Source organism: Rosa chinensis, unplaced genomic scaffold, assembly GCF_002994745.2.
Source record: "Rosa chinensis cultivar Old Blush unplaced genomic scaffold, RchiOBHm-V2 RchiOBHmChr0c04, whole genome shotgun sequence".
Taxonomy (NCBI): domain Eukaryota; kingdom Viridiplantae; phylum Streptophyta; class Magnoliopsida; order Rosales; family Rosaceae; genus Rosa; species Rosa chinensis.
Window position 1 is genome coordinate 410,028 of NW_020126818.1, and position 144,179 is coordinate 554,206.

The following is a 144,179-nucleotide window of genomic DNA, read 5'->3' on the forward strand; positions in this document are numbered from 1 at the left end:
TCTTCATTTTTCATTTCTCATTTCTCATTTCTCATTTTTCATTTCTCATTTCTGGAAAGTTTCTATTTTTCATTTTTTAGTAAGTTTCTATTTTCATTTTTTAGAAAGTTTCTATTTTAAGTATAGTTTCTATTTTCAGGACCTCCGAGCTAGAAAGTGGAAATGAACGCATGAATAGAAAGAGGAGCTTGCGAACATCAAGACGAACGAACATGAGAGAAAATGGCCCACACATTTGAGCAGAAATGAAGAAACAAGCTTTCCTAGTCCAACCAGGAAATCCTACAAAATGGAGGAAGGCTTCCCTAGCAAGTTTCCAACGCAACCATGAAAAAGAAATGGAAAAATATTGTGTTTTGCGTTGGAAAATGAGAAGGCTTGAAGATGAAGCAACGAGGCCCAAGAACTCTTTGGATTTTCGGCAAATTGGATAAAGGCCCATCAAAGCCCATATATTTAGGGTTTATGACGCATGAATAAACCCTAGGGGAGTGTTGCCGTTCAAAGCAAGAGAAAAACAAGGAAAGTGGCGTGAAAATCAGAATTATGTGTGGAGATTTTCTAGGGAGATTCTCTAAGGCTATTTTTATGGAAAGAAAATACTTGGAGATAATCCCTAGAAGTTTTGCCGTGAAAAAGGAAGAGATAAACAAGGGAGGACGCCAAAACCCTAGGGTTTTGGACGGCAAAGATATTCCCTAGAGATTTTTAAGGAAGGAGAAAAAGGTGGAGACCAAGGAAAGATCAAAAGAAGTCTAGATACATTCCTACATTCCCTAAAGAGTTTTGGCCGAATTTGGAAGCATAAAATCAGAAATTATCTCTTTATTTCGGCAAGAATTATTTAGGGAATTAATATTGGAATTTTGTGATTGGTTGCACCACCTCATAGGGCTTATGTGGCAAGAATTCATTGGAGGAAATTATGTGGAGGAAGCAAGCACATGCCGTGAACATCTCTAGGGTTTTGGACGGCTTGGACACCTAGGGGCCGTCCCCTATATATTCCTACACTTTCTCAACGTCAAGGGTTCCGAAAATTCCATACTTTTGCGTTTATACTTTGAGAAAATAATTCAGAAATCTCTCTAGCCTAGCCGTGTTCTTCTCCATCCTCTAGGGCAACCACGAAGTGCAAGCAAGGCCAAGGAAGAAGAAGACAAGCCGTGCACACCATCCACCCTCCACCTTGAAGATTGCTTTCGAAATTCAAGAGACCACATCATCACTTCATTCATCTCATCTTCATCACGGTGTAATCCGATTCTCCTTGTACCTTTGCTTTGTATTTTCGTTGGTTTTGCCTTAGTTGACACATCTGTATGAACAAGTATTGTTTTCTGAAATTTTATGATGAATTGTTAATTTTCAGATTCATATATTGCGATTTATGGTTGCTTTTGTGTGAGTGTTTGATTAAATTTGCATGATAGAAATCTTTTGTATGATTATCTTGAATGGTTCGAAACATTTAGGGTTTTTATGTGAATGTTGCTACGAATTTGAGAACATGAATCAACTTTTTGGTTTTGTGTTCTTGAATCGATAAGTAGTAAAGGTTTTGTACAAAAACCGAATTTAATCAAAGAAGATTGCAATTAGGTGGACTTTTCCATACTAAGTTGCACATTTGAGTTGATAGCCTTTCTAGGTGTTTATTGCGTTAAACATGACATGATTGACTAGCTTTCTAGGGCTTGATTGCATGTTTGATAGAATTAATCTAGGTGCTTTCACTTAGGTAAATTAGCATTGAAAGTAAAATATGGGAAATTGTTTGCTTTTGAACGTTTCACATGATCAACTCCTCTTGCATGACTATGATGAACAATGATGAACTTGAATTAATTTTAATCATGAGTTTCGACTTTGATCTTTGTTCTTGCATTCCATTTGTATTTTTATGTTTTTGCATTTTAATTATTTAGGTAACTTAGATTTTATTTTCGGAAATTAAAACCAAAAACCAAAAACTCCCCCCTTTTCGTAAATATGTCTATATTTTGTAAATATTATACTTTGTTTTAATTTTAATTGTTTAATTGTTTGACAATGACAGGTGTACCCTCAATCCCCGGAATAGAACGATCCCTATTTATTACGTACTACTAATGACATTTCAGGGTTAAATTGGTCGCTCGATAAAAGCGACATCAAGCTATACTAAGGTTCAGGGTTAAAGATTTTAAGGGTGATGAAAGAAAAGGCTTAACGTAGGCTCAAAGGGGTTAAACTAGGGGAGTCCCACGACGGGCACAATTAGGGACACAGGTTTATATGGCAATGGTGGTAATTCCTAGGTTGCCTCTATCCCTTCCAGAATCAGGGCCATGTAATGATATACGTCTCAACAAGCACAAGAGCGAATTCTAGCATTCTCTAGTCCATCAAACTTAATCTATGGCAAGTAGTCAATCAAGATGAAAGAATAATGAGATCATCAAAACATCGCCAAGAAATTAAGAATATATTTCATTTATCACTCCAAGAAAACGGGACATGGCTCAAATATCTCACATGGGCTTTTATGAATCAAAACTTATCCTAACAAGCTCATATTCTGTACCAAGGTTACGAAATCCATATCCACTACACATGCATACATTTTTCATATATCTCAATTAACCAAAGAATACCAAGTTAAAATCATCTCAACATTGTGATCCTCTTTTAGCCATAATTTCAGAGATATAGAATCATCCTAGACAGTTGAAAGACATCCTATGACTCAAAAACAAAAACAAAAACAACGAAAATTTTTAAATTTTTGACATTTTTCACTTTTTTTGTATTTTTCAATATATATGACTCAAAATAAAAAAAAAAAGTATAAATCCCTTCCCCCACACTTAAATATTGCATTGTCCTCAATGTAATCAATCATAAGCATGAAATGAAACAAATAAGCATAGATATAAAAGAGAAAATTTGAAAAATAAAAGAAATAGGGAAGGAGAAAGCAAATCTGTGTTGTTGACTCCTTCACAGCTGCTTCTGAATTGGGTTGCCTCCCAAGCAGCGCTTGAGTTTAACGTCTTTCAGCCAGACGGTACCTCCATTAAATAAAGTTAGTGACTATAATTAACAAAGAAATACAAAATATACAAATAAGTAACTAAGGAATACAAACTACAAGTATAATTAGCAAGTATATTGTACATAACACACAAGTTAAGAACACAAGTGAGTAAAAAAAAAAAACACGAAAAATATTTACACAAGTGTTTTTTTTTTTTTTTTTTTGAACCTTAGTGTATCACAACATTTTCTTTTGTTATAAATATTGTTGATATCGACTCTAATTCCAAGCGGTAAATCAAGTTGGACATGCGGCCCAAGTATAGTCGTCTAGACACAAAGTCCCTCTTACATCCTTTGGGCAACCTTACTGAAATGGCCAGGTGGGGGAGGACGAACACGAGAGGAAAAATCCATTTTGGCATGAGCTACTCCCACATAGTGGTTTAGGCCCATTTGTAAGCACTTCTGGATTCAAAAACCCGTCATGAACGTTGTCCCCTTCCTAGACACCATTCCACATAGGCTATACTTACTAAGATAAAAAGGTCCTAAGTGTGAAGACAGTTCAACAAGTGTTAATAAAGGCCGCCCTCAACCTTAAGGGACCTGAACTAGGTACCAATAAGGGGTTTAGGCCAATATTAACAAAAGAAACTTCACCTATTCCATTCAATTTACAACTTACAATTAAAATTCGTATTCAACAATATAAAAAACAACCTAAGTAAATTAATTAATCTATGTTTCGAACAAAATATATACAACAAATATTCACAATTTAACAAGTGATTTTTCAATCCCCGGCAACGGCGCCAAAAATTGATGCTGCTTTAGGGAGCGCATAATTTAACCCTAAAAATATCATAGTAGTATAAGCAAGTAGGGATCGTTCTATTCCGGGGATTGAGGGTACACCTGTCATTGTCAAACAGTTAAACAATTAAAATTACAACAAAGTATAATTTTCACAAAGATATTCACAAATATAAACATTATTTACGAAAAAGGGGGGATTTTGTTTTTGATTTTCGAAAATTAACCTAAGTAAAGAAAACAAATAAAATGCAAAAACATAAAAACACAAATGGAATGAGAGAACAAAGATCAAAACCGAAACATATGATTAAAATTGATTCAAACCCTAATATTGTTCATCTAAGTCATGAGAAAGGAGTTGATCATGTGAAACATTCGAAAGCAAATGAATTCCCATTTTTTACTTTTCAATGCTAATTAACCTAAGCGAAAGCACCTAGATTAATCCTATCAAACATGCAATCAAACCCTAGAAAGCTAGTCAATCATGTCATGTTTAACGCATTACACATAGAGAAAGGCTATCAACTCAAGTGTACAACTTAGTATGGAAAAGTCCACCTAATTGCAATCCTCGTTAATTAAATTCGATCTTTGTACAAAACCTTTACTACTTTGATTCAAGTTTACACAAAACGAAAAGTCGATTTCATGTTCTTAAACCTAGCACCAATTATATCGAAACCCTAAGTGTTTGCAACCACATAAGATTAAAATACAAAAGTTATCTATAACGCAAATTTAATTAAACAAACCCACATAAGCAACTCTCGAAGAACAATAATATGAATCTGAAAATTCTCAATTAATCATAAAAATTCCAGAAATTAATATTTGTTCAAACACATATGTCAACTAGTTCATAACCAACGAAATTCAAAGCAAAGGTTACAAAGGAGAATCGGATTACACCGTGAGATGGAGATGGTGATGAACGATTGATTGATGTGGTGGTCTCTTGAATCTCGAAAGCAAGCTTCAAGGTTGGAGATGGATGATGGATGCTCACGGCTATGCTTCTTCTCCCTTGGCCTTGCTTGAACTCGTGGAGATGACTAGAGGATGGAGAAACTCACGGCTATGCTAAGAAGATTTTCTGATTTTTTTCTAAAGTGTAAATTGTATAGGGGAGAGGACCCTTGACGTTGAGAAAGGGGGAGTTTTATATAGGATCATGGCTAGGGTTCACAAAGCAATCAGAATTTTCCACATAGCTTCAACCAATGATAATTCGCCAAGTAAGCCTTGTGATGTGTTCCAACCAATCATAATTCTCTAAAATACCTCCCTAATATTTAATTGCCGAATTTCCTTGAAATTATTCTGATTTTCTTCATGAATTTCGGCCAACATTCCTTTAGGGAATTTAGGGATGAATCTAGACGCCTTTTTAGCTTTTCCTTGGTGCACACATATTTTCCTTCCATAAATATCTCCCTTGAATCTCTCTTGGCGTCATCTCCTTGATTATTTCTGATTTTCACGTTGGCAATCACACCAAATTATTCCTCCAACAATATTTCTTTCCATAAAAGTCTCCCAAGAAAATCTCTCCTTGAAATCCTCAATCAATCATCTTCAATTCCCACGTTGTCACCTTGTTTTTCCTTAAGTATTACACGGCAAATTTAATCCCCAAGGAAAATATATTTTCCCTTTTTTTAAAAAACTCTTCCTTGATTCTCTCCTTGCCATGTCATCTTCATGAAACTTCTCGTTCCATTTATGAACTCAATTCTGCTTATTTATTCCAAAAACCTGAAAATAGAAGCTTTCTAAAATAAGAAATGGAAACTTTCTTAAACTAAAATGGAAACTTTCTTAAACTAAAATGGAAACTTTCTAAAAATGGAAAATAGAAACTACAAAACGGAAACTTTCTACAATTAGGAACTTTCCCAATCAAAGAATGGAAACTTCCCTAAACAGAGTTTTATTAAGGAAATAACGCAGAAAATATAGGAAAATAACAGTTAAAATGTCGCATTAAAATGCTCCTATCAGCCCATCTCAAGGATCAAGTAAGCACTTAAAACAGGTTCTAATGGGGCTAAGCTAGGGTTTTCGAAATGAAGATTAAGGATACAAAAATCCTAAGGACCTAGCAGAGCATATATGGACCACCTTATGTCATCATTTTTGTACGCAAAATATCATTGTTTTGGGCCCAACCTTCACTCTAACGAGCATGGAAACGGACAAAGGCCTAATTTTTGATGTCGCTTTTGGGAAGCGACCAATTTAACCCTGAAATGTCATTAGTAGTATAAAGTAAATAGGGATCATTCTATTCCGGGGATTGAGGGTACACCTGTCATTGTCAAACAATTAAACAATTAAAATTAAAACAAAGTCTAATATTTACAAAAATATAACAAAATATATACATATTTACGAAAAGGGGGGATTTTTGGTTTTTGGTTTTCGAAAATTAACTAAGTTAAGAAAATAATTAAAATGCAAAAACATAAAAAATACAAATGGGATGTGAGAACAAAGATCAAAGTCGAAACTCATGATTAAAATTGATTCAAGTTCATCATTGTTCATCATAGTCATGCAAGAGGAGTTGATCATGTGAAATGTTCATAAGCAAACAATTTCCCATATTTTACTTTCAATGCTAATTAACCTAAGCGAAAGCACCTAGATTAATCATATCAAACATGCAATCAAACCCTAGAAAGCTAGTCAATCATGTCATGTTTAACGCATTAAGCACCTAGAAAGGCTATCAACTCAAATGTGCAACTTAGTATGAAAAAGTCCACCTAATTGCAATCTTCTTTGATTAAATTCGGTTTTTGTACAAAACCTTTACTACTTATCGATTCAAGAACACAAAACCAAAAAGTTGATCCATGTTCTCAAATTCGTAGCAACATTCACATAAAAACCCTAAATGTTTCGAACCATTCAAGATTATCATACAAAAGATTTCTATCATGCAAATTTAATCAAACACTCACACAAAAGCAACCATAAATCGCAATATATGAATCTGAAAATTAACAATTAATCATAAAATTTCAGAAAACAACATTTGTTCATACATATGTGTCAACTAAGGCAAAAACCAACGAAAATACAAAGCAAAGGTACAAGGAGAATCGGATTACACCGTGATGAAGATGAGATGAATGAAGTGATGAATGGTCTCTTGAATTTCGAAAGCAATCTTCAAGGATGGTGATGGATGATGTGCCCGGCTTGTCTTCTTCTTCCTTGGCCTTGCTTGAACTTCGTGGTTGCCCTAGAGGATGGAGATGAACACGGCTAGGCTAGGGAGAGTTTCTGATTTTTTTTCTCAAAGTGTAAATGCAAAAGTGGGAACTCCTTGACATTGAGAGAAGAGAGGAATATATAGGGGACGGCCCCTAGGTCTCCATGCCGTCAAAAACCCTAGAAAAGCTCACGGCTATTGCTTGCTTTGTCCACATATTTTCCTCCAATGAATTCTTGCCACATAAGCCCTATGAAGTGGTGCAACCAATCACAAAATTCCAATATTAATTCCCTAAATAATTCTTGCCGAAATATGTAGATAATTTCTGATTTTATACACCAATTTCGGCAACAATATATTTAGAGAATAAAGGGGGATGAACCTAGACTCCTTTGAGAGCTTTTTGTGTTCAACACATATTCTCTTTCCTTTAAAAGCTCCCTAAGAAATCTCCACGAAATCTCTTTATTTTTCTGATTTTTCCTCACGGCAAAAACCCTAATTTCTCTCTTCATTATCTCTTGGCCGAATTCCCTAGGGTTTGCACGGCATTCCCTTGTTTTCCTCTTGGCTTGGATGGCTAGGAGTCTTCTAGGGTTTATCTCTTGATTTATTTCCATAAAAATAGCCCTAGAAAATCTCCCTAGAAAATCTCCTTTTAATTTCTGATTTTCCACGTCACCTCCTTGTTTCTCTCTTGCAAATTCACGGCAAAACATCTTTAGGGCTAGGGTTTGCGTCACAAACCCTAGTTCCATGGGCTCTTGTGGGCTTTTATCCAATTAGCCGAAAATCCAACAAGTCTTGAGAGAGTTTTTGGGCCTCCATGCGTCACCTCTATGCCATGTCATCATCTAGAGTCTTCAAGAAGCTTCTCTCATGCCATGTCACTTCATTAATTCGATCTCCATTCATGGTTGGCTCAAGAGTCTTGTTTTGGCAAGCTTTCCTTTTCTGGACAGGGTTTCCTGGTTGGACCAGGAAAACTTCTTTTCTTCATTTCTGCTCATTTGTGCTTCCCTTTGTACTTCATCTTGTCTCCCTCCAACGTTGGCTAGCTTCTCTCTCCATTTGTGAGCTCGTTTCAGCTCATTTGTGACAAGGACCTGAAAATAGAAACTAGTAAGAAAAATAGAAACTTTCCTAAAATGAAAAATGGCAACTTTCCTAAACTGAAAATGGGAAACTTTCTAAAAATGAAAAATAGAAACTACCGAAAATAGAAACTTTCTACAAATAGGAATTTTCCCAATCAAAGAATGGAAACTTTCCTAAACAGGGTTTTATTAAGGAAATAACGCAGAAAATGTAGGGAAATGCAGTTAAAACGTCGCATTAAAATGCTCCTATCAAATTCCCCCACACTTAGCTTTTGCTAGTCCCTTAGCAAAATCACACTAAGACACACACTAAGACTCAACGAAAATTAAAGACTTGACACGAAACAGACTCTATAGCCCTTCAACTTTTTGTCTCAGCAATCTCTTACTTTCACAACACCAAGATTAGCACTTCACCAAGAATAAATGTTTAGGCATTCGAGAGTTAATTGAAACACATAATCTTCACATACACAAGTAGGACTTGGTTGGAACAATGGTGATGGTTTCTGTTAAGCATGCTTCAAACAAGTATGATTCAACTCCTCACAAGTTATATCCACTCTTTCTTCTCTCAGATCATGGCAATGCTTAAAAGCTTATACACTCAAGTATATGTGAAAGATAGCAAGTATATCACATAATTCAAGAAACGAAAGCACATGTATAATTTTCCTTAAAGATCTCATGAAGGATACCAACTACTTGCACAGATGGACCCAAGCCATAGGTTCAACTCTTGTAACTCATCTCCACATCAAGGGCTGTCCCATCTTAAGGATCAAGAAGGTCTTCTTAAAGGTTGTAATGGGGCCAAGGCTCAAGGTTTTAAGAAATGAAGGGTAAGGATTTATCAAAGTGTCCTAAAAACCTAGCAGAGCACATGTAAATGTAGAGACCACAAGAAATCCACCAATGCATTGCAAAAACGTCACTTCCCCTAGAGGTAACTGATAGGAGCATTTTAATGCGACGTTTTAACTGCATTTCCCTACACTTTTCTGCGCCATTTCCTTGAAAAATCCCTGTTTGGGAAAGTTTCCATTCTTTGATTGGGAAAGTTCCTTATTGTAGAAAGTTTCCATTTTTGTCTTCATTTTTCATTTCTCATTTTTCATTTCTCATTTCTGGAAAGTTTCTATTTTTCATTTTTAGTAAGTTTCTATTTTCATTTTTTAGAAAGTTTCTATTTTAAGTATAGTTTCTATTTTCAGGACCTCCGAGCTAGAAAGTGGAAATGAACGCATGAATGGAAAGAGGAGCTTGCGAACATCAAGACGAACGAACATGAGAGAAAATGGCCCACACATTTGAGCAGAAATGAAGAAACAAGCTTTCCTAGTCCAACCAGGAAATCCTACAAAATGGAGGAAGGCTTCCCTAGCAAGTTTCCAACGCAACCATGAAAAAGAAATGGAAAAATATTGTGTTTTGCGTTGGAAAATGAGAAGGCTTGAAGATGAAGCAACGAGGCCCAAGAACTCTTTGGATTTTCGGCAAATTGGATAAAGGCCCATCAAAGCCCATATATTTAGGGTTTATGACGCATGAATAAACCCTAGGGGAGTGTTGCCGTTCAAAGCAAGAGAAAAACAAGGAAAGTGGCGTGAAAATCAGAATTATGTGTGGAGATTTTCTAGGGAGATTCTCTAGGGCTATTTTTATGGAAAGAAAATACTTGGAGATAATCCCTAGAAGTTTTGCCGTGAAAAAGGAAGAGATAAACAAGGGAGGACGCCAAAACCCTAGGGTTTTGGACGGCAAAGATATTCCCTAGAGATTTTTAAGGAAAGAGAAAAAGGTGGAGACCAAGGAAAGATCAAAAGAAGTCTAGATACATTCCTACATTCCCTAAAGAGTTTTGGCCGAATTTGGAAGCATAAAATCAGAAATTATCTCTTTATTTCGGCAAGAATTATTTAGGGAATTAATATTGGAATTTTGTGATTGGTTGCACCACCTCATAGGGCTTATGTGGCAAGAATTCATTGGAGGAAATTATGTGGAGGAAGCAAGCACATGCCGTGAACATCTCTAGGGTTTTGGACGGTTTGGACACCTAGGGGCCGTCCCCTATATATTCCTACACTTTCTCAACGTCAAGAGTTCCAAGTTCCATTCTTTACGTTTACACCTTGAGAAAATAATTCAGAAAACTCTTTAGACTAGCCGTGCTCCTCTCCATCCTCTAGGGCAACCACGAAGTGCAAGCAAGGCCAAGGAAGAAGAAGACAAGCCGTGCACACCATCCACCCTCCACCTTGAAGATTGCTTTCGAAATTCAAGAGACCACATCATCACTTCATTCATCTCATCTTCATCACGGTGTAATCCGATTCTCCTTGTACCTTTGCTTTGTATTTTCGTTGGTTTTGCCTTAGTTGACACATATGTATGAACAAGTATTGTTTTCTGAAATTTTATGATGAATTGTTAATTTTCAGATTCATATATTGCGATTTATGGTTGCTTTTGTGTGAGTGTTTGATTAAATTTGCATGATAGATAACTTTTGTATTTTAATCTTATGTGGTTGCAAACACTTAGGGTTTTGATATAATTGGTGCTACGAATTTAAGAACATGAATCAACTTTTTGGTTTTGTGTTCTTGGATCGATAAGTAGTAAAGGTTTTGTACAAAAACCGAATTTAATCAAAGAAGATTGCAATTAGGTGGACTTTTTCATACTAAGTTGCACATTTGAGTTGATAGCCTTTCTAGGTGCTTAATGCGTTAAACATGACATGATTGACTAGCTTTCTAGGGTTTGATTGCATGTTTGATAGGATTAATCTAGGTGCTTTCGCTTAGGTTAATTAGCATTGAAAGTAAAATATGGGAAATTGTTTGCTTTTGAACGTTTCACATGATCAACTCCTCTTGCATGACTATGATGAACAATGATGAACTTGAATCAATTTTAATCATGAGTTTCGACTTTGATCTTTGTTCTTACATTCCATTTATATTTTTATGTTTTTGCGTTTTTAATTATTTAGTTAGCTTTTATTTTCGAAAATAGAAAACCAAAATCAAAAATCCCCCCTTTTTCGTAAATATGTATATATTTTGTTTTATTTTTGTAAATATTATACTTTGTTTTAATTTTAATTGTTTAATTGTTTGATAATGACAGGTGTACCCTCAATCCCCGGAATAGAACGATCCCTACTTACTTTATACTACTATGACATTTCAGGGTTAAATTATGCGCTTGCTTTTAGCCGCATCAATTTTTGGCGCCGTTGCCGGGGATTGAAAAATCATTTGTCATATTGTGAATAATATGTGTTTTGTTTATATTGTGACCGAAAAAAAAAAAAAAAAAAAAAAAATTACTTGTTAATTATTTTGTTGATAATTGTCGAAAATTAGTAGATTAATTACTTAGGTTGTTATTTATATTGTTGAATACGAATTTTAATTGTAGGTTGTAAATTAAAGATGGAATAGGTGAAGTCGTGTTTATTAATATTGGCCTAAACCCCTTATTGGTACCTAGTCCAGGTCCCTTAAGGTTGAGGGCGGCCTTTATTAACATTCATTGAACTGTCTTCACACTTAGGACCTTTTATATCCAAGTAAGTATAGCCTATGTGGGATGGTGTCTAGGAAGGGGACAACGCTCATGACTGGTTCTTGAATCCAGAAGTGCGTGCAAATGAGCCTAAACCACAATGTGGGAGTAGCTCATGCCAAAATGGATTCTACCTCTCGTGGTCGCCCTCCCCTACCTGGCCATTTCAGTAAGGTTGCCCAAAGGATGTAGGAGAGACTTAGTGTCTTGACGATTATACTTGGGCCGCACGTCCACTTGATTTACCGCTTGGAATTTAATTCGAAATCAATGGTATTTATAACAAAAGAAAATGTTGTGATGCACCTAAGGTATATTGGATTAAACATAGTCTTGAAAAGGGTAGCTGTTTCAGCCCCATTGCACATCGAGACTCCCTGTTCCCGTACCTAAGTGTTGAAAATAATTGTAAAGAAAAGGAAAGAATAGAAGTAATTTTACTTAATTTCGTAAAAAAAAAAAAAAAGAAAAAAAAGAAAAAAAAAAAGAAAAAAAAAAAGAAGATAATTAGATGTGAATAGTGACGTTTTGTTGGTTTGTGTGAAAGTTTTGTGTAAATGGTGTCTAATCTTGTTAAACAAAGGAAATGTAAAGAATTAATTATAAATATTGTTAAATTCTTGATTTATTATAAGTGTGTAAATTCGTATGAGTAGATAAGGGCCCTTTTGTTAATATTGGCCTTAACCCTTCATTAGTGCCTTTCTGAGGTCTTATGAGGTTGAGGGCGGCTTTTATTAACATTTGGAGAACTGTCTAACACATGAGTTCTTTTCAAGCTGAGTAAGGGGCATATAGGTGGTGTCTTAGGTTGAGACCCTGGGTGATGGGTTCAATTGGATCTCAGAGATACTATAGACCGTGCGTAAACCACAATGTGGGAGTAGCCAATAGGGGCCTAAACCTCAATGAGGGAGTAGCCTCCGTAGTGTCACCAAAATGAGTCCTCCCTCTCACTTACCTCTTAATCTGGCCATCTAGCCTTCTGAAACAAAGGAAAGCGACTTATGTCTAGGCGACTATCCCTAGATCGTATCTCACCAATAGTAGTGGTTTCTATTGGGCTCGACTTACAACTTGTAATCAATTGAGATATTAACTTTATTTTGTAAAGATAATAAGATACTTGAACATAACCTCCACTTGTAAATTGTGTTGTTTTGCACATTTTATACTTGTATAAATTTCTTTTGTGGTTTATTTGTGAAAAGATTGTGGATAGTTTGTAATTTATACTTCTCTTTATACTTGTATAAATCATAAATAGTAAAGTCGTGAATAGTAACTTGTGAATAGTGACTCGTGAATAGTAAGGTTGATGTATAAATCACTAATTTGTAATTAACTCACTTTATACTTTGCTAACTTCTTTGAATTTTGATGATGTTCAGGATTCCTATGAATGACCGAGCCTTTTAGATCCTCTACACTAAAGGAAATTGAAGCAAGGCTCGCTCGCTTGAAGGGTCCTTCACTTCTTGAGCAGACAAGCCCTTCCCCTTCGACACACAGAGGGTACATCTTTAACGAACAAGGGAAGAGGACCTACTGTTCTGAGGAGTCTACATCACCTACACCAAGTCCATCTCCTCCTTCACGTTCACCTTCACCTGTGACTTCGTCCAACTCTACACCACCACCTTCACCACCACCTGAAGAAGTCGAAGAAGAGAGAATGGCATCTATTAGGGAACTTTCCACTGCAACTGTTGAAGGAGGACCCCCTACAGGCATAGTATACCCTCCCCCTGCAGCTGGAAGGCAAGCAGAGTTTGAGCTAAAGAGTGGTTTGTTGCACAAGCTCCCTATCTTCCATGGACTTAATATGGAGGACGCTAACAAGCATGTTCGAGAATTTCAATCTGTTTGTGCAAACATGCAACCACAAGGGGCAGATGAGAACCTTCTTAAGATGAGAGCATTTCCATTCTCTCTAGCTGATAGAGCCAAGGATTGGCTATATGAACTTCCTGCAGGACGTATCACTTCATGGGAGACAATGAGAAAGGCCTTCTTGGAGAAATACTTCCCAGCTTCTAAGGTCATCACACTTAGAAAGAAGCTCAGTGGAATAGAGCAAGCCCATGATGAGTCCTATGCTGCCTACTATGAGAGGTTCAATTCCTTACTTGCACAATGTCCTCAACATCAGATGAAGGATGAGACCCTACTCACATGTTTCTATGAAGGACTCTTACCCTTGGAAAGGCAAATGTTGGATGCTGCAGCTGGAGGAGCTTTTGTGGATAAGTCCCCTACAGTTGGGAAGGAGCTGATAGCTAATCGTGCCTTGAACTCTCAACAATATGAGGGGTAGGACACTCTACTCGTAGGGTGCATGAGATGAGCAAGAATACTGCAATTGAGGACCAACTGAATAAGCTTACTCTACTCATGAACCAAGTGGTAAGTTCCAAGGGACCAAGTGCAACAATAGCTTGTGGGGTATGCTCTATGCAAGGGCATGTTACAGATCAGTGCCCTCAACTTAATGAGAATGGAGGATGGGAATCTGCAAATGCTATTGGAGGATATCAAGGAGGATACCAAGGAGGACCTCAACGTCCTAGACATGATCCTTACTCCAATACGTACAACCCAGGATGGAGGGACCATCCCAACTTCAAGTGGACCAACAATGATAACGTTCAGAATCCTCTTGGTGGGAACTTCCAACGTCCTCAAGGGCCTTCATTCCAAGGATCATCTTTTCAAAGGCCCTACATGCCTCCTCCTCAACAGAACTCAGGACCTTCAATGTCTCACTACGACAAAACGTTGGAAGCCTTGACTAGTTCCACCCAAGCCTTGACAAACTCTACTCAAGCTTTGATTCAAGGACAACAGACCCACACTAAGGATATTGCAGACCTTAAGAAACAGATGGGCCAAGTTGTGGACTTCATGAGCAAGATTCATGAGACTGGGAAGCTCCCTAGTGGCACAATACCTAACCCTAAGGGTAATGTGGAGAATGCATCAGTTGTGACTACGAGGAGTGGGAGACCATTTGTGGATCCACCCAAGCAACCCAAGAAGGTCCAAATGAGCATAGAAATTGAGGAAGACCAAGAACCCACCAAGTTGGGTATTGAGAAGGACCCTGCAACGTCAAAGGAAGAGACCAAGGCATCCTCATCTTTAAAGGCAAAACCGGAAATCAATGATAGGAGCATTTTAATGCGACATTTTAACTGTTATTTCCCTATATTTTCTGCGTTATTTCCTTAATAAAACTCTGTTTAGGAAAGTTTCCGTTCTTCGAATGGGAAAGTTCCTAATTGTAGAAAGTTTCCGTTTTGTAGTTTCTATTTTTCATTTTTAGAAAGTTTCCATTTTAGTTTAAGAAAGTTTCCATTTCTTATTTTAGAAAGCTTCTATTTTCAGGTTTTTGGAATAAATAAGCAGAATTGAGTTCATAAATGGAATGAGAAGTTTCATGAAGATGACATGGCAAGGAGAGAATCAAGGAAGAGTTTTTTTAAAAAAAGGAAAATATATTTTCCTTGGGGATTAAATTTGCCGTGTAATACTTAAGGAAAAACAAGGTGACAACGTGGGAATTGAAGATGATTGATTGAGGATTTCAAGGAGAGATTTTCTTGGGAGACTTTTATGGAAAGAAATATTGCTGGAGGAATAATTTGGTGTGATTGCCAACGTGAAAATCAGAAATAATCAAGGTGATGACGCCAAGAGAGATTCAAGGGAGATATTTATGGAAGGAAAATATGTGTGCACCAAGGAAAAGCTAAAAAGGCGTCTAGATTCATCCCCAAATTCCCTAAAGGAATGTTGGCCGAAATTCATGAAGAAAATCAGAATAATTTCAAGGAAATTCGGCAATTAAATATTAGGGAGGTATTTTAGAGAATTATGATTGGTTGGAACACATCACAAGGCTTACTTGGCATTCTATGATTGGTTGGACCACATCACAAGCTTACTTGGCGAATTATCATTGGTTGAAGCTATGTGGAAAATTCTGATTGCTTTGTGAACCCTAGCCATGCTCCTATATAAAACTCCCCCTTTCTCAACGTCAAGAGTTCCTCTCCCCCATACAATTTACACTTTAGAAAAAAATCAGAAAATCTTCTTAGCATAGCCGTGAGTTTCTCCATCCTCTAGTCATCTCCACGAGTTCAAGCAAGGCCAAGGGAGAAGAAGCATAGCCGTGAGTATCCATCATCCATCTCCAACCTTGAAGCTTGCTTTCGAGATTCAAGAGACCACCACATCAATCGTTCATCACCATCTTCATCTCACGGTGTAATCCGATTCTCCTTTGTAACCTTTGCTTTGAATTTCGTTGGTTATGAACTAGTTGACATATGTGTTTGAACAAATATTAATTTCTGGAATTTTATGATTAATTGAATATTTTCAGATTCATATATTGTGATTCAAGAGTTGCTTATGTGAGTTTGTTTAATTAAATTTGCGTTATAGATATCCTTTGTGTATTAATCTTATTTGGGTCGACACTTATAGGGTTTATGCATAATTGTTGCTAGGTTTAAGAACATGAAATCGACTTTTCGTTTTGTGTAAACTTGAATCAAAGTAGTAAAGGTTTTGGACAAAGACCGAATTTAATTAAAGAGGATTGCAATTAGGTGGACTTTTTCATACTAAGTTGTACACTTGAGTTGATAGCCTTTCTTTGTTCTTAATGCGTTAAACATGTCATGATTGACTAGCTTTCTAGGGCTTGATTACATGTTTGATAGGATTAATCTTTGTGCTTTCACTTTGGTTAATTAGCATTGAAAAGTAAAAAATGGGAAATTATTTGCTTTCGAATATTTCACATGATCAACTCCTTTCTCATGACTTAGATGAACAATATTAGGGTTTGAATCAATTTTAATCATATGTTTCGGTTTTGATCTTTGTTCTCTCATTCCATTTGTATTTTTATGTTTTTGCATTTTAATTCTTTTGTTTACTTAATTAATTTTCGAAAAACCCAAAAACAAAATCCCCCCTTTTTTCGTAAATAATGTTTATACTTGTGAATATCTTTGTGAATATTATACTTTGTTTTAATTTTAATTGTTTAATTGTTTGATAATGACAGGTGTACCCTCAATCCCCGGAATAGAACGATCCCTACTTACTTTTACTACTAATGACATTTCAGGGTTAAATTATGCGCTTGCTTTTTAGCGCATCAATTTTTGGCGCCGTTGCCGGGGATTGAAAAATCACTTGTTAAATTGTGAATATTTGTTGTATATATTTTGTTCGAAACATAGATTAATTAATTTACTTAGGTTGTTTTTTATATTGTTGAATTCGAGTTTTAATTGTAAGTTGTAAATTGAATGGAATAGGTGAAGTCGCGTTTGTTAATATTGGCCTAAACCCCTTATTGGTACCTAGTTCAGGTCCCTTAAGGTTGAGGGCGGCCTTTATTAACACTTGTTGAACTGTCTTCACACTTAGGACCTTTTTCATCTTAGTAAGTATAGCCTATGTGGAATGGTGTCTAGGAAGGGGACAACGTTCATGACGGGTTTTTGAATCCAGAAGTGCTTACAAATGGGCCTAAACCACTATGTGGGAGTAGCTCATGCCAAAATGGATTTTTCCTCTCGTGTTCGTCCTCCCCCACCTGGCCATTTCAGTAAGGTTGCCCAAAGGATGTAAGAGGGACTTTGTGTCTAGACGACTATACTTGGGCCGCATGTCCAACTTGATTTACCGCTTGGAATTAGATTTGATATCAATAATATTTATGACAAAAGAAAATGTAACAAAATGTTGTGATACACTAAGCTAAAAAAAAAACATTTGTGTAAATATTTTTCATGTTTTTTTTTACTCACTTGTGTACCTAACTTGTGTCTAGTGTACAATGTACTTGTTAATTATATTTGTAGTTTGTAATTCTTTGTTACTTGTTTATATTTTTTGTATTTCTTTGTTAATTACAGTTACTAACTTTTTAATATCTATTCCGTCTGGCTGAAAGACGTTAAACTCAAGCGCTGCTTGGGAGGCAACCCAATTCAGAAGTAGCTGTGCTGGAGACTACAAACACAGATTTGCTTTCTCCTTCCCTATTTCTTTTATTTTTCAAATTTTCTCTTTTGTTTTTGTTTTCGTAAATTCCATCGCTATATGCTTAATTGTTTCATTGCATGCTTATAATTGATTACATTGAGGACAATGCAATATTTAAGTGTGGGGGAAGGGATACTTTTGTTTTTTATTCTGAGTCATATATATTGGAAAATACAAAAAAATCAAAAAATGTCCAAAAAAAAAAAATTGTTGCTTTTATTTATTGAGTCTTAGTCTTTTGTTTTTATTTTTGAGTCATAGGATGCCATTTCAACTGTCCAGGATGAGCTTATATCTCTGAAATTATACCTAAAAGAGGATCACAATATTGAGATGATTTTAAATGGTATTCTTTGGTTAATTGAGATATATGAAAAGCATGTGCATGTGTAGTGGATATGGATTTCGTGACCTTGGTACAGAATGTGAGCATGTTAAGATGAGTTTTGATTCATAAAAACCCATGTGAGATATTTGAGCCATTTCCCTTTTTCTTGGAGTGATAATTAAAAAGAATATATTCTTAATTTCTTGGCGATGTTTTGATGATCTCATTATTCTTTCATTTGATTGACTGCTTGCCATAGATTAAGTTTGATGGACTAGAGAATGCTAGAATTCGCTCTTGTCCTTGTTGAGACTTTTATCAATACATGTCCCTGATTCTGGAAAGGACAGAGGCACCCTAGGAATTACCACCATTGCCATATAAGCCTGTGTCCCCTTTTGTGCCCGTCGTGGGACTCCCCTAGATAAACCCCTTTGAGCCTACATTAAGCCTTTTCTTTCATCACCCTTAAAATCCTTAACCCTGAACCTTAGCATAGCTACACTCCTACCCTTTGTTCTAAAAACTTAGTGGAGCTATCTTTTGGGGACTTTACTTAAGGATTTGGCATTGAGAATGAAAATTGAGAAGAGGTGAAAGTTCAAGTGTGGGGGTAGACTTGTCCATAAAAAAAATGTATGTGAAAGCCGTGAAAAAGAAATAAAAAAAAAAAATTTGTACACGGTTAGAAAGAAAGAAAGATAAATGTTTATGGATTTTAGTCCCCCATACTTGGTGAGTTTGGAGTTTGTTTTGAATTGAAGGCCCATTACAGAAAAATTTGGCCTTTGTCCAATTCACTAGAGTTCAAAGGAAGTTTAGAGTGAAGTTAGGGCCCAAAATGAAGACATTTGGCCTCTTTACATTACCTCTATGGGATGGGACATTTTGATATATCTTGGTGGATTTCTAGAAGTCTCTACAGTTACATGAGCTCTGCTAGGTTTTTAGGACACTTTGTTAAATTCCTTACCCTTTCATTTCTTAAAACCTTGAGCCTTGGCCCCATTACAACCCTTAATAAGACCTTTTTGATCCTTAAGATGGGACAACCTTTGATGTGGAGATGAGTTACAAGAGTTGAACCTATGGCTTGGGTCCATTTGTGCAAGTAGTTGATATCTTTCATGAGATCTTTTGAAAAAAAAAATTATTATATTCACAAAGTGCTTTTCGTTTCTTATATATGTGAGCTATTTGATTGCCTCAAAATATTTTCTCTCACATATAATTGAGTGATTATAAGCTTTTAAGCATTGCCTTGAATTCTGAGAGAAGAAAGAGTGGATATACCTTGTGAGGATATGAATCATACTTGTCTGAAACATGCTTAACATAACCCATCACTATTGTTACAACCAAGTCCTACTTGTGTAAGTGAAGATTATGTGTTTCAATTAACTCTCGAATGCTAAAACATTGATTCTTGGTTGAGTGCTAATCTTGGTGTTATGAAAGTAAGAGATTGCTGAGACAAAAAGTTGAAGGGCAATAGAGTCATTGTTTGTGTAGAGTCTTTAAATTTTCGTTGAGTCTTAGTTGAGTCTTTGTGAGATTTTGCTAAGGGACTAGCAAAAGCTAAGTGTGGGGGAATTTGATAGGAGCATTTTAATGCGACATTTTAACTGTTATTTCCCTATATTTTCTGCGTTATTTCCTTAATAAAACTCTGTTTAGGAAAGTTTCCGTTCTTCGAATGGGAAAGTTCCTAATTGTAGAAAGTTTCCGTTTTGTAGTTTCTATTTTTCATTTTTAGAAAGTTTCCATTTTAGTTTAAGAAAGTTTCCATTTCTTATTTTAGAAAGCTTCTATTTTCAGGTTTTTGGAATAAATAAGCAGAATTGAGTTCATAAATGGAATGAGAAGTTTCATGAAGATGACATGGCAAGGAGAGAATCAAGGAAGAGTTTTTTTAAAAAAAGGAAAATATATTTTCCTTGGGGATTAAATTTGCCGTGTAATACTTAAGGAAAAACAAGGTGACAACGTGGGAATTGAAGATGATTGATTGAGGATTTCAAGGAGAGATTTTCTTGGGAGACTTTTATGGAAAGAAATATTGCTGGAGGAATAATTTGGTGTGATTGCCAACGTGAAAATCAGAAATAATCAAGGTGATGACGCCAAGAGAGATTCAAGGGAGATATTTATGGAAGGAAAATATGTGTGCACCAAGGAAAAGCTAAAAAGGCGTCTAGATTCATCCCCAAATTCCCTAAAGGAATGTTGGCCGAAATTCATGAAGAAAATCAGAATAATTTCAAGGAAATTCGGCAATTAAATATTAGGGAGGTATTTTAGAGAATTATGATTGGTTGGAACACATCACAAGGCTTACTTGGCATTCTATGATTGGTTGGACCACATCACAAGCTTACTTGGCGAATTATCATTGGTTGAAGCTATGTGGAAAATTCTGATTGCTTTGTGAACCCTAGCCATGCTCCTATATAAAACTCCCCCTTTCTCAACGTCAAGAGTTCCTCTCCCCCATACAATTTACACTTTAGAAAAAAATCAGAAAATCTTCTTAGCATAGCCGTGAGTTTCTCCATCCTCTAGTCATCTCCACGAGTTCAAGCAAGGCCAAGGGAGAAGAAGCATAGCCGTGAGTATCCATCATCCATCTCCAACCTTGAAGCTTGCTTTCGAGATTCAAGAGACCACCACATCAATCGTTCATCACCATCTTCATCTCACGGTGTAATCCGATTCTCCTTTGTAACCTTTGCTTTGAATTTCGTTGGTTATGAACTAGTTGACATATGTGTTTGAACAAATATTAATTTCTGGAATTTTATGATTAATTGAATATTTTCAGATTCATATATTGTGATTCAAGAGTTGCTTATGTGAGTTTGTTTAATTAAATTTGCGTTATAGATATCCTTTGTGTATTAATCTTATTTGGGTCGACACTTATAGGGTTTATGCATAATTGTTGCTAGGTTTAAGAACATGAAATCGACTTTTCGTTTTGTGTAAACTTGAATCAAAGTAGTAAAGGTTTTGGACAAAGACCGAATTTAATTAAAGAGGATTGCAATTAGGTGGACTTTTTCATACTAAGTTGTACACTTGAGTTGATAGCCTTTCTTTGTTCTTAATGCGTTAAACATGTCATGATTGACTAGCTTTCTAGGGCTTGATTACATGTTTGATAGGATTAATCTTTGTGCTTTCACTTTGGTTAATTAGCATTGAAAAGTAAAAAATGGGAAATTATTTGCTTTCGAATATTTCACATGATCAACTCCTTTCTCATGACTTAGATGAACAATATTAGGGTTTGAATCAATTTTAATCATATGTTTCGGTTTTGATCTTTGTTCTCTCATTCCATTTGTATTTTTATGTTTTTGCATTTTAATTCTTTTGTTTACTTAATTAATTTTCGAAAAACCCAAAAACAAAATCCCCCCTTTTTTCGTAAATAATGTTTATACTTGTGAATATCTTTGTGAATATTATACTTTGTTTTAATTTTAATTGTTTAATTGTTTGATAATGACAGGTGTACCCTCAATCCCCGGAATAGAACGATCCCTACTTACTTTTACTACTAATGACATTTCAGGGTTAAATTATGCGCTTGCTTTTTAGCGCATCAATCAAAGGTAATAATTCTAACTTATCAAATTCGGTTATTGCTAACCCTTCTTCTTCTTGCATGCCCTTCCCACGCAGGTTTGCCCAATCTAAGAAGGATGAAAGTGACCAAGCTATCTTGGAAACTTTCAAGAAGGTGCAAGTAAACCTACCCCTCCTAGAGGCCATCAAGCAAGTCCCTAAGTATGCCAAGTTCCTCAAAGAGCTTTGCACTACTAGGAGAGTAAACCGTGAAAAGGAGGTGGTAAAGGTAAGTGAGAATGTCTCTGCCCTAATTCAGAGGAAGATCCCTCCAAAGTGTAAGGATCCTGGAAGCTTTACCATTCCTTGTACTATTGGTAACTCTAGATTTAAGAATGCCATGCTAGACCTAGGTGCATCTGTTAATGTTATGCCCTACTCTGTTTATGAAACCCTAGGTCTAGGGGAACTTAAATCTGACAATGTTATCATTCAGTTAGCTGACAGATCCAATGCATACCCTAGAGGTTTGTTGGAGGATGTGCTTGTACAGGTTAACCATCTTATCTTCCCAGCTGATTTTTATGTATTGGAAATGGAGGACTCCCCTGTAAGTTCCACTCCATTGCTTTTGGGACGTCCTTTCTTAAGGACAGCTAGGACGAAGATTGATGTGTATGAAGGCTCTCTTACAATGGAGTTCGATGGTGACATTATTGGCTTTAACATCTTTGAAGCCATGAGGTATCCCCTAGAGGTTAATGATTGTTTTTCCGCTGACATTTTGGATGAACTTGCGCAGAAAATGTTTGATGTTATGCATGAGGATACCCTAGTCACTACCCTTGAGAGTGGGGTAGGCTATACAAAGGAAGGCGTCACCATCTCAGAGGACAAGTTGAAAGACACTTGTGAGGATAAAATCATTGAAAACGTCTCCTTCCTTGAGGCATCACCCTTTATAGGTAAGTCTGTTTCTCCTTTGTCCATTCAGTTATCCACTAACAAGACATTACCTTCAGTGGTCCAGGCCCCAGAACTTGAGCTAAAACCTCTTCCAGACCATTTGAAGTATGTCTACTTAGGGGACAAGGAAACCTTGCCAGTGATTGTGTCCTCTGCACTAACAACTCCACAAGAACAGAAGTTGGTGGAAATGTTGAAGCAACACAAGACCGCCATAGGATGGACATTGGCGGATATCAAGGGAATCAGCCCTACAACTTGCGTCCACAGGATACTTCTAGAGGAGGGGTCTAAACCCACTAGAGAGGCTCAACGTCGTCTCAACCCTCCAATGATGGAAGTAGTGAAGAAGGAGGTTATCAAACTCCTTGATTGTGGGGTAATCTACCCTATTTCTGACTCCAAGTGGGTCTCTCCAGTTCAGGTCGTGCCCAAGAAATCTGGGATCACTGTGGTGAAGAATGCTGATAACGAACTGGTGCCTCAAAGGACAGTCACAGGCCACAGAGTTTGCATTGACTATAGGAGGCTCAACGCAACTACAAGGAAAGACCACTTTCCTCTGCCATTCATTGATCAGATGCTTGAGCGCCTAGCTGGACATGACTACTACTGCTTCCTGGATGGATATTCTGGTTACAACCAGATTGCAATTGCAAATGAAGATCAAGAGAAGACAACCTTCACTTGCCCCTTTGGAACGTTTGCTTATAGACGTATGCCCTTCGGACTTTGCAACGCTCCAGGTACGTTTCAGAGATGTATGGTAAGTATCTTTTCAGATTATATTGAGAAAATCATAGAGGTATTCATGGATGACTTTTCAGTTTTTGGAAAGAATTTTGATGATTGTCTTAATAATCTGGAAATAATTCTGAAACGATGCATGGAAACTAACCTTGTCTTAAACTGGGAAAAATGTCATTTTATGGTTAAGCAAGGAATAGTTCTAGGACATATTGTCTCTGCTAGGGGTATAGAGGTTGATAAAGCCAAGGTTGATATTGTGCGTCACTTACCCTCTCCCACTTCTGTGAGAGAGATTCGTTCTTTCCTTGGCCATGCAGGTTTTTATAGGAGGTTCATCAAGGACTTCTCTCAGATTTCGAGACCCTTATGTCAACTACTCCAGAAGGATGTGCCCTTCCACTTTGACAAGGAGTGTCAAGAAGCTTTTGACAAGCTTAAGGAGTTGTTGACGTCTGCCCCCATCATGTTACCTCCAGATTGGTCCCTGCCCTTTGAGTTGATGTGTGATGCCTCTGACTATGCAGTTGGAGCTGTTTTGGGGCAAAGGAAGGACAAGCTACCCTATGCCATCTACTACGCCTCAAGGACTCTCAATGATGCACAAATGAACTACTCCACCACAGAGAAAGAGCTCCTTGCAGTTGTCTTTGCCCTTGAGAAGTTTCGCTCTTATTTGCTTGGTACAAAAGTTACTATCTTTACTGACCATGCAGCTTTGAAATACTTGATGACCAAGAAAGAGGCGAAACCAAGGCTCATCAGATGGATCCTACTCTTGCAAGAATTCGACGTGGAAATCAAGGACAAGAAGGGTAGTGAAAACGTGGTAGCTGACCACTTGAGTCGTTTGGTGCACGCAGAAGACCGTCTCCCTCTGGTGGAGACATTTCCAGACTAGCAACTCTTTGGAATCCAGGTAAGTGAACCATGGTATGCAGACATTGTGAATTATATTGTGTCTAGAAAGATTCCTGATACCATGTCACGTGCTCATAGGGATAGGCTTAAGAAAACTGTTAAGCAATATGTTTGGGATGAACCTTATTTGTGGAAGTATTGCTCTGATCAATTGATTAGGAGATGTGTGCCTGAACATGAACATAATGCTATACTTTCTTTTTGCCACTCCAAAGCATGTGGGGGACACTTTGGGTCTAAGAAGACTGCGTTTAAGGTGCTAGAGTCTGGGTTCTATTGGCCAACATTATTTAGGGATGCACATGCCTATTGTTTAACTTGTGATAAGTGCCAAAGAACAGGAAATCTAGGTCCTAGAGATCAAATGCCATTGTCCAATATAATAACTGTTGAAATATTTGATGTCTGGGGTATAGATTTCATGGGACCTTTCCCTTCATCTTTTGGGTTTCTCTATATCTTACTGGCAGTGGACTATGTTTCCAAATGGGTGGAAGCAAAGGCCACTAGAACTAATGACTCTAAGGTTGTTGCAGATTTTATCAAGTCTAACATCTTTAGCAGGTTTGGAATGCCTAGAGTTCTCATTAGTGATGGAGGATCCCATTTTTGCAATCGGACGATTGAGGCTCTCTTGAAGAGATATGATGTCACACATAAGGTTTCTACACCTTATCACCCACAAACTAGTGGGCAGGCTGAGGTCTCTAATCGTCAGATTAAGGGGATATTGGAGAAGACTGTGAACCCCAACAGGAAGGACTGGTCCTTGCGTCTAGAGGATGCTTTGTGGGCCTACAGAACTGCATACAAAACTCCCATAGGTATGTCACCATATCGAATTGTCTATGGCAAACCATGCCATTTACCTGTGGAGTTGGAGCACAAAGCTTGGTGGGCTGTGAAGCAGTTCAACATGGATATGGATGCAGCTGGGCTTCATAGGAAGTTGCAATTGCAAGAGTTAGAGGAGATAAGGAATGATGCCTTTGAAAGTGCTAAAATTTACAAGGATAAGACTAAGGCATTCCATGACAAAATGATTCGAAGAAAGACTTTTGTTGTGGGTCAAAAAGTTCTTCTCTTCCATTCTCGTCTCAAACTCTTCCCAGGTAAGCTTCGTTCTCGTTGGATTGGACCTTTTGTTATCACTCATGTGTTTCCTCATGGAGCTGTGCAGATAAAGAGTGAACATACAAGCAACGAGTTCAAAGTGAATGGCCATCGCTTGAAGCCTTACTATGAGGCATTTGTGGAACATGAAGTGGAGGATGTACCCCTCCAAAACGTTCCAAACCCTGAGGATTAAATGGAGGTACAAGTCTAGGCTGAAAGACTATAAACATTAAGCGCTGCTTGGGAGGCAACCCAATTCTGAAGTAGCTGTGGAGGAGTCATCAACGCAGATTTGTTTTATCTCTCCCTTTTACTTCTCCAATTTTTCTTTATGTTGGTAGTCATTTTCGTAAATTTCATCCCTATATGCTTAAGTGTTCCATTGCATGCTTTTTATTGATTACATTGAGGACAATGCAATATTTAAGTGTGGGGGAAGGGATTTACACTTTTGTCTTGAGTCATATATATTGAAAAATACAAAAAAATTGAAAAATGTCAAAAATTTAAAAATTTTCGTTGCTTTTGTTTTTGTTTTGAGTCTTAGGATGCCCTTTCAACTGTCTAGGATGATTCTATATCTCTGAAATCATGATTAAAAGAGGATCACAAAATTGAGATGATTTTAAAATGGTATTCTTTGGTTAATTGAGATATATGAGATATATATGCATGTGTAGTGGATATGGATTTCGAAACTTTGGTACAGAAAATATGAGCATGTTAAGATGAGTTTTGATTCATAAAAACCCATGTGAGATAATTGAGCCCATGTCCCTTTTTCTTGGAGTAAAATGAAAAATATATTCTTATTTTCTTGGCGATGTTTTGATGATCTCATTATTCTTTCATTTGATTGACTGCTTGCCATAGATTAAGTTTGATGGACTAGAGAATGCTAGAATTCACTCTTGTGCTTGTTGAGACGTTTGTCAATACATGGCCCTGATTCTGGAAGGGATAGAGGTACCCTAGGAATTTCCACCATTGCCAAATAAACCTGTGTCCCTAATTGTGCCCGTCGTGGGACTCCCCTAGATAAGCCCCTTTGAGCCTACATTGAGCCTTTTCATTCATCACCCTTAAAACCCTTAACCATGAAGCTTAGTATAGTTAAAACCCTACCCTTTGTTCTAAGAACTTAGTGGAGCTATCTTTTGAGACATACTTCGTGGGTTTGGTGCTAAGGATGAAAATTGAGAAGAGGTGAAAGTTAAAGTGTGGGGGTAGACTTGTCCATAAAAGAAAAATATATGAAAAAGCCGAGAAAAAAAAAAAAAAAAAAAAAAAAAAAAAAAAAAAAATGTATACGGCTAAAAAGAAAGAAAGAAAAATGTTTATGGATTTTAGTCCCCCATACTTGGTGATTTTGGAGTTTACGTTGAACTGAAGGCCCACTACAGAAAAATTTGGCCTTTGTCCATTCACTATAGTTCAAGGGAAGTTTACAATGAAGATTGGGCCCAACATGAAGACATTAGGCCCCTTTTATGTTACCTCTAGGGAAAGTGACGTTTTTGCAATACCTTGGTGGATTTCTTGAGGTCTCTACATCTACATATGCTCTGCTAGGTTTTTAGGACACTTTGATAAATCCTTACCTTTCATTTCCTTAAACCTTAAGCCCTAGCCCCATTACAACCCTTGATAAGACCTTCTTGATCCTTAAGATGGGACAGCCTTTGATGTGGAGATGAGTTACAAGAGTTGAACCTATGGCTTGGGTCCATCTGTGCAAGTAGTTGGTATCCTTCATGAGATCTTTAAAGAAAATTATACATGTGCTTTCGTTTCTTGAATTATGTGATATACTTGCTATCTTTCACATATACTTGAGTGTATAAGCTTTTAAGCATTGCCATGATCTGAGAGAAGAAAGAGTGGATATAACTTGTGAGGAGTTGAATCAGACTTGTTTGAAACATGCTTAACAGAAACCATCACCATTGTTTCAACCAAGTCCTACTTGTGTATATGTAAGTTATGTGTTTTAATTAACTCTCGAATGCCTAACATTGAATTTTGGTTAAGTGCTAATCTTGGTGTTATGAAAGTAAGAGATTGCTGAGACAAATAGTTGAAGGGCAATAGAGTCATTGTTTTTGTCAAGTCTTTAAATTTTCGTTGAGTCTTAGTGTGTGTCTTAGTTTGATTTTGCTAAGGGACTAGCAAAAGCTAAGTGTGGGGGAATTTGATAGGAGCATTTTAATGCGACGTTTTAACTGCATTTCCCTACACTTTTCTGCGCCATTTCCTTGAAAAATCCCTGTTTGGGAAAGTTTCCATTCTTTGATTGGGAAAGTTCCTTATTGTAGAAAGTTTCCATTTTTGTCTTCATTTTTCATTTCTCATTTTTCATTTCTCATTTCTGGAAAGTTTCTATTTTTCATTTTTAGTAAGTTTCTATTTTCATTTTTTAGAAAGTTTCTATTTTAAGTATAGTTTCTATTTTCAGGACCTCCGAGCTAGAAAGTGGAAATGAACGCATGAATGGAAAGAGGAGCTTGCGAACATCAAGACGAACGAACATGAGAGAAAATGGCCCACACATTTGAGCAGAAATGAAGAAACAAGCTTTCCTAGTCCAACCAGGAAATCCTACAAAATGGAGGAAGGCTTCCCTAGCAAGTTTCCAACGCAACCATGAAAAAGAAATGGAAAAATATTGTGTTTTGCGTTGGAAAATGAGAAGGCTTGAAGATGAAGCAACGAGGCCCAAGAACTCTTTGGATTTTCGGCAAATTGGATAAAGGCCCATCAAAGCCCATATATTTAGGGTTTATGACGCATGAATAAACCCTAGGGGAGTGTTGCCGTTCAAAGCAAGAGAAAAACAAGGAAAGTGGCGTGAAAATCAGAATTATGTGTGGAGATTTTCTAGGGAGATTCTCTAGGGCTATTTTTATGGAAAGAAAATACTTGGAGATAATCCCTAGAAGTTTTGCCGTGAAAAAGGAAGAGATAAACAAGGGAGGACGCCAAAACCCTAGGGTTTTGGACGGCAAAGATATTCCCTAGAGATTTTTAAGGAAAGAGAAAAAGGTGGAGACCAAGGAAAGATCAAAAGAAGTCTAGATACATTCCTACATTCCCTAAAGAGTTTTGGCCGAATTTGGAAGCATAAAATCAGAAATTATCTCTTTATTTCGGCAAGAATTATTTAGGGAATTAATATTGGAATTTTGTGATTGGTTGCACCACCTCATAGGGCTTATGTGGCAAGAATTCATTGGAGGAAATTATGTGGAGGAAGCAAGCACATGCCGTGAACATCTCTAGGGTTTTGGACGGTTTGGACACCTAGGGGCCGTCCCCTATATATTCCTACACTTTCTCAACGTCAAGAGTTCCAAGTTCCATTCTTTACGTTTACACCTTGAGAAAATAATTCAGAAAACTCTTTAGACTAGCCGTGCTCCTCTCCATCCTCTAGGGCAACCACGAAGTGCAAGCAAGGCCAAGGAAGAAGAAGACAAGCCGTGCACACCATCCACCCTCCACCTTGAAGATTGCTTTCGAAATTCAAGAGACCACATCATCACTTCATTCATCTCATCTTCATCACGGTGTAATCCGATTCTCCTTGTACCTTTGCTTTGTATTTTCGTTGGTTTTGCCTTAGTTGACACATATGTATGAACAAGTATTGTTTTCTGAAATTTTATGATGAATTGTTAATTTTCAGATTCATATATTGCGATTTATGGTTGCTTTTGTGTGAGTGTTTGATTAAATTTGCATGATAGATAACTTTTGTATTTTAATCTTATGTGGTTGCAAACACTTAGGGTTTTGATATAATTGGTGCTACGAATTTAAGAACATGAATCAACTTTTTGGTTTTGTGTTCTTGGATCGATAAGTAGTAAAGGTTTTGTACAAAAACCGAATTTAATCAAAGAAGATTGCAATTAGGTGGACTTTTTCATACTAAGTTGCACATTTGAGTTGATAGCCTTTCTAGGTGCTTAATGCGTTAAACATGACATGATTGACTAGCTTTCTAGGGTTTGATTGCATGTTTGATAGGATTAATCTAGGTGCTTTCGCTTAGGTTAATTAGCATTGAAAGTAAAATATGGGAAATTGTTTGCTTTTGAACGTTTCACATGATCAACTCCTCTTGCATGACTATGATGAACAATGATGAACTTGAATCAATTTTAATCATGAGTTTCGACTTTGATCTTTGTTCTTACATTCCATTTATATTTTTATGTTTTTGCGTTTTTAATTATTTAGTTAGCTTTTATTTTCGAAAATAGAAAACCAAAATCAAAAATCCCCCCTTTTTCGTAAATATGTATATATTTTGTTTTATTTTTGTAAATATTATACTTTGTTTTAATTTTAATTGTTTAATTGTTTGATAATGACAGGTGTACCCTCAATCCCCGGAATAGAACGATCCCTACTTGCTTATACTACTATGATATTTTTAGGGTTAAATTATGCGCTTGCTTTTAGCCGCATCAGTAACATAAAAGGGGCCTAGTGTCTTCATGTTGGGCCCAATCTTCATTGTAGACTTCCCTTGAACTATAGTGGTATGGACAAAGGCCAAATTTTTCTGTAGTGGCCTTCAGTTCAAAGTAAACTCCAAAATCACTAAGTATGGGGGACTAAAATCCATAAATATTTCTTTCTTTTCTTTCTAGCCGTACACAATTTTTTTTCTTTTCTTTTCATTTTTCACGGCTTTCACATATATTTTTTTTTTTTTATGGACAAGTCTACCCCCACACTTGAACTTTCACCTTTTCTCAATTTTCATCCTTAGCATCAAACCCATGTAGTATGTCTCAAAAGATAGCTCCACTAAGTTCTTAGAACAAAGGGTAGGGTTGTAACTATACTAAGCTTCATGGTTAAGGATTTTAAGGGTGATGAATGAAAAGGCTTAATGTAGGCTCAAAGGGGCTTATCTAGGGGGGTCCCACGACGGGCACAAATGGGGACACAAGTTTATATGGCAATGGTGGTAATTCCTAGGATGCCTCTATCCCTTCCAGAATCAGGACCATGTATTGACAAACGTCTCAACAAGCACAAGAGCGAATTCTAGCATTCTCTAGTCCATCAAACTTAATCTATGGCAAGTAGTCAATCAAATGAAAGAATAATGAGATCATCAAAACATCGCCAAGAAAATAAGAATATATTTTCGATTCACTCCAAGAAAAAGGGACATGGCTCAAATATCTCACATGGCTTTATGAATCAAAACTCATCTTAACATGCTCATATTTTTCATATATCTCAATTAACCAAAGAATACCATGTTTAAGTCATCTCAATTTTGTGATCCTCTTTTAGTCATGATTTCAGAGATATAGAATCATCCTAGACAGTTGAAAGGGCATCCTAAGACTCAAAACAAGAACAAAAGCAACGAAAATTTTTTAAATTTTTGACCTTTTTCAATTTTTTTTTGTATTTTTCAATATATGACTCAAAATAAAAGACTAAAAATATATAAATCCCTTCCCCCACACTTAAATATTGCATTGTCCTCAATGTAATCAATTAAAAGCATGCAATGAAACACTTAAGCATATAGGGATGAAATTTACGAAAAGAATTATAAAACAAAGAAGAATTTGAGAAGTAAAAGGGAGAGAGAAAGCAAATCTGCGTTGACGACTCCTCCACAGCTACTTCAGAATTGGGTTGCCTCCCAAGCAGCGCTTAATGTTTATAGTCTTTCAGCCTAGACTTGTACCTCCTTTTAATCCTCAGGGTTTGGAACATTTTGGAGGGGTACATCCTCCACTTCATGTTCCACAAATGCCTCATAGTAAGGCTTCAAGCGATGGCCATTCACTTTGAACTCGTTGCCTGTTTGTTCACTCTTTATCTGCACAGCTCCATGAGGAAACACATGAGTGATAACAAAAGGCCCAATCCAACGAGAACGAAGCTTACCTGGGAAGAGTTTGAGACGAGAATGGAAGAGAAGAACTTTTTGACCCACAACAAAAGTCTTCCTTCGAATCATTTTATCATGGAATGCCTTAGTCTTATCCTTGTAAATCTTAGCACTTTCGAAGGCATCATTCCTAATCTCCTCTAACTCTTGCAATTGCAACTTCCTATGAAGCCCAGCTGCATCAATATCCATGTTGAACTGCTTCACAGCCCACCAAGCTCTATGCTCTAACTCCATAGGTAAATGGCAAGGTTTGCCATAGACAATTCGATATGGTGACATACCTATGGGAGTTTTGTATGCAGTTCTGTAGGCCCACAAAGCATCTGATAGGAGCATTTTTATGCGACGTTTTAATAATTATTTCCTCATATTTTTCTTAGTTATTTCCTTTATTTAATCATTTTTAATTTAATTTTTATTTTCTAGGTACCTTGGAATAAATGGAGCTGAAATGAAGAAATGGAGTTTTCCTGGTCCGACTAGGAATCCCAGTCAACGCAGGAATCCTGATGCGGCTAGGAAACCTGAAGGCATTAGGAGACCACATGATGACGTGGGAGATATTATGGGGAATTAAAGCTGATTTTGCCATGGGAAATTATGGAGTTAATGTCAAAAATCAAGAGAGGATCAAGGATAATGATGCCATGGAGAGATTTAAGGGAGAAAAAGTCCAAAACAAGTCCAGATTCATTCCTATTTTCACTCAAGAGTATTTTGGCCGAAAATTAAGAGAAAAATCAGATTAAATCTTGGGAAAATCAGCAATAATATATTTGGAAAGATTATGGGATTTATTTTGGAGGCTTCTGATTGGCTGGATGACTCAACAGAGCTGACATGGCATTCTGTGATTGGTCGAAGCTGTGTGGCATGATTGGATAGTTATTTGAGGAGATAAATCAGAAAATAATCATGCAATTAATTCAAAAATAATCTCGCTAAATCAAGGTGTTAAATTGGAGGTTTCTTATTGGTTGGATGACATAGCAGAGCTGACGTGGCATTAATTCATTGGTTGGAGCTGTGTGGTGCAACCAGAAAATTCCTTGGAAATTAAATTCATGAAGCCTTGCCTGCTCCTATATATACCCACCTCTTTGACGTTGAGAAGGGTTCCTCTCCCCCATACAATTTACACTTTAGAAAAAAATCAGAAAATCTTCTTAGCATAGCCGTGAGTTTCTCCATCCTCTAGTCATCTCCACGAGTTCAAGCAAGGCCAAGGGAGAAGAAGCATAGCCGTGAGCATCCATCATCCATCTCCAACCTTGAAGCTTGCTTTCGAGATTCAAGAGACCACCACATCAATCGTTCATCACCATCCCTATCTTACGGTGTAATCCGATTCTCCTTTGTAACCTTTGCTTTGAATTTCGTTGGTTATGAACTAGTTGACATATGTGTTTGAACAAATATTAATTTCTGGAATTTTTATGATTAATTGAGAATTTTCAGATTCATAATTATTGTGATTCGAGAGTTGCTTATGTGAGTTTGTTTAATTAAATTTGCGTTATAGATAACTTTTGTATTTTAATCTTATGTGGTTGCAAACACTTAGGGTTTCGATATAATTGGTGCTAGGTTTAAGAACATGAAATCGACTTTTCGTTTTGTGTAAACTTGAATCAAAGTAGTAAAGGTTTTGTACAAAGATCGAATTTAATTAACGAGGATTGCAATTAGGTGGACTTTTCCATACTAAGTTGTACACTTGAGTTGATAGCCTTTCTCTATGTGTAATGCGTTAAACATGACATGATTGACTAGCTTTCTAGGGTTTGATTGCATGTTTGATAGGATTAATCTAGGTGCTTTCGCTTAGGTTAATTAGCATTGAAAAGTAAAAAATGGGAATTCATTTGCTTTCGAATGTTTCACATGATCAACTCCTTTCTCATGACTTAGATGAACAATATTAGGGTTTGAGTCAATTTTAATCATATGTTTCGATTTTGATCTTTGTTCTCTCATTCCATCTTTGTTTTTATGTTTTTGCATTTTAATTGTTTTCTTTACTTAATTTATTTTCGAAAAACCAAAAACAAAATCCCCCCTTTTTTGTGTACAATGTTTATAGTTGTGAATATCTTTGTGAATATTATACTTTGTTTTAATTTTAATTGTTTAATTGTTTGACAATGACAGGTGTACCCTCAATCCCCGGAATAGAACGATCCCTATTTATTACGTACTACTAATGACATTTCAGGGTTAAATTATGCGCTTCCTCAGAGCGTATCAGCATCCTCTAGACGCAAGGACCAGTCCTTCCTGTTGGGGTTCACAGTCTTCTCCAATATCCCCTTGATCTGGCGATTAGAGACCTCCGCCTGCCCACTAGTTTGGGGGTGATAAGGTGTAGAAACCTTATGTGTCACATCATATCTCTTCAAGAGAGCCTCAATCGTCCTATTGCAAAAATGGGATCCACCATCACTAATGAGAACTCTAGGCATTCCAAACCTGCTAAAGATGTTAGACTTGATAAAATCTGCAACAACCTTAGAGTCATTAGTTCTAGTGGCCTTTGCTTCCACCCATTTGGAAACATAGTCCACTGCAAGTAAGATATATATGAACCCAAAAGATGATGGGAAAGGTCCCATGAAATCTATACCCCAAACATCAAAGATTTCAACAGTTATGATATTAGTCAAGGGCATTTGATCTCTAGGGCCTAGGTTTCCTGTTCTTTGGCACTTATCACAAGTTAAACAATAGGCATGTGCATCCCTAAACAATGTTGGCCAATAGAACCCAGACTCTAGTACCTTAAACGCAGTCTTCTTAGACCCAAAGTGTCCCCCACATGCTTTAGAATGGCAAAACGAAAGTATAGCATTATGTTCATGTTCAGGCACACATCTTCTAATCAATTGATCAGAACAATATTTCCATAGGTAAGGTTCATCCCAAACATAGTGCTTAACAGTTTTCTTAAGCCTATCTCTATGAGCACGTGACATGGTATCAGGAATCTTCCTAGACACAATATAGTTCACAATATCTGCATACCATGGTTCACTTACCTGAAGTCCAAAGAGTTGCTCATCTGGAAATGTCTCCACCAGAGGGAGATGATCTTCTGCATGCACCAAGCGACTCAAGTGGTCAGCTACCACGTTCTCACTACCCTTCTTGTCCTTGATTTCCACGTCGAATTCTTGCAAGAGTAGGATCCATCTGATGAGCCTTGGTTTCGCCTCCTTCGTGGTCATCAAGTATTTTAAAGCTGCATGGTCAGTAAAGATAGTAACTTTGGTACCAAGTAAATAAGAGCGAAACTTCTCAAGGGCAAAGACAACTGCAAGGAGCTCTTTCTCTGTGGTGGAGTAGTTCATTTGTGCATCATTGAGAGTCCTTGAGGCGTAGTAGATGGCATAGGGTAGCTTGTCCTTCCTTTGCCCCAAAACAGCTCCAACTGCATAGTCAGAGGCATCACACATCAACTCAAAGGGCAAGGACCAATCTGGAGGTAACATGATGGGGGCAGATGTCAACAACTCCTTAAGCTTGTCAAAAGCTTCTTGACACTCCTTGTCAAAGTGAAAGGGCACATCCTTCTGGAGTAGTTGACATAAGGGTCTCGAAATCTTAGAGAAGTCCTTGATGAACCTCCTGTAAAAACCTGCATGGCCAAGGAAAGAACGAATCTCTCTCACAGAAGTGGGAGAGGGTAAGTGACGCACAATATCCACCTTGGCCTTATCAACCTCTATACCCCTAGTAGAGACAATATGTCCTAGAACTATCCCTTGTTGAACCATAAAATGGCATTTTTCCCAATTAAGTACAAGGTTAGTTTCCATGCAACGTTTCAAAATTATCTCCAGATTATTAAGACAATCATCAAAATTCTTTCCAAAAACTGAAAAGTCATCCATGAATACCTCTATGATTTTCTCAATATAATCTGAAAAGATACTTACCATACATCTCTGAAAAGTACCTGGAGCGTTGCAAAGTCCGAAGGGCATACGTCTATAAGCAAATGTTCCAAAGGGGCAAGTGAAGGTTGTCTTCTCTTGGTCTTCATTTGCAATTGCAATCTGGTTGTAACCAGAGTATCCATCCAGGAAGCAGTAGTAGTCATGTCCAGCTAGGCGCTCAAGCATCTGATCAATGAATGGCAGAGGAAAGTGGTCTTTCCTTGTAGTTGCGTTGAGCCTTCTATAGTCAATGCACACTCTGTGGCCTGTGACTGTCCTTTGGGGCACCAGTTCGTTATCAGCATTCTTGACCACAGTGATCCCAGACTTCTTGGGCACGACCTGAACTGGGGAGACCCACTTGGAGTCAGAAATAGGGTAGATTACCCCACAATCAAGGAGTTTGATAACCTCCTTCTTCACAACTTCCATCATTGGAGGGTTGAGACGACGTTGAGCCTCTCTAGTGGGTTTGGACCCCTCCTCTAGAAGTATCCTATGGACGCAAGTTGTAGGGATGATTCCCTTGATGTCCGCCAATGTCCATCCTATGGCGGTCTTGTGTTGCTTCAACATTTCCACCAACTTCTCTTCTTGTGGAGTCGTCAGTGCAGAGGACACAATTACTGGTAAGGTCTCCTTGTCCCCTAAGTAGACATACTTCAAATGGTCTGGAAGAGGTTTTAGCTCAAGTTCTGGGGCCTGGACCACTGAAGGTAAAGTCTTGTTAGTGGATAACTGAATGGACAAGGGAGAAACAGACTTACCTAGATAGGGAGATGCCTCAAGGAAGGAGACGTTTTCAATGATTTTCTCCTCACAAGTGTCTTTCAACTTGTCCTCTGGAATGGTGATTCCTTCCTTTGTATAGCCTACCCCACTCTCAAGGGTAGTGACTAAGGTATCCTCATGCATAATGTCAAACATTTTCTGCGCAAGTTCATCCAAAATATCAGTAGAAAAACAATCATGAACCTCTAGGGGATACCTCATGGCTTCAAAAATGTTAAAGCCAATAATGTCACCATCGAACTCCATTGTAAGTGAACCTTCATACACATCAATCTTCGTCCTAGCTGTCCTTAAGAAAGGACGTCCCAAAAGTAATGGAGTGGAACTCACAGGGGAGTCCTCCATTTCTAAAACATAAAAATCTGCTGGGAAGATAAGATGGTTAACTTGTACAAGCACATCCTCCAACAAACCTCTAGGGTATGCATTGGATCTATCAGCTAATTGAATGATAACATTGTCAGATTTAAGTTCCCCTAGACCTAGGGTTTCATAAACAGAGTAGGGCATAACATTAACAGATGCACCTAGGTCTAACATGGCATTCTTAAATCTAGAGTTACCAATAGTACAAGGAATAGTAAAGCTTCCAGGATCCTTACACTTTGGAGGAATCTTCCTCTGAATCAGGGCAGAGACATTCTCACTTACCTTTACCACCTCCTTTTCACGGTTTACCCTCCTAGTAGTGCAAAGTTCTTTGAGGAACTTGGCATACTTAGGGACTTGCTTGATTGCCTCTAAGAGGGGTAAGTTTACTTGCACCTTCTTGAAAGTTTCCAAGATAGCTTGGTCACTTTCATCCTTCTTAGATTGGGCGAACCTGCGTGGGAAGGGCATGCAAGAAGAAGAAGGGTTAGCCATAACCGAATTTGTTAAGTTAGAATTACTACCTGATACTTCCGGTTTTGCCTTTAATGGTGAGGACGCCCTTGTCTCTTCCTTGGACGTTGCAGGGTCCTTCTCAAAACCCAACTTGGTGGGTTCTTGGTCTTCCTCAATCTCTATGCTCACTTGAGCCTTCTTCGGTTGATCCACAAATGGTCTTCCACTCCTTGTAGTCACAACTGATGCATTTTCCACATTAGGGTTAGGTATTGTGTTACTAGGGAGCTTGCCAGTTTCGTGGATCTTGCTCATGAAATCCACAACTTGACCCATTTGCTTCTTGAGCTCTGCAATGTCCTTGGTGTGGGTCTGTTGTCCTTGAATCAAAGCCTGTGTAGAGTTTGTCAAGGCTTGGGTAGAACTAGTCAAGGCCTCCAACGTTTTGTCATAGTGAGACATGGAAGATCCTGAATTCTGTTGAGGAGGAGGCATGTAAGGCCTTTGAAAAGATGACCCTTGGAATGAAGGCCCTTGTGGACGTTGGAAATTCCCTCCAAGAGGATTCTGAACGTTATCATTGTTGGTCCACTTGAAGTTGGGATGGTCCCTCCATCCTGGGTTGTAAGTATTTGAATAAGGGTCATGCCTAGGACGTTGAGGTCCTCCTTGATATCCTCCTTGGTATCCTCCAATAGCATTAGCAGATTCCCATCCTCCATTTTCATTAAGTTGGGGGCACTGATCTGTAACATGCCCTTGCATAGAGCATACCCCACAAGCTATTGTTGCACTTGGTCCCTTGGAACTTACCACTTGGTTCATGAGGAGGGTAAGCTTATTCAGTTGGTCTTCAATGGCAGTGTTCTTGCTTATCTCATGCACCCTACGAGTAGAGTGTCCTACCCCCTCATATTGTTGGGAGTTTAGGGCACGATTAGCTATAAGTTCCTTCCCAACCGCAGGTGACTTATCCACAAAAGCTCCTCCAGCTGCCGCATCAAGCATTTGCCTTTCCAAGGGTAAGAGTCCTTCATAGAAACATGTAAGTAGGGTCTCATCCTTCATCTGATGTTGAGGACACTGTGCAAGTAAGGAGTTGAACCTCTCATAGTAGGCAGCATAGGACTCATCATGAGCTTGCTCTATTCCACTAAGCTTCTTCCTAAGTGTGATGACTTTTGAAGCTGGGAAGTATTTTTCCAAGAAGGCCTTTCTCATTGTTTCCCATGATGTGATACGTCCTGCAGGGAGTTCATATAGCCAATCCTTGGCTCTATCAGCTAGAGAGAATGGAAATGCTCTCATCTTAAGAAGGTTCTCATCTGCTCCTTGTGGTTGCATGTTTGCACAAACAGATTGGAATTCTCGTACGTGCTTATTAGCATCCTCCATATTAAGTCCATGGAAGATAGGGAGCTTGTGCAACAATCTACTCTTAAGCTCAAACTCTGCCTGTCATCCAGCTGCAGGTGCAGGGTATACTATGCCTGTAGGGGGTCCTCCTTCAACAGTTGCGGTGGAGAGTTCCCTAATAGATGCCATTCTCTCTTCTTCGACTTCTTCAGGTGGTGGTGAAGGTGGTGTAGAGTTGGACGAAACCACAGGTGAAGGTGAACGTGAAGGAGGAGATGGACTTGGTGTAGGTGATGTAGACTCCTCAGAACAGTAGGTCCTCTTCCCTTGCTCGTTAAATGTGTACTCTTTGTATGTTGAAGGAGAAGGGCTTGTGAACTCAAGGAATGAAGGACCCTTCAAACGAGTGAGCCTTGCTTCAATTTCCTTTATTGTAGATGGTCTAAAAGGCTCGGTCATTCATAGGATTCCTGAACATCATCAAAATTCACAGAAGTTAGCAAAGTATAAAGTAAACTAATTACAAATTAGTGGTTTATACATCAACGTTACTATTCACGAGTCACTATTCACAAGTTACTATTCACGACTTTACTATTAATGATTTATACAAGTATAAAGAGAGTATAAATTACAAACTATCCACAATCTTTTCACAAATAAACCACGTAAGAAGTTTATACAAGTATAAAATGTACAAAACAACACAATTTACAAGTGGAGGTTATGTTCAAGTATCTTATTATCTCTACAAAATAAAGTTAATATCTCAATTGATTACAAGTTGTAAGTCGAGCCCAATAGAAACCACTACTATTGGTGAGATACGATCTAGGGATAGTCGCCTAGACATAAGTCACTTTCCTTTGTTTCAGAAGGCTAGATGGCCAGATTAAGAGGTAAGTGAGAGGGAGGACTCATTTTGGTGACACTACGGAGGCTACTCCCTCATTGAGGTTTAGGCCCCTATTGGCTACTGCCACATTGTGGTTTACGCACAGTCTATAGTATCTCTGAGATTCAATTTGAACCCATCACCCAGGGTCTCAACCTAAGACACCACCTATATACCCCTTACTCAGCTTGAAAAGAACTCATGTGTTAGACAGTTCTCCAAATGTTAATAAAAGCCACCCTCAACTTCAAAAGACCTTAGAAAGGCACTAATGAAGGGTTAAGGCCAATATTAACAAAAGGGCCCTTATCTACTCATACGATTTTACACACTTATAACAATTAAGGACTTAACAATATTTGCAATTAATTCTTTTCTTTTGTTTACAAGATTAGACACAATTTGCTAAAACTTTCAAACAAAACAACAAACAAACGTCACACATTCACATTTTTTTATTTTTTATTTTTTTTTTATTTTTTTTTTTTTTATTTTTTTGTACGAAAATACTTACAAATAATTGTTTTTCTTTCTTTTCTTTACAATTATTTTCAACACTTAGGTACGGGAACAGGGAGTCTCGATGTGCAATGGGACTGAAACAGCTACCCTTTTCAAGACTATGTTTAATCCAATATACCTTAGTGAATCACAATATTTTCATTTGTTATATATATCATTGATTTCAAATTCAATTCCAAGCGGTAAATCAAGAGGACGTGCGGCCCAAGTATAGTCGTCTAGACACCAAGTCCCTCCTACATCCTTTGGGCAACCTTACTGAAATGGCCAGGTAGGGGAGGGCGACCACGAGAGGTAGAATCCATTTTGGCATGAGCTACTCCCACATTGTGGTTTAGGCTCATTTGCACGCACTTCTGGATTCAAGAACCTGTCATGAGCGTTGTCCCCTTTCCTAGACACCATCCCACATAGGCTATACTTACTTGGATATAAAAGGTCCTAAGTGTGAAGACAGTTCAATGAATGTTAATAAAGGCCGCCCTCAACCTTAAGGGACCTGAACTAGGTACCAATAAGGGGTTTAGGCCAATATTAATAAACACGACTTCACCTATTCCTTCTTTAATTTACAACTTACAATAAAAATTTGCATTCAACAATATAAATAACAACCTAAGTAATTAGTTAACTAAATTTCGACAATTACAAAATAATTAACAAGTAATTTTTTTTTTTTTTTTTTTTGAACACAACATATAAACAAAACAAATATTCACATATTTAACAAGTGATTTTTCAATCCCCGGCAACGGCGCCAAAAATTGATGTCGCTTTTGGGAAGCGACCAATTTAACCCTGAAATGTCATTAGTAGTATAAAGTAAATAGGGATCGTTCTATTCCGGGGATTGAGGGTACACCTGTCATTGTCAAACAATTAAACAATTAAAATTAAAACAAAGTCTAATATTTACAAAAATATAACAAAATATATACATATTTACGAAAAGGGGGGATTTTTGGTTTTTGGTTTTCGAAAATTAACTAAGTTAAGAAAATAATTAAAATGCAAAAACATAAAAAATACAAATGGGATGTGAGAACAAAGATCAAAGTCGAAACTCATGATTAAAATTGATTCAAGTTCATCATTGTTCATCATAGTCATGCAAGAGGAGTTGATCATGTGAAATGTTCATAAGCAAACAATTTCCCATATTTTACTTTCAATGCTAATTAACCTAAGCGAAAGCACCTAGATTAATCCTATCAAACATGCAATCAAACCCTAGAAAGCTAGTCAATCATGTCATGTTTAACGCATTAAGCACCTAGAAAGGCTATCAACTCAAATGTGCAACTTAGTATGAAAAAGTCCACCTAATTGCAATCTTCTTTGATTAAATTCGGTTTTTGTACAAAACCTTTACTACTTATCGATTCAAGAACACAAAACCAAAAAGTTGATCCATGTTCTCAAATTCGTAGCAACATTCACATAAAAACCCTAAATGTTTCGAACCATTCAAGATTATCATACAAAAGATTTCTATCATGCAAATTTAATCAAACACTCACACAAAAGTGGTGTCGCTTTTGGGAAGCGACCAATTTAACCCTGAAATGTCATTAGTAGTATAAAGTAAATAGGGATCGTTCTATTCCGGGGATTGAGGGTACACCTGTCATTATCAAACAATTAAACAATTAAAATTAAAACAAAGTATAATATTTACAAAAATAACAAAATATATACATATTTACGAAATTAGGGGGATTTTTGGTTTTGATTTTCGGAAATTAAACTAAGTAAAGAAAACAATTAAAATGCAAAAACATAAAAAATGCAAATGAAATGCACGAACAAAGATCAAATCGGAATTTATAATCAAAGTTAATTCAAGTTCATCATTGTTCATCATAGTCATGCAAGAGGAATTGATCATGTGAAACGTTCTAAGCAAACAATTTCCCATATTTTACTTTCAATGCTAATTAACCTAAGTGAAAGCACCTAGATTAATTCTATCAAACATGCAATCAAACCCTAGAAAGCTAGTCAATCATGTCATGTTCAACGCATTAAGCATCTAGAAAGGCTATCAATTCAAATGTGCAACTTAGTATGAAAAAGTTCACCTAATTGCAATCTCCTTTGATTAAATTTCGGTTTTTGTACAAAACCTTTACTACTTGTTGATTCAAGAACACAAAACCAAAAAGTTGATTCATGTTCTCAAATTCGTAGCAACATTCACATAAAAACCCTAAATGTTTCGAACCATTCAAGATTATCATACAAACGATTTCTATCATGCAAATTCAATCAAACACTTACACAAAAGCAACCATAAATCACAATATATGAATCTGAAAATTAACAACTAATCATAAAATTTCAGAAATCAATACTTGTTCATACATAAGTGTCAACTAAGGCAAACCAACGAAAATTACAAAGCAAAGGTACAAGGAGAATCGGATTACACCGTGATGAAGATGAGATGGATGAAGTGATGATGTGGTCTCTTGAATTTCGAAAGCAATCTTCAAGGTGGAGGGTGGATGGTATGCACGGCTTGTCTTCTTCTTCCTTGGCCTTGCTTGCACTTCGTGGTTGCCCTAGAGGATGGAGAGGAGCACGGCTAAGCTAGAGAGTTTTCTGAATTATTTCTCAAGTGTAGAACGTAAAAAAATGGAACTAGGAACTCCATGACATTGAGAGAAGAGGAGGATATATAGGGGACGGCCAACTTGGTCTCCAAGCCGTGTATTTCTTCTTTATTTTCTATGGGATTAATCTGAAAATGCCACATAGTTTCCTCCAATGATAGCTTGCCACATAAGCCCTATGAGGTGGTGCAACCAATCACAAAATTCCAATATTAATTCCCTAAATAATCTTGCCGAAATTCCCTTGATATAATTCTGATTTTTGTAGTTCAATTCGGCCAAACTTCCTTTAGGGAATTAAGGAATGTATCTAGACTTCTTTTGAGCTTTTCTTGGTCTCCACCTTTTTCTCTTTCCTTTTATTTCTCCCTTGAATATCTCCTTGCCGAATTCTCTAGGGTTTTCTTTTAATTCACACGGCAACTTCCTTCTTTTCCTCTTGGCTTGGACGGCAAAAGATATTCTAGGGTTTATCTCTTGATGAATTTCCATAAAAATAGCCCTAGAAAATCTCCCTAGAAAATCTCCTTTTAATTTCTGATTTTCCACGTCATTTTCCTTGTTTCTCTCTTCATTTTGGACGGCAAGCATATCTAGGGTTAGGGTTTGCGTCACAAACCCTAGTTCCATGGGCTCTTGTGGGCTTTTATCCAATTAGCCGAAAATCCAACAAGTCTTGAGAGTTTTTGGGCCTCCATGCGTCACCTCTATGCCATGTCATCATCTAGAGTCTTCAAGAAGCTTCTCTCATGCCATGTCACTTCATTAATTCGATCTCCATTCATGGTTGGCTCAAGAGTCTTGTTTTGGCAAGCTTTCCTTTTCTGGACAGGGTTTCCTGGTTGGACCAGGAAAACTTCTTTTCTTCATTTCTGCTCATTTGTGCTTCCCTTTGTACTTCATCTTGTCTCCCTCCAACGTTGGCTAGCTTCTCTCTCCATTTGTGAGCTCGTTTCAGCTCATTTGTGACAAGGACCTGAAAATAGAAACTAGTAAGAAAAATAGAAACTTTCCTAAAATGAAAAATGGCAACTTTCCTAAACTGAAAATGGGAAACTTTCTAAAATGAAAAATAGAAACTACTGAAAATGGAAACTTACTACAAATAGGAACTTTCCCAATCAAAGAATGGAAACTTTCCTAAACAGGGTTTTATTAAGGAAATAACGCAGAAAATGCAGGGAAAAGCAAGTAAAACGTCGCATTAAAATGCTCCTATCAAATTCCCCCACACTTAGCTTTTGCTAGTCCCTTAGCAAAATCACACTAATGATAGGAGCAAAAAGTGTGACAATATTATTGAATATGTGCCCCATTTTAGCCTTGTTTCTCCCTTAAGTTTAGTGTTTTGAGTCATTGAGTCGTTTTTAGAGTCTTGTTGAGTATTTGGAGTGAAATAAGCGGAAAAAGTAAAATTCATGAAAAATCCTAGCTGGATCAGGATTCCTCACTGTCGACTATTTTTGCGGTCTTTACATTTTATTTTCTCTAGAAAATTCTGATATTCTCCTGCTTGTTGTAGGAAACCTTGCTTGGTGGAACTCTTGGAAACAGCAATGATTGAGTCATAAAATAAAGCATTAAGATATTTGACCAAGCAATGAAGAAGGGGAATAAAGGAGAAAGACGTTTTCAGTTGGGGAATAAAGGAGAAACACGTTTTCAGTTGAAGAATAAAAGAGAAAGATGTTTCAACTGGAAAATAAATAAGAAAAAGATGTTTCAGCTTGGAAATTAAAGGAATTGCCCCATTATGAGAGGAGTTAAGGCCTTAAAGCAGATGTTTCAGTTGGAAAATTAAAGGAATTACGATGCAATCCCATCCGTCCAATGATGAAGGGTATGATCGACAAAAGCCAACCAATGCTCCCCTATAAATAGGCAACGTCCAGAATAGAATTTGCATCACTTCCCAGCCAAGATAATTCATTGCCTATCACTTCCTGGCCAAAAACTTTTTCGAGACTCTGCCCAATTCACTCCTTAAATCTCCATCTCCTACAAGACCGTGACACCATCCATCCATCAATCTACAAAGCTCTTAGGCGCTGAGTCAAGGACGCTCCACCACCATCGCAGAGACGAGTTCATCACCGTGTTGCTAAGCCGCTGAGGAAAGCTTCAAAGTGTAACTATGACTCTACTTATAATTTTTGTTTCGGTTTTGTGTGTTTCAATTTGTGAGTTGTGTAATTGGAGACATGAAATTTTCAGAATATTTTTATTAATATTTTTGAGATTTTCAGTTTATTATTGAGTTAATTTTGAGAATTCTTTTATGATGCATGTTACAATCTTGTGCCCTTTTATGTGTTTTGGTAATTTTCAGAGTTAGGTTCATAAGTTTGCATGCTAGAATAATGGTGAGAGTTTTTGTGTGTTTGCTTAATTTGCCAAGAGTAATTGTTATTTGTTAAGACGCTGAGTTAAACAAGTAGCAATTAGTTCTAAAAAGTGGTAAAAATCATGCTTTAATGATTAAATGATTCTGGAAATTACGTGTTAAATTCTATGTGTAATGGTTAATTTGCACGCGTGAGTTGATTCGAGGGTTAGATAATACTACTAGTTAAGAGAATTACGCTGAGTGTTTTCGAAATTTAGTAGTATTAGGCTTGGTAAGGACTTTTCCGATCCAAACCTACATTAGAACGAATCAGATAAATGGATTGATCCGCTGAGGCTTTTCATTTTGGCTCTTATCTAGGCATTTAAGGTGGGCACATTTTTGTAGCATGTTGAAATGAATTTTCTGTTTTTACACTTAGTAATTTCCGAGTGGTATTGGTCTAGGTTAGGGAAGTCGATCATTGTATATAGGTTTATTTGTTTTGTTTTTATTTTAAGTAGATTAGAAACAAAATTCAAAAACTGATAGGAGCATTTTAATGCGACGTTTTACTTGCTTTTCCCTGCATTTTCTGCGTTATTTCCTTAATAAAACCCTGTTTAGGAAAGTTTCCATTCTTTGATTGGGAAAGTTCCTATTTGTAGAAAGTTTCTATTTTTTTTGTAGTTTTTATTTATCATTTTTAGTAAGTTTCCATTTTTAGTAGTTTCTATTTTTCATTTTTAGAAAGTTTCCCACTTTTCATTTTAGGAAAGTTTCTATTTTTCTTACTAGTTTCTATTTTCAGGTCCTTGTCACAAATGAGCTGAAACGAGCTCACAAATGGAGAGAGAAGCTAGCCAACGTTGGAGGGAGACAAGATGAAGTACAAAGGGAAGCACAAATGAGCAGAAATGAAGAAATGAAGCTTTCCTGGTCCAACCAGGAAACCCTGTCCAGAAAAGGAAAGCTTGCCAAAACAAGACTCTTGAGCCAACCATGAATGGAGATCGAATTAATGAAGTGACATGGCATGAGAGAAGCTTCTTGAAGACTCTAGATGATGACATGGCACAAAGGTGGCGCATGGAGGCCCAAGAACTCTCAAGACTTGTTGGATTTTCGGCAAATGGATCAAAAGCCCACAAAGCCCATGCAATTAGGGTTTGTGACGCAATGAAGAAACCCTAGAGATGTTTGCCGTCCAAAATGAAGAGAGAAACAAGGAAAATGACGTGGAAAATCAGAAATTAAAAGGAGATTTTCTAGGGAGATTTTCTAGGGCTATTTTTATGGAAATTCATCAAGAGATAAACCCTAGAATATCTTTTGCCGTCCAAGCCAAGAGGAAAAGAAGGAAGTTGCCGTGTGAATTAAAAGAAAACCCTAGAGAATTCGGCAAGGAGATATTCAAGGGAGAAATAAAAGGAAAGAGAAAAAGGTGGAGACCAAGAAAAGCTCAAAAGAAGTCTAGATACATTCCTTAATTCCCTAAAGGAAGTTTGGCCGAATTGAACTACAAAAATCAGAATTATATCAAGGGAATTTCGGCAAGATTATTTAGGGAATTAAATGGAATTTTGTGATTGGTTGAACCACCTCATAGGGCTTATTTGGCAAGATATTATTGGAGGAAATTATGTGGAATTTTCAGATTAATTCCATAAGGTTTACACGGCTTGGAGAGCAAGTTGGCCGTCCCCTATATAACCTCCCATCTTCTCAACGTTTGAGAGTTCCAAGTTCCATACTTTTGCGTTTATACTTTGAGAAAAAAATCAGAAAACTCTCTAGCTTAGCCGTGTTCTTCTCCATCCTCTAGGGCAACCACGAAGTGCAAGCAAGGCCAAGGAAGAAGAAGACAAGCCGTGAACACCATCCATCCTCCACCTTGAAGATTGCTTTCGAAATTCAAGAGATCACATCATCACTTCATTCATCTCATCTTCATCACGGTGTAATCCGATTCTCCTTGTAACCTTTGCTTTGTATTTTCGTTGGTTTTGCCTTAGTTGACACACATGTTTGAACAATTATTAATTTCTGGAATTTTATGATTAATTGTTAATTTTCAGATTCATATATTGCGAGTTATGGTTGCTTTTGTGTGAGTGTTTGATTAAATTTGCATGCTAGATAACTTTTGTATTTTAATCTTATGTGGTTGCAAACACTTAGGGTTTTAATATAATTGGTGCTAGGTTTAAGAACATGAAATCGACTTTTCGTTTTGTGTAAACTTGAATCAATGTAGTAAAGGTTTTGTGCAAAAACCGAATTTAATCAAAGAAGATTGCAATTAGGTGGACTTTTTCATACTAAGTTGCACATTTGAGTTGATAGCCTTTCTAGGTGCTTAATGCGTTAAACATGACATGATTGACTAGCTTTCTAGGGTTTGATTGCATGTTTGATAGGATTAATCTAGGTGCTTTCGCTTAGGTTAATTAGCATTGAAAGTAAAATATGGGAAATTGTTTGCTTTTGAACGTTTCACATGATTAACTCCTCTTGCATGACTATGATGAACAATGATGAACTTGAATTGATTTTAATTATATGTTTCGATTTGATCTTTGTTCTTGCATTCCATTTGTATTTTAATTGTTTTGCATTTTAATTTTTATTAGCTTAGCATTTATTTTCGAAAATAGAAAACCAAAAACCAAAAATCCCCCCATTTTCGTAAATATGTATATATTTTGTTATATATTTGTGAATATTATACTTTGTTGTAATTTTAATTGTTTAATTGTTTGACAATGACAGGTGTACCCTCAATCCCCGGAATAGAACGATCCCTACTTACTTTATACTACTAATGACATTTCAGGGTTAAATTGGTCGCTCGACAAAAGCGACATCAATTTTTGGCGCCGTTGCCGGGGATTGAAAAAATCATTTGTCATATTGTGAATATTTGTTTTGTTTATATGTGTGTTCGAAAAAAAAAAAAAAAAAAATTTACTTGTTAATTATTTTGTAATTGTCGAAATTTAGTTAATTAATTACTTAGGTTGTTATTTATATTATTGAATACGAATTTTTATTGTAAGTTGTAAATTAAAGAAGGAATAGGTGAAGTCGTGTTTATTAATATTGGCCTAAACCCCTTATTGGTACCTAGTTCAGGTCCCTTAAGGTTGAGGGCGGCCTTTATTAACATTCATTGAACTGTCTTCACACTTAGGACCTTTTTCATCCAAGTAAGTATAGCCTATGTGGGATGGTGTCTAGGAAGGGGACAACGCTCATGACTGGTTCTTGGATTCAGAAGTGCTTACAAATGGGCGTAAACCTCAATGAGGGAGTAGCCTATGCCAAAATGGATCCTACCTCTTGTGTTCGCCCTCCCCTACCTGGCCATCTCAGTAAGGTTGCCCAAAGGATGTAGGAGGGACTTTGTGTCTAGACGACTATACTTGGGCCGCACGTCCTCTTGATTTACCGCTTGGAATTGAATTTGAAATCGATGATATATATAACAAATGAAAATATTGTGATTCACTAAGGTATATTGGATTAAACATAGTCTTGAAAAGGGTAGCTGTTTCAGTCCCATTGCACATCGAGACTCCCTGTTCCCGTACCTAAGTGTTGAAAATAATTGTAAAGAAAAGGAAGAAAAACAAATATTTGTAAGTATTTTCGTACAAAAAAAAAAAAAAAAAAAAAAAAAAAAAAAAAAAAAAAAAAAAGATTGTGACGTTTGTTTGTTCTTGTTTGAAAGTTTTGTGTAAATTGTGTCTAATCTTGTTGTACAAAAGAAAAGAATTAATTATAAATATTGTTAAATTCTTGATTTATTATAAGTGTGTAAAATCGTATGAGTAGATAAGGGCCCTTTTGTTAATATTGGCCTTAACCCTTCATTAGTGCCTTTCTGAGGTCTTATGAGGTTGAGGGCGGCTTTTATTAGCATTTGGAGAACTGTCTAACACATGAGTTCTTTTCAAGCTGAGTAAGGGGCATATAGGTGGTGTCTTAGGTTGAGACCCTGGGTGATGGGTTCAATTGGATCTCAGAGATACTATAGACCGTGCGTAAACCACAATGTGGGAGTAGCCAATAGGGGCCTAAACCTCAATGAGGGAGTAGCCTCCGTAGTGTCACCAAAATGAGTCCTCCCTCTCACTTACCTCTTAATCTGGCCATCTAGCCTTCTGAAACAAAGGAAAGCAACTTATGTCTAGGCGACTATCCCTAGATCGTATCTCACCAATAGTAGTGGTTTCTATTGGGCTCGACTTACAACTTGTAATTAATTAAGATATTAACTTTATTTGTAAGGATAATAATACACTTGAACATAACCTCCACTTGTAAATTATGTGTTTTGTACATTTTATACTTGTATAAACTTCTTACGTGGTTTATTTGTGAAAAGATTGTGGATAGTTTGTAATTTATACTTCTTTTTATACTTGTATAAATCATAAATAGTAAAGTCATGAATAGTAACTTGTGAATAGTGACTCGTGAATAGTAAGGTTGATGTATAAATCACTAATTTGTAATTAACTCACTTTATACTTTGCTAACTTCTTTGAATTTTGATGATATTCAGGATTCCTATGAATGACCGAGCCTTTTAGATCCTCTACACTAAAGGAAATTGAAGCAAGGCTCGCTCGCTTGAAGGGTCCTTCACTCCTTGAGCACACAAGCCCTTCCCCTTCAACATACAAAGAGTACACATTTAACGAGCAAGGGAAGCGGACTTACTTTTCTGAGGAGTCTACATCACCTACACCAAGTCCATCTCCTCCTTCACGTTCACCTTCACCTGTGATTTCGTCCAACTCTACACCACCACCTTCACCACCACCTGAAGAAGTCGAAGAAGAGAGAATGGCATCTATTAGGGAACTCTCCACCGCAACTGTTGAAGGAGGACCCCCTACAGGCATAGTATACCCTGCCCCTGCAGCTGGAAGACAGGCAGAGTTCGAGCTTAAGAGTGGATTGTTGCACAAGCTCCCTATCTTCCATGGACTTAATATGGAGGATGCTAACAAGCATGTCAGAGAATTTCAATCTGTTTGTGCAAACATGCAACCACAAGGGGCAGATGAGAATCTTCTGAAGATGAGAGCATTTCCATTCTCTCTAGCTGATAGAGCCAAGGATTGGCTATATGAGCTTCCTGCAGGTCGTATCACATCATGGGAAACAATGAGAAAGGCCTTCTTGGAAAAATACTTCCCAGCTTCAAAGGTCATCACACTCAGGAAGAAGCTTAGTGGAATAGAGCAAGCTCATGATGAGTCCTATGCTGCCTACTATGAGAGGTTCAATTCCTTACTTGCACAATGTCCTCAACACCAGATGAAGGATGAGACCCTACTCACATGTTTCTACGAAGGACTCTTACCCTTGGAAAGGCAAATGTTGGATGCTGCAGCTGGTGGAGCTTTTGTGGATAAGTCACCTGCGGTTGGGAAGGAACTTATAGCTAATCGTGCCCTAAACTCCCAACAGTATGAGGGTGTGAGACAACCCACTCGTAGGGTAAATGAGGTGAGCACTAGTCCTGCCATTGCGGATCAATTGAGCAAACTCACCCTTCTTGTGAACAAGGTGGCGACTACTCAAGGCCATGGAGGACCCTCTGCTTGTGGGGTATGCTTTACTCAAGGACATCCTACGGATCAATGTCCTCAACTGAGTGAGAATGGTGGTTGGGAATCTGTGAATGCTATAGGAGGCTATCAAGGGAACCAAGGGGGTCCCCCACGTCCAAGGTATGATCCATATTCGAATACCTATAACCCTGGATGGAGGGACCACCCCAACTTCAAGTGGACCAACAATGAAAATGTTCAAAACCCTCTTGGTGGAAATTTCCAACGTCCTCAAGGACCTCCCTATCAAAGACCTTACATGCCTCCTCAACACAATGTAGGGAATCCCAATTCTCACTATGATAAGACGATAGAGGCATTGACTAATTCTACTCAGGCATTGACTAGTGCCACACAGACTTTGCTTCAAGGACAACAGACCAATGGCAAGGACATTGCAGAGCTCAAGAAGCAAATGGGACAAGTGGTGGACTTCATGACCAAGTTTCATGAGAGTGGTAAGCTTCCGAGCAACACAATTCCAAACCCAAAGGGAGGCTTTGAAGGTTCCACCAACTGAGGAGAAGAGGAAACCACGTCTAGGCTGAGAAGACGTTAAAACCAAGCGCTACTTGGGAGGCAACCCATGCAAATCAGATTTGCTTTCTTTATCCTTATCTTTTATTTTTCGTTTTTGCTTTTTGAATTTAGTATTATTTTCGTAAATTTCATCCCTATATGCTTAAGTGTTTCATTGCATGCTTTTAATTGATTACATTGAGGACAATGCAATATTTAAGTGTGGGGGAAGGGATTTACACTTTTATTTTGAGTCATATAATTTTGAGTCATATATTGAAAAATACAAAAAAATTGAAAAATGTCAAAAATTTAAAAATTTTCGTTGCTTTTGTTTTTGTTTTGAGTCTTAGGATGCCTTTTCAACTGTCTAGGATGATTCTATATCTCTGAAATTATGACTAAAAGAGGATCACAAAATTGAGATGACTTAAACATGGTATTCTTTGGTTAATTGAGATATATGAAAAATATGTGCCTTGTAGTGGATATGGATTTCGTAACTTTGGTACAGAATATGAGCATGTTAAGATGAGTTTTGATTCATATAGACCCATGTGAGATAATTGAGCCTATGTCCCATTTTCTTGGAGTGAATCGAAAAATATACTCTTAATTTCTTGGCGATATTTTGATGATCTCATTATTCTTTCATCTTGATTGACTGCTTGCCATAGATTAAGTTTGATGGACTAGAGAATGCTAGAATTCACTCTTGTGCTTGTTGAGACGTTATATCAATACATGGCCCTGATTCTGGAAGGGATAGAGGCATCCTAGGAATTACCACCATTGCCAAATGAACTTGTGTCCCCAATTGTGCCCGTCGTGGGACTCCCCTAGATAAGCCCCTTTGAGCCTACATCAAGCCTTTTCATTCATCACCCTTAAAATCCTTAACCAGGAAGCTTAGTATAGTTACAACCCTACCCTTTGTTCTAAGAACTTAGTGGAGCTACCTTTTGAGACATACTACATGGGTTTGGTGCTAAGGATGAAAATTGAGAAGAGGTGAAAGTTCAAGTGTGGGGGTAGACTTGTCCATAAAGAAAAAAATATGTGAAAGCCGTGAGAAAATGAAAAGAAAAAAAATTGTGTACGGCTAGAAAGAAAAGAAAGAAATATTTATGGATTTTAGTCCCCCATACTTAGTGATTTTGGAGTTTACGTTGAAATGAAGGCCTACTAAAGAAAAATTTGGCCTTTGTCCATTCACTATAGTTCAGGGGAAGTTTACAATGAAGATTGGGCCCAACATGAAGACATTAGGCCCCTTTTATGTTACCTCTAGGGAAAGTGACGTTTTTGCAATGCCTTGGTGGATTTCTTGAGGTCTCTACATTTACATGTGCTCTGCTAGGTTTTTAGGACACTTTGATAAATCCTTATCCTTCATTTCTTAAAACCTTGAGCCTTGGCCCCATTACAACCTTTAAGAAGACCTTCTTGATCCTTAAGATGGGACAGCCCTTGATGTGGAGATGAGTTACAAGAGTTGAACCTATGGCTTGGGTCCATCTGTGCAAGTAGTTGGTATCCTTCATGAGATCTCTAAAGAAAATTATACATGTGCTTTTGTTTCTTGAATTATGTGATATACTTGCTATCTTTCACATATACTTGAGTGTATAAGCTTTTAAGCATTGCCATGATCTGAGAGAAGAAAGAGTGGATATAACTTGTGAGGATTTGAATCATACTTGTTTGAAGCATGCTTAACAGAAACCATCACCATTGTTCCAACCAAGTCCTACTTGTGTATATGTAACTTATGTGTTTTAATTAACTCTCGAATGCCTAAACATTTATTCTTGGTGAAGTGCTAATCTTGGTGTTGTGAAAGTAAGAGATTGCTGAGACAAAAAGTTGAAGGGCTATAGAGTCTTTGTATGTTTAGAGTCTTTAATTTCTGTTGAGTCTTGGTGTGATTTTGCTAAGGGACTAGCAAAAGCTAAGTGTGGGGGAATTTGATAGGAGCATTTTAATGCGACGTTTTACTTGCTTTTCCCTGCATTTTCTGCGTTATTTCCTTAATAAAACCCTGTTTAGGAAAGTTTCCATTCTTTGATTGGGAAAGTTCCTATTTGTAGAAAGTTTCTATTTTTTTTGTAGTTTTTATTTATCATTTTTAGTAAGTTTCCATTTTTAGTAGTTTCTATTTTTCATTTTTAGAAAGTTTCCCACTTTTCATTTTAGGAAAGTTTCTATTTTTCTTACTAGTTTCTATTTTCAGGTCCTTGTCACAAATGAGCTGAAACGAGCTCACAAATGGAGAGAGAAGCTAGCCAACGTTGGAGGGAGACAAGATGAAGTACAAAGGGAAGCACAAATGAGCAGAAATGAAGAAATGAAGCTTTCCTGGTCCAACCAGGAAACCCTGTCCAGAAAAGGAAAGCTTGCCAAAACAAGACTCTTGAGCCAACCATGAATGGAGATCGAATTAATGAAGTGACATGGCATGAGAGAAGCTTCTTGAAGACTCTAGATGATGACATGGCACAAAGGTGGCGCATGGAGGCCCAAGAACTCTCAAGACTTGTTGGATTTTCGGCAAATGGATCAAAAGCCCACAAAGCCCATGCAATTAGGGTTTGTGACGCAATGAAGAAACCCTAGAGATGTTTGCCGTCCAAAATGAAGAGAGAAACAAGGAAAATGACGTGGAAAATCAGAAATTAAAAGGAGATTTTCTAGGGAGATTTTCTAGGGCTATTTTTATGGAAATTCATCAAGAGATAAACCCTAGAATATCTTTTGCCGTCCAAGCCAAGAGGAAAAGAAGGAAGTTGCCGTGTGAATTAAAAGAAAACCCTAGAGAATTCGGCAAGGAGATATTCAAGGGAGAAATAAAAGGAAAGAGAAAAAGGTGGAGACCAAGAAAAGCTCAAAAGAAGTCTAGATACATTCCTTAATTCCCTAAAGGAAGTTTGGCCGAATTGAACTACAAAAATCAGAATTATATCAAGGGAATTTCGGCAAGATTATTTAGGGAATTAAATGGAATTTTGTGATTGGTTGAACCACCTCATAGGGCTTATTTGGCAAGATATTATTGGAGGAAATTATGTGGAATTTTCAGATTAATTCCATAAGGTTTACACGGCTTGGAGAGCAAGTTGGCCGTCCCCTATATAACCTCCCATCTTCTCAACGTTTGAGAGTTCCAAGTTCCATACTTTTGCGTTTATACTTTGAGAAAAAAATCAGAAAACTCTCTAGCTTAGCCGTGTTCTTCTCCATCCTCTAGGGCAACCACGAAGTGCAAGCAAGGCCAAGGAAGAAGAAGACAAGCCGTGAACACCATCCATCCTCCACCTTGAAGATTGCTTTCGAAATTCAAGAGATCACATCATCACTTCATTCATCTCATCTTCATCACGGTGTAATCCGATTCTCCTTGTAACCTTTGCTTTGTATTTTCGTTGGTTTTGCCTTAGTTGACACACATGTTTGAACAATTATTAATTTCTGGAATTTTATGATTAATTGTTAATTTTCAGATTCATATATTGCGAGTTATGGTTGCTTTTGTGTGAGTGTTTGATTAAATTTGCATGCTAGATAACTTTTGTATTTTAATCTTATGTGGTTGCAAACACTTAGGGTTTTAATATAATTGGTGCTAGGTTTAAGAACATGAAATCGACTTTTCGTTTTGTGTAAACTTGAATCAATGTAGTAAAGGTTTTGTGCAAAAACCGAATTTAATCAAAGAAGATTGCAATTAGGTGGACTTTTTCATACTAAGTTGCACATTTGAGTTGATAGCCTTTCTAGGTGCTTAATGCGTTAAACATGACATGATTGACTAGCTTTCTAGGGTTTGATTGCATGTTTGATAGGATTAATCTAGGTGCTTTCGCTTAGGTTAATTAGCATTGAAAGTAAAATATGGGAAATTGTTTGCTTTTGAACGTTTCACATGATTAACTCCTCTTGCATGACTATGATGAACAATGATGAACTTGAATTGATTTTAATTATATGTTTCGATTTGATCTTTGTTCTTGCATTCCATTTGTATTTTAATTGTTTTGCATTTTAATTTTTATTAGCTTAGCATTTATTTTCGAAAATAGAAAACCAAAAACCAAAAATCCCCCCATTTTCGTAAATATGTATATATTTTGTTATATATTTGTGAATATTATACTTTGTTGTAATTTTAATTGTTTAATTGTTTGACAATGACAGGTGTACCCTCAATCCCCGGAATAGAACGATCCCTACTTACTTTATACTACTAATGACATTTCAGGGTTAAATTGGTCGCTCGACAAAAGCGACATCAAAAACCCCCCATTTTATTCGTTTATTTGTTAATTGACCTTTTTGTGTAGGTGTACCCTACAATCCCCGGACTGAACGATCCCTGCTTATCCTATACTGACAACTACATTTTGCAGGGTTAAATTGTGAGGCTATTTCAGCCGCATCAACTAAGACACACACTAAGACTCAACGAAAATTAAAGACTTGACACGAAACAGACTCTATAGCCCTTCAACTTTTTGTCTCAGCAATCTCTTACTTTCACAACACTAAGATTAGCACTTCACCAAGAATAAATGTTTAGGCATTCGAGAGTTAATTGAAACACATAATCTTCACATACACAAGTAGGACTTGGTTGTAACAATGGTGATGGGTTCTGTTAAGCATGTTTCAGACAAGTATGATTCAATCCTCACAAGGCATATCCACTCTTTCTTCTCTCAGAATTCAAGGCAATGCTTAAAAGCTTATACACTCAAGTATATGTGAAAGATAGCAAGTATATCACATAATGTAAGAAACGAAAGCACATGTATAATTTTCTTTAAAGATCTCATGTAGGATACCAACTACTTGCACAGATGGACCCAAGCCATAGGTTCAACTCTTGTAACTCATCTCCACATCAAGGGCTGTCCCATCTTAAGGATCAAGAAGGTCTTTTCAAGGGTTGTAATGGGTTAAGGCTCAAGGTTAAAGAACTGAAAGGTAAGGATTTATCAATGTGTCCTAAAAACCTAGTAGAGCATATGTAGATGTAGAGACCTCAAGAAATCCACCAAGGCATTGCAAAAACGTCACTTTCCCTAGAGGTAACATAAAAGGGGCCTAATGTCTACATGTTGGGCCCAATTTTCATTGTAAACTTCCCTTGAACTATAGTGAATGGACAAAGGTCAAATTTTTCTTTAATAGGCCTTCATTTCAAAGTAAACTCCAAAATCACTAAGTTTGGGGGACTAAAATCCATAAATATTTCTTTCTTTTCTTTTCTAGCCGTACATTTTTTTTTTCATTTTTCATTTTTCACGGCTTCCACATATATATTTTTTTTCTTTATGGACAAGTCTACCCCCACACTTGAACTTTCACCTCCTCTCAATTTTCATCTTTAGCACCAAACCCACGTAGTATGTCTCAAAAGATAGCTCCACTAAGTTCTTAGAACAAAGGGTAGGGTTGTAACTATACTAAGCTTCATGGTTAAGGGTTTTAAGGGTGATGAATGAAAAGGCTTAATGTAGGCTCAAAGGGCTTATCTAGGGGAGTCCCACGACTGGCACAAATGGGGACACAGGTTTATTTGGCAATGGTGGTAATCCCTAGGGTGCCTCTATCCCTTCCAGAATCAGGGCCATGTATTGATATAACGTCTCAACAAGCACAAGAGTGAATTCTAGCATTCTCTAGTCCATCAAACTTAATCTATGGCAAGCAATCAATCAAGATGAAAGAATAATGAGATCATCAAAACATCGCCAAGAAAATAAGAATATATATTTTCATTTATCACTCCAAGAAAAAGGGACATGGCTCAATTATCTCACATGGGTTTATATGAATCAAAACTTATCTTAACATGCTCATATTCTGTACCAAAGTTTCGAAATCCATATCCACTACAAGGCACATATTTTTCATATATCTCAATTAACCAAAGAATACCATGTTTAAATCATCTCAATTTTGTGATCCTCTTTTAGTCATGATTTCAGAGATATAGAATCATCCTAGACAGTTGAAAGGGCATCCTAAGACTCAAAACAAAAACAAAAGCAACGAAAATTTTTAAATTTTTGACATTTTTCAATTTTTTTTTTGTATTTTTCAATATGTATGACTCAAAATATGACTCAAAACAAAAGTATAAATCCCTTCCCCCACACTTAAATATTGCATTGTCCTCAATGTAATCAAGAATAAGCATGCAATGAAACAAGTAAGCATATAGGGATGGAATTTACGAAAATGACTACCAAAATAAAGAAAAATTGGAGAAGTAAAAGGGAGAGATAAAACAAATCTGCGTTGACGACTCCTCCACAGCTACTTCTGAATTGGGTTGCCTCCCAAGTAGCGCTTGGTTTTAACGTCTTCTCAGCCTAGACGTGGTTTCCTCTTCTCCTCAGTTGGTGGAACCTTCAAAGCTTCCCTTTGGGTTTTGAATTGTGTTGCTTGGAAGCTTACCACTCTCATGAAACTTGGTCATGAAGTCCACCACTTGTCCCATTTGCTTCTTGAGCTCTGCAATGTCCTTGGCATTGGTCTGTTGTCTGATAAGAGCACAAAGTGTGACATTTTTAATATGTATTTTCCCTCATTTGGCTAAGTTATTCTCTTAAAATTAATAATTATAATAAAGTTTATGTTTTTAGTTACTTCAAGGTTGGAAAGGGTGAAAACAAGTGAAAAAGAGCAGAAATGAGCATAAATTAATGACAAGTCATTTATGAAACTTTCCTCTTTCATTTTAGGAAATATTTCCTATTTTGTTTTAGGAAACTTTCTTCATTTGAACTTTTCTATTTCTGATTTTTGTATTCTAATGAGAGTCCATCCCATTAAAAACTCTTGAGTGATGAAATCAAGAAAAATTGAAGGATTAATCAGGAAGAATTCAAGGAGATAAAATGGATTGTTTTTAATCAGTATTTATTCCTAATTATCTGATTTCTTATTGATTATAAACTCTAATTAAATTCTGATTTTTCTTGATTGTAGGAGTTTATTGTGTGCACAATTCTTGGAAGAAATTAGTGCAAATCAAAGGAGAAGAATAAGGGATGTATCTGGTCGCTATTCAAGGCATATACAATGAGCCATTAAGGGGAAAAGAAATCAGAAAATTCATGACTTTGTCAAGAGAAAATCAAGCAAATTTGGAGGAGAAATCACCTCAAGATGATTGGCCATGATTGCATCACAAGAGATGAGAATTCCACTATAAATAGCAGCCATTCTCTACTCCAAAAATCATCACTTCCTGACCAAGATCACTTCCTGACCAAGATCACTTCCTAGCTTATCAGTTCCTAGCTGAAAATTATTCCATAGCTCTACCCAATTCACTTCTCAAACCTCCATCACATACAAGGCCGTGACCACCATCCTTCCATCAATCTACGAGTTCTTAGGCGCTGAGTCAAGGACGCTCCACCACCACCATAGCAGAGACGAGTTCATCACCTTGTTGCTAAGCCGCTGAGGAAAGCTTCAAAAGTGTAACTATGACTCTACTTATAATTATTGTTTCGGTTTTGTGTGTTTGGATTTGTGAGTTGTGTAATTGGAGACATGAGATTTTCAGAATATTTTTGTTAATATTTTTGAGATTTCCAGTTTATTATTGAGTTAATTTCGAGAATTCTTTCACGATGCATGTTATAATCTTGTGCCGTTTTATGTGTTTAGATAATTTTCAGAGTTAGGTTAATAAGTTTGCATGCTAGAATCACGCTGAGTATTCATGTGTGTTTGCTTAATTTGCCAAGAGTAATTATTATTTGTTAAGACGCTGAGTTAAACAAGTAGTAATTAGTTCTAAAGAGTGGTAAAAATCATGCTTTAATGATTGAATGATACTGGAAATTACGTGTTAATTGCTATGAGTAATGGATTGGACCGTGACAGCTTTTCATTTGGGCTCTTATCTAGCATTTAAGATGGGCACGTTTTTGTTGCATGTTGAAATGAATTTTCTGTTTTTACACTTAGTAATTTTCGAGTGGTAGTGGTCTAGGTTACGGAAGTCGATCATTGTACATAATTTTATTTGTTTTGTTTTTATTTTAAGTAGATTAGAACTAAATCTCAAAACCCCCCATTTTATTCTTTTATTTGTTTATCTCGGTAGAACCTCCACCCCATTTTATTCTTTTATTTGTTTATTGACCTTTTAGTGTAGGTGTACCCTACAATCCCCGGACTGAACGATCCCTGCTTATCCTATACTGACAACTACATTTTGCAGGGTTAAATTGTGAGACTATTTTAGCCCCACCAATTTTTGGCGCCGTTGCCGGGGATTGTTAAAATCTCTAACGCTTAAAGTGTCATTAATTTTGTGTTTTATATAGAATTCATGCTAAATTTTTGTACTACATTTGTGGAATGGTGACAAATTGCGATTTATGCTAGGCCAAGCTACAATTGTGATTTAGTTTAAGTTTTATGAGTGTTACCAAATTAAGCATGTCTTTTATAATTGTTGTGCAATTTGTAGGAGTTATTTATTTATTTATTTATTTTTAGTATCTTGTAAATTGTTTGTGTTTCACTTAGATTAATTTACTTAGGTTGTTATGAATTTCGTTAAATACTTAATTGTTGCAAGTGTGTAAAATCGTATGAGTAGACAAGGGCCCTTTTGTTAATATTGGCCTTAACCCTTCATTAGTACCTTACTAAGGTCTCTTGAGGTTGAGGGCGGCCTTTATTAGCACTTGGAGAACGGTCTAACACATGAGTTAATTTCCCAGCTGAGTAAGGGGCGAATACGGATGGTGTCTTAGGTTGAGACCCTGGGTGATGGGTTCAATTGGATCTCAGAGATACTATAGAATGTGCGTAAACCACAATGTGGGAGTAGCCGAAAGGGGCCTAAACCTCAATGAGGGAGTAGCCTCCGTAGTATCACCAAAATGAGTCCTCCCTCTCACTTACCTCTTAATCTGGCCATCCGGCCTTCTGAAACAAAGGAAAGAGACTTATGTCTAGGCGACTATCCCTATATCGTATCTCACCAATAGTAGTGGTTTCTATTGGGCTCGACTTACAACTTGGAATTAGTTGAGATATTAACTATTTTTATAACAAACTCCAAAATAAAATGTTGTGTGACATACTTAAGGTATATTGGATCAAACATGACCTTGTCAAGGGTAGCTGTTCTATAGTCCCATTGCACAACGAGGTCCTCTGTTCCAGTACCTAAGTATGTAAATGTAAAAGTAACTTAGAAAGTTTAGGTTGTGCCTTTCCTTTAGCCCTAAGTGTGGCATGTGGACCTTAAGGAAAAGCATAATGTTTATATTCCAAACCTTGTATATGTTACTAACACTTGATTTGGTCTTAAAGGTCCATGAATGTCCACCATTTCAAATAAGACTAAGGAGCTCTTCGAAAAATTGGAACGTGCTAAGCAAAGGGCGAACCTCTCTTTTTCAGACATCCCTCCTCTAGAAAGGAGGGACTCTCAGGACTCTAGCTATTCAGGTTATAACTCCTCAACTAGATCAACCGAGGAGATCAACAAACCTGACCATTCTGAAGAAGGAGAAGAACAAGTCTTTGAAGAGGAAGAAGAAGAGGTCACTATAGAGGACGTTGCGGACGCAGAAGAGGAAGAGCACGCCACTGTTGAGCAAGTACAAGCACCAATGACTGAGACTATTAGGCAACTGTCTAATCCTACAGGTGGAGGTGCTGCGCCCTTATGCATTGTCTATCCACAACCAAGAGAGGGGCTTAATGATGATTTTGAGTTAAAGAGTGGGTTTTTGCATCACCTACCCAAGTTTCATGGGATGAATAGTGAAGACACCAACAAGCATCTCAAGGAGTTCGAGTTTGTCTGTGGGAGTATGTGTCCTAAAGGAGCTGATATCAATATCTTGAAGATGAAGGCATTCCCCTTTACCTTGGAGGACAAGGCCAAGACTTGGCTATTTGAGCTGCCTGCTGGGACTATCAACACTTGGGATAGGATGAAAAGCGAGTTCCTTACAAAGTACTTTCCTGCCTCAAAGGTCACTGTTTTGAGGAAGCAGATTAGTGGAATCACACAAGGACATGAGGAGAATTTCTACAATTACTGGGACAGGTTTAAGAGCCTTGTAGCATCATGCCCTAACCATGGGATGAGTGAGGGGTCCCTCCTTACCTATTTTTATGAAGGACTCACCGCTAATGAGCGTGGTTTGTTAGATGCTGCTGCTGGAGGGTCCTTTATGGATAGGACACCTGCTAATGCCAAAGAGCTACTTACTAATCGTGCACTAAACTATCAGCAATATGAGGGGGTGCTTTCCTCTCAACGGAGGGTACACGAGGTGTCCACTAACTCTGTTCTTGAAGACAAGGTCAACAAAATGTCTACTCTGTTGTCTCAAGTCTTAAACGTTAATGAAGGAGGCGCAATGGCTCAAGTGTGTGGGATGTGCTCGACTCAAGGGCACCCCACTGAAAAATGCCCCCAGCTTGCCTCTCCAGAAGCATGGGAATCTGTTAACGCCCTAGGGTATCAAGGAGGCTCGAGGTACAACCCTTATTCCAATACGTACAATCCTGGGCTCAGAGACCACCCCAACTTTCGTTGGGCCAACAATGATAACACCTTGAGACCACCTCAAGGTCCAGGTCAGAATTCTCAACGCCCACCAGGTTTGTTTTTGAGGCCTCAAGTACCTCAAACTTTTGGTATTCCCAATACTGTTCCTTCACCTCTTGTTTCTAATACTTTGAGTGCCCCTAATTATGATGAACTGTTGAAGTCCCTTGCTGCGGGGCAACAACAACTTAACACGGCTACTCAAGCTTTGGTTGTAGGACAAGCGACCCATTCAAAGGATATTGCAGAGCTCAAGAATCAAATGGGCCAAGTGGTGGATTTTATGGGCCGAATTGCTGAAACAGGGAAGCTACCAAGCAACACGGTGCCTAACCCAAGGAATGAGCACGCTCAAGCCATCATCACTAGGAGTGGACGTATGCTAGTGGATCCTCCCAGAGCCCACAAGAAGGCACAAATGGACCATAATGAAGAAGAAGATGTTGTGGAGCTTTCCAAGAAGGATGTTGAGAAGGACCCAGCTACATCAATGGTGGAAGTTAACGTGCCCCAAGCTGAGGCAACCAAAGGTACGATTCCTAACTCTGGTGGTTTAGTTAAGACTAACCCAGTTGTTTCTATACCTTTCCCAAGCAGGTTTGCCAAGACAAAGAAAGATAAATCTGATCAAGAGATCTTGGAAATCTTCAAGAAGGTTCAAGTGAACATGCCCCTGATCGAGTGCATCAAACAGGTGCCTAAGTACGCCAAGTTCTTGAAGGAACTATGCACCACAAGGAGGCAGACAAGAGAGAAGGAGGTGGTGAAAATGAGTGAAACGGTATCAGCCGTTATCCAGAGGAAACTACCCCCAAAGTTGAAGGATCCAGGGAGTTTTTCTGTTCCCTGTATCATTGGTGACACCAGGTTTGAAAATGTGATGTTAGACTTAGGGGCTTCCATAAATGTTATGCCTTATAATTTGTATGTGTCCCTAGGTCTAGGCCCTCTTAAAAGGGATAATGTTATCATTCAACTTGCTGATAGGTCTAACAAATACCCTCAAGGGTATGTTGAGGATGTTCTTGTGCAGGTAAACCATCTGATATTCCCTGCGGATTTCTATGTATTGGACATGGAGGAATCGCCCCTGAATACCACTCCATTACTTCTAGGGCGTCCCTTTATGAGGACTGCAAGAACGAAGATCGACGTGTACAAAGGGACTCTTACCATGGAGTTTGATGGTGATGTTATACGCTACAACATTCTGGAAGCCATGAGGTACCCTGTTTCTGATTTGAAACCTTGCTTTGCTATTGATGTAGTTGATTCACTCGCACAGGTTTTCTCTGAAGCAATGGTTGAGGATGAATTGGCTCTGACCCTAGAAGAGGGGGTCGGATATGATGCAAATGGGGAACCTATCCCCAAGGTTGAGTGGGACGTGGAGGAGCCCAGAGTGATCAAGACTGTGGCCTCACTCGAGGCTCAGCCTATAAAGAGGTCCGTTTCCTATTTATCCATTCTTGTTTCTACTAAAAAAATGCTACCTTCTATGGTTCAGGCACCCAAGTTGGAATTAAAGGTACTCCCTGCGCATTTGAAGTACTCATACCTAGGAGAAAAGGAGACTCTCCCAGTGATCATATCATCAACGATGGAGGTAGAGCAAGAACGGAAGTTGGTGGACGTATTGAAGAAGCACAAGACTGCCATTGGTTGGACTCTAGCAGATATCAAAGGAATTAGCCCAACCACGTGTGTCCACCGGATCCTGTTAGAAGATGGCGCCAAGCCCACAAGAGAAGCCCAAAGACGTCTACATCCGCCCATGATGAAGGTGGTCCAAGATGAGGTAATCAAGTTACTAGATTGTGGGGTGATCTACCCCATTTCTGATAGTAAGTGGGTCTCTCCAGTGCAAGTGGTGCCCAAGAAGTCTGGGGTGACAGTGGTGAAAAATGCGGATAATGAGCTGGTGCCCCAGAGATTAGTGACTGGTCATAGGGTATGTATCGATTACCGAAAGCTGAACGCCACAACGAGGAAAGATCATATGCCCTTGCCATTCATGGACCAGATGTTGGAACGCTTAGCAGGCCATTCTTACTATTGCTTCTTGGATGGATATAGTGGGTACAACCAGATCTGCATTGCCCACGAGGACCAGGAGAAGACAACCTTCACGTGCCCCTTTGGGACCTTTGCTTATAGGCGCATGCCCTTCGGCTTGTGCAACGCACCAGGTACTTTCCAAAGATGCATGCTTTCCATTTTCTCAGAATACATTGAAAATATTATTGAAGTCTTTATGGATGACTTTAGTGTCTTCGGTAAAGATTTTGATACTTGTTTAGAGAATCTAGGATTGATACTTGAAAGGTGTGTAGAAACTAACCTTGTGCTGAATTGGGAGAAGTGTCACTTCATGGTAACACAGGGGATAGTGTTAGGACACATAATTTCTGCTAGGGGCATTGAGGTAGATAAGGCTAAGGTTGATCTTGTACGTCACTTACCCTCCCCCACAACTGTGAGGGAGGTACGCTCTTTTCTTGGCCATGCAGGATTTTACAGGCGGTTTATCAAAGACTTCTCCAAGGTGGCGAGACCTATGTGTGCGCTATTGCAAAAGGACGTGCCCTTTGTGTTCAATGAGGATTGCAAGAAGGCGTTTGAAAAGCTCAAGGAGTTGTTGACCACGGCCCCCATCATATGCCCTCCGGATTGGAGTCTACCCTTCGAGCTTATGTGTGATGCATCCGACTATGCTGTTGGAGCTGTGTTGGGCCAAAGGAAGGATAAGAAGCCCTATGCTTGATGTCGCTTTTATCGAGCGACCAATTTAACCCTGAAATGTCATTAGTAGTATAAAGTAAATAGGGATCGTTCTATTCCGGGGATTGAGGGTACACCTGTCATTGTCAAACAATTAAACAATTAAAATTAAAACAAAGTATAATATTTACAAAATATAGACATATTTACGAAAAGGGGGGAGTTTTTGGTTTTAATTTCCGAAAATAAAATCTAAGTTACCTAAATAATTAAAATGCAAAAACATAGCTTTTGCTAGTCCCTTAGCAAAATCAAACTAAGACACACACTAAGACTCAACGAAAATTTAAAGACTTGACAAAAACAATGACTCTATTGCCCTTCAACTATTTGTCTCAGCAATCTCTTACTTTCACAACACCAAGACTAGCACTCAATCAAGATTCCATGTTTAGGCATTCGAGAGTTAATTAAAACACATAATTTACATATATACAAGTAGGACTTGGTTGAAACAATGGTGATGGTTTCTGTTAAGCATGTTTCAAACAAGTTTGATTCAAATCTCACAAGGTATATCCCTCTTTCTTCTCTCAGATCATGGCACTGCTTAGAAGCTTATACACTCAAGTATATGTGACAGATAGCAAGTATATCACATAATGTAAGAAACGAAAGCACATGTATAATTTTCTTTAAAGATCTCATGAAGGATACCAACTACTTGCACAGATGGACCCAAGCCATAGGTTCAACTCTTGTAACTCATCTCCACATCAAGGGCTGTCCCATCTTAAGGATCAAGAAGGTCTTCTCAAAGGTTGTAATGGGGCCAAGGCTCAAGGTTTTAAGAAATGAAGGGTAAGGATTTATCAAAGTGTCCTAAAAACCTAGCAGAGCACATGTAAATGTAGAGACCACAAGAAATCCACCAAGGCATTGCAAAAACGTCACTTCCCCTAGAGGTATCATAAAAGGGGCCTAATGTCTTCATGTTGGGCCCAATCTTCATTGTAAACTTCCCTTGAACTATAGTGAATGGACAAAGGTCAAATTTTTCTGTAGTGGGCCTTCAGTTCAAAGTAAACTCCAAAATCACCAAGTATGGGGGACTAAAATCCATAAACATTTTTCTTTCTTTTCTTTTTAGCCGTACACATTTTTTTTTTTTTTTTTTTTTTTTTTCTTTTTCTCGGCTTTTTCATATATTTTTCTTTTATGGACAAGTCTACCCCCACACTTTAACTTTCACCTCTTCTCAATTTTCATCCTTAGCACCAAACCCACGAAGTATGTCTCGAAAGATAGCTCCACTAAGTATGTCTCGAAGGGTAGGGTTTTAACTATACTAAGCTTCATGGTTAAGGGTTTTAAGGGTGATGAATGAAAAGGCTCAATGTAGGCTCAAAGGGGCTTATCTAGGGGAGTCCCACGACGGGCACAATTAGGGACACAGGTTTATTTGGCAATGGTGGAAATTCCTAGGGTGCCTCTATCCCTTCCAGAATCAGGGCCATGTATTGACAAACGTCTCAACAAGCACAAGAGTGAATTCTAGCATTCTCTAGTCCATCAAACTTAATCTATGGCAAGCAATCAATCAAATGAAGAATAATGAGATCATCAAAATATCGCCAAGAAAATAAGAATATATTTTTCATTTCACTCCAAGAAAAACGGGACATGGCTCAATTATCTCACATGGGCTTATATGAATCAAAACTCATCCTAACATGCTCATATTCTGTACCAAAGTTTTCGAATCCATATCCACTACAAGGCACACATTTTTCATATATCTCAATTAACCAAAGAATACCATGTTTAAAAATCATCTCAATCTTGTGATCCTCTTTTAGTCATGATTTTAGAGATATAGAATCATCCTAGACAGTTGAAAGGGCATCCTAAGACTCAAAACAAAAACAAAAGCAACGAAAATTTTTAAATTTTTGACATTTTTCAATTTTTTTGTATTTTTCAATATATGACTCAAGATAAAAGTGTAAATCCCTTCCCCCACACTTAAATATTGCATTGTCCTCAATGTAATCAATAAAAAGCATGCAATGAAACACTTAAGCATATAGGGATGAAATTTACGAAAATGACTACCAACATAAAGAAAAATTGGAGGAGTAAAAGGGAGAGAGAAAACAAATCTGCGTTGATGACTCCTCCACAGCTACTTCAGAATTGGGTTGCCTCCCAAGCAGCGCTTAATGTTTATAGTCTTTCAGCCTAGACTTGTACCTCCATTTAATCCTCAGGGTTTGGAACGTTTTGGAGGGGTACATCCTCCACTTCATGTTCCACAAATGCCTCATGTAAAATCAAACTAAGACACACACTAAGACTCTTGTAACTCATCTCCACATCAAGGGCTGTCCCATCTTAAGGATCAAGAAGGTCTTATCAAGGGTTGTAATGGGTTAAGGCTCAAGGTTTTAAGAAATGAAGGGTAGGGATTTATCAAAGTGTCCTAAAAACCTAGCAGAGCACATGTAAATGTAGAGACCACAAGAAATCCACCAATGCATTGCAAAAACGTCACTTCCCCTAGAGGTAACATAAAAGGGGCCTAGTGTCTTCATGTTGGGCCCAATCTTCATTGTAAACTTCCCCTGAACTACAGTGAATGGACAAAGGTCAAATTTTTCTTTAATAGGCCTTCATTTCAAAGTAAACTCCAAAATCACTAAGTATGGGGGACTAAAATCCATAAATATTTCTTTCTTTTCTTTTCTAGCCGTACATTTTTTCTCTTCTTTTCATTTTTCACGGCTTTGACATATTTTTTTTTTTTTTCTTTATGGACAAGTCTACCCCCACACTTGAACTTTAACCTCTTCTCAATTTTCCTCCTTAGCATCAAACCCATGTAGTATGTCTCAAAAGATAGCTCCACTAAGTTCTTAGAACAAAGGGTAGGGTTGTTACTATACTAAGCTTCATGGTTAAGGATTTTAGGGTGATGAACGAAAAGGCTTAATGTAGGCTCAAAGGGGCTAATCTAGGGGAGTCCCACGACGGGCACAAATGGGGACACAAGTTTATATGGCAATGGTGGTAATTCCTAGGATGCCTCTATCCCTTCCAGAATAAGGGCCATGTATTGATATAACGTCTCAACAAGCACAAGAGTGAATTCTAGCATTCTCTAGTCCATCAAACTTAATCTATGGCAAGCAGTCAATCAAATGAAAGAATAATGAGATCATCAAAACATCGCCAAGAAAATAAGAATATATTTTTCATTTTACTCCAAGAAAAAGGGACATGGGCTCAATTATCTCACATGGGTTTTTATGAATCAAAACTCATCTTAACATGCTCATATTTTCTGTACCAAAGTTTCGAAATCCATATCCACTACACATGCATATATATCTCATATATCTCAATTAACCAAAGAATACCATTTTAAAATCATCTCAATTTTGTGATCCTCTTTTAATCATGATTTCAGAGATATAGAATCATCCTAGACAGTTGAAAGGGCATCCTAAGACTCAAAACAAAAACAAAAGCAACGAAAATTTTTAAATTTTTGACATTTTTCAATTTTTTTGTATTTTTCAATATATATGACTCAAGACAAAAGTGTAAATCCCTTCCCCCACACTTAAATATTGCATTGTCCTCAATGTAATCAATAAAAAGCATGCAATGGAACACTTAAGCATATAGGGATGAAATTTACGAAAATGACTACCAACATAAAGAAAAATTGGAGAAGTAAAAGGGAGAGATAAAACAAATCTGCGTTGATGACTCCTCCACAGCTACTTCAGAATTGGGTTGCCTCCCAAGCAGCGCTTAATGTTTATAGTCTTTCAGCCTAGACTTGTACCTCCATTTAATCCTCAGGGTTTGGAACGTTTTGGAGGGGTACATCCTCCACTTCATGTTCCACAAATGCCTCATAGTAAGGCTTCAAGCGATGGCCATTCACTTTGAACTCGTTGCTTGTATGTTCACTCTTTATCTGCACAGCTCCATGAGGAAACACATGAGTGATAACAAAAGGTCCAATCCAACGAGAACGAAGCTTACCTGGGAAGAGTTTGAGACGAGAATGGAAGAGAAGAACTTTTTGACCCACAACAAAAGTCTTTCTTCGAATCATTTTGTCATGGAATGCCTTAGTCTTATCCTTGTAAATTTTAGCACTTTCAAAGGCATCATTCCTTATCTCCTCTAACTCTTGCAATTGCAACTTCCTATGAAGCCCAGCTGCATCCATATCCATGTTGAACTGCTTCACAGCCCACCAAGCTTTGTGCTCCAACTCCACAGGTAAATGGCATGGTTTGCCATAGACAATTCGATATGGTGACATACCTATGGGAGTTTTGTATGCAGTTCTGTAGGCCCACAAAGCATCCTCTAGACGCAAGGACCAGTCCTTCCTGTTAGGGTTCACAGTCTTCTCCAATATCCCCTTGATCTGACGGTTAGAGACCTCAGCCTGCCCACTAGTTTGTGGGTGATAAGGTGTAGAAACCTTATGTGTGACATCATATCTCTTCAAGAGAGCCTCAATCGTCCGATTGCAAAAATGGGATCCTCCATCACTAATGAGAACTCTAGGCATTCCAAACCTGCTAAAGATGTTAGACTTGATAAAATCTGCAACAACCTTAGAGTCATTAGTTCTAGTGGCCTTTGCTTCCACCCATTTGGAAACATAGTCCACTGCAAGTAAGATATAGAGAAACCCAAAAGATGAAGGGAAAGGTCCCATGAAATCTATACCCCAGACATCAAATATTTCAACAGTTATTATATTGGACAATGGCATTTGATCTCTAGGACCTAGATTTCCCGTTCTTTGGCACTTATCACAAGTTAAACAATAGGCATGTGCATCCCTAAATAATGTTGGCCAATAGAACCCAGACTCTAGCACCTTAAACGCAGTCTTCTTAGACCCAAAGTGTCCCCCACATGCTTTAGAGTGGCAAAAAGAAAGTATAGCATTATGTTCATGTTCAGGCACACATCTCCTAATCAATTGATCAGAGCAATACTTCCACAAATAAGGTTCATCCCAAACATATTGCTTAACAGTTTTCCTAAGCCTATCCCTATGAGCACGTGACATGGTATCAGGAATCTTTCTAGACACAATATAATTCACAATGTCTGCATACCATGGTTCACTTACCTGGATTCCAAAGAGTTGTTCATCTGGAAACGTCTCCACTAGAGGGAGACGGTCTTCTGCGTGCACTAAGCGACTCAAGTGGTCAGCTACCACGTTCTCACTACCCTTCTTGTCCTTGATTTCCACGTCGAATTCTTGCAAGAGTAGGATCCATCTGATGAGCCTTGGTTTCGCCTCCTTCTTGGTCATCAAGTATTTCAAAGCTGCATGGTCAGTAAAGATAGTAACTTTGGTACCAAGTAAATAAGAGCGAAACTTCTCAAGGGCAAAGACAACTGCAAGGAGCTCTTTCTCTGTGGTGGAGTAGTTCATTTGTGCATCATTGAGAGTCCTTGAGGCATAGTAGATGGCATAGGGTAGCTTTTCCTTCCTTTGTCCCAAAACGGCTCCAACTGCGTAGTCAGAGGCATCACACATTAACTCAAAGGGCAAGGACCAGTCTGGAGGTAACATGATGGGGGCAGATGTCAACAACTCCTTAAGCTTGTCAAAAGCTTCTTGACACTCCTTGTCAAAGTGAAAGGGCACATCCTTCTGGAGTAGTTGACATAAGGGTCTCGAAATTTTGGAGAAGTCCTTGATGAACCTCCTGTAAAAACCTGCATGACCAAGGAAAGAACGAATCTCTCTCACAGAAGTGGGAGAGGGTAAGTGACGCACAATATCAACCTTGGCTTTATCAACCTCTATACCCCTAGCAGAGACAATATGTCCTAGAACTATTCCTTGTTTAACCATAAAATGGCATTTTTCCCAGTTTAAGACAAGGTTAGTTTCCATGCAACGTTTCAGAATTATCTCCAGATTATTAAGACAATCATCAAAATTCTTTCCAAAAACTGAAAAGTCATCCATGAATACCTCTATGATTTTCTCAATATAATCTGAAAAGATACTTACCATACACCTCTGAAAGGTACCTGGAGCGTTGCAAAGTCCGAAGGGCATACGTCTATAGGCAAACGTTCCAAAGGGGCAAGTGAAGGTTGTCTTCTCTTGATCTTCATTTGCAATTGCAATCTGGTTGTAACCAGAATATCCATCCAGAAAACAATAGTAGTCATGTCCAGCTAGGCGCTCAAGCATCTGATCAATGAATGGCAGAGGAAAGTGGTCTTTCCTTGTAGTTGCGTTGAGCCTCCTATAGTCAATGCACACTCTGTGGCCTGTGACTGTCCTTTGGGGCACCAGTTCGTTATCAGCATTCTTTACCACAGTGATCCCAGACTTCTTGGGCACGACCTGAACTGGGGAGACCCACTTGGAGTCTGAAATAGGGTAGATCACCCCACAATCAAGGAGTTTGATAACCTCCTTCTTCACTACTTCCATCATTGGAGGGTTGAGACGACGTTGAGCCTCTCTAGTAGGTTTCGACCCCTCCTCCAGAAGTATCCTATGGACGCAAGTTGTAGGGCTGATTCCCTTGATGTCCGCCAATGTCCATCCTATTGCGGTCTTATGTTGCTTCAACATGTCCACCAACTTCTCTTCTTGTGGAGTCGTTAGTGCAGAGGACACAATCACTGGTAAGGTCTCCTTGTCCCCTAAGTAGACATACTTCAAATGGTCTGGAAGAGGTTTTAGCTCAAGTTCTGGGGCCTGGACCACTGAAGGTAAAGTCTTGTTAGTGGATAACTGAATGGACAATGGAGAAACAGACTTACCTATAAAGGGTGATGCCTCAAGGAAGGAGACGTTTTCAATGATTTTATCCTCACAAGTGTCTTTCAACTTGTCCTCTGAGATGGTGACGCCTTCCTTTGTATAGCCTACCCCACTCTCAAGGGTAGTGACTAGGGTATCCTCATGCATAACATCAAACATTTTCTGCGCAAGTTCATCCAAAATGTCAGCAGAAAAACAATCATTAACCTCTAGGGGATACCTCATGGCTTCAAAGATGTTAAAGCCAATAATGTCACCATCGAACTCCATTGTAAGAGAGCCTTCATACACATCAATCTTCGTCCTAGCTGTCCTTAAGAAAGGACGTCCCAAAAGCAATGGAGTGGAACTTACAGGGGAGTCCTCCATTTCCAATACATAAAAATCAGCTGGGAAGATAAGATGGTTAACCTGTACAAGCACATCCTCCAACAAACCTCTAGGGTATGCATTGGATCTGTCAGCTAACTGAATGATAACATTGTCAGATTTAAGTTCCCCTAGACCTAGGGTTTCATAAACAGAGTAGGGCATAACATTAACAGATGCACCTAGGTCTAGCATGGCATTCTTAAATCTAGAGTTACCAATAGTACAAGGAATGGTAAAGCTTCCAGGATCCTTACACTTTGGAGGGATCTTCCTCTGAATTAGGGCAGAGACATTCTCACTTACCTTTACCACCTCCTTTTCACGGTTTACTCTCCTAGTAGTGCAAAGCTCTTTGAGGAACTTGGCATACTTAGGGACTTGCTTGATGGCCTCTAGGAGGGGTAGGTTTACTTGCACCTTCTTGAAAGTTTCCAAGATAGCTTGGTCACTTTCATCCTTCTTAGATTGGGCAAACCTGCGTGGGAAGGGCATGCAAGAAGAAGAAGGGTTAGCAATAACCGAATTTGATAAGTTAGAATTATTACCTTTGATTTCCGGTTTTGCCTTTAAAGATGAGGATGCCTTGGTCTCTTCCTTTGACGTTGCAGGGTCCTTCTCAATACCCAACTTGGTGGGTTCTTGGTCTTCCTCAATTTCTATGCTCATTTGGACCTTCTTGGGTTGCTTGGGTGGATCCACAAATGGTCTCCCACTCCTCGTAGTCACAACTGATGCATTCTCCACATTACCCTTAGGGTTAGGTATTGTGCCACTAGGAAGCTTCCCAGTCTCATGAATCTTGCTCATGAAGTCCACAACTTGGCCCATCTGTTTCTTAAGATCTGCAATATCCTTAGTGTGGGTCTGTTGTCCTTGAATCAAAGCTTGAGTAGAGTTTGTCAAGGCCTGGGTGGAACTAGTCAAGGCTTCCAACGTTTTGTCATAGTGAGACATTGAAGGTCCTGAGTTCTGTTGAGGAGGGGGCATGTAGGGCCTTTGAAAAGATGATCCTTGGAATGAAGGCCCTTGAGGACGTTGGAAGTTCCCACCAAGAGGATTCTGAACGTTATCATTGTTGGTCCACTTGAAGTTGGGATGGTCCCTCCATCCTGGGTTGTACGTATTGGAGTAAGGATCATGTCTAGGACGTTGAGGTCCTCCTTGGTATCCTCCTTGATATCCTCCAATAGCATTTGCAGCTTCCCATCGTCCATTCTCATTAAGTTGAGGGCACTGATCTGTAACATGCCCTTGCATAGAGCATACCCCACAAGCTATTGTTGCACTTGGTCCCTTGGAACTTACCACTTGATTCATGAGTAGAGTAAGCTTATTCAGTTGGTCCTCAATTGCAGTATTCTTGCTCATCTCATGCACCCTACGAGTAGAGTGTCCTACTCCCTCATATTGTTGGGAGTTCAAAGCACGATTAGCTATAAGCTCCTTCCCAACTGTAGGGGACTTATCCACAAAAGCTCCTCCAGCTGCAGCATCCAACATTTGCCTTTCCAAGGGTAAGAGTCCTTCATAAAAACATGTGAGTAGGGTCTCATCCTTCATCTGATGTTGAGGACATTGTGCAAGTAAGGAATTGAACCTCTCATAGTAAGCAGCATAGGACTCATCATGGGCTTGCTCTATTCCACTGAGCTTCTTTCTAAGTGTGATGACCTTAGAAGCTGGGAAGTATTTTTCCAAGAAGGCCTTTCGCATTGTCTCCCATGAGGTGATACGTCCTGCAGGAAGCTCATATAGCCAATCTTTGGCTCTGTCAGCTAAGGAGAATGGAAATGCTCTCATCTTAAGAAGGTTCTCATCTGCCCCTTGTGGTTGCATGTTTGCACAAACAGATTGAAATTCTCGAACATGCTTGTTAGCGTCCTCCATATTAAGTCCATGGAAGATAGGGAGCTTGTGCAACAAACCACTCTTTAGCTCAAACTCTGCTTGTCTTCCAGCTGCAGGGGGAGGGTATACTATGCCTGTAGGGGGTCCTCCTTCAACAGTTGCAGTGGAAAGTTCCCTAATAGATGCCATTCTCTCTTCTTCGACTTCTTCAGGTGGTGGTGAAGGTGGTGGTGTAGAGTTGGACGAAATCACAGGTGAAGGTGAACGTGAAGGAGGAGATGGACTTGGTGTAGGTGATGTAGACTCCTCAGAACAGTAGGTCCTCTTCCCTTGTTCGTTAAAGATGTACCCTCTGTGTGTCGAAGGGGAAGGGCTTGTCTGCTCAAGAAGTGAAGGACCCTTCAAGCGAGCGAGCCTTGCTTCAATTTCCTTTAGTGTAGAGGATCTAAAAGGCTCGGTCATTCATAGGAATCCTGAACATCATCAAAATTCAAAGAAGTTAGCAAAGTATAAAGTGAGTTAATTACAAATTAGTGATTTATACATCAACCTTACTATTCACGAGTCACTATTCACAAGTTACTATTCACGACTTTACTATTTATGATTTATACAAGTATAAAGAGAAGTATAAATTACAAACTATCCACAATCTTTTCACAAATAAACCACAAAAGAAATTTATACAAGTATAAAATGTACAAAACAACACAATTTACAAGTGGAGGTTATGTTCAAGTATCTTATTATCTTTACAAAATAAAGTTAATATCTCAATTGATTACAAGTTGTAAGTCGAGCCCAATAGAAACCACTACTATTGGTGAGATACGATCTAGGGATAGTCGCCTAGACATAAGTCACTTCCCTTTGTTTCAGAAGGCTAGATGGCCAGATTAAGAGGTAAGTGAGAGGGAGGACTCATTTTGGTGACACTACGGAGGCTACTCCCTCATTGAGGTTTAGGCCCCTATTGGCTACTCCCACATTGTGGTTTACGCACGGTCTATAGTATCTCTGAGATCCAATTTGAACCCATCACCCAGGGTCTCAACCTAAGACACCACCTATATGCCCCTTACTCAGCTTGGAAAGGACTCATGTGTTAGACAGTTCTCCAAATGCTAATAAAAGCCGCCCTCAACCTCATAAGACCTTAGAAAGGCACTAATGAAGGGTTAAGGCCAATATTAACAAAAGGGCCCTTATCTACTCATACGATTTTACACACTTATAATAAATCAAGAATGTAACAATATTTATAATTAATTCTTTACATTTCCTTTGTTTAACAAGATTAGACACCACTTACACAAAACTTTCACACAAACAAACAAAACGTCACTATTCACATCTAATTATCTTCCTTTTTTTTTTTTTTTTTTTTTTTTTTTTTTTTTTATTATTATGAAGTACAATGATTTACATTCTTTCTTTTTCTTCACAATTATTTTCAACACTTAGGTACGGGAACAGGGAGTCTCGATGTGCAATGGGACTTAAACAGCTACCCTTTTCAAGACTATGTTTAATCCAATATACCTTAGGTGCATCACAACATTTTCTTTCGTTATAAATACCATTGATTTCGAATTAAATTCCAAGCGGTAAATCAAGTGGACGTGCGGCCCAAGTATAATCGTCAAGACACTAAGTCCCTTCTACATCCTTTGGGCAACCTTACTGACATGGCCAGGTAGGGGAGGACGAACACAAGAGGTAGGATCCATTTTGGCATAGGCTACTCCCTCATTGAGGTTTACGCCCATTTGTAAGCACTTCTGAATCCAAGAACCAGTCATGAGCGTTGTCCCCTTCCTAGACACCATCCCACATAGGCTATACTTACTTGGATATAAAAGGTCCTAAGTGTGAAGACAGTTCAATGAATGTTAATAAAGGCCGCCCTCAACCTTAAGGGACCTGAACTAGGTACCAATAAGGGGTTTAGGCCAATATTAATAAACACGACTTCACCTATTCCTTCTTTAATTTACAACCTACAATTAAAATTCGTATTCAACAATATAAATAACAACCTAAGTAAGTAACTAAATTTCGACAATTACAAAATAATTAACAAATAAATTTTTTTTTTTTTTTTTTTTTTTTTCGGTCACAATATACAAAACAAATATTCACAATATGGCAACTGATTTTTCAATCCCCGGCAACGGCGCCAAAAATTGATGTCGCTTTTATCGAGCGACCAATTTAACCCTGAAATGTCATTAGTAGTATAAAGTAAATAGGGATCGTTCTATTCCGGGGATTGAGGGTACACCTGTCATTGTCAAACAATTAAACAATTAAAATTAAAACAAAGTATAATATTTACAAAATATAGACATATTTACGAAAAAGGGGGAGTTTTTGGTTTTTGGTTTTAATTTCCGAAAATAAAATCTAAGTTACCTAAATAATTAAAATGCAAAAACATAAAAATACAAATGGAATGCAAGAACAAAGATCAAAGTCGAAACTCATGATTAAAATTAATTCAAGTTCATCATTGTTCATCATAGTCATGCAAGAGGAGTTGATCATGTGAAACGTTCAAAAGCAAACAATTTCCCATATTTTACTTTCAATGCTAATTAACCTAAGTGAAAGCACCTAGATTAATTCTATCAAACATGCAATCAAGCCCTAGAAAGCTAGTCAATCATGTCATGTTTAACGCAATAAACACCTAGAAAGGCTATCAACTCAAATGTGCAACTTAGTATGAAAAAGTCCACCTAATTGCAATCTTCTTTGATTAAATTCGGTTTTTGTACAAAACCTTTACTACTTATCGATTCAAGAACACAAAACCAAAAAGTTGATTCATGTTCTCAAATTCGTAGCAACATTCACATAAAAACCCTAAATGTTTCGAACCATTCAAGATAATCATACAAAAGATTTCTATCATGCAAATTTAATCAAACACTCACACAAAAGCAACCATAAATCGCAATATATGAATCTGAAAATTAACAATTCATCATAAAATTTCAGAAAACAATACTTGTTCATACATATGTGTCAACTAAGGCAAAACCAACGAAAATACAAAGCAAAGGTACAAGGAGAATCGGATTACACCGTGATGAAGATGAGATGAATGAAGTGATGATGTGGTCTCTTGAATTTCGAAAGCAATCTTCAAGGTGGAGGGTGGATGGTGTGCACGGCTTGTCTTATTCTTCCTTGGCCTTGCTTGCACTTCGTGGTTGCCCTAGAGGATGGAGAAGAACACGGCTAAGCTAGAGAGATTTCTGAATTATTTTCTCAAAGTATTAACGCAAAAGTGTGGAATTTTCGGAACCCTTGACGTTGAGAGAAGAGAGGAATATATAGGGGACGGCTTCTAGGTCTTCAATCCGTCCACAATCCTAGCAAAGCTCACGGCAATCTCTTGCTTCCTCCACATAATTTTCTCCAATGATTTCGTGCCACATAAGCCCTATGAGGTGGTGCAACCAATCACAAAATTCCAATATAAATTCCCTAAATAATCTTGCCGAAATATATATAGATATTTTCTGATTTCCTTCACCAATTTCGGCAACAATATACTTAGAGAATAAAGGGGAACGAACCTAGACTCCTTTGAGAGCTTTTTGTGTTCAACACATATTCTCTTTCCTTTAAAAGCTCCCTAAGAAATCTCCACGGAATCTCTTTATTTTTTCTGATTTTTCCTCACGGCAAAACCCTAGTTTTTCTCTTCATTATCTTTTGCCGAATTCCCTAGGGTTTGCACGGCATCCCCTTGTTTTCCTCTTGGCTTGGACGGCTAGGTCTTCTAGGGTTTTATCTCTTGATTTATTTCCATAAAAATAACCCTAGAAAATCTCCTTTTAATTTCTGATTTTCTTGGACGCCACCTCCTTGTTTCTCTCTTGCAAATTCACGGCAACAACAACCTTAAGGGTTAGGGTTTGCGTCACAAACCCTAATGTCATGGGCTTTGATGGGCCTTTATCCAATTTGCCGAAAATCCAAAGAGTTCTTGGGCCTCGTTGCTTCATCTTCAAGCCTTCTCATTTTCCAACGCAAAACACAATATTTTTCCATTTCTTTTTCATGGTTGCGTTGGAAACTTGCTAGGGAAGCCTTCCTCCATTTTGTAGGATTTCCTGGTTGGACTAGGAAAGCTTGTTTCTTCATTTCTGCTCAAATGTGTGGGCCATTTTCCCTCATGTTCGTTCGTCTTGATGTTCGCAAGCTCCTCTTTCCATTCGTGCGTTCATTTCCACTTTCTAGCTCGGAGGTCCTGAAAATAGAAACTATACTTAAAATAGAAACTTTCTAAAAAATGAAAATAGAAACTTACTAAAAATGAAAAATAGAAACTTTCCAGAAATGAGAAATGAAAAATGAGAAATGAGAAATGAGAAATGAAAAATGAAAAATGAAGACAAAAATGGAAACTTTCTACAATAAGGAACTTTCCCAATCAAAGAATGGAAACTTTCCCAAACAGGGATTTTTCAAGGAAATGGCGCAGAAAAGTGTGAGGGAAATGCAGTTAAAACGTCGCATTAAAATGCTCCTATCATTCTGCGTGCACCAAACGACTCAAGTGGTCAGCTACCACGTTTTCACTACCCTTCTTGTCCTTGATTTCCACATCAAACTCTTGCAAGAGTAGGATCCATCTGATAAGCCTTGGTTTCGCCTCCTTCTTGGTCATCAAGTATTTCAAAGCTGCATGGTCAGTAAAGATAGTAACTTTGGTACCAAGTAAATAAGAGCGAAACTTCTCAAGGGCAAAGACAACTGCAAGGAGCTCTTTCTCTGTGGTGGAGTAGTTCATTTGTGCATCATTGAGAGTCCTTGAGGCATAGTAGATGGCATAGGGTAGCTTGTCCTTCCTTTGCCCTAAAACAGCTCCAACTGCATAGTCAGAGGCATCACACATCAACTCAAAGGGCAAGGACCAGTCTGGAGGTAACATGATAGGGGCAGATGTCAACAACTCCTTAAGCTTGTCAAAAGCTTCTTGACACTCCTTGTCAAAGTGAAATGGCACATCCTTCTGGAGTAGTTGACATAAGGGTCTCGAAATTTTGGAGAAGTCCTTGATGAACCTCCTGTAAAAACCTGCATGACCAAGGAAAGAACGAATCTCTCTCACAGAAGTGGGAGAGGGTAAGTGACGCACAATATCAACCTTGGCTTTATCAACCTCTATACCCCTAGCAGAGACAATATGTCCTAGAACTATTCCTTGTTTAACCATAAAATGGCATTTTTCCCAGTTTAAGACAAGGTTAGTTTCCATGCAACGTTTCAGAATTATCTCCAGATTATTAAGACAATCATCAAAATTCTTTCCAAAAACTGAAAAGTCATCCATGAATACCTCTATGATTTTCTCAATATAATCTGAAAAGATACTTACCATACACCTCTGAAAGGTACCTGGAGCGTTGCAAAGTCCGAAAGGCATACGTCTATAGGCAAACGTTCCAAAGGGGCAAGTGAAGGTTGTCTTCTCTTGATCTTCATTTGCAATTGCAATCTGGTTGTAACCAGAGTATCCATCCAGGAAGCAGTAATAGTCATGTCCAGCTAGGCGCTCAAGCATCTGGTCAATGAATGGCAGAGGAAAGTGGTCTTTCCTTGTGGTTGCGTTGAGCCTCCTATAGTCAATGCATACTCTGTGGCCTGTTACTGTCCTTTGGGGCACCAGTTCGTTATCAGCATTCTTTACCACAGTGATCCCAGACTTCTTGGGCACGACCTGAACTGGAGAGACCCACTTGGAGTCAGAAATAGGGTAGATTACCCCACAATCAAGGAGTTTGATAACCTCCTTCTTCACTACTTCCATCATTGGAGGGTTGAGACGACGTTGAGCCTCTCTAGTGGGTTTAGACCCCTCCTCTAGAAGTATCCTGTGGACGCAAGTTGTAGGGCTGATTCCCTTGATATCCGCCAATGTCCATCCTATGGCGGTCTTGTGTTGCTTCAACATTTCCACCAACTTCTCTTCTTGTGGAGTTGTTAGTGCAGAGGACACAATCACTGGCAAGGTTTCCTTGTCCCCTAAGTAGACATACTTCAAATGGTCTGGAAGAGGTTTTAGCTCAAGTTCTGGGGCCTGGACCACTGAAGGTAAAGTCTTGTTAGTGGATAACTGAATGGACAATGGAGAAACAGACTTACCTATAAAGGGTGATGCCTCAAGGAAGGAGACGTTTTCAATGATTTTATCCTCACAAGTGTCTTTCAACTTGTCCTCTGAGATGGTGACGCCTTCCTTTGTATAGCCTACCCCACTCTCAAGGGTAGTGACTAGGGTATCCTCATGCATAACATCAAACATTTTCTGCGCAAGTTCATCCAAAATGTCAGCAGAAAAACAATCATTAACCTCTAGGGGATACCTCATGGCTTCAAAGATGTTAAAGCCAATAATGTCACCATCGAACTCCATTGTAAGAGAGCCTTCATACACATCAATCTTCGTCCTAGCTGTCCTTAAGAAAGGACGTCCCAAAAGCAATGGAGTGGAACTTACAGGGGAGTCCTCCATTTCCAATACATAAAAATCAGCTGGGAAGATAAGATGGTTAACCTGTACAAGCACATCCTCCAACAAACCTCTAGGGTATGCATTGGATCTGTCAGCTAACTGAATGATAACATTGTCAGATTTAAGTTCCCCTAGACCTAGGGTTTCATAAACAGAGTAGGGCATAACATTAACAGATGCACCTAGGTCTAGCATGGCATTCTTAAATCTAGAGTTACCAATAGTACAAGGAATGGTAAAGCTTCCAGGATCCTTACACTTTGGAGGGATCTTCCTCTGAATTAGGGCAGAGACATTCTCACTTACCTTTACCACCTCCTTTTCACGGTTTACTCTCCTAGTAGTGCAAAGCTCTTTGAGGAACTTGGCATACTTAGGGACTTGCTTGATGGCCTCTAGGAGGGGTAGGTTTACTTGCACCTTCTTGAAAGTTTCCAAGATAGCTTGGTCACTTTCATCCTTCTTAGATTGGGCAAACCTGCGTGGGAAGGGCATGCAAGAAGAAGAAGGGTTAGCAATAACCGAATTTGATAAGTTAGAATTATTACCTTTGATTTCCGGTTTTGCCTTTAAAGATGAGGATGCCTTGGTCTCTTCCTTTGACGTTGCAGGGTCCTTCTCAATACCCAACTTGGTGGGTTCTTGGTCTTCCTCAATTTCTATGCTCATTTGGACCTTCTTGGGTTGCTTGGGTGGATCCACAAATGGTCTCCCACTCCTCGTAGTCACAACTGATGCATTCTCCACATTACCTTTAGGGTTAGGTATTGTGCCACTAGGAAGCTTCCCAGTCTCATGAATCTTGCTCATGAAGTCCACAACTTGGCCCATCTGTTTCTTAAGATCTGCAATATCCTTAGTGTGGGTCTGTTGTCCTTGAATCAAAGCTTGAGTAGAGTTTGTCAAGGCCTGGGTGGAACTAGTCAAGGCTTCCAACGTTTTGTCATAGTGAGACATTGAAGGTCCTGAGTTCTGTTGAGGAGGGGGCATGTAGGGCCTTTGAAAAGATGATCCTTGGAATGAAGGCCCTTGAGGACGTTGGAAGTTCCCACCAAGAGGATTCTGAACGTTATCATTGTTAGTCCACTTGAAGTTGGGATGGTCCCTCCATCCTGGGTTGTACGTATTTGAGTAAGGGTCATGTCTAGGACGTTGAGGTCCTCCTTGGTATCCTCCTTGATATCCTCCAATAGCATTTGCAGATTCCCATCCTCCATTCTCGTTAAGTTGAGGGCACTGATCTGTAACATGCCCTTGCATAGAGCATACCCCACAAGCTATTGTTGCACTTGGTCCCTTGGAACTTACCACTTGGTTCATGAGTAGAGTAAGCTTATTCAGTTGGTCCTCAATTGCAGTATTCTTGCTCATCTCATGCACCCTACGAGTAGAGTGTCCTACCCCCTCATATTGTTGAGAGTTCAAGGCACGATTAGCTATCAGCTCCTTCCCAACTGTAGGGGACTTATCCACAAAAGCTCCTCCAGCTGCAGCATCCAACATTTGCCTTTCCAAGGGTAAGAGTCCTTCATAGAAACATGTGAGTAGGGTCTCATCCTTCATCTGATGTTGAGGACATTGTGCAAGTAAGGAATTGAACCTCTCATAGTAAGCAGCATAGGACTCATCATGGGCTTGCTCTATTCCACTGAGCTTCTTTCTAAGTGTGATGACCTTAGAAGCTGGGAAGTATTTCTCCAAGAAGGCCTTTCTCATTGTCTCCCATGAAGTGATACGTCCTGCAGGAAGTTCATATAGCCAATCCTTGGCTCTGTCAGCTAAGGAGAATGGAAATGCTCTCATCTTAAGAAGGTTCTCATCTGCCCCTTGTGGTTGCATGTTTGCACAAACAGATTGAAATTCTCGAACATGCTTGTTAGCGTCCTCCATATTAAGTCCATGGAAGATAGGGAGCTTGTGCAACAAACCACTCTTTAGCTCAAACTCTGCTTGTCTTCCAGCTGCAGGAGGAGGGTATACTATGCCTGTAGGGGGTCCTCCTTCAACAGTTGCAGTGGAAAGTTCCCTAATAGATGCCATTCTCTCTTCCCTAACTTCTTCAGGTGGTGGTGACGATGGTGGTGTAGAGTTGGATGAAATCACAGGTGAAGGTGATCGTGAAGGTGGAGATGGACTTGGTGTAGGTGATGTAGACTCCTCAGAACAGTAGGTCCTCTTCCCTTGTTCGTTAAAGATGTACCCTCTGTGTGTCGAAGGGGAAGGGCTTGTCTGCTCAAGAAGTGAAGGACCCTTCAAGCGAGCGAGCCTTGCTTCAATTTCCTTTAGTGTAGAGGATCTAAAAGGCTCGGTCATGCATAGGAATCCTGAACATCATCAAAATTCAAAGAAGTTAGCAAAGTATAAAGTGAGTTAATTACAAATTAGTGATTTATACATCAACCTTACTATTCACGAGTCACTATTCACAAGTTACTATTCACGACTTTACTATTTATGATTTATACAAGTATAAAGAGAAGTACAAATTACAAACTATCCACAATCTTTTCACAAATAAACCACAAAAGAAATTTATACAAGTATAAAATGTACAAAACAACACAATTTACAAGTGGAGGTTATGTTCAAGTGTCTTATTATCTTTACAAAATAAAGTTAATATCTCAATTGATTACGAGTTGTAAGTCGAGCCCAATAGAAACCACTACTATTGGTGAGCTACGATCTAGGGATAGTCGCCTAGACATAAGTCACTTTCCTTTGTTTCAGAAGGCTAGATGGCCAGATTAAGAGGTAAGTGAGAGGGAGGACTCATTTTGGTGACACTACGGAGGCTACTCCCTCATTGAGGTTTAGGCCCCTATTGGCTACTCCCACATTGTGGTTTACGCACAGTCTATAGTATCTCTGAGATCCAATTTGAACCCATCACCCAGGGTCTCAACCTAAGACACCACCTATATGCCCCTTACTCAGCTTGAAAAGAACTCATGTGTTAGACAGTTCTCCAAATGTTAATAAAAGCCGCCCACAACCTCATAAGACCTTAGAAAGGCACTAATGAAGGGTTAAGGCCAATATTAACAAAAGGGCCCTTATCTACTCATACGATTTTACACACTTATAATAAATCAAGAATGTAACAATATTTATAATTAATTCTTTACATTTCTTTTGTTTAACAAGATTAGACACAATTTACACAAAACTTTCACACAATCAAACAAAACGTCACTATTCACATCTAATTATCTTCCTTTTTTTTTTTTTTTTTTTTTTTTTTTTTTTTTTATGAAGTACAATGATTTACATTCTTTCTTTTTCTTCACAATTATTTTCAACACTTAGGTACGGGAACAGGGAGTCTCGATGTGCAATGGGACTTAAACAGCTACCCTTTTCAAGACTATGTTTAATCCAATATACCTTAGGTGCATCACAACATTTTCTTTTGTTATAAATACCATTGATTTCGAATTAAATTCCAAGCGGTAAATCAAGTGGACGTGCGGCCCAAGTATAATCGTCAAGACACTAAGTCCCTTCTACATCCTTTGGGCAACCTTACTGAAATGGCCAGGTAGGGGAGGACGAACACAAGAGGTAGGATCCATTTTGGCATAGGCTACTCCCTCATTGAGGTTTACGCCCATTTGTAAGCACTTCTGAATCCAAGAACCAGTCATGAGCGTTGTCCCCTTCCTAGACACCATCCCACATAGGCTATACTTACTTGGATATAAAAGGTCCTAAGTGTGAAGACAGTTCAATGAATGTTAATAAAGGCCGCCCTCAACCTTAAGGGACCTGAACTAGGTACCAATAAGGGGTTTAGGCCAATATTAATAAACACGACTTCACCTATTCCTTCTTTAATTTACAACTCACAATTAAAATTCATGTTCAACAATAAAATAACAACCTAAGTAAGTAATTAACTAAATTTCGACAATTACAAAATAAACAAGTAAAAATTTTTTTTTTTTTTTTTTTCGGTCACAATATAAACAAAACACATATTCACAAAATGGCAAATGATTTTTCAATCCCCGGCAACGGCGCCAAAAATTGATGTCGCTTTTATCGAGCGACCAATTTAACCCTGAAATGTCATTAGTAGTATAAAGTAAATAGGGATCGTTCTATTCCGGGGATTGAGGGTACACCTGTCATTGTCAAACAATTAAACAATTAAAATTAAAACAAAGTATAATATTTACAAAATATAGACATATTTACGAAAAGGGGGGAGTTTTTGGTTTTAATTTCCGAAAATAAAATCTAAGTTACCTAAATAATTAAAATGCAAAAACATAAAAATACAAATGGAATGCAAGAACAAAGATCAAAGTCGAAACTCATGATTAAAATTAATTCAAGTTCATCATTGTTCATCATAGTTATGCAAGAGGAGTTGATCATGTGAAACGTTCAAAAGCAAACAATTTCCCATATTTTACTTTCAATGCTAATTAACCTAAGTGAAAGCACCTAGATTAATTCTATCAAACATGCAATCAAGCCCTAGAAAGCTAGTCAATCATGTCATGTTTAACGCAATAAACACCTAGAAAGGCTATCAACTCAAATGTGCAACTTAGTATGAAAAAGTCCACCTAATTGCAATCTTCTTTGATTAAATTCGGTTTTTGTACAAAACCTTTACTACTTATCGATTCAAGAACACAAAACCAAAAAGTTGATTCATGTTCTCAAATTCGTAGCAACATTCACATAAGAACCCTAAATGTTTCGAACCATTCAAGATAATCATACAAAAGATTTCTATCATGCAAATTTAATCAAACACTCACACAAAAGCAACCATAAATCGCAATATATGAATCTGAAAATTAACAATTCATCATAAAATTTCAGAAAACAATACTTGTTCATACATATGTGTCAACTAAGGCAAAACCAACGAAAATACAAAGCAAAGGTACAAGGAGAATCGGATTACACCGTGATGAAGATGAGATGAATGAAGTGATGATGTGGTCTCTTGAATTTCGAAAGCAATCTTCAAGGTGGAGGGTGGATGGTGTGCACGGCTTGTCTTCTTCTTCCTTGGCCTTGCTTGCACTTCGTGGTTGCCCTAGAGGATGGAGAGGAGCACGGCTAAGCTAGAGAGAGTTTTCTGATTTTTTGCTCAAAGTATAAACGCAAAAGTGTGGAATTTTTCGGACCCCTTGACGTTGAGAGAAGAGAGGAATATATAGGGGACGGCTTCTAGGTCTTCAATCCGTCCACAATCCTAGCAAAGCTCACGGCAATCTCTTGCTTCCTCCACATAATTTTCTCCAATGATTTCGTGCCACATAAGCCCTATGAGGTGGTGCAACCAATCACAAAATTCCAATATAAATTCCCTAAATAATCTTGCCGAAATATATATAGATATTTTCTGATTTCCTTCACCAATTTCGGCAACAATATACTTAGAGAATAAAGGGGAACGAACCTAGACTCCTTTGAGAGCTTTTTGTGTTCAACACATATTCTCTTTCCTTTAAAAGCTCCCTAAGAAATCTCCACGGAATCTCTTTATTTTTTTTCTGATTTTTCCTCACGGCAAAACCCTAGTTTTTCTCTTCATTATCTTTTGCCGAATTCCCTAGGGTTTGCACGGCATCCCCTTGTTTTCCTCTTGGCTTGGACGGCTAGGTCTTCTAGGGTTTTATCTCTTGATTTATTTCCATAAAAATAACCCTAGAAAATCTCCTTTTAATTTCTGATTTTCTTGGACGCCACCTCCTTGGTGCACCTGAAAGCAAGCGCATAATTTAACCCTAAAAATATCATAGTAGTATAAGCAAGTAGGGATCGTTCTATTCCGGGGATTGAGGGTACACCTGTCATTGTCAAACAGTTAAACAATTAAAATTACAACAAAGTATAATATTCACAAAGATATTCACAAATATAAACATTATTTACGAAAAAGGGGGTTTTTGTTTTTGGTTTTCGAAAATAAAACTAATTAAGTAAAACAATTAAAATGCAAAAACATAAAGATAATGATGGAATGAGAGAAACAAAGATCAAAACCGAAACTTATAATCAAATTCGATTCAATTCTAATATTGTTCATCTAAGTCATGAGAAATGAGTTGATCATGTGAAACATTCGAAAGCAAATGAATTCCCATTTTTTACTTTTCAATGCTAATTAACCTAAGCGAAAGCACCTAGATTAATCCTATCAAACATGCAATCAAACCCTAGAAAGCTAGTCAATCATGTCATGTTTAACGCATTACACATAGAGAAAGGCTATCAACTCAAGTGTACAACTTAGTATGGAAAAGTCCACCTAATTGCAATCCTCGTTAATTAAATTCGATCTTTGTACAAAACCTTTACTACTTTGATTCAAGTTTACACAAAACGAAAAGTCAATTTCATGTTCTTAAACCTAGCACCAATTATATCAAAACCCTAAGTGTTTGCAACCACATAAGATTAAAATACAAAAGTTATCTATAACGCAAATTTAATTAAACAAACCCACATAAGCAACTCTCGAAGAACAATAATATGAATCTGAAAATTCTCAATTAATCATAAAAATTCCAGAAATTAATATTTGTTCAAACACATATGTCAACTAGTTCATAACCAACGAAATTCAAAGCAAAGGTTACAAAGGAGAATCGGATTACACCGTGAGATGGGGATGGTGATGAACGATTGATGTGGTGGTCTCTTGAATCTCGAAAGCAAGCTTCAAGGTTGGAGATGGATGATGGATGCTCACGGCTATGCTTCTTCTCCCTTGGCCTTGCTTGAACTCGTGGAGATGACTAGAGGATGGAGAAACTCACGGCTATGCTAAGAAGATTTTCTGATTTTTTTCTAAAGTGTAAATTGTATGGGGGAGAGGACCCCTTGACGTTGAGAAAAGGGGAGAATATATAGGGGCACGGCTAGGGTTCTCCAAGCAATCAGAAATTTCCACATCACTTCAACCAATGGTATGATGCCAAGTAAGCCTTGTGATGTGGTCCAACCAATCGTAGAATGCCAAGTAAGCCTTGGTGTGTCATCTAACCAATCAAAACTCTCCAAATTAATTCCCTAAATTCCTTTAATATATATCCTTGCCGAAATTATATAAGGATTTTCTGATTTTCTTCATTAATTTCGGCCAAGAATATCTTAGGAGAGAGTAATTGCCGAAATTCCATAAATAAATTCTGATTTGCTTCACCAATTTCGGCCACAAATATCCTTGGGAAAGTAATTGCCGAAATTCCATAAATAAATGCTGATTTGCTTCACCATTTTCGGCCAAAAATCACATTTAAATCTTCCAAGAATATCTCTTTGCCCTTAAAAATCTCCCTTGAATTACTCCAATCAAAATCTTCAATTATATTTTCAGATTTTCATGTTGCCTCCTCCTTTTCCTCTTTGTATTTTACGGCAAACACATATATATTCTCCAAAAATATCTCTCATGTGTCACAAACCCTAATTTCCATGGGCCTTTATCCATTTGCCGAAATCCATAACCTCTTGAGAGTTCTTGGGCCTTTGTGCGTCACCTTCAAGCCATGTCATCTTCTAATGTCTTCAAGAAGCTTCTTTCAATGCCATGACACTTCATTTTTCTGCTTTCCTTTCTTAGTTGACTCAAGAGTCTTGTTTTGGCAGGGTTTCCTCTTCTAGACAAGGTTTCCTGGTTGAAACAGGATTTCCTGGTTGAACCAGGAAAACTTCATTTCTTCTTTTCAGCTTATTTATGCAGCCCTTTGTATCTCATTTTGTCTCCTTCCAACATTGGCGAGCTCCTCTTTCCATTTGTGAGTTCATTTCCACTTTTTAGCTCCGAGGTCCTGAAAATAGAAACTAGTAAGAAAAATAGAAACTTTCTTAAAATGAAAAATGGCAACTTTCCTAAACTGAAAATGGAAACTTTCCAAAAATGAAAAATAGAAACTACAAAAATAGAAACTTTCTACAAATAGGAACTTTCCCAATCGAAGAATGGAAACTTTCCTAAACAGAGTTTTATTAAGGAAATAACGCAGAAAATGTAGGGAAATGCAGTTAAAACGTCGCATTAAAATGCTCCTATCAAATTCCCCCACACTTAGCTTTTGCTAGTCCCTTAGCAAAATCACACAAAGACACACACTAAGACTCAACGAAAATTTAAAGACTCAACCAAACGAAAATTCTATTGCCCTTCAACTTTTTGTCTCAGCAATATCTTACTTTCACAACACCAAGATTAGCACTTAACCAAGAGTCAATGTTTAAGCATTCGAGAGTTAATTGAAACACATAATTTACACATACACAAGTAGGACTTGGTTGTAACAATGGTGATGGGTTCTGTCAAGCATGTTTCAAACAAGTTTGATTCAATCCTCACAAGGCATATCCACTCTTTCTTCTCTCAGAATTCAAGGCAATGATTAAAAGCTTATACACTCAAGTATATGTGAAAGATAGCAAGTATATCACATATTATATGAAACGAAAGCACATGTATATTTTTCTTTTAAAGATCTCATGAAAGGTACCAACTACTTGCACAGATGGACCCAAGCCATATGTTCAACTCTTGTAACTCATCTCCACATCAAGGGCTGTCCCATCTTAAGGATCAAGAAGGTCTTCTCAAGGGTTGTAATGGGGCTAAGGCTCAAGGTTTAAAGAAACGAAAGGTAAGGATTTATCAAAGTGTCCTAAAAACCTAGCAGAGCACATGTAGATGTAGAGACCTCAAGAAATCCACCAAGGCATTGCAAGAACGTCACTTTCCCTAGAGGTAACATAAAAGGGCCTAATGTCTTCATGTTGGGCCCTAACTTCACTCTAAACTTCCTTTGAACTCTAGTGAATTAGACAAAGGCCATATTTTCTGTAATGGGCCTTCAGTTCAAAGTAAACTCCAAAATCACTAAGTATGGGGGACTAAAATCCATAGATATATTTTTCTTTTTCTTTTCTAGCCGTACACATTTTTTTTCTTTTTTTTTTTCATTTCTTTTTTCACGGCTTTCACATATTTTTCTCTGTATGGACAAGTCTACCCCCACACTTGAACTTTCACCTCTTCTCAATCTTCATCCTTGCCAAATCCTCAAGTAAAGTCTCAAAATTAGCTCTACTAAATTTTTAGAACAAAGGGTAGGGTTGTAACTATACTAAGGTTCAGGTTTAAGAGTTTTAAGGGTGATGAAAGAAAAGGCTTAACGTAGGCTCAAAGGGGTTTATCTAGGGGAGTCCCACGACGGGCACAAATGGGGACACAAGCTTATTTGGCAATGGTGATAATTCCTAGGGTGCCTCTATCCTTTCCAGAATCAGGGACATGTATCGATAAAAGTCTCAACAAGCACAAGAGCGAATTCTAGCATTCTCTAGTCCATCAAACTTAATCTATGGCAAGCAGTCAATCAAATGAAAGAATAATGAGATCATCAAAACATCGCCAAGAAAATAAGAATATATTCTTTTTAATTATCACTCCAAGAAAAAGGGACATGGCTCAAATATCTCACATGGGTTTTTATGAATCAAAACTCATCTTAACATGCTCATATTCTGTACCAAGGTCACGAAATCCATATCCACTACTCATGCACACATTTTTCATATATCTCAATTAACCAAAGAATACCATGTTAAAATCATCTCAATATTGTGATCCTCTTTTAGCCATAATTTCAGAGATATAGAATCATCCTAGACAGTTGAAAGGGCATCCTAAGACTCAAAAATAAAAACAAAAGACTAAGACTCAATAAATAAAAGCAACGAATTTTTTTTTTTTTTTGACATTTTTCGATTTTTTTTGTATTTTTCAATATATATGACTCAAAACAAAAGTGTAAATCCCTTCCCCCACACTTAAATATTGCATTGTCCTCAATGTAATCAATCATAAGCATGCAATGAAACAATTAAGCATATAGGAATGGAATTTACGAAAAGACTACAAAATAAAGGAGAAAATTATAAAGTAAAAGAAATAGCGAAAGAGAAAGCAAATCTGTGTTATTGAAGACTCCTTCACAGCTGCTTCTGAATTGGGTTGCCTCCCAAGCAGCGCTTGAATTTAACGTCTTTCAGCCAGACGATACCTCCATTAAATAAAGTTAGTGACTATAATTAACAAAGAAATACAAAAAAAAAATATATATATATACATATAAACAAGTATAACAAGTTAGTGAATTACAAACTACATGTAATATTAACAAGTTAAGTACACAAGTTAACAAGTCAGTACATAAGACACAAGTTAAGTACACAAGTGAGTAAAAAAAAAAAACACGAAAAATATTTACACAAGTGTTTTTTTTTTTTTTTCTTTTCTTTCTTTGTACGAAAATACTTACAAATATTTACATTCTTTCCTTTCCTTTACAATTATTTTCAACACTTAGGTACGGGAACAGGGAGTCTCGATGTGCAATGGGACTGAAACAGCTACCCTTTTCAAGACTATGTTTAATCCAATATACCTTAGTGAATCACAATATTTTCGTTTGTTATATATATCATTGATATCAAATTAAATTCTAAGCGGTAAATCAAGAGGACGTGCGGCCCAAGTATAGTCGTCTAGACACCAAGTCTCTCCTACATCCTTTGGGCAACCTTACTGAAATGGCCAGGTAGGGGAGGGCGACCACGAGAGGTAGAATCCATTTTGGCATGAGCTACTCCCACATTGTGGTTTAGGCCCATTTGTAAGCACTTCTGGATTCAAGAACCTGTCATGAGCGTTGTCCCCTTCCTAGACACCATCCCACATAGGCTATACTTACTTGGATGAAAAGATCCTAAGTGTGAAGACAGTTCAATGAATGTTAATAAAGGCCGCCCTCAACCTTAAGGGACCTGGACTAGGTACCAATAAGGGGTTTAGACCAATATTAATAAACACGACTTCACCTATTCCTTCTTTAATTTACAACTCACAATTAAAATTCGTATTCAATAATATAAATAACAACCTAAGTAATTAATTAACTAATTAACTAACAATTAAGAGAATTACAAACAATTAACAAGAGATTTTTTTTTTTTTTTTGATCACAAAATAAACAAAACAATTATTCACATATTTAACAAGTGATTTTTCAATCCCCGGCAACGGCGCCAAAAATTGATGCGCTCAAAGCGAGCGCATAATTTAACCCTAAAAATATCATAGTAGTATAAGCAAGTAGGGATCGTTCTATTCCGGGGATTGAGGGTACACCTGTCATTGTCAAACAGTTAAACAATTAAAATTACAACAAAGTATAATATTCACAAAGATATTCACAAATATAAACATTATTTACGAAAAAGGGGGGTTTTTGTTTTTGGTTTTCGAAAATAAAACTAATTAAGTAAAACAATTAAAATGCAAAAACATAAAGATAATGATGGAATGAGAGAAACAAAGATCAAAACCGAAACTTATAATCAAATTCGATTCAATTCTAATATTGTTCATCTAAGTCATGAGAAATGAGTTGATCATGTGAAACATTCGAAAGCAAATGAATTCCCATTTTTTACTTTTCAATGCTAATTAACCTAAGCGAAAGCACCTAGATTAATCCTATCAAACATGCAATCAAACCCTAGAAAGCTAGTCAATCATGTCATGTTTAACGCATTACACATAGAGAAAGGCTATCAACTCAAGTGTACAACTTAGTATGGAAAAGTCCACCTAATTGCAATCCTCGTTAATTAAATTCGATCTTTGTACAAAACCTTTACTACTTTGATTCAAGTTTACACAAAACGAAAAGTCAATTTCATGTTCTTAAACCTAGCACCAATTATATCAAAACCCTAAGTGTTTGCAACCACATAAGATTAAAATACAAAAGTTATCTATAACGCAAATTTAATTAAACAAACCCACATAAGCAACTCTCGAAGAACAATAATATGAATCTGAAAATTCTCAATTAATCATAAAAATTCCAGAAATTAATATTTGTTCAAACACATATGTCAACTAGTTCATAACCAACGAAATTCAAAGCAAAGGTTACAAAGGAGAATCGGATTACACCGTGAGATGGGGATGGTGATGAACGATTGATGTGGTGGTCTCTTGAATCTCGAAAGCAAGCTTCAAGGTTGGAGATGGATGATGGATGCTCACGGCTATGCTTCTTCTCCCTTGGCCTTGCTTGAACTCGTGGAGATGACTAGAGGATGGAGAAACTCACGGCTATGCTAAGAAGATTTTCTGATTTTTTTCTAAAGTGTAAATTGTATGGGGGAGAGGACCCCTTGACGTTGAGAAAAGGGGAGAATATATAGGGGCACGGCTAGGGTTCTCCAAGCAATCAGAAATTTCCACATCACTTCAACCAATGGTATGATGCCAAGTAAGCCTTGTGATGTGGTCCAACCAATCGTAGAATGCCAAGTAAGCCTTGGTGTGTCATCTAACCAATCAAAACTCTCCAAATTAATTCCCTAAATTCCTTTAATATATATCCTTGCCGAAATTATATAAGGATTTTCTGATTTTCTTCATTAATTTCGGCCAAGAATATCTTAGGAGAGAGTAATTGCCGAAATTCCATAAATAAATTCTGATTTGCTTCACCAATTTCGGCCACAAATATCCTTGGGAAAGTAATTGCCGAAATTCCATAAATAAATGCTGATTTGCTTCACCATTTTCGGCCAAAAATCACATTTAAATCTTCCAAGAATATCTCTTTGCCCTTAAAAATCTCCCTTGAATTACTCCAATCAAAATCTTCAATTATATTTTCAGATTTTCATGTTGCCTCCTCCTTTTCCTCTTTGTATTTTACGGCAAACACATATATATTCTCCAAAAATATCTCTCATGTGTCACAAACCCTAATTTCCATGGGCCTTTATCCATTTGCCGAAATCCATAACCTCTTGAGAGTTCTTGGGCCTTTGTGCGTCACCTTCAAGCCATGTCATCTTCTAATGTCTTCAAGAAGCTTCTTTCAATGCCATGACACTTCATTTTTCTGCTTTCCTTTCTTAGTTGACTCAAGAGTCTTGTTTTGGCAGGGTTTCCTCTTCTAGACAAGGTTTCCTGGTTGAACCAGGAAAACTTCATTTCTTCTTTTCAGCTTATTTATGCAGCCCTTTGTATCTCATTTTGTCTCCTTCCAACATTGGCGAGCTCCTCTTTCCATTTGTGAGTTCATTTCCACTTTTTAGCTCCGAGGTCCTGAAAATAGAAACTAGTAAGAAAAATAGAAACTTTCTTAAAATGAAAAATGGCAACTTTCCTAAACTGAAAATGGAAACTTTCCAAAAATGAAAAATAGAAACTACAAAAATAGAAACTTTCTACAAATAGGAACTTTCCCAATCGAAGAATGGAAACTTTCCTAAACAGAGTTTTATTAAGGAAATAACGCAGAAAATGTAGGGAAATGCAGTTAAAACGTCGCATTAAAATGCTCCTATCACTCCTTGTTTCTCTCTTGCAAATTCACGGCAACAACAACCTTAAGGGTTAGGGTTTGCGTCACAAACCCTAATGTCATGGGCTTTGATGGGCCTTTATCCAATTTGCCGAAAATCCAAAGAGTTCTTGGGCCTCGTTGCTTCATCTTCAAGCCTTCTCATTTTCCAACGCAAAACACAATATTTTTCCATTTCTTTTTCATGGTTGCGTTGGAAACTTGCTAGGGAAGCCTTCCTCCATTTTGTAGGATTTCCTGGTTGGACTAGGAAAGCTTGTTTCTTCATTTCTGCTCAAATGTGTGGGCCATTTTCTCTCATGTTCGTTCGTCTTGATGTTCGCAAGCTCCTCTTTCCATTCGTGCGTTCATTTCCACTTTCTAGCTCGGAGGTCCTGAAAATAGAAACTATACTTAAAATAGAAACTTTCTAAAAAATGAAAATAGAAACTTACTAAAAATGAAAAATAGAAACTTTCCAGAAATGAGAAATGAAAAAATGAGAAATGAGAAATGAGAAATGAAGACAAAAATGGAAACTTTCTACAATAAGGAACTTTCCCAATCAAAGAATGGAAACTTTCCCAAACAGGGATTTTTCAAGGAAATGGCGCAGAAAAGTGTAGGGAAATGCAGTTAAAACGTCGCATCAAAATGCTCCTATCAATGCTATTTATTATGCTTCTCGGACCCTCAACGACGCCCAACTCAACTACTCCACCACTGAAAAAGAACTCTTGGCTGTAGTCTTCGCTTTAGATAAGTTTCGTTCTTATTTATTGCACTCTAAAGTCATTGTTTACACTGACCATGCAGCCTTGAGATATCTGATGATCAAGAAGGAGGCCAAGCCCAGATTAATTCGATGGATCCTATTGCTTCAAGAGTTTGACCTAGAGATCAAGGACAAGAAGGGCAGCGAGAATGTGGTAGCAGACCATTTGAGCAGGATAGTACATGAGGAGGACGTCCAGCCTCTACAGGCAACTTTCCCAGATGAGCAGCTCTTTGGGATAGAGGTTAGTGTGCCCTGGTATGCGGATATAGTTAACTATTTAGCTACTAGGACATTTCCTGACTGATAGGAGCGTAAAATGCGACGTTTATAATGTTTAAACCCTATATTTTGCTAAGTTATTCCCTTTATCTTGATCAAATTAACTTAGTTAGTGTTTTATAGGTGAAAATGGAGTTTCAAGGTCCAAAAACGTCTAAGGAATGCACAAGTGGCGCAGAAATAAGAAGAAATGAAGAAATGGAAGTTCTCCCAGTTTGACTAGGAAAAGGAATCCTAGTTGGAGTAGGAATCAGAAGCTGACTTGGACTCAAACTCTTAAGTCGTGGAAATTAGAAGTTCTACTTGGACAGGGAAACCCAATTCTACTCAAATATGGAATCCTAGTGTGATAAGGAGTCCCTGTTGGATAAGGATTACTCAAGAAGGTTCCGGAAGAGTGTAGAAGAATCGCGGAAAAGAAGTTAGTATTCAACTAGGAAACCTACTTGCATATGGAGTTCTACTCATACTAGGAGAGCTTGGGAACGTTCATGAAGTATCTAGAAGTCTCAAGAGGATCATATGCCGTGCACATGGAAAAGGAAGCAACAAGAGATTCGAATTACAAAGCAATATGGAATTTGGACTTCTTGTTGAGTAAGGATTGGAATTTCGTGAGATTCTTGAGGGTTCTTGAAGGTTCTTGACGTTTCTACTTCAGAATAGGCATGTGAGAGGCATGTGATGTGAAGGAAAACCGAATTGGACTCAACTTGTGCATTAAAAGTCAAATCCATTACAGATTCGGAAATCTGCCTGTGCAGATCAGTCAACTTCAACGGAGTGTCATAAATCGCTCAGAGCTCAGAAAATTATGATCTTTATATGGTTGGAAAGCTGCAGATGTCTAGTTTCCAAAGCTTTTTACGGTTCGTCAATAGCTATTTTCTAGAGGAAGTTATGGACGTTTTAGTGGACTGAGGTCAATCCTGCCGGAAATCTGTTTTGAGAGAAAGAAGTCCTAAATCAACACGAACTAAGAGAAACCAAGTAGAAACGAATTGGGAGTGCCTTGAGACGTTCTACTATATATACCTTGTGTATTAGACGTTCAGGGGTGACACTTATTCTCCACAATTTCGTTTCTCACCGGTTTGCTCTTGAGTTTCAGGTTTTTGCATCTACAAGTTCCTAGCCATGCCATCCTCCATCCTAGCCGTGAATTCTACCTTGTGTTGCTGCCTTGGATCTGCTTTGGACCTTGGGACGTAGTCAAGGGTTGTTCATACCATCTTCCCTATGTTTTCTTTACGGTTTAGTGTTTTTGTATTTGTATTTTCTGTTTTGATTTCCTTATGTGTAAAACCGAAACCATGAGATAACTTTCTGATTTTTGGATGTGATTTGGATGTTCTTTTCTATGATTGATGTGTTTGTGTGTTCTTGATCTTGATTAATTGCCGAAATATGGAATGATAATCTGGTTTTGTTTTATAGATAACTTTTATGTGTTCTTGTTCTTTGGTTGCAAACTTAGGATGATTGCATGTAATTGGAGCTAGTAATTAGGTTAAACGCTTCGTGACCCTAATTCAATATAGTAGTAAAGGCTTTGGACAAAGGTCGAGATCAGATTATGCATGTAATGAAAAGATTCGCTTCGAGTACTTGAATTTGCATGTTTATTGACTAAACTTTCACTTGCTCTTAATGATTTGAATGCATGAGATTATGAGTCGCTTCGATTGTGTGATACTTGCATTTGGAATATGTTGGTTTGGCGCTTCGTCGATCAATTGTGTAAAGGGAAGTCATATAAGGGACATTGGGCGCTTGTAACTTTGTTTCTTGGTTGATATCTTTCCATGGTAATTAACAAGATTAAGGGATGCATGAATATGTTGCTCTTGAATTGTTCTTGATGAATTGTTTTCCAAAAATCCTTCTTTTCCCACCTTTGTAAATAAAACGTTTTTGTTCTTTGCTTGTTTTCGTAAAATTCATAGTTTAATCTTCAAAAACCCCCCATCTTTATGTTTTCTTGTTTTTGTAAATAATTAAAATTAACTTAGAATTTTTAGGTAGCATGTTCATATAAATAATAAAATAAAAAATGTTTTTAAAAATTTGTGAATAGTGTTCCGTGAATAGTATTTTGTGTATATGTGTTTGTTATGTGTTTCCTAATTTTTAGGGATGTTTTCCTATTTTGTAGGGTGTGCTCCTATTTTTTTAGGGATTGGTTCCTAAATTTTAGGGAAAGTAGTTAGAGTTAGTTTTGACTTAGTATTTTGTGTTTGACTTGGTCAATAATTTGTTTTCTTAATAATTAAGTAATCCTAATTAGTATATAACTAGTAATCCTTGTTGTATATGGATTTCTAATATAACTATGACTTGTAAAATGTATTCTAGTAGGAGTAGGATTCCTAATCTAATTATAACTTGGATTCTTTGTAAATTTCGAATTGTTGTCTATATATACTTGTTATTTTCGTTTGTTTTGTAAATTCTTTCTTTTATTTTCGTGTCACATGTTAGCACCCTCAATCCCCGGCTTGAACGATCCCTGCTTATTCTATACTAACAACTACATTTTTCAGGGTTTACGTCCCTTGACTACGTCCCAAGGTCCAAAGCAGATCCAAGGCAGCAACACAAGGTAGAATTCACGGCTAGGATGGAGGATGGCATGGCTAGGAACTTGTAGATGCAAAAACCTGAAACTCAAGAGCAAACCGGTGAGAAACGAAATTGTGGAGAATAAGTGTCACCCCTGAACGTCTAATACACAAGGTATATATAGTAGAACGTCTCAAGGCACTCCCAATTCGTTTCTACTTGGTTTCTCTTAGTTCGTGTTGATTTAGGACTTCTTTCTCTCAAAACAGATTTCCGGCAGGATTGACCTCAGTCCACTAAAACGTCCATAACTTCCTCTAGAAAATAGCTATTGACGAACCGTAAAAAGCTTTGGAAACTAGACATCTGCAGCTTTCCAACCATATAAAGATCATAATTTTCTGAGCTCTGAGCGATTTATGACACTCCGTTGAAGTTGACTGATCTGCACAGGCAGATTTCCGAATCTGTAATGGATTTGACTTTTAATGCACAAGTTGAGTCCAATTCGGTTTTCCTTCACATCACATGCCTCTCACATGCCTATTCTGAAGTAGAAACGTCAAGAACCTTCAAGAACCCTCAAGAATCTCACGAAATTCCAATCCTTACTCAACAAGAAGTCCAAATTCCATATTGCTTTGTAATTCGAATCTCTTGTTGCTTCCTTTTCCATGTGCACGGCATATGATCCTCTTGAGACTTCTAGATACTTCATGAACGTTCCCAAGCTCTCCTAGTATGAGTAGAACTCCATATGCAAGTAGGTTTCCTAGTTGAATACTAACTTCTTTTCCGCGATTCTTCTACACTCTTCCGGAACCTTCTTGAGTAATCCTTATCCAACAGGGACTCCTTATCACACTAGGATTCCATATTTGAGTAGAATTGGGTTTCCCTGTCCAAGTAGAACTTCTAATTTCCACGACTTAAGAGTTTGAGTCCAAGTCAGCTTCTGATTCCTACTCCAACTAGGATTCCTTTTCCTAGTCAAACTGGGAGAACTTCCATTTCTTCATTTCTTCTTATTTCTGCGCCACTTGTGCATTCCTTAGACGTTTTTGGACCTTGAAACTCCATTTTCACCTATAAAACACTAACTAAGTTAATTTGATCAAGATAAAGGGAATAACTTAGCAAAATATAGGGTTTAAACATTATAAACGTCGCATTTTACGCTCCTATCAAATACCCCCACACTTAGCTTTTGCTAGTCCCTTAGCAAAATCAACATAACAAACAAAAAGACTAAGCCACAAAACAAAGAAACTAACGAAAATACTAAGTATAGAAAACGAAAATCAAAGACTCAAGACTCAAAACAAACAAACATATAACACAAAAAGACTTAAACGAAAATCAAAACCAAAAACAAAGACCAAGACGTTGACACACACAATGACCTCTAAGCCCTTTAACATATTGTCTCAGAAATCTCTTACTTTCAAGTCACTAAGATTAGCACTTAACCAAGCATCACATCTTCAAGATATTCAAGAGCTAATTACAAAATATAATCCACATATAAGCATGTAAGACTTGGGGGTAAACAATGGTGGTGGGTTCTTTAACATATTTCAAACAAGTCATGATTCAAACCTCACATGGATATATCACTCTTTCTTCTCTCAGATTCAAGGCTCATGCTTGAAAGCTTATCACTCAAGTATATGTGAAAGATTAACAAGTAAATCACATATGTATAAGAAACGAAAGCACATATATTCATTTTTTCAAAGATCTCATGAAAGATATCAACTACTTGCACAGATGAACCCAAACCATAAGTTCAACAGTTATAACTCATCTCCACAGATCAAAGGCTGTCCCATCTTAAGGATCAAAGAGGTCTTACAATTTAAGGTTGTAATGGGGCCAAGGCTTAAGGTTAAAAGAAACGAAGGGATAGGAAAATCACAAAGTATCCTAAAAACGTAGCAGAGCACTTGTTGATGTAGAGAGACTACTTTCCTCGAAATCCACCAAGCATTACAAACGTCATGTATCCTTCAGGCTTTATAAAGGGCCAAGTGCCATCATGTTGGACCAAAACTTCATTCTAACCTTCTTTTGAACAAGTGAAAATTGGACAAAGACCAAATTCTTCAACAATGGGCCTTCAATTTAAAACAACTCCAAATCCACTAAGTATAGGGGACTAAAATCCATAGACTTAACACAATAACACACATTTTTTTCTTTTAATTGCCGAAAATTCTTTCTTTTTTTTTTTTACGATTTCTTTCTTTTTCTTTCTTTTGGCAATTACATACAATTTACTTATGGACAAGTCTACCCCCACACTTGAACTTCTTCATGTCTTCAAAAATCATCATTGACGCCAAAACTCCAAGCAAAGTCTCAAAAATATGCTCCACTAAGTCTTTAGAACAAAGGGTATGGATATAACTATACTAAGGTTAAGGTTAAGGAATTTTGAGGGTGATGAAAGAAAAGGCTTAATGTAGGCTCAAAATGGTTAAACTAGGGGGGTCCCACGACGGGCACAAATGGGGACACAGGCTATATTTGGCAATGGTGGTAAAATCCTAAGTAAGTACCTTTATCCTTTCCAGAATCAGGGCCATATATTGATAAAAGTTTCAACAAGCACAAAAGTGAATTCTAGCATTCTCTAGTCCATCAAACTTAATCTATGGCAAGTAGTCAATCAAGATGAAAGAATAATGAGATCAACCAAATCAACGCCAAGAAAATAAGAGTATAATTCATTTTTCATTAATCACTCAACAAAGAAAGGGCACATGGCTCAAATTCTCACAAGGGTTTATTATGAATCACAACTTATCTTCCACATGTTCATATTCTGTACCAAGTTACGCATGCACCATATCTACTACACATTCATATGCTTTTCATAAATCATAGTTAACCAAAGAATATCATCAAACATTATCTCAATCTTGTGATCCTCTTTTAGCCTTAATTTCAGAGATATAAGCTCATCTTAGACAGTTAAAAGGGCATCCTAAGACTCAATCACACAACCAAAGAAATCAAAACAAAAAACAAAATTTTTTTTTTTTTTTATGAACAGTGACGAATTTTTTTATTATTATTAATAAAGTGACGAAAATATTTTAATTTTAATTTTTCTGATATTTTCCTTTTTTTTTTTTTTTTTGTTTAGACCACAAAAACTAGCTATCTAAAAACAAAGTGAAACGTTAAACCCTTCCCCCACACTTAAATCATGCATTGTCCTCAATGTATAAACAAGTATAAAGCATGCAAAGCATAAATCAAGCATGGAATAAGAGATAACGCAACAAATCCTAAAACAAAGACAAAAGTTTCGAAAAATAAAAGAGTAGGGAAGAGTTCAAGAGAGCAAATCTGCGTTGATGGCTCCTCCACAGCTACAGTTGAAATGGGTTGCCTCCCATGCAGCGCTTAATGTTTAAAGTCTTTCAGCCTAGACTTGCACCTCCATTTATTCCAATATATACACAACAAACATCACAAGTATGAATATATACAAGACCAACAAAATTTAATGTATATATTTTATAGGTTTTACAATTTTTACAATCTTTAAGTAGTTAACTCCAATAAGGAATCGTGAATCAAGATTAGACACACGGCCCAAATATTCTAATTTTAATACAAGTCTCCCTTCCCTTTATCTTTTGGTAACTCTTTTCACACAGAACCAGGTAGTAGAGGAACGATTTTGGCGGAGCTCAGCTCACTTGATTAGCAGGGGACGAGACCCTTTGCTAGCACTTCTCGTATCCAATCAACCTAGACACCCTGTGCTAATAAAGTGTGCCTACTTGATAAAGAAAACTTTGACAAGTATTAACAAGAGAATATTTCACCTAGTCCATTATGACTGACAACTTCTTACCAAACCCAACTATTTTCAAAAATTGTCTAAGGAATTGAGTTCAATAAAACATCATGAATCAAGCTTTGGACGTGCGGCCCAAGTCCGTATCTACACACAAATTTTTTTCAAATCCTTTGGGCAACCTTACTGAAATGGCCAGGTGGGGGAGGACGAGCACGAGAGGTAGAATCCATTTTGGCATGAGCTACTCCCACATAGTGGTTTAGGCTCATTTGAATGCACTTCTTAGTGGCGTTTTCATCACATGAAGAAATGCACAAAAACGTCTAAGGAATGCACAAGTGGCGCAGAAATAAGAAGAAATGAAGAAATGGAAGTTCTCCCAGTTTGACTAGGAAAAGGAATCCTAGTTGGAGTAGGAATCAGAAGCTGACTTGGACTCAAACTCTTAAGTCGTGGAAATTAGAAGTTCTACTTGGACAGGGAAACCCAATTCTACTCAAATATGGAATCCTAGTGTGATAAGGAGTCCCTGTTGGATAAGGATTACTCAAGAAGGTTCCGGAAGAGTGTAGAAGAATCGCGGAAAAGAAGTTAGTATTCAACTAGGAAACCTACTTGCATATGGAGTTCTACTCATACTAGGAGAGCTTGGGAACGTTCATGAAGTATCTAGAAGTCTCAAGAGGATCATATGCCGTGCACATGGAAAAGGAAGCAACAAGAGATTCGAATTACAAAGCAATATGGAATTTGGACTTCTTGTTGAGTAAGGATTGGAATTTCGTGAGATTCTTGAGGGTTCTTGAAGGTTCTTGACGTTTCTACTTCAGAATAGGCATGTGAGAGGCATGTGATGTGAAGGAAAACCGAATTGGACTCAACTTGTGCATTAAAAGTCAAATCCATTACAGATTCGGAAATCTGCCTGTGCAGATCAGTCAACTTCAACGGAGTGTCATAAATCGCTCAGAGCTCAGAAAATTATGATCTTTATATGGTTGGAAAGCTGCAGATGTCTAGTTTCCAAAGCTTTTTACGGTTCGTCAATAGCTATTTTCTAGAGGAAGTTATGGACGTTTTAGTGGACTGAGGTCAATCCTGCCGGAAATCTGTTTTGAGAGAAAGAAGTCCTAAATCAACACGAACTAAGAGAAACCAAGTAGAAACGAATTGGGAGTGCCTTGAGACGTTCTACTATATATACCTTGTGTATTAGACGTTCAGGGGTGACACTTATTCTCCACAATTTCGTTTCTCACCGGTTTGCTCTTGAGTTTCAGGTTTTTGCATCTACAAGTTCCTAGCCATGCCATCCTCCATCCTAGCCGTGAATTCTACCTTGTGTTGCTGCCTTGGATCTGCTTTGGACCTTGGGACGTAGTCAAGGGTTGTTCATACCATCTTCCCTATGTTTTCTTTACGGTTTAGTGTTTTTGTATTTGTATTTTCTGTTTTGATTTCCTTATGTGTAAAACCGAAACCATGAGATAACTTTCTGATTTTTGGATGTGATTTGGATGTTCTTTTCTATGATTGATGTGTTTGTGTGTTCTTGATCTTGATTAATTGCCGAAATATGGAATGATAATCTGGTTTTGTTTTATAGATAACTTTTATGTGTTCTTGTTCTTTGGTTGCAAACTTAGGATGATTGCATGTAATTGGAGCTAGTAATTAGGTTAAACGCTTCGTGACCCTAATTCAATATAGTAGTAAAGGCTTTGGACAAAGGTCGAGATCAGATTATGCATGTAATGAAAAGATTCGCTTCGAGTACTTGAATTTGCATGTTTATTGACTAAACTTTCACTTGCTCTTAATGATTTGAATGCATGAGATTATGAGTCGCTTCGATTGTGTGATACTTGCATTTGGAATATGTTGGTTTGGCGCTTCGTCGATCAATTGTGTAAAGGGAAGTCATATAAGGGACATTGGGCGCTTGTAACTTTGTTTCTTGGTTGATATCTTTCCATGGTAATTAACAAGATTAAGGGATGCATGAATATGTTGCTCTTGAATTGTTCTTGATGAATTGTTTTCCAAAAATCCTTCTTTTCCCACCTTTGTAAATAAAACGTTTTTGTTCTTTGCTTGTTTTCGTAAAATTCATAGTTTAATCTTCAAAAACCCCCCATCTTTATGTTTTCTTGTTTTTGTAAATAATTAAAATTAACTTAGAATTTTTAGGTAGCATGTTCATATAAATAATAAAATAAAAAATGTTTTTAAAAATTTGTGAATAGTGTTCCGTGAATAGTATTTTGTGTATATGTGTTTGTTATGTGTTTCCTAATTTTTAGGGATGTTTTCCTATTTTGTAGGGTGTGCTCCTATTTTTTTAGGGATTGGTTCCTAAATTTTAGGGAAAGTAGTTAGAGTTAGTTTTGACTTAGTATTTTGTGTTTGACTTGGTCAATAATTTGTTTTCTTAATAATTAAGTAATCCTAATTAGTATATAACTAGTAATCCTTGTTGTATATGGATTTCTAATATAACTATGACTTGTAAAATGTATTCTAGTAGGAGTAGGATTCCTAATCTAATTATAACTTGGATTCTTTGTAAATTTCGAATTGTTGTCTATATATACTTGTTATTTTCGTTTGTTTTGTAAATTCTTTCTTTTATTTTCGTGTCACATGTTAGCACCCTCAATCCCCGGCTTGAACGATCCCTGCTTATTCTATACTAACAACTACATTTTTCAGGGTTTACGTCCCTTGACTACGTCCCAAGGTCCAAAGCAGATCCAAGGCAGCAACACAAGGTAGAATTCACGGCTAGGATGGAGGATGGCATGGCTAGGAACTTGTAGATGCAAAAACCTGAAACTCAAGAGCAAACCGGTGAGAAACGAAATTGTGGAGAATAAGTGTCACCCCTGAACGTCTAATACACAAGGTATATATAGTAGAACGTCTCAAGGCACTCCCAATTCGTTTCTACTTGGTTTCTCTTAGTTCGTGTTGATTTAGGACTTCTTTCTCTCAAAACAGATTTCCGGCAGGATTGACCTCAGTCCACTAAAACGTCCATAACTTCCTCTAGAAAATAGCTATTGACGAACCGTAAAAAGCTTTGGAAACTAGACATCTGCAGCTTTCCAACCATATAAAGATCATAATTTTCTGAGCTCTGAGCGATTTATGACACTCCGTTGAAGTTGACTGATCTGCACAGGCAGATTTCCGAATCTGTAATGGATTTGACTTTTAATGCACAAGTTGAGTCCAATTCGGTTTTCCTTCACATCACATGCCTCTCACATGCCTATTCTGAAGTAGAAACGTCAAGAACCTTCAAGAACCCTCAAGAATCTCACGAAATTCCAATCCTTACTCAACAAGAAGTCCAAATTCCATATTGCTTTGTAATTCGAATCTCTTGTTGCTTCCTTTTCCATGTGCACGGCATATGATCCTCTTGAGACTTCTAGATACTTCATGAACGTTCCCAAGCTCTCCTAGTATGAGTAGAACTCCATATGCAAGTAGGTTTCCTAGTTGAATACTAACTTCTTTTCCGCGATTCTTCTACACTCTTCCGGAACCTTCTTGAGTAATCCTTATCCAACAGGGACTCCTTATCACACTAGGATTCCATATTTGAGTAGAATTGGGTTTCCCTGTCCAAGTAGAACTTCTAATTTCCACGACTTAAGAGTTTGAGTCCAAGTCAGCTTCTGATTCCTACTCCAACTAGGATTCCTTTTCCTAGTCAAACTGGGAGAACTTCCATTTCTTCATTTCTTCTTATTTCTGCGCCACTTGTGCATTCCTTAGACGTTTTTGGACCTTGAAACTCCATTTTCACCTATAAAACACTAACTAAGTTAATTTGATCAAGATAAAGGGAATAACTTAGCAAAATATAGGGTTTAAACATTATAAACGTCGCATTTTACGCTCCTATCAAATACCCCCACACTTAGCTTTTGCTAGTCCCTTAGCAAAATCAACATAACAAACAAAAAGACTAAGCCACAAAACAAAGAAACTAACGAAAATACTAAGTATAGAAAACGAAAATCAAAGACTCAAGACTCAAAACAAACAAACATATAACACAAAAAGACTTAAACGAAAATCAAAACCAAAAACAAAGACCAAGACGTTGACACACACAATGACCTCTAAGCCCTTTAACATATTGTCTCAGAAATCTCTTACTTTCAAGTCACTAAGATTAGCACTTAACCAAGCATCACATCTTCAAGATATTCAAGAGCTAATTACAAAATATAATCCACATATAAGCATGTAAGACTTGGGGGTAAACAATGGTGGTGGGTTCTTTAACATATTTCAAACAAGTCATGATTCAAACCTCACATGGATATATCACTCTTTCTTCTCTCAGATTCAAGGCTCATGCTTGAAAGCTTATCACTCAAGTATATGTGAAAGATTAACAAGTAAATCACATATGTATAAGAAACGAAAGCACATATATTCATTTTTTCAAAGATCTCATGAAAGATATCAACTACTTGCACAGATGAACCCAAACCATAAGTTCAACAGTTATAACTCATCTCCACAGATCAAAGGCTGTCCCATCTTAAGGATCAAAGAGGTCTTACAATTTAAGGTTGTAATGGGGCCAAGGCTTAAGGTTAAAAGAAACGAAGGGATAGGAAAATCACAAAGTATCCTAAAAACGTAGCAGAGCACTTGTTGATGTAGAGAGACTACTTTCCTCGAAATCCACCAAGCATTACAAACGTCATGTATCCTTCAGGCTTTATAAAGGGCCAAGTGCCATCATGTTGGACCAAAACTTCATTCTAACCTTCTTTTGAACAAGTGAAAATTGGACAAAGACCAAATTCTTCAACAATGGGCCTTCAATTTAAAACAACTCCAAATCCACTAAGTATAGGGGACTAAAATCCATAGACTTAACACAATAACACACATTTTTTTCTTTTAATTGCCGAAAATTCTTTCTTTTTTTTTTTTTACGATTTCTTTCTTTTTCTTTCTTTTGGCAATTACATACAATTTACTTATGGACAAGTCTACCCCCACACTTGAACTTCTTCATGTCTTCAAAAATCATCATTGACGCCAAAACTCCAAGCAAAGTCTCAAAAATATGCTCCACTAAGTCTTTAGAACAAAGGGTATGGATATAACTATACTAAGGTTAAGGTTAAGGAATTTTGAGGGTGATGAAAGAAAAGGCTTAATGTAGGCTCAAAATGGTTAAACTAGGGGGTCCCACGACGGGCACAAATGGGGACACAGGCTATATTTGGCAATGGTGGTAAAATCCTAAGTAAGTACCTTTATCCTTTCCAGAATCAGGGCCATATATTGATAAAAGTTTCAACAAGCACAAAAGTGAATTCTAGCATTCTCTAGTCCATCAAACTTAATCTATGGCAAGTAGTCAATCAAGATGAAAGAATAATGAGATCAACCAAATCAACGCCAAGAAAATAAGAGTATAATTCATTTTTCATTAATCACTCAACAAAGAAAGGGCACATGGCTCAAATTCTCACAAGGGTTTATTATGAATCACAACTTATCTTCCACATGTTCATATTCTGTACCAAGTTACGCATGCACCATATCTACTACACATTCATATGCTTTTCATAAATCATAGTTAACCAAAGAATATCATCAAACATTATCTCAATCTTGTGATCCTCTTTTAGCCTTAATTTCAGAGATATAAGCTCATCTTAGACAGTTAAAAGGGCATCCTAAGACTCAATCACACAACCAAAGAAATCAAAACAAAAAACAAAATTTTTTTTTTTTTTTATGAACAGTGACGAATTTTTTTATTATTATTAATAAAGTGACGAAAATATTTTAATTTTAATTTTTCTGATATTTTCCTTTTTTTTTTTTTTTTGTTTAGACCACAAAAACTAGCTATCTAAAAACAAAGTGAAACGTTAAACCCTTCCCCCACACTTAAATCATGCATTGTCCTCAATGTATAAACAAGTATAAAGCATGCAAAGCATAAATCAAGCATGGAATAAGAGATAACGCAACAAATCCTAAAACAAAGACAAAAGTTTCGAAAAATAAAAGAGTAGGGAAGAGTTCAAGAGAGCAAATCTGCGTTGATGGCTCCTCCACAGCTACAGTTGAAATGGGTTGCCTCCCATGCAGCGCTTAATGTTTAAAGTCTTTCAGCCTAGACTTGCACCTCCATTTATTCCAATATATACACAACAAACATCACAAGTATGAATATATACAAGACCAACAAAATTTAATGTATATATTTTTATAGGTTTTACAATTTTTACAATCTTTAAGTAGTTAACTCCAATAAGGAATCGTGAATCAAGATTAGACACACGGCCCAAATATTCTAATTTTAATACAAGTCTCCCTTCCCTTTATCTTTTGGTAACTCTTTTCACACAGAACCAGGTAGTAGAGGAACGATTTTGGCGGAGCTCAGCTCACTTGATTAGCAGGGGACGAGACCCTTTGCTAGCACTTCTCGTATCCAATCAACCTAGACACCCTGTGCTAATAAAGTGTGCCTACTTGATAAAGAAAACTTTGACAAGTATTAACAAGAGAATATTTCACCTAGTCCATTATGACTGACAACTTCTTACCAAACCCAACTATTTTCAAAAATTGTCTAAGGAATTGAGTTCAATAAAACATCATGAATCAAGCTTTGGACGTGCGGCCCAAGTCCGTATCTACACACAAATTTTTTTCAAATCCTTTGGGCAACCTTACTGAAATGGCCAGGTGGGGGAGGACGAGCACGAGAGGTAGAATCCATTTTGGCATGAGCTACTCCCACATAGTGGTTTAGGCTCATTTGAATGCACTTCTTAGTGGCGTTTTCATCACATGAAGAAATGCACAAAAACGTCTAAGGAATGCACAAGTGGCGCAGAAATAAGAAGAAATGAAGAAATGGAAGTTCTCCCAGTTTGACTAGGAAAAGGAATCCTAGTTGGAGTAGGAATCAGAAGCTGACTTGGACTCAAACTCTTAAGTCGTGGAAATTAGAAGTTCTACTTGGACAGGGAAACCCAATTCTACTCAAATATGGAATCCTAGTGTGATAAGGAGTCCCTGTTGGATAAGGATTACTCAAGAAGGTTCCGGAAGAGTGTAGAAGAATCGCGGAAAAGAAGTTAGTATTCAACTAGGAAACCTACTTGCATATGGAGTTCTACTCATACTAGGAGAGCTTGGGAACGTTCATGAAGTATCTAGAAGTCTCAAGAGGATCATATGCCGTGCACATGGAAAAGGAAGCAACAAGAGATTCGAATTACAAAGCAATATGGAATTTGGACTTCTTGTTGAGTAAGGATTGGAATTTCGTGAGATTCTTGAGGGTTCTTGAAGGTTCTTGACGTTTCTACTTCAGAATAGGCATGTGAGAGGCATGTGATGTGAAGGAAAACCGAATTGGACTCAACTTGTGCATTAAAAGTCAAATCCATTACAGATTCGGAAATCTGCCTGTGCAGATCAGTCAACTTCAACGGAGTGTCATAAATCGCTCAGAGCTCAGAAAATTATGATCTTTATATGGTTGGAAAGCTGCAGATGTCTAGTTTCCAAAGCTTTTTACGGTTCGTCAATAGCTATTTTCTAGAGGAAGTTATGGACGTTTTAGTGGACTGAGGTCAATCCTGCCGGAAATCTGTTTTGAGAGAAAGAAGTCCTAAATCAACACGAACTAAGAGAAACCAAGTAGAAACGAATTGGGAGTGCCTTGAGACGTTCTACTATATATACCTTGTGTATTAGACGTTCAGGGGTGACACTTATTCTCCACAATTTCGTTTCTCACCGGTTTGCTCTTGAGTTTCAGGTTTTTGCATCTACAAGTTCCTAGCCATGCCATCCTCCATCCTAGCCGTGAATTCTACCTTGTGTTGCTGCCTTGGATCTGCTTTGGACCTTGGGACGTAGTCAAGGGTTGTTCATACCATCTTCCCTATGTTTTCTTTACGGTTTAGTGTTTTTGTATTTGTATTTTCTGTTTTGATTTCCTTATGTGTAAAACCGAAACCATGAGATAACTTTCTGATTTTTGGATGTGATTTGGATGTTCTTTTCTATGATTGATGTGTTTGTGTGTTCTTGATCTTGATTAATTGCCGAAATATGGAATGATAATCTGGTTTTGTTTTATAGATAACTTTTATGTGTTCTTGTTCTTTGGTTGCAAACTTAGGATGATTGCATGTAATTGGAGCTAGTAATTAGGTTAAACGCTTCGTGACCCTAATTCAATATAGTAGTAAAGGCTTTGGACAAAGGTCGAGATCAGATTATGCATGTAATGAAAAGATTCGCTTCGAGTACTTGAATTTGCATGTTTATTGACTAAACTTTCACTTGCTCTTAATGATTTGAATGCATGAGATTATGAGTCGCTTCGATTGTGTGATACTTGCATTTGGAATATGTTGGTTTGGCGCTTCGTCGATCAATTGTGTAAAGGGAAGTCATATAAGGGACATTGGGCGCTTGTAACTTTGTTTCTTGGTTGATATCTTTCCATGGTAATTAACAAGATTAAGGGATGCATGAATATGTTGCTCTTGAATTGTTCTTGATGAATTGTTTTCCAAAAATCCTTCTTTTCCCACCTTTGTAAATAAAACGTTTTTGTTCTTTGCTTGTTTTCGTAAAATTCATAGTTTAATCTTCAAAAACCCCCCATCTTTATGTTTTCTTGTTTTTGTAAATAATTAAAATTAACTTAGAATTTTTAGGTAGCATGTTCATATAAATAATAAAATAAAAAATGTTTTTAAAAATTTGTGAATAGTGTTCCGTGAATAGTATTTTGTGTATATGTGTTTGTTATGTGTTTCCTAATTTTTAGGGATGTTTTCCTATTTTGTAGGGTGTGCTCCTATTTTTTTAGGGATTGGTTCCTAAATTTTAGGGAAAGTAGTTAGAGTTAGTTTTGACTTAGTATTTTGTGTTTGACTTGGTCAATAATTTGTTTTCTTAATAATTAAGTAATCCTAATTAGTATATAACTAGTAATCCTTGTTGTATATGGATTTCTAATATAACTATGACTTGTAAAATGTATTCTAGTAGGAGTAGGATTCCTAATCTAATTATAACTTGGATTCTTTGTAAATTTCGAATTGTTGTCTATATATACTTGTTATTTTCGTTTGTTTTGTAAATTCTTTCTTTTATTTTCGTGTCACATGTTAGCACCCTCAATCCCCGGCTTGAACGATCCCTGCTTATTCTATACTAACAACTACATTTTTCAGGGTTTAAATTGGCGAATGCTTTTGCACGCATCACTGACACACTTTCCAAAGCTAGTAAGGATAAATTGAAGAATATGGCTAGGCACTTTATTTGGGATGAGCCCTATTTATGGAAACATTGTAGTGACCAAGTCATTAGGAGATGTGTCCCAGAGTCTGAGCACAGGTCAATTCTGTCATTTTGCCATAGTGAAGCGTGTGGAGGCCACTTTGGGCCCCGTAGAACAGCCTTGAAGGTCTTAGACTGTGGATTTTATTGGCCTACTATCTTCAAGGATGCAAACTTGTTTTGTATTTCTTGTGATAAGTGCCAAAGGATTGGTAATCTTGGCCCAAAAGACCAAATGCCCATGAGCCCAATAACAACTGTAGAGATCTTCGATGTTTGGGGCATTGACTTTATGGGCCCATTTCCTTCTTCTAATGGCTATTTATATATACTATTGGCTGTGGACTATGTATCAAAGTGGGTGGAAGCAAAAGCCACCAGGACTAATGATTCAAAAGTGGTTGCAGGTTTCTTGAGAACTAACATATTTTCCAGGTTTGGAGTGCCAAGGGTGCTGATCAGTGATGGAGGTTCTCATTTTTGCAACCGTACAATCGCGGCTTTATTGAAAAAGTATGGGGTAACCCATAAAGTGTCCACGCCCTACCACCCTCAGACGAGTGGTCAAGCAGAGGTGTCCAACAGGGAGATTAAGAGGATACTTGAGAAGACAGTGGGCCCAACAAGGAAGGATTGGAGCCAGAGATTGGATGATGCGTTGTGGGCCTACAGAACGGCCTACAAGACGCCTATTGGGATGTCTCCCTTTAGGTTGGCCTACGGAAAGGCATGCCACCTTCCAGTGGAGCTAGAGCATAAGGCTTGGTGGGCTGTCCAGAAGTTCAACATGGATTATGATGAAGCAGGCCTACATAGGAAGCTACAGCTAAATGAGCTTGAGGAGATAAGGAATGAGGCCTACGATGCTTCATGGATCTACAAGGAGAAGACAAAGGCCTACCATGACAAAATGATCCGCGGAAAAAGCTTCCAAGTGGGCCAGAAAGTTCTGTTATTCTTGTCCAGACTCAAGCTATTCCCAGGTAAACTTCGTTCTCGTTGGATTGGCCCATTTATAGTTACTCATGTCTTTGCTCATGGTGCTGTAGAGATAAAGAGTGAGAAGACGGGGCAGGAATTCAAGGTTAATGGGCATCGTCTCAAGCCCTACTATGAGTCCTTGGTGGAGCATGAAGTGGAGGCTGTACCCCTCCAAAGTGCCCCACAATTGGAGGATTGACAGGAAGTACCGTCTGGCTGAAAGACGTTAAATACAAGCGCTGCTTGGGAGGCAACCCAATTCAGAATATACAGTGATGGAGTCTACAACCAGATTTGTTTTTTCTCTCTTGTCTTTTACTTTCGTTTTTGCTCTTTGTTTTCGTATTTATTTTGATAAATTCCATTCCTATATGCTTAATTGTTCCATTGCATGCTTATGATTGATTACATTGAGGACAATGCAATATTTAAGTGTGGGGGAAAGGATTTATACTTTTGTCTTGAGTCATATATATTGAAAATACAAAAAAATTGAAAAATGTCAAAAATTAAAAAAATTTGTTGCTTTTATTTATTGAGTCAAAATGATTTTTGGGTGAAATACTTTCTTCATCGTAGGCGCATCTGATGGGATGTGATGTCTAAGGTCTAGTTTGGATCCGAGAAGTGCTGACAAAGGGTCTTGTCCCCTGTCAATCAAGTGAGCAGAGCTCCGCCAAAATCGGTCCCCTCTTCACCTGGTCATGTCCCAAAGGAGTTACCGAAAGGAGAAAGGAAATAACCCTAGTCCAAAACCTTTTTGGCGTCAGTCTTAGTCTTTTGTTTTTATTTTTGAGTCTTAGGATGCCCTTAACTGTCTAGGATGATTCAATATCTCTGAAATTATGGCTAAAAGAGGATCACAATATTGAGATGATTTTAAATGGTATTCCTTGGTTAATTGAGATAAATGAAAAGCATATGCATGAGTAGTGGATATGGATTTCGTGACCTTGGTACAGAATATGAGCATGTTAGGATGAGTTTTGATTCATAAAGAGCCCATGTGAGATATTTGAGCCCATGTCCCTTTTTCTTGGAGTGATAAAAAGAATATATTCTTATTTTCTTGGCGATGTTTTGATGATCTCATTATTCTTCATTTGATTGATTGCTTGCCATAGATTAAGTTTGATGGACTAGAGAATGCTAGAATTCACTCTTGTGCTTGTTGAGACTTTTATCAATACATGTCCCTGATTCTGGAAAGGATAGAGGCACCATAGGAATCACCACCAAAGCCAAATTAGCTTGTGTCCATATTTGTGCCCGTCGTGGGACTCCCTTAGATAAACCCTTTGAGCCTACATGTATAAGCCTTTCTTTCATCACCCACATAATCTTCACCATGTGAACCTTAGTATAGTTTTGACTCTACCCTTGTCCTTAGGGCCTAGTAGAGCTTAATTTTGTGATGTATTGTGAGAAGGGATTATGTGAAATAAGTGTGGGGGTGGATTTGTCCAAGAGAAAGAAAATAAAAACAATGAGGCCGTAAAAAAAATGAAAAAAATTGATGAAAAAGAAGCGGCAAGAGAAGAAAAAAAAAAGTGTTGGACATAATTCGTTGTTTGTGAATTAGGAGTTTGTGTATGTTGAAGGCTCAAAATCATAATATGAGGCCTTTGTTCTTTTTCACAATGATGTAAGGAGTTGAAAGGGATGGTTGGGCCCAACAAAATGAAATATAGCCTTTAATATGGTGACATAAAGTGAATTGTAAATGCTCTGCTAGGTTTTTAGGACACTTTGTTAAATTTCTTACCCGTTCATTTCTTAAAACCTTGAGCCTTGGCCCCATTACAACCTTTACAAGACCTTTTTGATCCTTAAGATGGGACAGCCTTTGATCTGTGGAGATGAGTTATAAGAGTTGAACCTATGGCTTGGGTCCATCCGTGCAAGTAGTTGATATCTTTCATGAGATCTTAAAAAAAAAAAAAAAAAAAAAAAAAATTATATTCACAAAGTGCTTTTCGTTTCTTATATATGTGAGCTATTTGATTGCCTCAAAATATTTTCTCTCACATATAATTTGAGTGATTATAAGCTTTTAAGCATTGCCCTGTTCTGAGAGAAGAAAGAGTGGATATACCTTGTGAGGATATGAATCATACTTGTCTGAAACATGTTGAGCTCCACCCATCACCATTGTTACAACCAAGTCCTACTGATTTATATGTGGATTATATGCTTCAATTAACTCTCGAATATCTAAATATTGATTCTTGATTAAGTGCTAATTTTGATGCCATGAGAGTAAGGATTTATGAGACAAATGTTAAGGGCAATATAGTCTTTGTGTGTCATTTGTGTAGAGTCTGGTAGTGAATTGTTTATTTTGGTTGAGTGTTTTGTTTTGATTTTGCTAAGGGACTAGCAAAAGTTAAGTGTGGGGGTATTTGATAAGAGCACAAAGTGTGACATTTTTAATATGTATTTTCCCTCATTTGGCTAAGTTATTCTCTTAAAATTAATAATTATAATAAAGTTTATGTTTTTAGTTACTTCAAGGTTGGAAAGGGTGAAAACAAGTGAAAAAGAGCATAAATTAATGACAAGTCATTTATGAAACTTTCCTCTTTCATTTTAGGAAATATTTCCTATTTTGTTTTAGGAAACTTTCTTCATTTGAACTTTTCTATTTCTGATTTTTGTATTCTAATGAGAGTCCATCCCATTAAAAACTCTTGAGTGATGAAATCAAGAAAAATTGAAGGATTAATCAGGAAGAATTCAAGGAGATAAAATGGATTGTTTTTAATCAGTATTTATTCCTAATTATCTGATTTCTTATTGATTATAAACTCTAATTAAATTCTGATTTTTCTTGATTGTAGGAGTTTATTGTGTGCACAATTCTTGGAAGAAATTAGTGCAAATCAAAGGAGAAGAATAAGGGATGTATCTGGTCGCTATTCAAGGCATATACAATGAGCCATTAAGGGGAAAAGAAATCAGAAAATTCATGACTTTGTCAAGAGAAAATCAAGCAAATTTGGAGGAGAAATCACCTCAAGATGATTGGCCATGATTGCATCACAAGAGATGAGAATTCCACTATAAATAGCAGCCATTCTCTACTCCAAAAATCATCACTTCCTGACCAAGATCACTTCCTGACCAAGATCACTTCCTAGCTTATCAGTTCCTAGCTGAAAATTATTCCATAGCTCTACCCAATTCACTTCTCAAACCTCCATCACATACAAGGCCGTGACCACCATCCTTCCATCAATCTACGAGTTCTTAGGCGCTGAGTCAAGGACGCTCCACCACCACCATAGCAGAGACGAGTTCATCACCTTGTTGCTAAGCCGCTGAGGAAAGCTTCAAAAGTGTAACTATGACTCTACTTATAATTATTGTTTCGGTTTTGTGTGTTTGGATTTGTGAGTTGTGTAATTGGAGACATGAGATTTTCAGAATATTTTTGTTAATATTTTTGAGATTTCCAGTTTATTATTGAGTTAATTTCGAGAATTCTTTCACGATGCATGTTATAATCTTGTGCCGTTTTATGTGTTTAGATAATTTTCAGAGTTAGGTTAATAAGTTTGCATGCTAGAATCACGCTGAGTATTCATGTGTGTTTGCTTAATTTGCCAAGAATAATTATTATTTGTTAAGACGCTGAGTTAAACAAGTAGTAATTAGTTCTAAAGAGTGGTAAAAATCATTCTTTAATGATTGAATGATACTGGAAATTACGTGTTAATTGCTATGAGTAATGGATTGGACCGTGACAGCTTTTCATTTGGGCACGTTTTTGTTGCATGTTGAAATGAATTTTCTGTTTTTACACTTAGTAATTTTCGAGTGGTAGTGGTCTAGGTTACGGAAGTCGATCATTGTACATAATTTTATTTGTTTTGTTTTTATTTTAAGTAGATTAGAACTAAATCTCAAAACCCCCCATTTTATTCTTTTATTTGTTTATCTCGGTAGAACCTCCACCCCATTTTATTCTTTTATTTGTTTATTGACCTTTTAGTGTAGGTGTACCCTACAATCCCCGGACTGAACGATCCCTGCTTATCCTATACTGACAACTACATTTTGCAGGGTTAAATTGTGAGACTATTTCAGCCCCATCATTGTCCTTGAAGCAAAGTCTGTGTGGCACTAGTCAATGCCTGAGTGGAATTAGTCAATGCCTCTATCGTCTTATCATAGTGAGAATTGGAATTCCCTACGTTGTGTTGAGGAGGCATGTAAGGTCTTTGATAGGGAGGTCCTTGAGGACGTTGGAAATTGCCACCAAGAGGGTTCTGAACATTTTCATTGTTGGTCCACTTGAAGTTGGGGTGGTCCCTCCATCCAGGGTTATAGGTATTCGAATATGGATCATACCTTGGACGTGGGGGACCTCCTTGGTTCCCTTGATAGCCTCCTATAGCATTCACAGACTCCCAACCACCATTCTCACTCAGTTGAGGACATTGATCCGTAGGATGTCCTTGAGTAAAGCATACCCCACAAGCAGAGGGTCCTCCATGGCCTTGAGTAGTCGCCACCTTGTTCACAAGAAGGGTGAGTTTGCTCAATTGATCCGCAATGGCAGGACTAGTGCTCACCTCATTTACCCTACGAGTGGGTTGTCTCACACCCTCACACTGTTGGGAGTTTAGGGCACGATTAGCTATAAGTTCCCTCCCAACCGCAGGTGACTTATCCACAAAAGCTCCACCAGCTGCAGCATCCAACATTTGCCTTTCCAAGGGTAGGAGTCCTTCGTAAAAGCATGTAAGTAGGGTCTCATCCTTCATCTGATGTTGAGGACACTGTGCAAGTAGGGAGTTGAACCTCTCATAGTACGCAGCATATGACTCATCATGGGCTTGCTCTATTCCACTAAGCTTCTTCCTGAGTGTGATGACCTTTGAAGCTGGGAAGTATTTCTCCAGGAAGGCTTTTCTCATTGTTTCCCAAGAAGTGATACGTCCTGCAGGAAGTTCATATAGCCAATCCTTGGCTCTATCAGCTAGAGAGAATGGAAATGCTCTCATCTTAAGAAGGTTCTCATCTGCTCCTTGTGGTTGCATGTTTGCACAAACAGATTGGAATTCTCGTACGTGCTTGTTAGCATCCTCCATATTAAGTCCATGGAAGATAGGGAGCTTGTGCAACAATCCACTCTTAAGCTCAAACTCTGCCTGTCTTCCAGCTGCAGGGGCAGGGTATACTATGCATGTAGGGGGTCCTCCTTCAACAGTTGCGGTGGAGAGTTCCCTAATAGATGCCATTCTCTCTTCTTCGACTTCTTCAGGTGGTGGTGAAGGTGGTGGTGTAGAGTTGGACGAAATCACAGGTGAAGGTGAACGTGAAGGAGGAGATGGACTTGGTGTAGGTGATGTAGACTCCTCAGAAAAGTAAATCCGCTTCCCTTGCTCGTTAAATGTGTACTCTTTGTATGTTGAAGGGGAAGGGCTTGTGTACTCAAGGAGTGAAGGACCCTTCAAACGAGCGAGCCTTGCTTCAATTTCCTTTAGTGTAGAGGGTCTAAAAGGCTCGGTCATTCATAGGAATCCTGAACATCATCAAAATTCAAAGAAGTTAGCAAAGTATAAAGTGAGTTAATTACAAATGAGTGATTTATACATCAACTTTACTATTCACAAGTTACAATTCACTACTTTACTAATTATGATTTATACAAGTATAAAGAGAAGTATAAATTACAAACTATCCACAATCTTTTCACAAATAAACCACGTAAGAAGTTTATACAAGTATAAAATGTACAAAACAACACAATTTACAAGTGGAGGTTATGTTCAAGTATCTTATTATCTTTACAAAATAAAGTTAATATCTCAGTTGATTACAAGTTGTAAGTCGAGCCCAATAGAAACCACTACTATTGGTGAGATACGATCTAGGGATAGTCACCTAGACATAAGTCGCTTTCCTTTGTTTCAGAAGGCTAGATGGCCAGATTAAGAGATAAGTGAGAGGAAGGACTCATTTTGGTGACACTACGGAGGCTACTCCCTCATTGAGGTTTACGCACAGTCTATAGTATCTCTGAGATCCAATTTGAACCCATCACCCAGGGTCTCAACCTAGACACCACCTATATGCCCCTTACTCAGCTTGAAAAGAACTCATGTGTTAGACAGTTCTCCAAATGCTAATAAAAGCCGCCCTCAACCTCATAAGACCTTAGAAAGGCACTAATGAAGGGTTAAGGCCAATATTAACAAAAGGGCCCTTATCTACTCATACGATTTTACACACTTATAACAATCAAGAGTTTAACAATATTTACAATTAATTCTTTACATTTCTTTTGTTTAACAAGATTAGACACATTTTATACAAAACTATCAAACAAGACAACAACCAAACGTCACAAATTTTTTTCTTTTTCTTCTTTTCTCTTTTTTTTTTTTTTCTTTTTTTTTTCTTTTTTCTTTATTTTTTTTTTCTTCTTTTTACGAAATTAATTACAAATAATTACATTCTTTCCCTTTTTTTTTTTTTTTTTTTTTTTTTTTTTTTTTGACAATTATTTTCAACACTTAGGTACGGGAACAGGGAGTCTCGATGTGCAATGGGACTGAAACAGCTACCCTTTTCAAGACTATGTTTAATCCAATATACCTTAGTGAATCACCACAATTTCTTTTGTTATAAATACCATTGATTTCAAATTAAATTCCAAGCGGTAAATCAAGAGGACGTGCGGCCCAAGTATAGTCGTCTAGACACAAAGTCCCTCCTACATCCTTTGGGCAACCTTACTGAAATGGCCAGGTAGGGGAGGGCGAACACAAGAGGTAGGATCCATTTTGGCATAGGCTACTCCCACATTGTGGTTTACGCCCATTTGCATGCACTTCTGAATCCAAGAACCCGTTATGAACGTTGTCCCCTTTCCTAGACACCACCCCACATAGGCTATACTTACTTGGATGAAAAAGGTCCTAAGTGTGAAGACAGTTCAATGAATGTTAATAAAGGCCGCCCTCAACCTTAAGGGACCTGAACTAGGTACCAATAAGGGGTTTAGGCCAATATTAATAAACACGACTTCACCTATTCCTTCTTTAATTTACAACTCACAATTAAAATTCGTATTCAATAATACAAATAACAACCTAAGTAATTAATTAACTAATTAACTAATTAACTAACAATTAAGAGAACTACAAACAATTACAAATTTTTTTTATTATTTTTTTTTTTATTTTTTTTTTCGAACACAACATATAAACAAAACAAATATTCACATATTTAACAAGTGATTTTTCAATCCCCGGCAACGGCGCCAAAAATTGGTGTCGCTTTTGGGAAGCGACCAATTTAACCCTGAAATGTCATTAGTAGTATAAAGTAAATAGGGATCGTTCTATTCCGGGGATTGAGGGTACACCTGTCATTATCAAACAATTAAACAATTAAAATTAAAACAAAGTATAATATTTACAAAAATAACAAAATATATACATATTTACGAAATTAGGGGGATTTTTGGTTTTGATTTTCGGAAATTAAACTAAGTAAAGAAAACAATTAAAATGCAAAAACATAAAAAATGCAAATGAAATGCACGAACAAAGATCAAATCGGAATTTATAATCAAAGTTAATTCAAGTTCATCATTGTTCATCATAGTCATGCAAGAGGAATTGATCATGTGAAATGTTCTAAGCAAACAATTTCCCATATTTTACTTTCAATGCTAATTAACCTAAGTGAAAGCACCTAGATTAATTCTATCAAACATGCAATCAAACCCTAGAAAGCTAGTCAATCATGTCATGTTCAACGCAGTAAGCATCTAGAAAGGCTATCAATTCAAATGTGCAACTTAGTATGAAAAAGTTCACCTAATTGCAATCTCCTTTGATTAAATTTCGGTTTTTGTACAAAACCTTTACTACTTGTTGATTCAAGAACACAAAACCAAAAAGTTGATTCATGTTCTCAAATTCGTAGCAACATTCACATAAAAACCCTAAATGTTTCGAACCATTCAAGATTATCATACAAACGATTTCTATCATGCAAATTCAATCAAACACTTACACAAAAGCAACCATAAATCACAATATATGAATCTGAAAATTAACAACTAATCATAAAATTTCAGAAATCAATACTTGTTCATACATAAGTGTCAACTAAGGCAAACCAACGAAAATTACAAAGCAAAGGTACAAGGAGAATCGGATTACACCGTGATGAAGATGAGATGGATGAAGTGATGATGTGGTCTCTTGAATTTCGAAAGCAATCTTCAAGGTGGAGGGTGGATGGTATGCACGGCTTGTCTTCTTCTTCCTTGGCCTTGCTTGCACTTCGTGGTTGCCCTAGAGGATGGAGAGGAGCACGGCTAAGCTAGAGAGTTTTCTGAATTATTTCTCAAGTGTAGAACGTAAAAAAATGGAACTAGGAACTCCATGACATTGAGAGAAGAGGAGGATATATAGGGGACGGCCAACTTGGTCTCCAAGCCGTGTATTTCTTCTTTATTTTCTATGGGATTAATCTGAAAATGCCACATAGTTTCCTCCAATGATAGCTTGCCACATAAGCCCTATGAGGTGGTGCAACCAATCACAAAATTCTCTTTTAATTCCCTAGAAATATTGCCGAAATTCCTTGAGATAATTTCTGATTTTTCTTGTTTAATTTCGGCCAACTTCCTTTAGGAATTCTAGGAATGAATCTAGACCCCATTTAAGCTTTTCTTGGTCTCCACCTTTTTCTCTTTCCTTAAAACTCTCTAGGAAATCTTTTTGCCGAAATCTCTTTGTTTACTTCTTGATTCACACGGCAATTCTCTCTCCTTCCTTGTATTTCTCACGGCAATCCCTAGCTTCTCTCTCTCTTTAAACGGCAAAGGCTCAAGATAACTCTTCCAAGAATATCTCATTCCAAGAAAATCTCCCTAGAAAATCTCCACCAAAATCTTCTTATTATTTCCTGATTTTCCACGTCATCTTCCTTGTTTCTCTCTAGGATTTCACGGCAAAACATCTTTAGGGCTAGGGTTTGCGTCACAAACCCTAGTTCCATGGGCCTTTGTGGGCTTTTATCCAAGTAGCCGAAAATCCAACAAGTCTTGAGAGTTTTTGGGCCTCCATGCGTCACCTTTATGCCATGTCATCATCTAGAGTCTTCAAGAAGCTTCCCTCATGCCATGTACTTCATTAATTCGATCTCCATTCTTGGTTGGCTCAAGAGTCTTGTTTTGGCCAGCTTTCCTCTTTGGACAGGGTTTCCTGGTTGGACCAGGAAAACTTCTTTTCTTCATTTCTGCTCATTTGTGCTTCCCTTTGTACTTCATCTTTGCTCCCCTTGTAGTTCGCAAGCTCCTCTTTCCATTTATGAGTTCATTTCCACTTTCTAGCTCGGAGGTCCTGAAAATAGAAACTAGTAAGAAAAATAGAAACTTTCCTAAAATGAAAATGGGAAACTTTCTAAAAATGACAAATAGAAACTACCGAAAATGGAAACTTACTAGAAATGATAAATAGAAACTACAAAAATAGAAACTTTCTACAAATAGGAACTTTCCCAATCAAAGAATGGAAACTTTCCTAAACAGAGTTTTATTAAGGAAATAACGCAGAAAATGTAGGGAAATGCAGTTAAAACGTCGCATTAAAATGCTCCTATCAACTACTTGCACAGATGGACCCAAGCCATAGGTTCAACTCTTGTAACTCATCTCCACATCAAGGGCTGTCCCATCTTAAGGATCAAGAAGGTCTTCTTAAAGGTTGTAATGGGGCCAAGGCTCAAGGTTTTAAGAAATGAAGGATAAGGATTTATCAAAGTGTCCTAAAAACCTAGCAGAGCACATGTAAATGTAGAGACCTCAAGAAATCCACCAAGGCATTGCAAAAACGTCACTTTCCCTAGAGGTAACATAAAAGGGGCCTAATATCTTCATGTTGGGCCCAATCTTCATTGTAGACTTCCCTTGAACTATAGTGGTATGGACAAAGGCCAAATTTTTCTATAGTGGGCCTTCAGTTCAAAGTAAACTCCAAAATCACTAAGTATGGGGGACTAAAATCCATAAATATTTCTTTCTTTTCTTTCTAGCCGTACACAAATTTTTTTTTTTTTTTTCTTGGCTTTCACATATTTTTTTTTTTATGGACAAGTCTACCCCCACACTTGAACTTTCACCTCTTCTCAATTTTCATCTTTAGCACCAAACCCATGTAGTATGTCTCAAAAGATAGCTCCACTAAGTTCGTAGAACAAAGGGTAGGGTTGTAACTATACTAAGCTTCATGGTTAAGGATTTTAAGGGTGATGAATGAAAAGGCTTAATGTAGGCTCAAAGGGGCTTATCTAGGGGGTCCCACGACGGGCACAAATGGGGACACAAGTTTATATGGCAATGGTGGTAATTCCTAGGATGCCTCTATCCCTTCCAGAATCAGGGCCATGTATTGACAAACGTCTCAACAAGCACAAGAGCGAATTCTAGCATTCTCTAGTCCATCAAACTTAATCTATGGCAAGTAGTCAATCAAATGAAAGAATAATGAGATCATCAAAACATCGCCAAGAAAATAAGAATATATTTTCGATTCACTCCAAGAAAAAGGGACATGGCTCAAATATCTCACATGGCTTTATGAATCAAAACTTATCTTAACATGCTCATATTCTGTACCAAAGTTTCGAAATCCATATCCACTACAAGGCACATATTTTTCATGTATCTCAATTAACCAAAGAATACCATGTTTAAGTCATCTCAATTTTGTGATCCTCTTTTAGTCATGATTTCAGAGATATAGAATCATCCTAGACAGTTGAAAGGGCATCCTAAGACTCAAAAACAAGAACAAAAGCAACGAAAATTTTTAAATTTTTGACATTTTTCATTTTTTTTTTTTGTATTTTCAATATATGACTCAAGATAAAAGTGTAAATCCCTTCCCCCACACTTAAATATTGCATTGTCCTCAATGTAATCAATTAAAAGCATGCAATGAAACACTTAAGCAAACAGGGATGAAATTTACGAAAATAATACTAAATTCAAAAAGCAAAAACGAAAAATAAAAGATAAGGATAAAGAAAGCAAATCTGATTTGCATGGGTTGCCTCCCAAGTAGCGCTTGGTTTTAACGTCTTCTCAGCCTAGACGTGGTTTCCTCTTCTCCTCAGTTGGCGGAACCTTCAAAGCTTCCCTTTGTGTTTTGAATTGTGTTGCTCGGAAGCTTACCACTCTCATGAAACTTGGTCATGAAGTCCACCACTTGTCCCATTTGCTTCTTGAGCTCTGCAATATCCTTGGCATTGGTCTGTTGTCCTTGAAGCAAAGTCTGTGTGGCATTAGTCAATTCCTGAGTAGAATTAGTCAATGCCTCTATCGTCTTATCATAGTGAGAATTGGGATTCCCTACATTGTGTTGAGGAGGCATGTAAGGTCTTTGATAAGGAGGTCCTTGAGGACGTTGGAAACTGCCACCAAGAGGGTTCTGAACATTTTCATTGTTGGTCCACTTGAAGTTGGGGTGGTCCCTCCATCCAGGGTTATAGGTATTCGAATATGGATCATACCTTGGACGTGGGGGACCCCCTTGGTTCCCTTGATAGCTGATAGGAGCATTTTAATGCGACATTTTAACTGTTATTTCCCTATATTTTCTGCGTTATTTCCTTAATAAAACTCTGTTTAGGAAAGTTTCCATTCTTCGAATGGGAAAGTTCCTAATTGTAGAAAGTTTCCGTTTTGTAGTTTCTATTTTCCATTTTTAGAAAGTTTCCATTTTAGTTTAAGAAAGTTTCCATTTCTTATTTTAGAAAGCTTCTATTTTCAGGTTTTTGGAATAAATAAGCAGAATTGAGTTCATAAATGGAACGAGAAGCTTCATGAAGATGACATGGCAAGGAGAGATTCAAGGAAGAGTTTTTAAAAAAGGAAAATACATTTTCCTTGGGAATTAAATTTTCCGTGAAATACCTAGAGGAAAACAAGGTGACAACGTGGGAATTGAAGATAATTGATTGAGGATTTCAAGGAGAGATTTTCTTGGGAGACTTTTATGGAAAGAAATATTGTTGGAGGAATAATTTGGTGTGATTGCCAACGTGAAAATCAGAAATAATCAAGGAGATGACGCCAAGAGAGATTCAAGGGAGATATTTATGGAAGGAAAATATGTGTGCACCAAGGAAAAGCTAAAAAGGCGTCTAGATTCATCCCTAAATTCCCTAAAGGAATGTTGGCCGAAATTCATGAAGAAAATCAGAATAATTTCAAGGAAATTCAGCAATTAAATATTAGGGAGGTATTTTAGAGAATTATGATTGGTTGGAACACATCACAAAGCTTACTTGGCATTCTATGATTGGTTGGACCACATCACAAGCTTACTTGGCGAATTATCATTGGTTGAAGCTATGTGGAAAATTCTGATTGTTTTGTGAACCCTAGTCGTGCTCCTATATATACCCACCTCTTTGACATTGAGAAGGTTCCTCTCCCCCATACAATTTACACTTTAGAAAAAAATCAGAAAATCTTCTTAGCATAGCCGTGAGTTTCTCCATCCTCTAGTCATCTCCACGAGTTCAAGCAAGGCCAAGGGAGAAGAAGCATAGCCGTGAGCATCCATCATCCATCTCCAACCTTGAAGCTTGCTTTCGAGATTCAAGAGACCACCACATCAATCGTTCATCACCATCCCCATCTCACGGTGTAATCCGATTCTCCTTTGTAACCTTTGCTTTGAATTTCGTTGGTTATGAACTAGTTGACATATGTGTTTGAACAAATATTAATTTCTGGAATTTTTATGATTAATTGAGAATTTTCAGATTCATATTATTGTTCTTCGAGAGTTGCTTATGTGAGTTTGTTTAATTAAATTTGCGTTATAGATAACTTTTGTATTTTAATCTTATGTGGCTGCAAACACTTAGGGTTTCGATATAATTGGTGCTAGGTTTAAGAACATGAAATCGACTTTTCGTTTTGTGTAAACTTGAATCAAAGTAGTAAAGGTTTTGTACAAAGATCGAATTTAATTAACGAGGATTGCAATTAGGTGGACTTTTCCATACTAAGTTGTACACTTGGGTTGATAGCCTTTCCCTATGTGTAATGCGTTAAACATGACATGATTGACTAGCTTTCTAGGGTTTGATTGCATGTTTGATAGGATTAATCTAGGTGCTTTCGCTTAGGTTAATTAGCATTGAAAAGTAAAAAATGGGAATTCATTTGCTTTCGAATGTTTCACATGATCAACTCCTTTCTCATGACTTAGATGAACAATATTAGGGTTTGAATCAATTTTAATCATATGTTTCGATTTTGATCTTTGTTCTCTCATTCCATTTGTGTTTTTATGTTTTTGCATTTTAATTCTTTTGTTTACTTAACTAATTTTCGAAAAACCCAAAAACAAAATCCCCCCTTTTTCGTAAATAATGTCTATACTTGTGAATATCTTTGTGAATATTATACTTTGCTTTAATTTTAATTGTTTAATTGTTTGACAATGACAGGTGTACCCTCAATCCCCGGAATAGAACGATCCCTACTTGCTTATACTACTATGATATTTTTAGGGTTAAATTATGCGCTTGCTTTCAGGCGCATCAATTTTTGGCGCCGTTGCCGGGGATTGAAAAATCACTTGTTAAATTGTGAATATTTGTTGTATATATTTTGTTCGAAACATAGATTAATTAATTTACTTAGGTTGTTTTTTTATATTGTTGAATACGAGTTTTAATTGTAAGTTGTAAATTGAATGGAATAGGTGAAGTCGCGTTTGTTAATATTGGCCTAAACCCCTTATTGGTATCTAGTTCAGGTCCCTTAAGGTTGAGGGCGGCCTTTATTAACACTTGTTGAACTGTCTTCACACTTATGAACTTTTTCATCTTAGTAAGTATAGCCTATGTGGAATGGTGTCTAGGAAGGGGACAACGTTCATGACTGGTTTTTGAATCCAGAAGTGCTTACAAATGGGCCTAAACCACTATGTGGGAGTAGCTCATGCCAAAATGGATTTTTTCTCTCGTGTTCGTCCTCCCCCACCTGGCCATTTCAGTAAGGTTGCCCAAAGGATGTAAGAGGGACTTTGTGTCTAGGCGACTATACTTGGGCCGCACGTCCACTTGATTTATCGCTTGGAATTAGATTTGATATCAATAATATTTATGACAAAAGAAAATGTAACAAAATGTTGTGATACACTAAGGTGAAAAAAAAAAAAAAAACATTTGTGTAAATATTTTTCATGTTTTTTTTTTTTTTTACTCACTTGTGTACTTACTTGTGTCTTTTGTACAATATACTTGCTAATTATACTTGTAGTTTGTAATTCATAGTTTTACTTATTTTTATACTTTGTATTTCTTTGTTAATTATAGTCACTAACTTTATTTAATGGAGGTACCGTCTGGCTGAAAGACGTTAAATTCAAGCGCTGCTTGGGAGGCAACCCAATTCAGAAGCAGCTGTGAGGGAGTCTTCAATAACACAGATTTGCTTTCTCTTTCGCTATTTCTTTTACTTTATAATTTTCTCCTTTATTTTTGTAGTCTTTTCGTAAATTCCATTCCTATATGCTTAATTGTTTCATTGCATGCTTATGATTGATTACATTGAGGACAATGCAATATTTAAGTGTGGGGGAAGGGATTTACACTTTTATCTTGAGTCATATATTGAAAAATACAAAAAAGTGAAAAATGTCAAAAATTTAAAAATTTTCGTTGCTTTTGTTTTTGTTTTGAGTCTTAGGATGCCCTTTCAACTGTCTAGGATGATTCTATATCTCTAAAATCATGATTAAAAGAGGATCACAATATTGAGATGATTTTAACATGGTATTCTTTGGTTAATTGAGATATATGAAAAGCATATGCATGTGTAGTGGATATGGATTTCGTGACCTTGGTACAGAATATGAGCATGTTAAGATGAGTTTTGATTCATAAAAGCCCATGTGAGATATTTGAGCCCATGTCCCTTTTTCTTGGAGTGATAATTAAAAAGAATATATTCTTAATTTCTTGGCGATGTTTTGATGATCTCATTATTCTTTCATTTGATTGATTGCTTGCCATAGATTAAGTTTGATGGACTAGAGAATGCTAGAATTCACTCTTGTGCTTGTTGAAACGTTATATCAATACATGGCCCTGATTCTGGAAAGGATAGAGGCAACCTAGGAATTACCACCATTGCCAAACAAACCTGTGTCCTTAATTGTGCCCGTCGTGGGACTCCCCTAGATAAACCCCTTTGAGCCTACATTAAGCCTTTTCTTTCATCACCCTTAAATCCTTAACCCTGAACCTTAGTATAGCTACACTCCTACCCTTTGTTCTAAAAACTTAGTGGAGCTATCTTTTGGGACTTTACTTGAGGATTTGGCATTGAAAATGAAGATTGAGAAGAGGTGAAAGTTCAAGTGTGGGGGTAGACTTGTCCATGGAAGAAAACAAAAAATGTGAAAGCCGAAAAAAAAATGAAAAAAAGAAGGAAAAAAAATGTGTACGGCTAGAAAAGAAAAAGAAAAATATATATATGGATTTTAGTCCCCCATACTTGGTGAGTTTGGAGATTGTTTTGAATTGAAGACCCACTAGTGAAAAATTTGGCCTTTGTCCAATTCACAAGAGTTCAAGGGAAGTTTAGAATGAAGGTTGAGCCCAACATGAAGACATTAGGCCCTTTTATTTTACCCCTAGGAAGGACATGACGTTTTGCTATGCCTTGGTGGATTTCTAGAAGTCTCTACATCTACATGAGCTCTGCTAGGTTTTTAGGACACTTTGTTAAATTCCTTACCTTTCATTTCTTAAAACCTTGAGCCTTAGCCCAATTACAACCTTTGAGAGGACCTTCTTGATCCTTAAGATGGGACAGCCTTTGATCTGTGGAGATGAGTTACAAGAGTTGAACCTATGGCTTGGGTCCATCCGTGCAAGTAGTTGGTATCTTTCATGAGATCTTTGAAAAAAATTATATTCACAAAGTGCTTTTCGTTTCTTATATATGTGAGCTATTTGATTGCCTCAAAATATTTTCTCTCACATATAATTGAGTGATTATAAGCTTTTAAGCATTGCCTTGAATTATGAGAGAAGAAAGAGTGATATACCTTGTGAGGATTTGTATCATACTTGTCTGAAACATGCTTTACAGAACCCATCACCATTGTTACAACCAAGTCCTACTTGTGTATGTGTAAATTATGTGTTTCAATTAACTCTCGAATGCTTAAACATTGATTCTTGGTGGAGTGCTAATCTTGGTGTTGTGAAAGTAAGAGATTGTTGAGACAAAAAGTTGAAGGGCAGTAGAGTCATTGTTTGTGTAGAGTCTTTAAATTTTCGTTGAGTCTTAGTTGAGTCTTTGTGTGATTTTGCTAAGGGACTAGCAAAAGCTAAGTGTGGGGGAATTTGATAGGAGCATTTTAATGCGACATTTTAACTGTTATTTCCCTATATTTTCTGCGTTATTTCCTTAATAAAACTCTGTTTAGGAAAGTTTCCATTCTTCGAATGGGAAAGTTCCTAATTGTAGAAAGTTTCCGTTTTGTAGTTTCTATTTTCCATTTTTAGAAAGTTTCCATTTTAGTTTAAGAAAGTTTCCATTTCTTATTTTAGAAAGCTTCTATTTTCAGGTTTTTGGAATAAATAAGCAGAATTGAGTTCATAAATGGAACGAGAAGCTTCATGAAGATGACATGGCAAGGAGAGATTCAAGGAAGAGTTTTTAAAAAAGGAAAATACATTTTCCTTGGGAATTAAATTTTCCGTGAAATACCTAGAGGAAAACAAGGTGACAATGTGGGAATTGAAGATAATTGATTGAGGATTTCAAGGAGAGATTTTCTTGGGAGACTTTTATGGAAAGAAATATTGTTGGAGGAATAATTTGGTGTGATTGCCAACGTGAAAATCAGAAATAATCAAGGAGATGACGCCAAGAGAGATTCAAGGGAGATATTTATGGAAGGAAAATATGTGTGCACCAAGGAAAAGCTAAAAAGGCGTCTAGATTCATCCCTAAATTCCCTAAAGGAATGTTGGCCGAAATTCATGAAGAAAATCAGAATAATTTCAAGGAAATTCAGCAATTAAATATTAGGGAGGTATTTTAGAGAATTATGATTGGTTGGAACACATCACAAAGCTTACTTGGCATTCTATGATTGGTTGGACCACATCACAAGCTTACTTGGCGAATTATCATTGGTTGAAGCTATGTGGAAAATTCTGATTGTTTTGTGAACCCTAGTCGTGCTCCTATATATACCCACCTCTTTGACATTGAGAAGGTTCCTCTCCCCCATACAATTTACACTTTAGAAAAAAATCAGAAAATCTTCTTAGCATAGCCGTGAGTTTCTCCATCCTCTAGTCATCTCCACGAGTTCAAGCAAGGCCAAGGGAGAAGAAGCATAGCCGTGAGCATCCATCATCCATCTCCAACCTTGAAGCTTGCTTTCGAGATTCAAGAGACCACCACATCAATCGTTCATCACCATCCCCATCTCACGGTGTAATCCGATTCTCCTTTGTAACCTTTGCTTTGAATTTCGTTGGTTATGAACTAGTTGACATATGTGTTTGAACAAATATTAATTTCTGGAATTTTTATGATTAATTGAGAATTTTCAGATTCATATTATTGTTCTTCGAGAGTTGCTTATGTGAGTTTGTTTAATTAAATTTGCGTTATAGATAACTTTTGTATTTTAATCTTATGTGGCTGCAAACACTTAGGGTTTCGATATAATTGGTGCTAGGTTTAAGAACATGAAATCGACTTTTCGTTTTGTGTAAACTTGAATCAAAGTAGTAAAGGTTTTGTACAAAGATCGAATTTAATTAACGAGGATTGCAATTAGGTGGACTTTTCCATACTAAGTTGTACACTTGGGTTGATAGCCTTTCCCTATGTGTAATGCGTTAAACATGACATGATTGACTAGCTTTCTAGGGTTTGATTGCATGTTTGATAGGATTAATCTAGGTGCTTTCGCTTAGGTTAATTAGCATTGAAAAGTAAAAAATGGGAATTCATTTGCTTTCGAATGTTTCACATGATCAACTCCTTTCTCATGACTTAGATGAACAATATTAGGGTTTGAATCAATTTTAATCATATGTTTCGATTTTGATCTTTGTTCTCTCATTCCATTTGTGTTTTTATGTTTTTGCATTTTAATTCTTTTGTTTACTTAACTAATTTTCGAAAAACCCAAAAACAAAATCCCCCCTTTTTCGTAAATAATGTCTATACTTGTGAATATCTTTGTGAATATTATACTTTGTTTTAATTTTAATTGTTTAATTGTTTGACAATGACAGGTGTACCCTCAATCCCCGGAATAGAACGATCCCTACTTGCTTATACTACTATGATATTTTTAGGGTTAAATTATGCGCTTGCTTTTAGACCGCATCAATAGCCTCCTATAGCATTCACAGATTCCCAACCACCATTCTCACTCAGTTGAGGACATTGATCCGTAGGATGTCCTTGAGTAAAGCATACCCCACAAGCAGAGGGTCCTCCATGGCCTTGAGTAGTCGCCACCTTGTTCACAAGAAGGGTGAGTTTGCTCAATTGATCCGCAATGGCAGGACTAGTGCTCACCTCATTTACCCTACGAGTGGGTTGTCTCACACCCTCATACTGTTGGGAGTTTAGGGCACGATTAGCTATAAGTTCCCTCCCAACCGCAGGTGACTTATCCACAAAAGCTCCACCAGCTGCAGCATCAAGCATTTGCCTCTCCAAGGGTAGGAGTCCTTCGTAGAAACATGTAAGTAGGGTCTCATCCTTCATCTGATGTTGAGGGCATTGTGCAAGTAGGGAATTGAACCTCTCATAGTAGGCAGCATAGGACTCATCATGAGCTTGCTCTATTCCACTAAGCTTCTTCCTGAGTGTGATGACCTTTGAAGCTAGGAAGTATTTCTCCAGGAAGGCTTTTCTCATTGTTTCCCAAGAAGTGATACGTCCTGCAGGAAGTTCATATAGCCAATCCTTGGCTCTATCAGCTAGAGAGAATGGAAATGCTCTCATCTTAAGAAGGTTCTCATCTGCCCCTTGTGGTTGCATGTTTGCACAAACAGATTGGAATTCTCGTACGTGCTTGTTAGCATCCTCCATATTAAGTCCATGGAAGATAGGGAGCTTGTGCAACAATCCACTCTTAAGCTCGAACTCTGCCTGTCTTCCAGCTGCAGGGGCAGGGTATACTATGCCTGTAGGGGGTCCTCCTTCAACAGTTGCGGTGGAGAGTTCCCTAATAGATGCCATTCTCTCTTCTTCGACTTCTTCAGGTGGTGGTGTAGAGTTGGACGAAATCACAGGTGAAGGTGATCGTGAAGGAGGAGATGGACTTGGTGTAGGTGATGTAGACTCCTCAGAAAAGTAAATCCGCTTCCCTTGCTCGTTAAATGTGTACTCCTTGTATGTTGAAGGGGAAGGGCTTGTGTACTCAAGAAGTGAAGGATTCTTCAAACGAGCGAGCCTTGCTTCAATTTCCCTTAGTGTAGAGGGTCTAAAAGGCTCGGTCATTCATAGGAATCCTGAACATCATCAAAATTCAAAGAAGTTAGCAAAGTATAGAGTGAGTTAATTACAAATTAGTGATTTATACATCAACTTTACTATTCACGAGTCACTATTCACAAGTTCCTATTCACGAATTTACTATTTATGATTTATACAAGTATAAATAGAGTATAAATTAAAAACTATCCACAATCTTTTCACAAATAAACCACGTAAAAAGTTTAAACAAGTATAGAAAGTACAAAACAACACAAATTACAAGTGGAGGTTATGTTCAAGTATCTTATTATCTTTACAAAATAAAGTTAATATCTCAGTTGATTATAAGTTGTAAGTCGAGCCCAACAGAAACCACTACTATTGGTGAGATACGATCTAGGGATAGTCGCCTAGACATAAGTCGCTTTCCTTTGTTTCAGAAGGCTAGATGGCCAGATTAAGAGGTAAGTGAGAGGGAGGACTCATTTTGGTGACACTACGGAGGCTACTCCCTCATTGAGGTTTAGGCCCCTATTGGCTACTCCCACATTGTGGTTTACGCACGGTCTATAGTGTCTCTGAGATCCAATTTGAACCCATCACCCAGGGTCTCAACCTAAGACACCACCTATATGCCCCTTACTCAGCTTGAAAAGAACTCATGTGTTAGACAGTTCTCCAAATGCTAATAAAAGCCGCCCACAACCTCATAAGACCTTAGAAAGGTACTAATGAAGGGATAAGGCCAATATTAACAAAAAGGGCCCTTATCTACTCATACGATTTTACACACTTATAACAATTAAGGACTTAACAATATTTACAATTAATTCTTTTCTTTTGTATAACAAAATTTGACACATTGTAAACACAACTTTTACACAACAAAACGTCACACTTTGTACACTTCTTTTTTTTCTTCTTCTTTTTTTTTTTTTTTTGTTTTTTTTTTTTTTTTTTTTTTTTACGAAAATACTTACAAATATTTGTTTTTCTTCCTTTTCTTTACAATTATCTTCAACACTTAGTGATGCGGCTAAAAGCAAGCGCATAATTTAACCCTAAAAATATCATAGTAGTATAAGCAAGTAGGGATCGTTCTATTCCGGGGATTGAGGGTACACCTGTCATTATCAAACAATTAAACAATTAAAATTAAAACAAAGTATAATATTTACAAAAATAAAACAAAATATATACATATTTACGAAAAAGGGGGATTTTTGATTTTGGTTTTCTATTTTCGAAAATAAAAGCTAACTAAATAATTAAAAACGCAAAAACATAAAAATATAAATGGAATGTAAGAACAAAGATCAAAGTCGAAACTCATGATTAAAATTGATTCAAGTTCATCATTGTTCATCATAGTCATGCAAGAGGAGTTGATCATGTGAAACGTTCAAAAGCAAACAATTTCCCATATTTTACTTTCAATGCTAATTAACCTAAGCGAAAGCACCTAGATTAATCCTATCAAACATGCAATCAAACCCTAGAAAGCTAGTCAATCATGTCATGTTTAACGCATTAAGCACCTAGAAAGGCTATCAACTCAAATGTGCAACTTAGTATGAAAAAGTCCACCTAATTGCAATCTTCTTTGATTAAATTCGGTTTTTGTACAAAACCTTTACTACTTATCGATCCAAGAACACAAAACCAAAAAGTTGATTCATGTTCTTAAATTCGTAGCACCAATTATATCAAAACCCTAAGTGTTTGCAACCACATAAGATTAAAATACAAAAGTTATCTATCATGCAAATTTAATCAAACACTCACACAAAAGCAACCATAAATCGCAATATATGAATCTGAAAATTAACAATTCATCATAAAATTTCAGAAAACAATACTTGTTCATACATATGTGTCAACTAAGGCAAAACCAACGAAAATACAAAGCAAAGGTACAAGGAGAATCGGATTACACCGTGATGAAGATGAGATGAATGAAGTGATGATGTGGTCTCTTGAATTTCGAAAGCAATCTTCAAGGTGGAGGGTGGATGGTGTGCACGGCTTGTCTTCTTCTTCCTTGGCCTTGCTTGCACTTCGTGGTTGCCCTAGAGGATGGAGAGGAGCACGGCTAGTCTAAAGAGTTTTCTGAATTATTTTCTCAAGGTGTAAACGTAAAGAATGGAACTTGGAACTCCAAAACGTTGAGAAGAGGGGAGGTTATATAGGGGACGGCCAACTTGCTCTCCAAGCCGTGTAAACCTTATGGAATTAATCTGAAAATTCCACATAATTTCCTCCAATAATATCTTGCCAAATAAGCCCTATGAGGTGGTTCAACCAATCACAAAATTCCATTTAATTCCCTAAATAATCTTGCCGAATTTCCCTTGATATAATTCTGATTTTTGTAGTTCAATTCGGCCAAACTTCCTTTAGGGAATTAAGGAATGTATCTAGACTTCTTTTGAGCTTTTCTTGGTCTCCACCTTTTTCTCTTTCCTTTTATTTCTCCCTTGAATATCTCCTTGCCGAATTCTCTAGGGTTTTCTTTTAATTCACACGGCAACTTCCTTCTTTTCCTCTTGGCTTGGACGGCAAAAGATATTCTAGGGTTTATCTCTTGATGAATTTCCATAAAAATAGCCCTAGAAAATCTCCCTAGAAAATCTCCTTTTAATTTCTGATTTTCCACGTCATTTTCCTTGTTTCTCTCTTCATTTTGGACGGCAAACATCTCTAGGGTTTCTTCATTGCGTCACAAACCCTAATTGCATGGGCTTTGTGGGCTTTTGATCCATTTGCCGAAAATCCAACAAGTCTTGAGAGTTCTTGGGCCTCCATGCGCCACCTTTGTGCCATGTCATCATCTAGAGTCTTCAAGAAGCTTCTCTCCTGCCATGTCACTTCATTAATTCGATCTCCATTCATGGTTGGCTCAAGAGTCTTGTTTTGGCAAGCTTTCCTTTTCTGGACAGGGTTTCCTGGTTGGACCAGGAAAGCTTCATTTCTTCATTTCTGCTCATTTGTGCTTCCCTTTGTACTTCATCTTGTCTCCCTCCAACGTTGGCTAGCTTTTCTCTCCATTTGTGAGCTCGTTTCAGCTCATTTGTGACAAGGACCTGAAAATAGAAACTAGTAAGAAAAATAGAAACTTTCCTAAAATGAAAAGTGGGAAACTTTCTAAAAATGAAAAATAGAAACTACTAAAAATGGAAACTTACTAAAAATGATAAATAAAAACTACAAAAATAGAAACTTTCTACAAATAGGAACTTTCCCAATCAAAGAATGGAAACTTTCCTAAACAGGGTTTTATTAAGGAAATAACGCAGAAAATGCAGGGAAAAGCAAGTAAAACGTCGCATTAAAATGCTCCTATCAAATTCCCCCACACTTAGCTTTTGCTAGTCCCTTAGCAAAATCACACTAAGACACACACTAAGACTCAACGAAAATTAAAGACTTGACACGAAACAGACTCTATAGCCCTTCAACTTTTTGTCTCAGCAATCTCTTACTTTCACAACACCAAGATTAGCACTTCACCAAGAATAAATGTTTAGGCATTCGAGAGTTAATTAAAACACATAATCTTCACATACACAAGTAGGACTTGGTTGTAACAATGGTGATGGGTTCTGTTAAGCATGTTTCAGACAAGTATGATTCAATCCTCACAAGGCATATCCACTCTTTCTTCTCTCAGAATTCAAGGCAATGCTTAAAAGCTTATACACTCAAGTATATGTGAAAGATAGCAAGTATATCACATAATGTAAGAAACGAAAGCACATGTATAATTTTCTTTAAAGATCTCATGAAGGATACCAACTACTTGCACAGATGGACCCAAGCCATAGGTTCAACTCTTGTAACTCATCTCCACATCAAGGGCTGTCCCATCTTAAGGATCAAGAAGGTCTTTTCAAGGGTTGTAATGGGTTAAGGCTCAAGGTTTTAAGAAATGAAGGGTAAGGATTTATCAAAGTGTCCTAAAAACCTAGCAGAGCACATGTAAATGTAGAGACCACAAGAAATCCACCAATGCATTGCAAAAACGTCACTTCCCCTAGAGGTAACATAAAAGGGGCCTAGTGTCTTCATGTTGGGCCCAATCTTCATTGTAAACTTCCCCTGAACTACAGTGAATGGACAAAGGTCAAATTTTTCTTTAATAGGCCTTCATTTCAAAGTAAACTCCAAAATCACTAAGTATGGGGGACTAAAATCCATAAATATTTCTTTCTTTTCTTTTCTAGCCGTACATTTTTTCTCTTCTTTTCATTTTTCACGGCTTTCACATATTTTTTTTTTTCTTTATGGACAAGTCTACCCCCACACTTGAACTTTAACCTCTTCTCAATTTTCCTCCTTAGCATCAAACCCATGTAGTATGTCTCAAAAGATAGCTCCGCTAAGTTCTTAGAACAAAGGGTAGGGTTGTTACTATACTAAGCTTCATGGTTAAGGATTTTAGGGTGATGAACGAAAAGGCTTAATGTAGGCTCAAAGGGGCTAATCTAGGGGAGTCCCACGACGGGCACAAATGGGGACACAAGTTTATATGGCAATGGTGGTAATTCCTAGGATGCCTCTATCCCTTCCAGAATCAGGGCCATGTATTGATATAACGTCTCAACAAGCACAAGAGTGAATTCTAGCATTCTCTAGTCCATCAAACTTAATCTATGGCAAGCAGTCAATCAAATGAAAGAATAATGAGATCATCAAAACATCGCCAAGAAAATAAGAATATATTTTTCATTTTACTCCAAGAAAAAGGGACATGGGCTCAATTATCTCACATGGGTTTTTATGAATCAAAACTCATCTTAACATGCTCATATTTTCTGTACCAAAGTTTCGAAATCCATATCCACTACACATGCATATATATCTCATATATCTCAATTAACCAAAGAATACCATTTTAAAATCATCTCAATTTTGTGATCCTCTTTTAATCATGATTTCAGAGATATAGAATCATCCTAGACAGTTGAAAGGGCATCCTAAGACTCAAAACAAAAACAAAAGCAACGAAAATTTTTTTTAAATTTTTGACATTTTTCACTTTTTTTTTGTATTTTTCAATATATGTGACTCAAAATATGACTCAAGATAAAAGTGTAAATCCCTTCCCCCACACTTAAATATTGCATTGTCCTCAATGTAATCAATTAAAAGCATGCAATGAAACACTTAAGCATATAGGGATGAAATTTACGAAAATAATACTAAATTCAAAAAGCAAAAACGAAAAATAAAAGATAAGGATAAAGAAAGCAAATCTGATTTGCATGGGTTGCCTCCCAAGTAGCGCTTGGTTTTAACGTCTTCTCAGCCTAGACGTGGTTTCCTCTTCTCCTCAGTTGGTGGAACCTTCAAAGCCTCCCTTTGGGTTTGGAATTGTGTTGCTCGGAAGCTTACCACTCTCATGAAACTTGGTCATGAAGTCCACCACTTGTCCCATTTGCTTCTTGAGCTCTGCAATGTCCTTGGCATTGGTCTATTGTCCTTGAAGCAAAGTCTGTGTGGCACTAGTCAATGCCTGAGTAGAATTAGTCAATGCCTCTATCGTCTTATCATAGTGAGAATTGGGATTCCCTACATTGTGTTGAGGAGGCATGTAAGGTCTTTGATAGGGAGGTCCTTGAGGACGTTGGAAACTGCCACCAAGAGGGTTCTGAACATTTTCATTGTTGGTCCACTTGAAGTTGGGGTGGTCCCTCCATCCAGGGTTATAGGTATTCGAATATGGATCATACCTTGGACGTGGGGGACCCCCTTGGTTCCCTTGATAGCCTCCTATAGCATTCACAGACTCCCAACCACCATTCTCACTCAGTTGAGGACATTGATCCGTAGGATGTCCTTGAGTAAAGCATACCCCACAAGCAGAGGGTCCTCCATGGCCTTGAGTAGTCGCCACCTTGTTCACAAGAAGGGTGAGTTTGCTCAATTGATCCGCAATGGCAGGACTAGTGCTCACCTCATTTACCCTACGAGTGGGTTGTCTCACACCCTCATACTGTTGGGAGTTTAGGGCACGATTAGCTATAAGTTCCCTGCCAACCGCAGGTGACTTATCCACAAAAGCTCCACCAGCTGCAGCATCCAACATTTGCCTTTCCAAGGGTAAGAGTCCTTCATAGAAACATGTGAGTAGGGTCTCATCCTTCATCTGATGTTGAGGACATTGTGCAAGTAAGGAATTGAACCTCTCATAGTAAGCAGCATAGGACTCATCATGGGCTTGCTCTATTCCACTGAGCTTCTTTCTAAGTGTGATGACCTTAGAAGCTGGGAAGTATTTTTCCAAGAAGGCCTTTCTCATTGTTTCCCATGATGTGATACGACCTGCAGGAAGCTCATATAGCCAATCCTTGGCTCTATCAGCTAGAGAGAATGGAAATGCTCTCATCTTAAGAAGGTTTTCATCCGCCCCTTGTGGTTGCATGTTTGCACAAACAGATTGGAATTCTCGAACATGCTTGTTAGCGTCCTCCATATTAAGTCCATGGAAGATAGGGAGCTTGTGCAACAAACCACTCTTTAGCTCAAACTCTGCTTGTCTTCCAGCTGCAGGGGGAGGGTATACTATGCCTGTAGGGGGTCCTCCTTCAACAGTTGCGGTGGAGAGTTCCCTAATAGATGCCATTCTCTCTTCTTCGACTTCTTCAGGTGGTGGTGAAGGTGGTGGTGTAGAGTTGGACGAAATCACAGGTGAAGGTGAACGTGAAGGAGGAGATGGACTTGGTGTAGGTGATGTAGACTCCTCAGAAAAGTAAGTCCGCTTCCCTTGCTCGTTAAATGTGTACTCTTTGTATGTTGAAGGGGAAGGGCTTGTGTACTCAAGAAGTGAAGGATTCTTCAAACGAGCGAGCCTTGCTTCAATTTCCTTTAGTGTAGAGGGTCTAAAAGGCTCGGTCATTCATAGGAATCCTGAACATCATCAAAAGTCAAAGAAGTTAGCAAAGTATAACGTGAGTTAGTTACAAATTAGTGATTTATACATCAACTTTACTATTCACGAGTTACTATTCACAAGTTCCTATTCACGAATTTACTATTTATGATTTACACAAGTATAAATAGAGTATAAATTACAAACTATCCACAATCTTTTCACAAATAAACCACGTAAGAAGTTTTATACAAGTATAAAATGTACAAAACAACACAATTTACAAGTGGAGGTTATGTTCAAGTATCTTCTTATCTTTACAAAATAAAGTTAATATCTCAATTGATTACAAGTTGTAAGTCGAGCCCAATAGAAACCACTACTATTGGTAAGATACGATCTAGGGATAGTCGCCTAGACATAAGTCACTTTCCTTTGTTTCAGAAGGCTAGATGGCCAGATTAAGAGGTAAGTGAGAGGGAGGACTCATTTTGGTGACACTACGGAGGCTACTCCCTCATTGAGGTTTATGCCCCTATTGGCTACTCCCACATTGTGGTTTACGCACGGTCTATAGTATCTCTGAGATCCAATTGAACCCATCACCCAGGGTCTCAACCTAAGACACCACCTATATGCCCCTTACTCAGCTTGAAAAGAACTCATGTGTTAGACAGTTCTCCAAATGTTAATAAAAGCCGCCCTCAACCTCATAAGACCTCAGAAAGGCACTAATGAAGGGTTAAGGCCAATATTAACAAAAGGGCCCTTATCTACTCATACGAATTTACACACTTATAATAAATCAAGAATTTAACAATATTTATAATTAATTCTTTACATTTCCTTTGTTTAACAAGATTAGACACCATTTACACAAAACTTTCACACAAACCAACAAAACGTCACTATTCACATCTAATTATCTTCTTTTTTTTCTTTTTTTTTTTTTCTTTTTTTTCTTTTTTTTTTTTTTTTACGAAATTAAGTAAAATTACTTCTATTCTTTCCTTTTCTTTACAATTATTTTCAACACTTAGGTACGGGAACAGGGAGTCTCGATGTGCAATGGGGCTGAAACAGCTACCCTTTTCAAGACTATGTTTAATCCAATATACCTTAGGTGCATCACAACATTTTCTTTTGTTATAAATACCATTGATTTCGAATTAAATTCCAAGCGGTAAATCAAGTGGACGTGCGGCCCAAGTATAATCGTCAAGACACTAAGTCTCTCCTACATCCTTTGGGCAACCTTACTGAAATGGCCAGGTAGGGGAGGGCGACCACGAGAGGTAGAATCCATTTTGGCATGAGCTACTCCCACATTGTGGTTTAGGCTCATTTGCACGCACTTCTGGATTCAAGAACCAGTCATGAGCGTTGTCCCCTTCCTAGACACCATCCCACATAGGCTATACTTACTTGGATATAAAAGGTCCTAAGTGTGAAGACAGTTCAATGAATGTTAATAAAGGCCGCCCTCAACCTTAAGGGACCTGGACTAGGTACCAATAAGGGGTTTAGGCCAATATTAATAAACACGACTTCACCTATTCCTTCTTTAATTTACAACTCACAATTAAAATTCGTATTCAACAATATAAATAATCAACCTAAGTAATTAATCTACTAATTTTCGACAATTATCAACAAAATAATTAACAAGTAATTTTTTTTTTTTTTTTTTTTTTTTCGGTCACAATATAAACAAAACACATATTATTCACAATATGACAAATGATTTTTCAATCCCCGGCAACGGCGCCAAAAATTGATGCGGCTAAAAGCAAGCGCATAATTTAACCCTAAAAATATCATAGTAGTATAAGCAAGTAGGGATCGTTCTATTCCGGGGATTGAGGGTACACCTGTCATTATCAAACAATTAAACAATTAAAATTAAAACAAAGTATAATATTTACAAAAATAAAACAAAATATATACATATTTACGAAAAAGGGGGGATTTTTGATTTTGGTTTTCTATTTTCGAAAATAAAAGCTAACTAAATAATTAAAAACGCAAAAACATAAAAATATAAATGGAATGTAAGAACAAAGATCAAAGTCGAAACTCATGATTAAAATTGATTCAAGTTCATCATTGTTCATCATAGTCATGCAAGAGGAGTTGATCATGTGAAACGTTCAAAAGCAAACAATTTCCCATATTTTACTTTCAATGCTAATTAACCTAAGCGAAAGCACCTAGATTAATCCTATCAAACATGCAATCAAACCCTAGAAAGCTAGTCAATCATGTCATGTTTAACGCATTAAGCACCTAGAAAGGCTATCAACTCAAATGTGCAACTTAGTATGAAAAAGTCCACCTAATTGCAATCTTCTTTGATTAAATTCGGTTTTTGTACAAAACCTTTACTACTTATCGATCCAAGAACACAAAACCAAAAAGTTGATTCATGTTCTTAAATTCGTAGCACCAATTATATCAAAACCCTAAGTGTTTGCAACCACATAAGATTAAAATACAAAAGTTATCTATCATGCAAATTTAATCAAACACTCACACAAAAGCAACCATAAATCGCAATATATGAATCTGAAAATTAACAATTCATCATAAAATTTCAGAAAACAATACTTGTTCATACATATGTGTCAACTAAGGCAAAACCAACGAAAATACAAAGCAAAGGTACAAGGAGAATCGGATTACACCGTGATGAAGATGAGATGAATGAAGTGATGATGTGGTCTCTTGAATTTCGAAAGCAATCTTCAAGGTGGAGGGTGGATGGTGTGCACGGCTTGTCTTCTTCTTCCTTGGCCTTGCTTGCACTTCGTGGTTGCCCTAGAGGATGGAGAGGAGCACGGCTAGTCTAAAGAGTTTTCTGAATTATTTTCTCAAGGTGTAAACGTAAAGAATGGAACTTGGAACTCCAAAACGTTGAGAAGAGGGGAGGTTATATAGGGGACGGCCAACTTGCTCTCCAAGCCGTGTAAACCTTATGGAATTAATCTGAAAATTCCACATAATTTCCTCCAATAATATCTTGCCAAATAAGCCCTATGAGGTGGTTCAACCAATCACAAAATTCCATTTAATTCCCTAAATAATCTTGCCGAAATTCCCTTGATATAATTCTGATTTTTGTAGTTCAATTCGGCCAAACTTCCTTTAGGGAATTAAGGAATGTATCTAGACTTCTTTTGAGCTTTTCTTGGTCTCCACCTTTTTCTCTTTCCTTTTATTTCTCCCTTGAATATCTCCTTGCCGAATTCTCTAGGGTTTTCTTTTAATTCACACGGCAACTTCCTTCTTTTCCTCTTGGCTTGGACGGCAAAAGATATTCTAGGGTTTATCTCTTGATGAATTTCCATAAAAATAGCCCTAGAAAATCTCCCTAGAAAATCTCCTTTTAATTTCTGATTTTCCACGTCATTTTCCTTGTTTCTCTCTTCATTTTGGACGGCAAACATCTCTAGGGTTTCTTCATTGCGTCACAAACCCTAATTGCATGGGCTTTGTGGGCTTTTGATCCATTTGCCGAAAATCCAACAAGTCTTGAGAGTTCTTGGGCCTCCATGCGCCACCTTTGTGCCATGTCATCATCTAGAGTCTTCAAGAAGCTTCTCTCCTGCCATGTCACTTCATTAATTCGATCTCCATTCATGGTTGGCTCAAGAGTCTTGTTTTGGCAAGCTTTCCTTTTCTGGACAGGGTTTCCTGGTTGGACCAGGAAAGCTTCATTTCTTCATTTCTGCTCATTTGTGCTTCCCTTTGTACTTCATCTTGTCTCCCTCCAACGTTGGCTAGCTTTTCTCTCCATTTGTGAGCTCGTTTCAGCTCATTTGTGACAAGGACCTGAAAATAGAAACTAGTAAGAAAAATAGAAACTTTCCTAAAATGAAAAGTGGGAAACTTTCTAAAAATGAAAAATAGAAACTACTAAAAATGGAAACTTACTAAAAATGATAAATAAAAACTACAAAAATAGAAACTTTCTACAAATAGGAACTTTCCCAATCAAAGAATGGAAACTTTCCTAAACAGGGTTTTATTAAGGAAATAACGCAGAAAATGCAGGGAAAAGCAAGTAAAACGTCGCATTAAAATGCTCCTATCACTTAGGTACGGGAACAGGGAGTCTCGATGTGCAATGGGACTGAAACAGCTACCCTTTTCAAGACTATGTTTAATCCAATATGCCTTAGTGAATCACAATATTTTCATTTGTTATATATATTGATGCGGCTGAAATAGCCACACAATTTAACCCTGCAAAATGTAGTTGTCAGTATAGGATAAGCAGGGATCGTTCAGTCCGGGGATTGTAGGGTACGCCTACACAAAAAGGTCAATTAACAAATAAAAGAATAAAATGGGGGGTTTTGAAATTTGTTTCCTAATCTACTTAAAATAAAAACAAAACAAATAAAACTATATACAATGATCGACTTCCCTAACCTTGATGATTCCACTTGGAAATTACTAAGTGTAAAAACAGAAAATCCATTTCAACATGCTACAAAAATGTGCCCATCTTAAATGCCTAGATAAGAGCTCAAATGAAAAGCCTCAGCGGATCAATCCACTTATCTGATTCGTTCTAATGTAGGCATGGATCGGAAAAGTCCCTACCAAGCCTAATACTACTAATTTTCGAAAACACTCAGCGTAATTCTCTTAACTAGTAGTATTATCTAACCCTCGAATCAACTCACACGTGCAAATTAACCATTACACATAGAATTTAACACGTAATTTCCAGAATCATTTAATCATTAAAGCATGATTTTTACCACTTTTTAGAACTAATTGCTACTTGTTTAACTCAGCGTCTTAACAAATAACAATTACTCTTGGCAAATTAAGCAAACACACAAAAACTCTCACCGTTATTCTAGCATGCAAACTTATGAACCTAACTCTGAAAATTACCTAAACACGTAAAAGGGCACAAGATTGTAACATGCATCATAAAAGAATTCTCGAAATTAACTCAATAATAAACTGAAAATCTCAAAAATATTAATAAAAATATTATGAAAATTCCATGTCTCCAATTACACAACTCGCAAATTGAAACACACAAAACCGAAACAAAAATTATAAGTAGAGTCATAGTTACACTTTGAAGCTTTCCTCAGCGGCTTAGCAACAAGGTGATGAACTTGTCTCTACTATGGTGGTGGAGCGTCCTTGACTCAGCGCCTTAGAGCTTTGTAGATTGATGGATGGATGGTGTCACGGTCTTGTAGGTGATGGAAGTTTAAGGAGTGAATTGGGCAGTCTTGGAATGGTTTTTGGCCAGGAAGTGATAGGCAATGAATTATCTTAGCTGGGAAGTGATCTTGGCTGGGAAGTGATCTTGGCTGGGAAGTGATGCAAATTCAGTTCTGGACGTTGCCTATTTATAGGGGAGCATTGGTTGGCTTTCCCAACTGAAACGTCTTCTTTATGGCCTTAACTCCTCTCATAATGGGTCAATTCTTTTAATTTCCTAGCTGAAACATCTTTCTCTTATTTATTTTTCCAGCTGAAACATCTTTTTCTTTTATTCCTCAACTGAAAACGTCTTTTCTACTTTATTCCCCAACTGAAAACGTCTTTCTCTTATTTATTTTCCAGCTGAAACATCTTTTTCTTTTATTTCTCAACTGAAAACATCTTTTCTCCTTTATTTCCCTTCTTCATTGCTTGGTCAAATATCTTAATGCTTTATTTTATGACTCCATCATTGCTGTTTCCAAGAGTTCAACCAGGCAACGTTTCCTACAACAAGCAAGAGAATATCAGAATTTTCTAGAGAAAATAAAGGGAAATTAAAATGTAAAGACCGCAAAAATAGTTGACAGTTAGGAATCCTGATCCAGCTAGGATTTTTCATGAATTTTACTTTTTCCGCTTATTTCACTCCAAATACTCAACAAGACTCTAAAAACGACTCAATGACTCAAAACACTAAACTTAAGGGAGAAACAAGGCTAAAATGGGGCACATATTCAATAATATTGTCACACTTTTTGCTCCTATCATATATCATTGATATCAAATTAAATTCCAAGCGGTAAATCAAGAGGACGTGCGGCCCAAGTATAGTCGTCTAGACACCAAGTCTCTCCTACATCCTTTGGGCAACCTTACTGAAATGGTCAGGTAGGTGAGGGCGACCACGAGAGGTAGAATCCATTTTGGCATGAGCTACTCCCACATTGTGGTTTAGGCCCATTTGCACGCACTTCTGAATTCAAGAACCAGTCATGAGCGTTGTCCCCTTCCTAGACACCATCCCACATAGGCTATACTTACTTGGATGAAAAAGATTCTAAGTGTGAAGACAGTTCAATGAATGTTAATAAAGGCCGCCCTCAACCTTAAGGGACCTGAACTAGGTACCAATAAGGGGTTTAGGCCCATATTAATAAACACGACTTCACCTATTCCTTCTTTAATTTACAAGCTACAATTAAAATTCGTATTCAATAATATAAATAACAACCTAAGTAATTAATCTACTAATTTTCGACAATTACAAAATAATTAACAAGTAAATTTTTTTTTTTTTTTGGTCACAATATAAACAAAACACATATTCACAAAGTGACAAATGATTTTTCAATCCCCGGCAACGGCGCCAAAAATTGGTGTCGCTTTTTGGGAAGCGACCAATTTAACCCTGAAATGTCATTAGTAGTATAAAGTAAATAGAGATCGTTCTATTCCGGGGATTGAGGGTACACCTGTCATTGTCAAACAGTTAAACAATTAAAATTAAAACAAAGTCTAATATTTACAAAAATATAACAAAATATATACATATTTACGAAAAGGGGGATTTTTGGTTTTTGGTTTTCGAAAATTAACTAAGTTAAGAAAATAATTAAAATGCAAAAACATAAAAAATACAAATGGGATGTGA